This window comes from Zalophus californianus, chromosome 1 (assembly GCF_009762305.2).
Source record: "Zalophus californianus isolate mZalCal1 chromosome 1, mZalCal1.pri.v2, whole genome shotgun sequence".
NCBI lineage: Eukaryota > Metazoa > Chordata > Mammalia > Carnivora > Otariidae > Zalophus > Zalophus californianus.
In genome coordinates this window covers 136,917,306-137,034,048 of record NC_045595.1, presented here as the reverse complement: position 1 = coordinate 137,034,048, position 116,743 = coordinate 136,917,306, and the positions used below count along the sequence as shown (strand labels likewise).

General features: G+C 44.2%; 4 protein-coding genes across 12 annotated transcripts; 2 read left to right on the top strand and 2 right to left on the bottom strand.

The window, feature by feature from the left end:
- Window positions 1-18,392: 18,392 nt before the first annotated feature.
- AHSG (alpha 2-HS glycoprotein) lies at window positions 18,393-24,908 on the bottom strand. 2 transcript variants are annotated; one of them, XM_027585673.1, is made up of 7 exons: window positions 24,471-24,908; window positions 23,368-23,478; window positions 22,917-23,001; window positions 22,385-22,548; window positions 20,999-21,100; window positions 19,743-19,826; window positions 18,393-19,116 (listed from the first exon to the last, which is right to left on the bottom strand). In XM_027585673.1, exons 1-7 carry the CDS (start codon window positions 24,681-24,683, stop codon window positions 18,781-18,783), a joined length of 1,095 nt encoding a protein of 364 aa, XP_027441474.1. In that variant the 5' UTR covers window positions 24,684-24,908; the 3' UTR covers window positions 18,393-18,780. The 2 variants fall into 2 exon arrangements, with proteins under 2 accessions (XP_027441474.1, XP_027441475.1); XM_027585674.2 differs by having other exon boundaries at window positions 23,368-23,475; window positions 24,471-24,834.
- Window positions 24,909-43,393: 18,485 nt separating this feature from the next.
- DNAJB11 (DnaJ heat shock protein family (Hsp40) member B11) lies at window positions 43,394-60,941 on the bottom strand. Its single transcript, XM_027585098.2, has 10 exons — window positions 60,596-60,941; window positions 57,877-58,033; window positions 53,476-53,573; window positions 51,574-51,706; window positions 47,833-47,975; window positions 46,965-47,047; window positions 46,244-46,301; window positions 45,025-45,136; window positions 44,609-44,768; window positions 43,394-43,848 (listed from the first exon to the last, which is right to left on the bottom strand). Exons 1-10 carry the CDS (start codon window positions 60,661-60,663, stop codon window positions 43,784-43,786), a joined length of 1,077 nt encoding a protein of 358 aa, XP_027440899.1. The 5' UTR covers window positions 60,664-60,941; the 3' UTR covers window positions 43,394-43,783.
- A 352-nt stretch (window positions 60,942-61,293) lies between these two features.
- TBCCD1 (TBCC domain containing 1) lies at window positions 61,294-80,598 on the top strand. Of its 7 annotated transcripts, none has more exons than XM_027585100.2 (8): window positions 61,294-61,447; window positions 66,162-66,540; window positions 69,461-69,616; window positions 72,964-73,330; window positions 75,373-75,559; window positions 75,701-76,198; window positions 77,237-77,387; window positions 79,375-80,598. In XM_027585100.2, the coding sequence occupies exons 2-7, from the start codon at window positions 66,205-66,207 to the stop codon at window positions 77,364-77,366; spliced, it is 1,674 nt and encodes a 557-aa protein (XP_027440901.1). In that variant the 5' UTR covers window positions 61,294-61,447; window positions 66,162-66,204; the 3' UTR covers window positions 77,367-77,387; window positions 79,375-80,598. The 7 variants fall into 7 exon arrangements, with proteins under 7 accessions (XP_027440901.1, XP_027440904.1, XP_027440905.1 ...); XM_027585103.2 differs by lacking the exon at window positions 61,294-61,447 and adding an exon at window positions 62,352-62,381; XM_027585104.2 differs by lacking the exon at window positions 61,294-61,447 and adding an exon at window positions 62,428-62,519.
- A 1,485-nt stretch (window positions 80,599-82,083) lies between these two features.
- CRYGS (crystallin gamma S) lies at window positions 82,084-88,189 on the top strand. Of its 2 annotated transcripts, none has more exons than XM_027583828.1 (3): window positions 82,084-82,138; window positions 87,116-87,358; window positions 87,817-88,189. In XM_027583828.1, exons 1-3 carry the CDS (start codon window positions 82,118-82,120, stop codon window positions 88,087-88,089), a joined length of 537 nt encoding a protein of 178 aa, XP_027439629.1. In that variant the 5' UTR covers window positions 82,084-82,117; the 3' UTR covers window positions 88,090-88,189. The 2 variants fall into 2 exon arrangements, with proteins under 2 accessions (XP_027439629.1, XP_027439630.1); XM_027583829.1 differs by having other exon boundaries at window positions 82,086-82,138; window positions 86,908-87,358.
- The last annotated feature ends 28,554 nt before the right edge of the window (window positions 88,190-116,743 follow it).

The following is a 116,743-nucleotide window of genomic DNA, read 5'->3' as shown; positions in this document are numbered from 1 at the left end:
AATTCTGAGTTTGGATTGGTGCTAGAGGGAGCAGTACGAATTCATAATCTTACATGGATGGCATGAATGAGAGCTGGACCGTATGAAATGACTCTTCTTTCCAATTTGGTCCACTGTGGAGGCCTTAGAAGCAAGAGCACTCAGCCCATCTAGTGCCCAGGTCTTGCTTTCTTGGTAGTGTTCCCCACTAGGAGCAGCCAAAGCTCCTGGAAGAAATGGTTGATCCCCAAGAGTACAAGATGAGCTTGTGCCGGAAAGTAAGGAAGCACTCAAAGAATGATGAGGGGCTGCAAAAAGGAGCCACTTGGAAATCTGGCACAACCTGGGCATTACAACAAATAATGAGAGTAGCAAATTACAATCTGTAGAATAAAATAGAGATCCCATACTAGTACTAGCTAAAGAAGGAAAAAGGCAAAACTTTGTTCACAATAAAATGCCAATAACTAAAAATATCGATGAAACGATAGAGTCAGAAAATCAACATTGTAACCATTGTTGTAATAATGAACGGAGGCAAGAATCACCAATGTATATTAACTAGTAGAGGGAAAATTTTATATGGAATAGGTTATCTACACACTCTTAAAGTACCTCCCTACAGACTACTTAATAATTAATTAATTGTAATTAATTAATCATTACTTATTCATTATCGGGGGGAAATTATAATTAAAAACCAGAGAAACCTGGAAGACATCACCTTAACCAAGGGATCAGAATTAACATCCTCAGTAATGGGACAAAGGGATACCATGTGTTTCCTGATGTGATACACTGAGGACACAACATTCCTTCTATGGTATTCCTGGGGGAATGGGGAAAGAATAGACTAACTCCATTATGAGCAAAGATTAGACAAACCCAAATTTGAAGAGCATCCTACGGAACAACTAACTTATACTCTTCCAAAATGGCAATTCATGAAAGACAAAGAAAGCCTCAAGAACTGTTCTAGGATAAAGGACGTTAAAAAGAATTTATAACCGGGGCACCTAGCTGGCTCGGTTGGTGGAGCGTGGAACTCTTGATCTTGGTGTCATGAGTTTGAGCCCCATGTTAGGCGTAGAGATTACTTAATAAAAAATAAAAAATAATGATAATAAAAGGAATTTATAATTAAATGCAATGTGTGATTCCAACGTGACCCTGGACTGAATCTTGGGATAAGGAGGAAAGATTGTTTTAAAGAACTCCACTAAGACAGCAAATTTTGCATATGGAATGTAAATTATATAATAGTATGTATGTGTTAAGTTTTCTGAATTTGAGAACTATAATGTGATTATGTAAGAAAATGTGCTTGTTCTTATGAAACAGACATGAAGTTTTTAGATTGTGTGTACGTAGGGAAGGGGGGGGGGATAAAAAAATACCAAAGTAACAAAACATCAATAGTTGGGGAATCTGGACAAAGGGCATATGGTACTTTGTAATTCTTCTGCACTTTTGAAGATAATCAAAGTAAAAAGTTAGAAATACTATAAAAATTAAAATTTGCTAGTTATATAAATACCAAGTAATGATTAGGAAGCAGGAGATTATCAATGTCATTGTTTACCATAAATGCCCAAATGCTAAGGACGGATGGTGTGTGTCCCTTCAAAATCCATACACTGAGATGGTATCCCCTGTGTGACGGTGTCCGGAGGGGGGACCTGTGGAGATGATTGGGTTTGGATGACCTCATGGGGTGGAGCCCTCAAGATGGGATTAGTGCCCTTCTAAAAGGATTAAGAGAACAGCATTATGGGAGGATGCAACAACGAGGTGACAAGCCAGGGAGAGCCCCCATCAAGAATCCAACCATGCTGGCATCCTGATCCTGGACGTCTAGCATGCAGAACTGTGAGAAATAAATCCCTGCTGTTTAAGCCACTCAGTCTGTGAGGTTTGTTCCAGCAACCCTAGCTGATTGAGCACCAAATAACAGGAAACCCAGGTGCTCTCCCAATGGGAAGATAAGGTGTTATCCCTTGCTTATACCTCAAAACAACATTTCCAACAGCATTACGCATAGATTCCCAAAGTGCCCAATCCCCACTCCCACCAGCACTGCATGTGTGCACGCATCCATTTTTCTACAATGGGACTCACCACCCAGGGGATCCCACACCACCTCTGGAGCCCGGGGTCAAAAAGCCAGATGCTGCTTGTGCTGAGCCTTCCTCCTTACCATTACATCCGATCACCTCTGCCTCACACTCTTTAGATCCTGATACCACCAAGGAGGAAAGGTTTCAACGGTTTGAATCCAGGACCGAGTCACTGATCTCATTAGTTTGTTCATTCATTCCACATACGGGCTCTGTGAGGGGCCTTGGCAGGCAGCTGATGGGGGACAGGGGAGCAGAAGGGCCAGAAATGGCTGCGCAGCTGCAGAGTTGTGATCTGGGGAGAACGTGGGGAAGGAGTACCATGGAAAAGACCTACCAGAGGGGAGAACAGCTTTGAGGGAAAGATAGGAAAGCCACAGGGAGCTGAATTTTGGACAAAGTAAAGGGTTAAATGTTGCAGTAAGATATCCGGGTGATGTTTACCAGACAGCAGCTGCTCAGTGTTTGCCGACCAAGTGGGAGGGCTGTAAGATAACCCCTTGGAGGTGATAGTGGAAGTCCCAAGGACTGATAAGGCCACCAGGGCTGAGTTTAGGGCAAGAGTCAAGGACAGAATTCTTGTACTACCTCCGTGAGGATTTTATAGACTGGGTGTCAGAGTTCTACACATTTCTCTAATTTTCTAAAGAAAAAGACCCATTCTTTTGTAAGATGGACCCATCCTTTACAAGATGCCATCCCATCATATCTCTATCGATCTATCTATCTATCCATCCACCTATATAGGCAGCATTTACTCTCCCAGGGCCAGTAAACCCAAAAGAAGCAAGGCTTTCTCATATTATAATTAATATGTGCTATGGCAGTGCATGGGGAATAAAATTAAAGTGATAAAGCCGGTGTTGGTTTTATTCAGTCGGTGTTATTACAGATGACTTTATCTTGACTCCTCCCATACTAATCACCTTGAGAAAACTAAGGAACAACCCACATGAGGATTCAGACCTGTGGGAAGTGTCAGATGAACTGGGGATTTTCCAGTGTGGTTCCAACAACTTAGAAGATGGTCATTCGTACTTCATTCATCAGACTCCTCCCGAGGACCTCCATGTACCGGGTACTAAGTAGCCGGGGAGGTTGAGATGTGAATAAGACAGAGTCCAGACTCATAAAGCCCACAGAGCCTGGAGGAGAGGAGCTATTTGTAAAAAGAAAACATAATACACTGTCCTGTGTGTGTGTGTGACCAATAAGCCTCTGATCACAACATTTTCATCAACTGATCAATAATACATAACCTCGTTTTATGTGTTTCTGTTTAAAGACATCTTATTTAATACACACTGTTAGTTCTTTAACACTATACTCACCGACACTAACTCATGCCTGAATGGCCTTTCCCTAACACACGCATTTTCAGCCTTCTTGTTCTTAGAAACACTACACAGCACTTTGGCACGATGCTCGGGGGCCATGTCAAGCAGCAAAATCAACAAAAAGCACAAAACTGTGAAACACGTGGCACTAAATAGACAGTGAAAAGTACACTTGTGTACAGCATGAGAGCTGAAACAAGCAGCGGTTCACTTTGTTTGACTTCAGCCAGGAGCTCAGGCTGCCCCGGGAGACTTGACTTGTTCACCACTGTGCGCATGTCTAGGAATGACTGTGAAAAGAGTAGGGGTATGAATTTGGGGGCTACAAATGAGATTTAGCGAGTAGGTAAACTTGCAAATACAGAATCCCCACCTAATGAAGACTCTCTCCCTCTCTCACTCTGTCTCTCTCTGTCTCCATCTCTCTCTCTCTGTCACACACACACACACACACACACACACACACACACACACACACACACTAACACGATGCTGTGGGAGCACAGAGGAGAGAAGACAGCAAACCCTGTCTGCACTGCATTGGAGGCAGGAGGAGGGTTATGTCCTCCAGGTTGTAGCACCTCAATTATGCCTGTTGCTGGTAATGACCATGTACCTGCTGAACCGAGCAGTTCCTGTTGATGCCGTAAGGGCTAAGGGTGGGTGGGAGAGTGGAGAAGACAGCAGGAAGAGGGATGAGAATACAAGGGTGGGTTAGCCAAGAAGGAGGGAAGACTGAAAACTCCCTCAATCTGCAGGGAGTGGGTGACCTTTTTACATTTCCTGCCCCTTTCCCACTGCATCAGTATCTTCCAGTTAGGACGTGAACGGAGAACAAAACTTCTGAAGTCATTAGGACATGAACAGAGAACAAAATTTCTGAAGTCATTTTCTTTCTTTCTAAATTATGAGCATTACCTTGCCGCTTTTCAATGTTCGAAAACTTCATTAAAGATCCTTCACTTTCAAAACGCAGTTGAGAAGTCATGGGAGATTCTGAGCAGTACCATTGGCAGGACTGGATGTAAGCTCTCAGGACCCAGGTCCTCAAAGCATCCAGAGAAAATGAGGCTGTTAGAGATTTCTGGGTGGAGACAATAGTCTGCAGCACTCAGAGTTTATTTCTGGGAAATAAATAATAAATCAGCTTTGAGGAATGTCTCTTTAAAGATTTGGTCTTGCATGCCCTGAGCCAGGCGAAAGGGGATGTGCAGCTGAGCTGGACAGAGACTTCCATGGGACCATCAGAGGAAAAAGATGTGTCAGCCCTTTGCTACTCCATTGGCAAAAGTGTTAACTTGTCCTTCATTAATTTTCTAGAAAACTTGGGAGTTATCATAATCACAGATTCTTAAAAAGAAGAAGGAAGGGGGGGGGAGAAAGAATATGAAGGGTTTTTTTTAAGATTTTATTTATTTATTTATTTGACAGAGAGAGAGAGCACAAGCAGGGGGAGTGGCAGGTGGAGGGAAAGGGAGAAGCAGACTCCCTGCTGAGCAGGGAGCCCAATGTGGGGCTCAATCCCAGGACCCCGGGATCATGACCTGAGCCGAAGGCAGACGCTTAACCGACTGAGCCACCCAGGAGCCCCAAGAGTGTGAAGTTCTATGCAGGAAGATGCTCAAAAGCTTAAGAAATTGTCCCTGGTTTTCTCATCTTGAAAATATGACTAGGAGGGGCACCTGGGTGGCTCCGTCTGTTAAGTGTCCCACTTTTGGTTTTGGCTCAGGTCATGACCTCAAGGCCATGAGATGGAGCCCCTCATCAGGCTCTGCACTCGGAGGGGAGTCTGCTTATCTCTCTCTCCCTCTCTCTCCCTCTCCCAAGCCCCTCCCCCACTTGTGCACATACTCGCTCACTCTCCCTAATAAATAAATAAACCCCCCCAAAACAAAGAAACTAAGAATAGGAAAATCTCTCCCTGAGGTTTGGTGAAACTGGGGACTTTGAGACACTGGAAATGTTCCTGTCCTCCTACCTGTAAAAAGATGCCCCTCCTACATGTTGTGTGATATACTTTTTATCACAGTATTGAAGTATCCTTAGAGATTGAACAGGCCACCCTCCACTTTCTTGAAAGGATCTATCACAATCCTCAGAAATTCGATGACATGCCCAAGACCATGCATCCAGCCAGGGATTGAACCCAAACCCTCCACAGCAGTGCTTTCCTCAGTGAGTGGGTGGTGTTTGTTGTTCTCCTTCGTCATGGATCTGGTTGGGCAAATACTCAGATAGATAGACCAATAATCCATTAACTATTGGGAAAAACCAATATACACCCCCATAGCTTTGGTCAAACTTCTATTAATGCAAGGTCCCTGGCTTCCGATGGGCTTACATCAGAGGACAATGACCTCAGGGACTAACTTGTTTTCACCCTTCCCGGTGCGGGCATTGGCCCCATGGGTGGGTGCTTCCAAGTGAGGCCTCCGCTGTGCTGGGTAGTAGGAAGGCCCAGGACTTCTAGCTGGGTAGGCCTGTTGAATGCAACCTGTCAGTAACTGTGTGACTTCGGGCACCGGTACAATTTATTTTCTCCAATACTCAGTTAGCTCTTCAATAAAAACGGGGACATGTATATTTTCTAGGACTCAATGAGATCATGCGTGTGATGCATGCTCTGTCAATTTTAAGTCTTAATAGTTGGTAATCGTTTCCTCCTCTGCCTCCTCCTTCTCCTTCTACTTCTTTTTGGTTAAAAAGTATTTGTGCCTATTAATGGTATTGGGTGAAGGGCTTAGAGAACTCACTACAAGTTATTTAAGCTTTTCTTCTCATGAAAAGGATATGATCAAAGCAATTCATGTGCATTACAGAAAAATCAAGACGACAGAAAGTGAAAAAGATGACAATATTCCATTGCATGTTAATAGTTGATGGATACCTTTCTAGACTTTCTTCTATGCACATATAATATACATGTTACATACAGATAACATCATAGTGAGTTACTATATTGTAACTTGCTTTTAAAGTCCAATAATAGATCAGGAACATCTTAACATATAAATGAACCCGCTTGCACAACTTCATTTTTAATTACTACACAGTAGTCCATTGACAGTGGATTCAGTTATCCAAACCAATTCTCTTTGATGGATACGCAGAGTGCTTCCAATTTTCTGCTGTTAGGAACATGCTACAATGAAAATTTTTGTGGGTAAGCCTTTGTTCGCACCCTTAATTATTTTCTTAGTACAAATGCCTAGAAATGGAATTACTGGATGAAGGCATTTCCTAATGTGAAAGGGTTTTAAGGACTTGGTTCTCATCAAGATCATTCAAGGTAGCACTGATGAAAGGCCCCAGCTTCTTCAGGATACCCATGTCACCAAGGTCAGAGGCAGAAGAATGGACTTGCATGTTCATCCATCCTAATGGGGTTCCAGCTCATGTCTGTGTGCTCTAGCCTGCTTCTCATCCACCACCCTCTCCACTTCAAAATTGATCTTCTGTTCTTGAACACCTGCCCCATGGACTTCAGGCTCCAGTAGCAGATATGAACACAGTCTTACAGGGACTATTTATTCAGTCCCCTCAAGAAGGGGGGGGGACATAATTGCATAAGCCCGTTCCCTGCAATACCTCCCACTGATTCCGTTCCTCTGGTTGAACCCTGACAGATACAATCATGAACAAAGAAGACCTATTGGAGGCGATTCTGCTGCAGAGACAGAAGTGACCATGCATACATACAGAGAGGAAGGGATGGATCTGAAATCTATTAAAGATGTAGGAAGGCAAGACTTGGTGACCTATCAGATATGGCAGTGAGGAGGAGAGAGGGGTCAGGAATGTGCCCAGAGGTTTCAGGTGAGGTGACTGGGTGGAGGGATTTTGGATAGAGCTGGAGACCCACGTTTAAGACTGTTAAATCGGAGAGGCTTGACAAATCTCTAAGTGGAGATTTGTAAGAGGTGTTGGATACATGGAACCGCAGCTTGTAGGGGATGAACTGGACCAACATCAGTACCACACGGAGGCTAACACCATGGGAGTGGGTGAGCTCCCTCTGGGAAGGCAGGTAAGGTAAGAAGAATCAAGGTGGAACTCTGGTAAAACTAATATTTAAGGGATAAGCAGAGGAAGGTGAGCTATAAAAATAAATAAAGTCTGAGATGGAGAGGCTGTAGAGGAGAAAGCCAGATTCTCTGGATGAGGGAGGATTGAATTCAGAAAAGAAAGAGGGGTGGTCAGAGGGTCAGATGCCATTAAGAGCTTGAACCAAAAAAAAGGGCTAAATATGGGTCCACTGGATTCAGTACCCAGGAGGTCCCTGGTGACCACTGTTGATAGAAGTTTCAGCGGGGTGGTGGGGGTGGAAGCCAAATTGCAGGGAAAAAAAAGATGGGACTTCAAGAAGTTGAGACAGGACCACTATCTTTAAAGTCTTGGCTGTAAATAGAAAAAAGTAATACATGAGCAAGAGGAATACAGGATTGAGGAAGGACTTTTTCAGAAATGGAAAAGAGTAGGTTTGCTGAGGGCATGGGCCCATTTGAGAGGGAGGATTAGAAAGAGAGCAGAAGGGGGAAACTATGGAAGAAGACCACTGTGTCGGTTGACTTTGTGGATTAATTTGTCAGGAGGAGCACTCAAAGTGAGGAGAGTGCAGGAGAAACTCCCTGGGATGCTTTGGAGATGGCTGGAGGAGGTGGAGACAGAACAAACTCCGCATGGGACGTATACCCGGCATACCAAATGGGAGGGCTATCACAGCCTCCCGGAGAGAAGAAATCATATAAGAAGGAGACACAAAACAGTGTATCCGTGGTTTTGGCAAATAAGGAGGTTACTGACGAACTTTGTCCAGAGTAATTTCATTATGCTGGTGTGAACCCCAGCCAAAGTATAGTGGATTGAGAGGTGATAGAAATGCGATCAATTATCTTTTATTTACCAAGGCAGATACAAGTTAGCACTTTGTGGGAGATCATGGCGACTGATGGCAGAAGGTCCGTGAGCGGGCACTCTGGTGTCTTGGCAGTGCAACTTGGTAAACTCTGTTTGGAAAGCAATTTGACAGTAAATGCCAATAACCTTTAAACATGCATATTTTGGAGTATTCTATTTCTAAGACGCTACCCTTAGAAGGTATTCATAAATACTGGAAAATTTTATGCCTAATAATATTTATCGTCAGGCCACTTATAACTGTGAAAAGGTGGGAACCACCTAAATTTCCGCCAAGAGAGAAGAGTTTAAGTAAACTATGGTATGTTCGTTTGCTGAAATCCTGACTAGTTATCACAAATGACGTTTGTGAGTCCTATAACATAGAAAGATGTTTAGGCTATAATGTTAAATTACAAAGCTGGATAGACCACTGAAACTACAGGGTAATTATATGGTGTTTATAAAGCATCTCTATGGCGGAGGCAGGCGGGTCGCATGAATACAATACAGAAAAATGTTACTAGTGCCTGTATCAGAGATACAGGACTATATATAGAAGATCCCTATTTTTATTCTTTCAGTTTTCAGTATGTCCCGAATTTTCTTTAGTGAACATGTAACATTTAAAAAAAATTTAAGTAAGCATTTTTTAAAAAGAGGTTTGGTGGTAGGGGCGCCTGGGTGGCTCCCTTTGGCGGTTAAGTGGCTGCCTTTGGCTCAGGTCACGATCCCGGGGTCCTGGGATCAAGCCCCGTGTCAGGGTCCCTGCTCAGTGGAGAGCCTCCTTCTCCCTCCCCCTCTGCCTGCCGCTCTGCCTACTTGTGCTCTCTCTCTCTCTCTGTCAAATAAATAAATAAAATCTTTAAAAAAAAAAAAAAGAGGTTTGGTGGTAAAGGGAAGGGGAGGGATAGGGGAGTGGCTTGAGAGAGGGGAGTGGGTTTTTAGGATGGGGATTATCTGAAAGGATTTATGGTCAGGGGAAAGGGTGAGGCTGACTCAGGAGAAAAAAGACTCCAGGAAGGACACAGTAATCAGGGATGGGGTGGGGTGGGGAGTGGGCTTGAGAGAGTAGCTTGAGAGAAGGGTTGTTTTGAGCAGGAGAGGAGATAAGAACGGGCAACTCTGGAGATGTACTGAGGGAAGTGGAGCGACTTTTCATCAGGGAACATTTATTTTATTTGGAAACTAGGAATCTCAGTCTGTTGAGGGCCAAGATGTGGGAGGGAAGTGGTGTCGTTTACCATGTGTCATCTTAACAAAGATTTTTATTTAAGCCTTTCTAAGGACAAGACACCGTTCTATGCAGGCTGAAGAATAAGAGGGTGAATTAAAATGAACCAGACAATCTGAGACATGCAAACAAATAGCCACAAAATGGAATAGAAAGGGCTCTGTTGCCATAAAATAGGTCCAGAAAAGGGTGGGGCTTTTAAGCTGGGGCTTAGGGAAGGCTTTTTGAAGAAGAGGGTATTGGAGATGGGTCTTGGAATAGCACTTACACATATGGTTTGGGGGAGTTGGGGAGAAGACAGGGAGTAGAATGAGGTGGTACAGGAATAAGAAATCCCAGGGTCTGTTCAGATGAGATCTAGTAGCTGAATTTGGTTAGAACATAGTATATACAGGAAATAGGATATAGAAGGTGAGGGAGCCGATTTTGTAAGGATTTGAATGCCCAGGTAAGGAATCTAGACTTTATTCCATGCATTAGGGGTTTCTAAATTTTTTTAATCATGTACCCTATTAGTAATAAAATGTTAGAATATGCATCCCTGACATATATATGACTATTTATTATATGTGTTTATATCAATAGTTAATATACTAAATATTAGCAAAGCTTAATTTCTTTCTTTGTAAGTAAAAACAAATAAAAACAGATTCCTTTAAGAAAATGAGAAAGCAAGTCACAGACTGGGAGAAAACATTTGCAAAAGATAAATCTAATAAAGGACTTTATCCAAAACGTTCAAAGAGCTCTTAAAACTCAACAGTAAAATAAACAACCTGATTTAAAAATGGCAGGGGCACCTGGGTGGCTCAGTCAGATGAACGTCGGACTCTTGATCTGGGCTCAGGTCATGATCTCAGGGTTGTGAGATGGAGCCCTGCATCGCATGGGCTCCATGCTCAGCGGGAAGTCTGCTTCTCTCCCTCTCTCCCTACCCCTCTCCCTCCTGCTCGGTGTGTGCACGCGTGCTCTCTCTCTCTCTAAAATGAATAAAAAAAATCATTAAAAAAATAAAAATAAGTAAATAAAAATAAAAAAGGGCAAAAACCTGAGCCTCAACAAAGAAGATGTACAGATGGCAAATAAGCATATAAAAAGGTGCTTCACATCATATGTCAATAGGGAATGCAAACTAAAACAACAATGAGATATCACCACACACCTTTTAGAATGCCAAAATCCAAAATACCAGTGAGGGTGTGCAGCAACAGGAATGCTCATTGTTGCTGGTGGGAATGCACAATGGTACAGTCACTTTGGAAGACAGTTTGGTGGTTTCTTACAAAACTAAACATACTCTTGCCATACAAACAATCCAGGAGCCCTGTTCCTTGGTATTTACCCAAATGAAGCAAAAACAACATACACACAAAAACCTGTACATGGATGTTTACAGCAGCTTTATTCATAATTTCCAACACTTGGAAGCAACCAAGATGTCCTTCCACAGGTGAATGGACAGATAAACTGTGGCCCATCCAGACAGTGGAATATCACTCAGAGCTAAAAGGAAATGAGCTATCGTGCCATGAAAACACATGGAGAAATTGTACATGCATATGGTTAAGTGAAAAAAAGCTAATGTGAAAAGGCTATATACTGTATGATTTCAACTATATGACATTGCAGAAAAAGCGAAACTGTGGAAACAGTAAAAAGATCAGTGGTTGCTGGACGGTGGAGGGGAGAGAGGACTTTCAGGGCGGTGAAATGTATGTGTGATACCATAATGGTAGATACATGTCATTGTGCACACGTCCAAGCCTATGGAATGTGCGACACCAAGAGTAAACCCTAATGTGAACTGTGGACTTGAGGTGAAAATAATGTGTTGACGTAGGTTCATAGATTACAACAAATGTAACACTCTAGTCAAGGATGTTGATAGTGGGGAAGGCTATGCCCGTGTGGGGACAGAGGCAGATGGGTATGCTCTGTACTTTTTGCTCAGTTTTGCCGTGACCCTAAAACTGCTCCAAAAAGTAAAGTCTGTTTAAAAGGAAAAGTCACTGTCATATGACCAAATGTACACAGCCAATAAATAGAGTAAAATATTAAAAACCAGAGAAATCGATTTCTGATCCTTTCCCCCCACAAGCCAATGATTTATCTTGTGCATTCCTGGGGGTTTGCACCCCCTACTTTGGAGACCTGTGGTCATACGAATCCTCCTTTGGCAGGGGAGTGCCACAACCTGGTCTTGCATAAGCCCCTGGAGCCCAGTATGAGACTGCTGGAAGGAGGCAAGATTGGTTCGGAGGTCAGTCTTTTTTTACTTACTCATCGAGTTCTTCCTCTAGGCAATGCCCCCAGAGGAGGTGAAGTAAATAAAAAGGAATACAATGGAGGAGGCTGTAGAGATGATGAACACATTACTGCCCAGTCCAGTTACATTGGGGCTTGTCTCAGTGGGGACCAAAGGCTACAGAGCCATGGATGGACTTAGGGTAAGGTGAGACTGCGGGAGGAGGGCATGGCAGTGGCCTCGTGAGGGAAAGGCCTCACATCCTCCAGAGACAGCTGCTGTTTCTTGTATTGAAGGCCTGGAAGTGAACTCATCCCACGGCCTGCCCCTGCATCACCAAACTACTGCCTACACATTCCCCACACTGATCCTCACAGGACCCACATGCCCCCAACAGAACCCCTTTTGCTGTCTGTCCCCTCTTGGCACTGTCATCTTCCTTGTGCTGTGGCCTCTCCTGCCAACTGATGATACCATCAAGCATCGCTCGAGCCCACATCTTTCTTTCCACTGTGCCTTCTGAAATTCCCTTTCCTTAGTTAATAAAGCTACCTATGTTATTAACCTCGTCAGTTCCTGGGCTCAACCGAAGGCACAGCTGCTCCATAAAAGTTGTGGAAGAGATGCTTCCATCTGGTAACACTGGCACCCTCCCCATTTCCAGTGCTATTTCCAGGATGGTTAGGCCTCTCTGCTTGCATAAACCCTGTTCCTTTGAGAGTCATGGCACATGATTGCCTCAGCCTCCTGCTTCCGGTGACTGTCATCTTCTGACCTTCTGGTCACTCTCTCTCTGCTGGAAAGCCTTTAGCTCTTGCTTACACTCCTGCCCTCCACCCTCACTCTGCTATTGTTCAGACAAATTCATCATCCCCATGGCAACAGTCTAGCTTCTTTCTTATTGACCACTCTGACTCTAGAGACCAGCACCCAACTCCACATGGAATCACCCTGGCTCTAGGAACACCATTTTCCTCCCAATTCCATTTCTCTTTATGTCTACTGTTCTAGGACACTACCACCTGAGGGCCAGATGCAGCTCACTGTTAGTTTTGTAAATAAAGTTTTATTGGGACACAGCCATGCCCCTGTGTTTAGGTATTGTCTATGGCTATTTCTTGCTACAACAGCAGAGTCAAGTAGCTGAGACAGACACCATATGACCCACAAAGCCTAAAATATTTATGACCTGGCCCTTGATAGAAGAAGTTTGCTAACCCCAATTCTAAGCAAACAAAATAAAATGAAAATCTTTTTCTATAAAATTAATACACAAGCATTACAGAAAGTTTAGAAAATACAGAAAAGAATACAATAAAGAAAAACAACTCTTTATTCTATAACTTAGATACAATCACTATTAATATTTTAGTGTTTTTCTTTCTGTTATCTTGTAGTTCTCATGCCTGAGTGTGTGTAAATATAAATATGCCTATATACAAAATTAGGATCATAATTTTAAAACCTGCTTTGTGATTTCAAAATATATTATGATTATTTTCCTATATGAATTATTATGTTTTTGTAACATGATTTAAAATCTCTGTGTAGTAGTCCATGGAATGGATGTAACAAAATTTAGTCAGTCATCATTACAGAGAATTTATGATGTTTACAATTTCTGCTCTTTTAAATAATGCTGTGATGAACATTGTAAACATTCTTAGCTCTGGAAGGTCATGAGAGGAGGGTTAGAGTCATCACCTACTGAATGGACATTTTGTATTCTCTCTCTCTCTATATATATAGAGAGAGAGTGATAAGAATGCTAGTAAGTCAGCATTGTATTTCACATATTCCTAGTGGTCCTTGGGGGTATGGGGGACTGGGTGGGGGGGTAGGGAAAGGGCTGGAGGCAGGAGGAACAGTATACACTAGCACCAGCAATATTTTATGAAAGCAATTAACTGGGAAACAATGTTAGGAGTGCTATATAGGTTACATATTCTTGCTTTAAAACTTAAAGATGAAAAAAATACAATTTTCTTTGTGATGAATAAAATTTTAATTGTTGGGTGACTAGGTGTTATGAACCAAAATGGGAAAGATGCAGGGATGGGAGTCAGTTGGGAAGACAAATGGACCACTTGAGGTTTGCACATACATATATCTTATGATAGTGACATTGCATGATCTTGAATCATGCAAATTTTAAATAGTGGGATATTAAAATAGCAATAAAGTCTCACCTTATACACAAAATTAGAAACAACTTGAATTCCCCCAATTTTAAAAATTAGCCAAAGTTTGGGGCACCTGGGTGGTTCAGTCAGTTAAATGTCTGACTCTTGATTTTGGCTCAGGTCATGATCTCAGGGTCCTGAGATTGAGCCCTGCATCAGGCTCTGTGCTGGGCATGGAACCTGCTTAAGATTCTGTCTCTCCCTCTCCCTCTGTCCTTCCCTGAACGCCCCATCCCCAGCTCATGCACACGCATGCTCTCTCTCTCAAAAAAAATTTTTTTAAGATAAAAACAACTAACCAAAGATTGAGTATTTTTTAAGTAAGTACATTGTAAGCCTTATTTATGACATTGCTGTATGACTGTCCCATGGAAGAGAAATACCCAGCACCCTTTGTCAATATCATGGGAACCACACTTTTTTTTCATGAGCAGCAAAATTTTGATGAGTGATTTTGATGACCGCTATTCCGTTATTCTAATGTTTGATGTTATCATAGTTGCAAATATTAGTATCATCCTAACATTCATCAAACATTGTTAAGTCATGGTGGTGTTACAAGTACTGAAAAATACACCTGAAATTCAATAACCTTGGAACATGAGTTAGATGTGATTAAAAAGCCACTAAGACGGCAAGTAAATGAGACACATGCAATGCTATTTATTTAGGAGAGAGCAGTTTGCAAAACATTAAAGAAGATGCTGAGAAAATACAGAGCAGCATTAATGCAAAAAATGTGCTATAACAGCAGGAGACTTAACAGCTCCATAATTCATCCTCTCTAACTTATGTTTATTCTTGTGAAGACAATTTTCTAGAATATGCACATTTTGAATAATGTTGAGTCTTCAGGTACATACCTCTTAGATAAAATAAATCACATAGGAAATTGTTCTAGGTAAATTCAAGTGAGGAAATCCTAGAGACATTTGGAAATGCAATGCTGGAATTCAAAAAAGAGACTCAAACTGGAGCCGTAAAGTTGGATGTTATCTGTGCAAGACTGAGAGTTTAAATCATGAGACTTGCTAAGGAGAGAGTACACATTTAAGAGGTTAAGAACATAATCTTCTGAAGCCACCAAAATCAGAGGACAGGAAGCAGAGAGGGAGGACACTTACTGAGAACCTAGCACGTGTCAAGAAAGTTCCAAGCATATACTTCTAGCATCTCATTGAATCCTCGCGGTCGCCCTGCCAGGCTGCTGCACACACCTGGTTGTAGAATGAGGGCAATGAGACATGAGAGGTGAAGCAGCTTGGCCCAGGTCAGTCAGGTCTGTTGGATTCACTGCTTCCTTGAGAGGCATGAGATCAAGGCATGGGTAAACCTGACATAGAAAAATCAACTGCAGGGGCGCCTGGGGGCTCAGTCAGTTAAGCGGCCAACTCTTGATTTCAACTTAGGTCATGATCTCACTGTCCTGGGATGGAGTCCCACGTCAGGTTCTGCACTCAGGGCTCAGGGGGGAGTCTGCTTGAGATTCTCTCTCTCTCTCCCCCTCTCCCCCTCCCACACTTGTGCGCATGCACTCTCTCTACAATAAATAAATAAATCTTTTTTTTAAAAAAAAGAAAAGAAAAATCAACTGCACAGTTTCAAGACAGAGAGGAGAGAAGGTGAGGTAACTCAAATGAAATGAATCAGTGCCCTCCGCCTCCGTGAATGGCACCACCATCTACCCAGTCTGCAAAGTGATAAATCCAGGAGTTATCTTTCACTTCCCTCTTTCTCACCCCTATATCAAACCCATCAGGAGCTCCTAGGATTTCTACCTGAAAATTATATCTTGGCTTCACCATGTCTCCTGCCCACCACCTTACCCTAAGGTACACACTTCTCTCTCCCCTAGAAAGCTCTAGTCCTCTTCTTATCCCAGCTACAACCCATTTTCCCCTACAACAAAAAACAAATGAATGCTATTGAGATTTGGGGCATTAGCTAACCATTATTCATCGTTGGGCCTTCATTCCTGGGGCTGACCTGTCCATTTCAGAGTGTGTAGCATCCTTGGCCTCTGTCCAGTAGCCCCCCAAGTGAGCGCCTCCACTGACCTTCAAACATCCCTCTGGGGGAAAGGTAATACTGCTCAGCCCCACCTCACCCATCCCCAGGTTGAGATCCACAGAAGCTGGGTGATCGTTTAACGTAAATCAGATTATGTCACTTACAACCTTTAGTGGTTTCCCATTTTACTGAGAATAACACCCCAGTTCCTTCCGGGGATGGCAAAGCTGTTCCTGACCTGGCCCCATCTACTTCTTCAACCTATCTTCTAGAACCCTCCTCCTTCTCCTCTTACGTGCTTTGGTCCAGCTTCCTTTCTCATCCTTGGCCACATCAACCTCTCTCCTGCCTCTAGGCCTTTGTGCCTGTTAGTCCCCTGGAAGAGCTCCTCCTTTGATTCTTCTGGATTGGCCCTTCTATCTTTCTTCAGGCTTGGGCACTAATGCTGATGTAGGTGTGAGGCTGCCAGTGGCCATGATGGCTAAGACTGAAGGCAGACCTTGCTGAGAGATGGAGGTGGGGAGAGAAGGTATCTTTTGAACTCCTGGATCCTGCTGTGCCTTAGGTGGGACTCATCCATTTGAATTCCCAAATTCACAGAGCAGTAACATTCCCCTTTTACTTATGTTGGGTTGGGTATCTACCACCTGCCCTCGAAAACACTGGGACCAACACTCCATGTGTTCCCTCATGGCAACACCTGTGTGTAGCAAGGGTGGAAAGCACACGAGTCTCTTTTAGTACTGGGTGAAAGTTGCCTTTTCAGGGTCTTCTTTCGAGTTCCCTTAAGGAAGAACCAGAGGTGCTCAAACCCTCCCGTTCCTAGGTCTCTACTAAATTATGTCTCCCAGCATCCTGCCCCATTATCTCCTCTCTCTTTCTTCTTCCACCTCTTCCCATATTTTGTCCTAAATATGCTGAAAAATCCTCTTTCCAGAAAAGGAAATCTTCCCTCGACCCAGTTATCCTTTTGCATTCCATCCTATCTCTCTCACCATTCACCATCAAACTGCTTGAGAGAGAATGCATGAGTCCCTCCATCTCCTCATCATCTACAACCAGGTCACCCCCTGCAAGTAGCTTTTATTTTAAAGATTTTATTTATTTATTTGAGAGAGAGAGAGTGAGAGACAGAGAGCACGAGAGCGGGGAGGGTCAGAGGGAGAAGCAGACTCCCCGCCGAGTGGGGAGCCCGATGTGGGACTTGATCCCGGGACTCTGGGATCATGACCTGAGCCGAAGGCAGTCGCTCAACCAACTGAGCCACCCAGGCGCCCTTTTTAAAAAGATTTTATTTATTTATTTGACAGAGAGAGACACAGTGAGAGAGGGAACACAAGCAGGGGGAGCGGGAGAGGGAGAAGCAGGCTTCCCCGTGGAGCAGGGAGCCCGATGCGGAGCTCGATCCCAGGACCCTGGGATCACGACCTGAGCGGAAGGCAGACACTTAACGACGGAGCCACCCAGGCGCCCTCTGCAAGTAGCTTTTACACTCATCCTCCCAGTGAAACTACATCTGCCATGACCTCCAAATCAGTCAACTAACCCATGGATTTTTCTTAGTCCTATTCTCATTGCTCTTTCTGCAGCATTTAGCCCAGCCGACCATACCTTCCTCATCTTCCCTGGCTTCTGAAATACCTAGTGGTTTTCCTACCTTCTGGGCCATTCCTTCTGGTTACTGGAATATTGGCAAAACCTCTAGGAAACAGTAATAAGGTATCAACACTTGATCCGGTCTCTTTGGTTCAAGTGAACCCACTCAACTGGTTGTTAGTCTCACTTCTTTAAAATTCTGTCTGAAAGGGCCTATCCTTTACATTGCTCAGAACAACTTAATGCTAGTAGGAAAAACAATGGAATTGTCTAGTTACCATTCTATACTATACGAGAATCCCTCCTCTATTCATACTAGAAACCAGAGCTTTAACTTAAGGTGTTAAAATGCATTGGCTAGAAAGACAAATCCTCTATTATGAAATGACGTGTATACAGTATAATCAACAGTTATTTTAAACATAAATAATGAAGAGGTATAATTAAAGTGAGGCTCCTGTGTTAATTACCAATTTTAATCCCCCCTTACCTGGATATTGGGGAAAACCAATGGTTGGTTTGTACAAAGTTCAGGCACTGTGTCCTCCTTTAACGGTATTTTTTGACCCTCATGAAATGAAAAGAATGATTTTCTCATAAGGAAATGGGCTCATTCTATGGCTTGTGAGCAGGTCCTGGTCTCATTTTTTTCCCTGCGTATAGTAATACTGCTGATTTTTGTTCCGTTTTATTTCTATTTTCACTTAGGTTTTGCCTAGGGACATTTGTGATTTGGTTATTTTGAAGGTAGGTCACATGTGAGCTTGGAGGGAATGAGCAATAATCATAACCACATTTCAGCTTAGAACCTTCTTTACTAAGGAAGGTCCTTCAGTCGCTTTTATTAAGAAGAAAATATGAGGTTGGCAAGAGCACCTCTCAAAGTCCCGGTTCCAGTTGTTTTTGTGAGGTCAAAGAAGGCCGAGAACACGATGGTGGTGACTTAGCATCAAAACAATGACCATCAAGTTGCCAGCCTTATACCTTCCATGAGACCTAACATTGCCCCTCTGCTTCCATCCCCTGAGGAATGAAGGGAAGTTGGGATTGAAGACTTGATATTAATCTAGACGTGTATAGCACCTGCTTTGATAGCAAACAAGACCCCCTCCCATACCCAGACTTGGAGAAAATGGTGGCTATCTACGTTCCTGGGCCAAACCTTCTCATCTCTGACCTACATCTACACCTTGAAGTATCTGATTCTCCCTGGGCAAGGACGGACCACTGGACCAGGACCAGCAACAATACCAGGCTGCACCACCTTGGGGGCTTTCCCCACATGGAATGTTTCTCCTGAGGCAGACTCCACGGAGCCCACCCCCATGAAGGCATGGCGCAGGTCGTAGTGTGTGCGGTGCCCTGGCAGAAGCGCCTCGGGAACTGCCACCACCATGGGTCCCACCACCAGGGCGGCTGCCGGCAGGTCAGCTGGGGAAGGCGCAGGCGCCACTGGGTCTGCCACGGGGGCGAGGGCCACTGCATCGGGGCCATCTGGCTGGGGCTGCGGGAGCAAAGACTGGAGAGAGGACCATGTCCAGGTTAGCCACCTCTCTGCTCACAAGCAAGGCCACTCATGCTTCTGAGTGAAACCCACCCAATTCTCTCCCAGTAATAATTTTTATTGGCAAGGAATCTGACCAAAAAGGACTACCTAGGTGCAAAGGATTGTCATCAGAGCCAGAAGGGAGGGATAACTGACCTGTGGTAGCCCCTTTCTCACCAATTGTCTTGGGCTCGGTGGACTTATACATATATCCCACGAGCAAAAGCACCCCCGCTTTATAGCTTCTACCAGCAGTGCCACCTGCTTCTCACCTACACCTGCAGCCACGGTGGGCAGCCGGGCAGATCTGGCCACCTGCGCAACTCAGAGTACCACCCCCCACCCCCTGCGAATGGAAAGATGGATTTGTCAACCTCACACGAGCACTGGCCCTCTCCTGCAGGCACTAGTTTGCTGGAGGGGAAGACACGGTGGAAGTATCCTTTCATTTGTTGACGATTCCATATACCCAGAGCTATTTAAGATTGTGAGGCTCAGAAGGACAGGGCCCAAATGCCCTGCCATTACTAACACTGCATATATGTTAAAGGATCATTGCATTCTGAGGATGAGGGCCAGTATACCCACGATGCCCTTACCTGTGGTTGGAACACGGTGCAGGTCACGGCCACATCTTCCCCACCAACCTTCTCAGTGAGTGTAGCCTTACAGAAGCCATATTGCTGCACGCAGAAAGAGAAGAGTTATTCGAACTGGTTTAAAGAAGTGGATTTTCTCCCCCAGTTTCACTGATCCTCCAGGTTGAAGGGGAAAAAACCTTCAATTCTTAACTCCTTAAAAAAATTTTTCCCCTAAAAGTTTCTATTTCTGCTTATAGAAGATATACAATATGTAATTCTAAATAGAAGGCAGAAAATCCAGGTATGCTTTGAGATTGTAAGAGATCACCCATAAGGGGCGCCTGGGTGGCGCAGTCGGTTAAGTGTCCGACTCGTGGTTTCAGCTCAGGTTGTGATCTCAGGGTCATGGGACAGAGCCCCTCATTGGGCTCCATGCTCAGTGCAGAGTCTGCTTGAGATTCTCCCTTTCCCTCCCCACTGCCCCTCCTGCTCATGCTCTCTCTCTCTCTCTCTCTCTCTCTCTCTCAAATAAATAAATAAATAAATCTTCAAAAAAAAAAGAGAGAGATCACCCATCATCCCAGAAATTGTGGTGGACCCAGGAAAACTTCTGTCAACATACATGTATTTCTTTTTTATTTTTAAACATATTAAAAATCATTTAAAAATTGGGATCATTGTGACTATACCATTTCGTACCCTGTGTTTTTCACTCACTATAATATGATAACATTTTCTTATATCACTCATTATTCTTTCAAAACCTAATTTTTAGGGTCTGTATAATTTTCTATTTATTGATGTACCATATTGTATTCAATGATGCCCTCCTGTTGGACATTCGGGTCTCTTTTGGGCCATTTTGAATCCATGATCAATCATCTCATTAGATATATTTCTGTCAAGCATCTCTGATGATCTCTTTAGGCTAGATTCCTAGAAGTGGACATTACGGCATCAAGGACTTCAAAGATTTCGTCTTAGTGGCGTATCCAGAAAATCTACAATGCACTCCTAGAAGCCGGGTGTGACTTGGCCCAGTTAGGAAACAGCCCCTGTCTTTCTCCGAACCCCAGGGGCCTTCAGTGAGGCGATGACTTGGTGACAGCTCTTCAGTGGGGAGGTGACACCGTGGAGGAAGGTCTGGCATAACCCAGCCCCATGGGGAGTGGGTATTTTTCAGTGTTCTCTCTGAGGCCCCAAGATACTAACTCGATGTGAGGACGCTCTGTTCTACCACCGGTTTTGCCGTCCGCACGGCGTGGCCCGCTCACCTTCTCTGCCAGCAGGTTGCACTGGGCGGGATCGGTGGCCTCTTGAGCAGCGCAGTCCGTGGCAGCCACGGCAAACTCCACATACGTAGAAGGTGGAAGAGGCTGCGGAGGATAAAGGAAAATGCTTAGGAGGCAACACAACTTCACCCGAAAAGGCAGGGAAGGAGAGGCTGGAGGGGAGGAGCAAGGGCACTGGGGTTGCACACTCGCCAAGAACACACTGAGTGGCCAGCAAATATGGCCCCCGGTGGCCACCACAGGTCAGTTATTGGGGCTCTGTGCTCTGAAGGGCTTGTATACAGAGCTGAAGGAGGTAAAGGTACCCACTGCCCATCATTCAGGGCAGAGACGAGTTTTCAGAGTGCCCACCTTAACTGACCTGAGTGGGAGCCCAGGGCCCTCCCCTCCCCTGGCTTTTCCTCTTTTTAAAAAAATTGTTTTAAAATTCCAGTTATTTAACATACAGCATAATGTTAGTTTCAGGTGTACAATATAGTGATTCACGGCCTTCCCTCTTAGAGCTGCACTTGGAGCCCTAAGGTTCAGCTTACTCCAAGATGGGGTGGGAAAGTGAAGAGATTAACACCTCTCCCACCTATCCTATCATAGAGAGCAGGATCCAATGACAAATCTAAAGAAAAGTAGAGAAGACACTTGTGCTTTTCTTTCTTGTAGCATTTGGATGCTTGCAACAATAAAATATCTGTTATTTGGTGGTATTGTCTGGGGTGGGGGTTTCTGAGAATCACATGTTCTGGTTCATCAGAATCACCACCTATACGGAGAATGCATTTCCAAGTATGCCATGGCTGGTATCCAGAAGACCAGTTTTCTTAAATATTAGAATTCTGTTGCAATCAAATGTGCTCAATGCTCCACTATACAATTAAATTTTTGTTTCAGTGATTCAAAAGGCACTTTAGGATCCTGCCACCTATATGCCTGTCTGTGTAAGTAGGCTCACACCTTTGTAAGTATCAGTTATGAGAGTGCGGACGACCAGTGGTGATGGGTGACAAGCACGTGCAAACCCGTGAATTGACAGCGCGCGCTTCTGGATAATGCCGGAACTCGCACCTGCTGCCCAGCGAGCCCTGGTGGTAACCAGAGCTGAGGAACCTGGGACAGGCAGCGGCTGGCTGTTTTATGTTAGGGTGACTCCCCATGGGTGAGGTGCTGAGGGTCCTCTCTGGATCCTCGTGACACTCGGTGTCCTCATACCGCTCATACTCCTAAGGACCCCATCTTTCCCTTTTCTCCTACCACCCGCCTTGCCTTCCTGTCGCTGCCCCTGCCCCTGCTCCGTCCCTCACCGCTGTTTTACCACCTACATTCCCGCACTGCCGCCAAACTGCCCAAAGTCCTGTCCAAAGGTCTCAGTCTTACCACAAGCTGAGCCCGAGAGACTTCCACCAGCTGAAAATAAGAGCCATTACTCTGAGCGTTGAAGGCGGTCAGCGCAACGTCCACGGCGTGCACTACCTTGGTGTCGTTAAGCGGGGCCAGCAGGGGGCAGTCTGGGCACACCTTGCGCACGTCCTCCGCTGAGTCTACGCAGCGAGAAGAAACCAGTATGGGTTGGAATTCTCCAGGGCATTCGCCCCGGCTCTAGCTTATTTTGAAAGGCCTAGGACATGCTCCAAATGGCGTCAGCTGCTTTCTCTGCTTCTTACTAAGCCTTCAGGTGGCTCCTGTCCTGCTGGACGTTTCTGCAGGAGCCCCTCTCGTCAAGGGGAATTTTCATCTCCAAGGACAACAGCTCCTTAAACAAAGTTTCACAATTCCAGATCCCAGGAAATTGGGCTCCTTCTTTTCCTCACCAACCAAGTGGCTAAAACTGCTTACACTGAAAGCAATTCAGGTCCCTTCCTCACTCTCTCCACAAGGTAAAAATAAGAATAAACATTATCATCTCTACCTGGACTGGAATCGCATTTGGAAAACACCACGGAAAACTGGCCATCCTGTTTCAGCAGCCGGAAATCACAGTCCCCTTCCACAGCCTGGAGAAATAAACCCACAGTGAGGGCTGGGGAGGGGGGCTGGCCTTTCATTTCTCACTGGGAGTCCGGGGGTGGGGGGTGGGGTGGTCCCTCAGACATGATGTCACAGATGAGCCTCATGAAATCACCTTGACTGAGTGATACCGTAACATAATGCTCTCTGGTTTCAGAAAGGGCTACAAGGAAGTTGAACTGTTGTCAAAATCCGTCCCAGGGCAGGCAGCATCAAATGGTCATTTTAGCAACTGCACGCTGGCTAGCCATGAAGAGAGGCTGGGAAGCTGGGTAAAATGGGCCTGCACTTTGCAGAACCACCGGGGAACTGGCTGGGGCACCACCTGCAGTCACCCTGGGAGGGGCACTCACATGCTCCACCAGCTGCCTCACGGTGCAGTTGGCCAGGGGGGTGGGGTCCAGTACATGGCAGGTGGTTTCCAGCGTGTCTATTTCAAGCTCAAACACCTGTCCCCCTGGCTGCTGTGGAGACACAGAATGAAGCAGTGAGCAGCCTATTCCACTGATCCCGTTGAGCGGACCAAAGTGTGAGCCCCCACTGGGCTTGAAGTTAGCCCTGTTGGAGAGGTGAGGGAAAAGTCATTCCTGTTAGTCGGCACCTCCCCCCAGCTCTGCCCTGGCCTGTGGACAGGACGATGGTTAGGGCTTCTCAGGTCTTCTCCTGTTGGCTGGGCAAACTCTTAGATGGTGTTTGCAAAGAAGAAAGGGCCACGGGCTTGGGTAGGTCGATGGAACCACAGTCATCACTCTGAGCTCTATTTGGAAGCTAAAAATGAGCATTGATACCTAATTTTTAAAATTTCACCCTTCAAGGGATGCCTTGTAAAAATCAGCTTTGGTTTTTTTTTTTTTTCAATCAAGTGGCAAAGTAGGGTGGCACAGGATAATATTTTAGTGTTTCTTCTTTGTCTTTTCCACCGCTTCTTCTACTTCTTTCCGCCTTCCCTCTCATCATCAAATTTCCTTCCTTCCCCATTTTCTTTTCCTTCCTAAAGGAAAAGTTGTCCTTGGCTTTTGTCTTTGGGCTTGTAGATGCCTGGATGCGAAGTTGCTGCTCTCTACTGCCCCCTTCTGGGGATGAGGGGGCAGAGCGAGCCTCCCTCTGACGAAACACTAGTACAGTTGGGAAGGAGTAACAGTGAAGGCAGAGATAGGGGAGCTTGGTAAATCCTTGTAGTTGTTCAAAATATCATTTGAGGACTTTTATTGTCTCACACACCTCCTCACCCCCCGTCCAGCACCCTCCTGAGACCCACGACTACAACCCAGAATGTCTCCTCTTTGTTCCCCGCCACCCCCCACCCCCCCATCCCCGCTCCCTCCCTTGCTCCTGTGAAGAAACCAGAGAGTTTTCCCCTCTGCAGGTTCCTCCTGCTAGGAGGTGTGATCTTTGAGGCACCCAGCGGAGCTCTGCACACAGCTTCTCTGGGCTCAGACACAGCAGGGTCACTTACCTGAAGCCACACTTTGACTTTGTCAATCTGGTTCAAGGTGTGCTTGTAGCCTCGAAGCACGTGGCTATTGATGTAGTCCACGGCCGCCAGGGCTGCTTGCTCTGTTTCTGGGTCATCACAGTTCGGTTCGTCATAAGCCAGAGTTGGCCCCACTGGGACAGAACGGCAGCCCCAGAGCTGAGCGAGGCAAAGGAGCAGGGCGAGGGACCTCATGGCTGCTCCAGAGAGGCCCTAGCAGCTGGGTGGATGGCTGGAAGCTTCAGGAACCAACCCAGGTGCTCTGCTCCAAAAAGTAGGCCGGTGGAGGGCCGAGGGCTTTATTTATCTGACGGAGCCTGCTGGAGGAGTTGCATAAGGACGTGGGATGATTTCTGTTCTGGTTCTAAGTAAACCCCTGCGAACATCAGCTCTGGAAAAGCAAACAGGTTAGGACATCACTGGTCCCCCAGAAATCTGCCAAAGTCAATGCTGCTGGGGGCAGGCGGTGGGGGGGTAGAGAGGTGCTCCAAAGTCGGCTTGGAACATGGAGGGGGTGAGCTGTGCACCAAGGTGAGGAGGGGCCGGCACAGCCAGCCCTGTCATGCTCGTGGAGTGTCCCTTGCTGGGATCAGGGCCTGCCATGGGGTCTGCGAGGGGAAAGTGGGGATCGGCAGCAATTTGATAAAATCCTCTAGTGTCAGAAAGAATGAGCACTGGGTGTTATACGCAACGGATGAATTGCTGGACACTACAACAAAAACTTACAATGTACTATATGTTGGCTAACTGAATATAATGAAAAAAAAATTGAAAAAAGAAAGAAAGAATGATCTCCTCCTGGAGGGAAAACGAGGCCCGCAGATGTAGCAAAGATACAGATGGTCTAGAGTGAGCCGGAAGAGCTACAGGAGACGCTGTGATCTTGGGTGAGAGCCTTGGAGAAAAGAAGGAAGGGAGGGAGTGATTTCTGCCTGAAGTGTGGAACAGGGTTGAGAGGAGGAGTTTCCCGAGGCAGGGTGGGGTGGGCAGCTTTGATCCCTCAGACCACGCTGCCAGGGCCCTGCGCAGATGGGCACCAACCTGGGTGTGATCAGTGCCCCCCCCCCCCCAGTGCAGCAGACGGGGGCCCTGGTCTAACAGCCACTCCCTTGGCAAAGCTCTGGGTTCGAGTCCTTCCCTGCAGGCTAAGTTGCTTTGGGGGTGGCTAAGAACACAGATGCCTCTGTAATGCCCTTCGAAGCCTTAGCAGAATTAGAGTGAGTCTTTATGGCCAGAGCACATGGCCAGAGTGTTGGTTCCAGGCATTGCTGGTAAGTGGCCCTTGACAATCCCCAGTGTGGCCTACAGGAGTGTGGGCAGGAGAGTGAGAGGCTTGGAAAAAATCACAGAAGGACCTGGCTTGGTTTAGCCTGGAGCAGAGAAGCCCTAACATGAAGTCCCACCTGTTCTTCAAATATTTAGAGGTCACCATTACGCGTAGATGGATTTGTCCTGTTCTCTGATATTGAGAATAATATTTCATCTTGAAAAAAGAGAGAAACTTTCTACAAACGGGCGTAATCCCATTGATTTGCTGGGAGCTGAAAGGTAAGCAAGGGGGAAGTGTGATGAGGCCAAGGAGGTAGATGTAAGGACTGTTTTCGTATTTACTTCCAGGTACTCCTATGGTCATATGGAATCTTAATGACAGAGGCTCAGAAGCTGTGGTTGCGGCTCCAGGTTCTCTCTGAGAGTGAGGTCCTGGCTCTTCGGGACACACAAGTTCTGGTCATGTAGCAGGATGATCTTCAGGACCAAGGGTGACTTTCCATCCACCTTATGCAACTTTGTGTGGATGCAATGCTTTTCTTTTAAGTAATCTTTTAAGATATAAAATATGGTCATTACTAAAAATTTGAAAGTCATGAAAATATATGCAAGGAGTACATACTTCATAGGTCATAAGCTCAGGTGTATACAATACAACTTTATTTTCCACACACACTTGAATTTCTGAGTCTGAGCCGTCTTTTGTGAAATTTAACCTAGTCACTTATAGGTAACCTTATCTCCCAGATGCTTGGCAGCAATCCAGTCCCATTTAGGTTGACCCCTTATGCTTCTTCTGCCCCCTAGGGTTAGAAGGAAGCCTGAGTGGGGAGGGGGAGACTTAGGCAAATACCACGTTAGTGTATTTAGTGGGGCAGAGAGAGGCGTCCACCTCTGCCTGTGCAGCTGGGGTTTTTGCTGGCCCCTTCTGCCAGGTAACCATCTCTGCTGGTGCTCAGGTACATCCACCTGACATGCCCCCCCACACAAGCTAATGTCCCACTTGCCCCCATTTAGTCCATAGTAAGACATCCCTCCTGCATCCTCTGACCAGGGGCCCCTTTGTCTCAGCCCTGGGACCCTTTCTATACCAAAAAGGGCCTTTTCTCAGTGAAGTACCACTCCCTTCTTTAACCTTGGGAAAATTTGGCTCTTGTGCCCAACCCTAGCATGGGGGGCTTCATGAAGCTGCATTCAAGCCCATCTGCCCAGACACTGGAATCATGGCCCCACCACCACGCTCTGGTGCTATCCCGCCACGCAGGAGACTTCTCCCCGTGACGTGATGTCTCCCCATGCTACCCATGCACCCCTCCCCTGCCCCCCACCCCTGAAGTGAGATTCACCTCTCCTCTGCTTTGGGACTCCCCACACTGGTCTGGGGGTGGTTCTGCTGCCACCCCAACCTGAGGGTGGGGAGGGGGGAGAAAGAAGTTCCCTTTGATCATTCTTTCTGATCATTTTTCTTTTGGTATCTCTGTTCTTAGATCTTCCATGGGTGACAGTTTCTAAAGCATGAGGTATTGTTTTGTTTCACTGATGCTAGAAACACAAAGCCTGTAGTAAAGAGTAATTGATACCTCACCTGTCACCCTATCAGATATAAACAGCACTCATCCACAGTCTCAGCATCCAGAAGTCAACAGTGCCCATGTCTCTTTTTCTTTCCTTCTTTTTTAATGGTGTCAATGGTCTGTTATATAGTCTTTTTTTCCATCTTGTCTTTTTTTTCTATGCAAAGAATTGTTTTGTATATAATTTAAATCATATGGCACATACAACTTTGTCTTCTTTCTTTCATTAACATTGTAACTTGAATATATTCCCATGTCATTAAACTGACTTAGAAAATGTAATGACTGCCTATGATTCTCTCGTGTATGTCATGATGTATGTAACAACTTGCTCATTGTTGAGCATTTAGTTTGTTCTCAGATGATCATTATCATGTATGAGCTGCAATGAACTTTTGTATTTAGGAATCTTTGGCTATCTAGTTCTTTTTGCAGGATAGATTCTTACTAGAGGAATCATCAATTCAAATAATTTAGACATTTTTAAAGCTCTAGGTTTTTCTGGCCAAATCACTAACTGTGATCAGAAAGAATGTGCGGATTTATGTCTCTACCATTCAGCTGGTGTAGGTCACATTGGGTATTGTCTCTTTTCCTCTGCTACTGTTTCCACGCTGACTTTTGTGGGAATCAGATATGGGAAAATCATCAGAACTCTTTTTAAATGTATTTTATGAGTATCTTTGGTTATATCTCAACTTCTCCATATGTCTAATACTCACAAACTGAAATACCTGTAGAGTCAAGCTGAATAAAATGGTCCCTTAAATTTTTTTTTTCAGTTTCCTTAGGTAAAAATGTTGCCATTTACCTACTGACAATGAAGAAGAAAATAGATGATATTTTGGTATGTTTTCCAAGATACTTGTAGCAAAGGGTGTCCAAGGGAGGCTACGGGTACTCACTGTGCCTCATGGCACCAATTTCAAACTGGGGAAGATTTTCACATGCTGAATGCATGCACTTATAAGTGATCTTGGGTTAGTTTCATCTACCTGGCTCCAACTTCTTTGCATGCCAGCAGGAGATAGGTATTTACTCCATTTTCTGCTTATTAGTCTCATTATTTTATTTTATTTTATTTTTTAGTTTTTTTGAAGATTTTATTTATTTATTTGATTTATTTATTTGAGAGAGAGAATGAGAGATAGAGAGCACGAGAGGGAAGAGGGTCAGAGGGAGAAGCAGACTCCCTGCCGAGCAGGGAGCCCCATGCGGAACTCGATTCCGGGACTCCAGGATCATGACCTGAGCCGAAGGCAGCCGCTTAACCAACTGAGCCACCCAGGCGCCCATTAGTCTCATTATTTTAATTACTTTTCTGTGCATTAATCTCTGAGGCCCACATCACTGTACTAAAACAATAATTTCCATTGACATTAATGTCTGAGCGTATTCAGGCTATCAGAGGTCTGTTCAAGCTGGTTGAGGAGACCAGGCCCAAGGGCCTGAGGGCCAGAAGAGGGTCAACAACCTGCAGGACATGGCAGCAGGGCGCTGGGCAGAGCTTGCTGGCTGGAGCCCCCGTGTGGCTGGTGGCGGGGTTCTCAAGATGGCGGCTGAGGATGGCACCAGGTCCTCTGAAGTCGAAAGTAGGGCTCTCCCCCAGGGCGGCGAGGCATTTCAACTCTTCCGAGGCTGAGTCTGTGTTTATAATTACCAATCAGAAGCCAAGACGAGAAGGATCGTGGCAAGCTGGGGTCGGAGCTGCTGGGGGTCGGTTGTGTCGGGGGCCCTGCAGGCAGACCCGGGTCTCAGAGGGGAAGGATAGAGCTGGAAGGGGCTGCAATACCAAGTCACACTTTGAGAACAGAGGTGAAAGCTGGAAACCCAGCCTCGCACAAAACAGAACATGACAAGTGGACGTCAGCAGAAGCCAGAGGGACAATTGGTTTTCGCAGGGAGGAAGTCACAGTGGTTGGTGCGTTAATCGCTGGGCTGGATTTCTGGCTCTGCCCTTTTTGGTACTTAAAGGGCCTAGCTCTGAGGGGCCGAGCATTAATTTCTGATAAGCCTGGTGTTTCTTCATTCATATGGGCATTGAACAAATGTTTATTGAACACCCACTACCTGTGATGTCAGGTGCCTGGACGCAGAGTGACAAGAAGACACCATCTGCTCTAAAGGAGCTCACCTGGACTCATGTGGCCCAGCAATGTCTGATCAGCCAAGAACTACAAATTATTATACAAAATTATCATAACGTTTGTCTTGTGGAGACAGACCGGAATTTATTTCTTCAATGTATAACATCAGTCAATGGAATGCAAATTACTCCTGTCCAAGGACGCATCAGGTTTTTTGTGAAGGTAACTTAGCACAGTTGCTCTAGGAGTAATTTGGAAAAGCCCTTTGTACTCAGTGCCAACACACCAAAATTGGGAGATGTGGGAAAAAATCATTAAAATAATTAAATTATTAAATCACAGTGACCAGTGATGATTAATTATTCCCTTTCTTTTGGTAGAGAGAGGGTTCTACAAGCTCCCCCCAATCCTGCCCTCATAACCATGACCAGGTTCTGCAGATCTAAATCCCGAAAAGAAACTGCATTTGAGGGTATCAATGGGGGGAGGAGTAGGGCCTGGATTAGGGTGGGGCAAGGGAGAGGGTGAAGGTGCACAATTTAAGGAGGTGCTCATCCTCAGGGTTATAGCTCCTTAAATTTTATGCCCTAGGCCTAGCCTGCGTTACACTTTAGTCCCAGCCCTGGGGAAGAGGCTGTATCTAAACCCAGGACAGAAAGAAAAGTTTGCACTTCATCACATCTTTCTACTCTTTCAGGTAAAGTTCTTATATCCTTCGGGCTGGTGATGCTATGCGTGAAATCCACCTCAAGCACACAGTGATCCTTGCAATAAGCTTTTCATTATCACAAAAGAAACTATGGAGAACTTTCCATTCTCTTTTGTTTGAAGGAAAACTTCCTACTATTCTTACTGTTCACTGTGGCCTTGACACCCATGCAAAGATCCTGTCTCACAAAAGACAGGGTGAACCACTGTAGGGTTAAAGAAAGGATGGGGAGATTGGCCTTTCTGAGGCTGGAATAGCTCCTCCTCAGGGAAATGCCAGCATCCTCACTCATGTTTAGTGACTCCTTATTCTGTGGAAAGCATTGTGCTTTAATCATCGTAACTCCCTGGGAGCTGTACCATCCTCATCTTTCCTCCTTTACAGGAAGAAACAGGGGCTCAGAGAGGTTCTGCAACTTGACCACATCACACAGCAATGAAGTCTGGATTTGGCCCAATCATTTTTTTTCTCTATTAACCCCAAACCAAAAGAATAGAGTGCCCAAAGAGAGCTGAGAAAGTTGACTGCTGTGTATCGTCTATAAGGGAACAAATCATTATTCTTAACAGTAGAAAACACGGCTATGTGCTATAGTTGAAGAAAAGTGAAAAAAAGAGAAAAATGTACTGAGTTTGGTTAACAATGAAAAGAATAAATAAATTAGCTTATTCACATAATTTCAGTCGGTGGAAAATATCTGGAAATCAATTTTGCAGAAGAGACTTTGACCTATTGACTTAAGTGATGACTCAGCTGGTGTTGAAATCTTGACTTCAGGCTTGGAAGGTAAATAAGAGGTAAGTTATTACATTATTTCTGGTTAAATGTTTTCCAGGGGAATGGGAGTCAATGCAGAAAATCACATCCATCTCTTCTGCTGGTTTCTGTCATCAACTTTTGATATCTTCAAAACAAGGTGAGTGGTACTTTCAGATGAGAAGGAAGATGAGAGCTGAAATGGTCATCTAACGGGCCCCATGGTGTGCTTTCTGGGGCTCTCGGACATGGAGATGTTCAGAAGAGCTGTGCTTTACCATTGGAAGGTCAGATGGTTATAGTGAGGCCACTGAAGTCAAGTAACTCATTGCACCTTGGAAAATCGGGGCACTTCTTTATCTGGGTTTGGAATGGGTCCCTTCAACAGTGAGTGAATATTTTAGATGCTGTGGATCCATTTATTGCCTTGTATTGAGTATTCTCTGGACACACATTCATTAACTTCAAAGCGATTTCTTGGACGCTTACAGTATGCGAGGTGCTAAAGGATGCACAGATGGGGGATACAGTTCTTGTCCTCAGATGGTCACCAGTGGGTCTGGCTCTTCAGCACTGTGTTGGTTATTATGAACACACAAGAGAAGTGTAAGCTGTTCCTGCCCTCATCCTGCATTAAATCCCGAGGAACATAATCCCTGAGTTGGAAAGGTTCTCACAGGACAGCACTGTCTAAGTCATTTTTAATCTTGTATCCCTGGCACCTGCCTCTTGCCGAGCACAGATCGGGTTCCCATACATGATCGCTGACCAAGAGGCACTAGGCAGCTTCCCACTCAGAGGCACCCTCCACTGTGTGGTGTCTGCTTGAAGATATTTAGATTCAGGAATCTCTCCACCCCGCTGGTAGTCCATTCTATTGCAGAATTGCTCTAGTTATCAGGAAACCTTGATATCAGGAAATATTGAGTCAATGCCTACCTACCTTGTAACCTCACCAATGGACCCAGATTCTCCCCTCGGGATCTACATAGACTAAGTCAATTCTCTGGTCTACATGTTGGACTTTAGGTATTTAGAGTTGTATCCCGCTACCATTCTCTGACCTCCATCATCTCTTTCTTCAGGTACTTCTCAGGTGACTTAGTTTTGAGACCACCTCATCATGTTATTGAATAGGCAAGTCTGGCACCAGTGGTTAAAAATAGGATGGGGGCGCCTGGGTGGCTCAGTCGTTGAGCATCTGCCTTGGGCTCAGGTCATGATCCCAGGGTCCTGGGATCGAGCCCCGCATCGGGCTCCCTGCTCGGCGGAGAGCCTGCCTCTCCCTCTCCCTCTGCTGCTCCCCCTGCTTGTGTTCCCTCTCTCGCTGTGTCTCTCTCTGTCAAATAAATAAATAAAATCTTTTTAAAAAATAGGATGAATCATCCTGTGATCGGGGGTCAAATGAATTTCATAGAGATCTGAGTGGGGGTGGACTTGTGCATGCACCTGTGTACACAGGTGAAGGACAGGTCAGCAATTAGTAGGCAGAGAGTCAGGCCACTTGCCACTCATAAGACAGGAGGATTTCTCCTGGTTTCCAGGGACTTATCCTGACTCTCAAAAAGAGTTACCACAAGACCAAAAAACAGAGAGGCCATTTTTCTCCATAGATTGCCTTGATTAGACTTCTTGAAAATTGAGAGGGGAAAATGTATGAGGTTAGTTCATGGAAGACCTGTAAGAGGAGAACAAGTTTCCATTCATCTTAAATCTGGCAGAGCTCTCAGCTGGTAGCATGTCTTCACTACTCACTGTCCGATCTCTAGAAGTCATGTGGTGATACAGAATGTCATTGCTTCTGGCATTCTTGTTAGGACATTAGGAGGCCACAACTTGAGATACAGAAGGTGCCAATCATACGGCTAGGGCAGGTAACATGGGCAACTATCTCTTTTCGTGCTGGGATTGTGCAACAGGCAGCCAAATCATTCAGCGGGTTAAGCAAAAATTGAGCCTCCAGGACTCTGATTCTAATGGAGGCTGAGGCAGTGTGAAGATGGATCATAGCAGGAAGGTAAGGCTGAGTAAGGCGGAGAGGGGCCAGATTTGCAGGGGAGGGGGGTGGCGGGAAGAGGGTATGGGAAAGAGAAGACATGGGAGCAGCTTACCTTGATTAGGAGCCCTGCATTTAGAGTCAGGACCGACCCCAGTGCCACGATTTACTAGCTATGTGACCTAGCGAGAGATTTAATCTTGCTAAGCCTTAGCTTCTTCATCTGTGAAAAATGGGCAGTAAAACCCGGCTAGGAGAGATGTGCTAAGGATTTAATGAGAACATTTGCAAATTCTCAGCCTAGGGCGGTACACGGTGAACTATCAATAAATGGGGGCTCTTAATAACCCCAATAGCACACTAGGACTGAATGCAAAAAGTGGTACCATGGGGAAAAGAGACCAAGTTTGGTCTTTGCCTTCAGTTAGCCTGTACAGAGGCGACACAGCCCAGTGGCTAAGAGTAAGCATTCCTTAACTTGATCATCTTGGGCAAATTGCTTAACTTCTCTGAGTTGGTTTACTTATCTGTAAAAGGCATAATAATAGCAGCATGTACTTCAAAGGATTAAGAGCATTAAATGAGATAGTACACTCCCATTCCTGCATCAGGTAAGTATCTATATTACCACTTAAAGAAATAGAACAGGTAGGGGGTGCCTGGGTGGCTCAGTTGGTTAAGGGTCTGCCTTCAGCTCAGGTCATGATCCCGGGGTCCTGGGATTGAGCCCCGAATGGGGCTCCCTGCTCAGTGGGGAGTCTGCTTCTCCCTCTCCCTCTGACCCTCCCCTCTGCTCATGCTCTCACACACACACTCTCTCTCTCAAATGAATAAATAAAATATTTTATTTTATATATACATAAAAAAATAAATAACAAATAAATAAATAAAAGGAAATAGAATAGGTAGAAGAGCGTGACTGCATTTTTGCACCAGCATGCTGGCAGTGAGAGTCGTGTGTTGGCAATTTCTGGCAACAGGAGGGAACAGAAAGAGAAAGGGAGATGTGATGGTATTGTGGAAAATAACCAATGGATTCTTCCCCGTTCCTGTCCTAGTGGCCAACCCGGGGAATCAACAAGGCAAGACTTAAGGACAAGGGGCAAGAGAGCGCCCTCCGCTCAGGGCTGGAGAGGCGGAGAGCCAGGCATGTAGGTGCTGGGGCGACAAGCCAGGCTCAGGAAGGTGGGCAGCTAAGGAGGTTCCCTAGGAGGGGATTTGAATAGGCATTTAAACAATCATGTTTGTCCAGTGGGCCTCAGTTTCCCTTGGAGTGTCCCAGTCATCATCTGGCCATCTAGCTGGGCGAGGATCGGGCGCAGTGATGTGTGACTCACACTTCAAAGGGCCCTGCACTTGGTATGATGCTCTGCTGTAGCCATCTTGTAAAGTCTTAATAAGTTTTGAACAAGGGGCCCTGTGCCTTCATTTCACATGGAGCCAAGAAATCGTGTAGCCAGTCCTATTAACGATAGGTGGGACATAAGGGGAACCCAGTGCCATTAACATTCACGGGAGAAGGGGAGACTTGTTCCCAGCTGAGGGTGGGCAAGGGAGAGGAAAGGAGTCATGGATGAGGACACATTTTGAGTCTAACCCTGAGGATGGACAGGTTTCAGACAGGTAGAAATCAGAGTATGGCTGTCTGGTTGGAAGAAGTATACTGGCCAAGTCAAGAGGTGGAGACGGATGGGCTGAGTTTAGGGAATGGTAAGAACCCTTGTAAACACAGATTGCCTGTTCCTGAGGGGCAGTGCCATGCTCAGCTGCCCTTTCAGGGGGCAGCCCTTTCCCCAAGGCCTTTCTTAGTCTTTCCTCCAAATGCCATTCTGCTAGATGCCTGTCCAACTAGTAAATGAAATCTAGCCATGTTATTCATAGGAACCAGAAAGCAAGGGAGGGGCAGGGATGGGGAGAGGCAGATGTAAGAAATAATCGAATAGAAATTCTTTTTTTTTAAGATTTTATTTATTTATTTCACAGAGAGAGACACAGAGAGAGAGGGAACACAAGCAGGGGAGTGGGAGAGGGAGAAGCAGGCTTCCCGCCGAGCAGAGAGCCCGACGCGGGGCTCCATCTCAGGACCCTGGGATCATGACCTGAGCCGAAGGCAGACACTTAAAGACTTAAAGGGCCACCCAGGTGCCCCTCGAATAGAAATTCTTAATTGAAAATTATTGCTATTGAAATAAAAATACTGAAGCAAGTAAAATAATAGATGAAATACAGACCAAGAGAAAATTCCATCTGGAATCCCCATTGTCTAACTTGTCTTCTCTTTGTCTTTTATAAAGCAAATTCTGTGTAGGGATTTGCACAGCGGGCTAATGGTGGAGATAGAATTCTGACCAGGGTCCACGGCTTGTCCTCTGCCCACTAACCCCACACAGCCATGGCCCCCATTTCATTCCATAGCGCTGGGTTGCCCCAACCAGAAGCCTGGAGTGGTCCAGAAAGCAATGCACGTGTTGGCATTTATAAAATTACCCAGAGTAATACCCTGGCGACACAGACAAGGGACAACACGGAAGGAAAAACATCGTTTCCTTTAAACACCTGTCTCTTCCTCGACCTTACCATCCTAAAATTGGCATTTAAAATTTTATTTCCATTAACACATGGATCATGAATGACATGCCAATATACATTTTGCTGTATTCCAGTGTGATTTGCATACAGACTGAAGTTTGCCACTGGATCAACATGCTTTGATTTTTCTTTTATTGATTGATTGATTTTTTGATTTTTCTTTTCCTATGGTTTCTAAAAGTTGGAGCTTCCTCTCCTAAATTCAATGGGACAGAGTTCCATAGATAGCGAGTTAAGTTCTGTGTGGCCTGTGTGGCCCCAGAGCCTCAACCTCCTCCCAGGCTGTGTTGCCGCACGTCTGAAGATTGATGGGACAGACACCAGGCCACCATCTGTAGGAGGGGTGGGGGGGCCTTCCGGGGCCGAGCCCACCTCCCTGGAACAGAGCCAGGACTAAAAGGCCTGCCTGGTACTGAAGCCTCCTCCCTGGTCAAAGGGAACAACAAAATATTGTCCATCACTCAGCTCTGTCTCCCGTCTGGCCCTGCTTTAAACACATTATCTGAGCCCTATTATGAGAAAGAACTGAAGAGGGGCTGTCCCTAGAAGACCGCAGGAAGTTCACGCATTTCTGTTGTATGCCCGTTGACAGCCTGTAACACAAAAGAGCAAAGAGATCTTTCTGCACTGTCTGCCCGGAACTCACTGGGGGCCTGGATGCTCCAGGAACAGAGCTGAGGCAGGAGCAGGCGCGGTTTAGCAGCCAGCCGGGGTGCCCCGGATGAGGGCCGGCAGTGCCTGGGGGCAGGCGGAGGTGCGGGGTGGGGGGGGGTGGCGGGGAGAGGTGCCCTGCAGAAGAGCGTTGCTCTCACAGAGCCCATGTCATTAGATCATTTTTAGAAAAACAGTGTCCACTCACTCCAAATCGCTAACAGACGGTGTTTTGAGAAGTGAACAGAGAACAGGACATTCAGCAAAAGACATGTGGGAGCATCCCATTGAAAAAGGGATAGGAAATGGTTACCCAGGACAGTTTAAACCAACAGAGACCACACATCATCAGGAGACTGGAGAGAGAGGGGGATGGCAGCACAATCTCTTTGTATAAAATCCAAAACTAACAGTTCAAGGTTGATTTACTTTCTGATGCAATAAGATAGGTCGAAAGTCCGTTTGTTATTCATATGTCTTCTGTCCATGAGCTCAAAGACAGGTGCAGGGGAAAGTTACTGCCCCGAGAACCTGGGACAGGGTGGGCTGCAGTGGGTGGGGGGGTGTGGCCCTGACCTCCACCAGTGCGCCCCTTCCTTTGATAGGCCTGAGTGCTGTTTCCTCTGTAGGACATCAAATGCAATGTGAGCGCCACTTCGCGACATGTCAGCGGCCTTCCCTCAAGCCCCAGTCAGGCCACCCTGAGCCCCACCGCTGAGTAGCAGTTCACCCTGCGGTGCCTGTGAGCCTCTGTCCTGCCTCTGCTCTGCCCCTCTGATGGTGTCACGAATGCCCCAGGGCCCATTTCCCCAACGGGGGTGCAGAGAACAGCCGTAACCCCCAGGGAGGAGTTTTTGTGCGGTGGAAAGGCAGTGGCAGGGTCTAGCTCTGAGCCACACACAGGAGAGGCATGCGATACCATTTTCAAAGAAGGCATGTGAAGGAGGAGAGAGAAAGTGATGGAGGCCATGGTCCAGGAGCAGACTCAGCGTGTCACTAGGAACAGTCTTCCCCAGAACCGGAACCATCTTCAGCAAACCCTGGCCCAGGGATGGCCCAAGGTGCCTCCGTGTGTGCCCCTGGCCTTGTGGACTGGCAAGCCCCTCCGGAAGCTCTGTGTTGGCAAGGAGTCTGAGCTGAGGGTCGGGGGGAGGCTGCAGAGGGAACAAGCCTGCACCCCCACCCTGCACTGGCTGGGCTCCTCCTCCAGGGCCATCTCTGCACCCCACGGCCTCCAAAGGTCATCATGTATATAGTGGCTGCTTAATACCTGTGTAACGACTCAGTACTGTTTCCCACTCCTGTTTCCCTTGGACAAAGTCTGCAATTAGTCCTAATTGTTTTCACACCAAATGAAGTCTGTGAAGTCTTCCACAATCCAGCTGTCTCTCTCTCCCTTAGATGTAATTTTGCCCACTCCTCTCCACCAGACACCAGTGCGCCTGTCTCAGTCTTGTCGAGAGCACACAGAGGCTCTGCCTCGGTCATAAGGGGCGAGGCAGGTGAGCTAAAATGACCCTAGAACACACCAGAACCTGGCAGCCAGTCAGTCCAAACTTCCAGGCAGGACTCCTTAGTCCTCCGGGGGTACCACAGGCCCATCCCCTCCACGGTAGACAGTGCCCTCCCGTGGAAATAAAGAAACCTTGCGAGTGCTGGGCCTTCCCCCTCTGGAGGGTTTTTGTAACCCATGCCCCCAAGCTCAGGCTGCGACAGGGCCTCTGAGACCAGCCAGCCGGCAGGTGCTTGCTGTCAGCCATCAGAGCAGGATGCTGCTAAACACAATACCACTGTTCACAGAAACGGCTATGTAAAATTAAGACCCTAATATGTGTCTTAAGCAGATGCCTGGCTCAAGACTCACACAACAAATAACCACACAACAAAGAACAGACAAACAAAAAGAATAAAACAAGCTAAAGTGGGAGAACTGTACCAACTTATAATCAGAAAAAATAATTTAAAAGATATTTTTAGAGGACTTTAAGCCTAGCACCATGTAAGAGGCCTATATTCTTGGCATAAATGGATAAAGTTATTCATTAAAGTAAATGGAAAACTGGGAAATGAAAGACAATGACGTTTCCAATTTAATCATATAGTCAGTATATGCAGTAATTCCTTTACCTTCAACGTAATAGGCCAGGTGAATATATAACTTTTACCAAAGAAGGTCACTTTCTCCCTGTCCCCTGTATAATCATCCAAAGTGGAAAATTGTTTTCAAGGCATGCCAATCTTTGAACAAGCTGGGAGTGACACGCGGGGCCTGTCCTGTCCCTGCACACACTTGCCCTGTACTAGTTGACCTTGGCCCTGCTTCTCTGGGCCTCCGTGCACATGTCTCATGGACTCCTCCTTCCAGGAGCAATCTCAGGACTCAGCCAGGCTCTAGCCCCTCTGGTCCCATCAGCTGTCCCTCTGTGCTGGCCCACGACATAAATGACATGAGCTGCGGAGGCTTCTGTGCAAGTTGCTGGACCTTAGGGTGACAGGCCATCCTGGTTTGCCTGAGACTAAGGGGTTTCTGGGATGGGGGACTTTTTTTTAAAATTTTTTATCGTTATGTTAATCACCATACATTACATCATTAGTTTTTGCTGTAGTGTTCCATGATTCATTGTTTGTGCATAACACCCAGTGCTCCACGCAGAACGTGCCCTCTTTAATACCCATCACCAGGCTAACCCATCCCCCCACCCCCCTCCCCTCTAGAACCCTCAGTTTGTTTTTCAGAGTCCATCGTCTCTCATCGTTCGTCTCCCCCTCTGACTACTCCCCTTCATTCTTCCCCTCCTGCCATCTTCCCCCTCTTCCTTTTTCTTAACATATGTTGCATTATTTGTTTCAGAAGTACAGATCTGTGATTCAACAGTCTTGCACAATTCACAGCACTCACCGTAGCACCTACCCTCCCCAATGTCTATCACCCAGCCACCCCATCCCTCCCACCCCCCAACCACTCCAGCAACCCTCAGTTTGTTTCCTGAGATTAAGAATTCCTCATATCAGTGAGGTCATATGATACATGTCTTTCTCTGATTGACTCATTTCACTCAGCATAACACCCTCCAGTTCCATCCACGTCGTTGCAAATGGCAAGATCTCATTCCTTTTGATGGCTGCATAATATTCCATTGTGTATATATACCACATCTTCTTTATCCATTAGGGATGGGGGACTTCTGGCGCCCAAACTGGAAACAAGTCCCAGGCAAACAGGGAGGAGTTGGTCCCCCCTAGTGCTGATGAGAGTCACACTACGTACTATGAGTCTTGCCTGTCACAGCTGCGGGAGCAAAGGCCCAAGAGATCTGAGGCCTCCTGCTGTGTAAATGCACGTGGCAGGTGGGCTCTGGAGACAGCTGCTTTTTCTTGTAAGGCCTGGGGGTGCTTTGCTTTTTCCACCTTTTACTACTTAGCACATGTCCCTCCTAGCACGTTCCTCTCTTTCCGTGCTTGGAGCCGACTGAGAATGTAGTGCCGGTTTCCATTGGTTCTCTCAGAAATCCCTCAGCAGATGCTCCTGTTTGTTTTCCACAGTTAGTGTACTGGGGGGCGGTGTTGTCACAAGGTCAGAAATCCACACATGTGCAGGTCAAGGTATGTTTTACATTGTTTGACAGTGGGGAAAGACAACCTGTTAGTGGTTCACAAATAATGATGTTTTACCAGAAATGCAAATCGCTTCAAAAACAGTTGAGTCACATTTATTATATAACAGCAATAATAACTCTTAGTCAGCGCAGGCTGTTGTAACTAATTACCATGACTGAAGCTTTAAACAACAAACAGTTATTTCTCACAGTTCTACAGGTTGGGAAGACCAAGATCAAGGCGCTGGAGGTCCAGCATCTGGTGAGGGCTCACTTCCTGGTTTGCAGATGGCCTGTTCTGTCCTCACATGGTGGAGGAATCCTCTTTCTCAGGTCTCTTCTTATAAGGACACTAATCCCATTCATGAGAGCTCCACCTTTATCCCCTAATTACCTCCCAAGGGCCCTCTGGATACACCTCTGAATACCATCATACTAGGGATTAGGTCTTCAACCTATGACATTTTGAGAGGTGGGCACATTCAGTCCATAGCAATAACTAATATTTAAAGAGTACTTGTTGGGTGCCTAGGTGGCTCAGTCAGTTAAATGATTGATTTCAGCTCAGGTCATGATCTCAGGGTCGTGAGATCAAGCCCTGTGTTGGGCTCCAATCTGACCCTGGAGCCTGCTTAAACTTCTCTCTCTCCCTCTGCCCCTCCCCCCTGCTCACCCTCTCTCTCTCTCTCTAAAAAAAAATAAAGAGTGCTTGCTACATACCAGGTACTGTGGTAAGTTTCAAATACATCATGTTGTTTAATGGTCAGAATATGAGGTAGGGGAGGAGACTGAAGCTCAGAGAGGTTAAGATATTTATCTGGGGTCACAGAGCTGGTAATTGGCAGAGGCAGGATTTGAATCCAGATAGTCTCACTGCACTGTCAACACTTGGACCCAGAACTGCAGACTTGGGGGCACCTGGGTGGCTCATTCAGTTGAGCATCTGCCTTTGGCTCAGGTCCTGATCCCTGGGTCCTGGGATCAAGCCCAGCACCAGGCTCCCTGCTCAGTGGGGAGTCTGCTTCTCCCTCTCCCTCTGCTGCTCCCCCTCCTTGTGCTCTCTCTCTGTATCTCTCTGTCTCAAATGAATAAATAAAATCTTAAAAAAAAAAAAAAGGACTGCAGCCTTGGGGCTAAGCACGATCACACTTGAGCAAACTGCTGAGAACCCTGTAGATTCACAGACTGCTTTCTGGGCAACTGTGGGGCACATCAGTCAGGGTGTCTTCTTCCTGGACCTGCGTCCAGATCACTGATGGGGCTCTCGGTTTCTACAGTGAGAGTTAAATAAAAGATATCTGTGTACTCTAGGAATTACCCAGAGTTTGGCCAGATCGTCTGAAATACCATGATCATTCTGGATTCATATGCTGCCACCAAAATTCCAGGGACAACACGCCCATGGCTAGTAGCCCATAGCTACTTCTCAGCTCAGCCAGTTCCTCTTTAAAGTGAGCCACAGTGATAAGGTCTCAGCTTGAAACTTCAGATTCACCTGAAGGTTTGTGCTTCAAAGGCCCCCGAAGAAATAAAAAACTCCTAGTGTGGTATTTTGTGACAGTTTGGATTTACATCCCCTTTGATCAAATTCTCTGCATGCTGGAGCAGACTGCTTGGGTTCAAATGCTGGTTCCACCACTTGTAAGCTGTGAGATGGAACTTAATTTCCTCATCTGTACCCCGAGGATAAGTTTCCCTTCTATTTAAATGAGCTCATCCTATAAAGTACTTGAACAGAACCTGGCCCATAGTAAGCACTCAATAAATATTTTTTACTCAGTAAGAAGACAACTCTTAACTGTTCCTCACTTGACAACTCTGTAATACAGAGAAACTTCTGACTGAAGAGAACATACATATGACGGTTACAACCTCCCAAGACCAATAACCCTCTCTGCAACGTTCCTGGATAGGTGTTTATCTTTAGTCTACTTTGGAGGGAGCTAGCTCTCTCAGGAACCAGCACTCCAATTGTGGACGGCACTAACTTCTGGGCAAAGTTATACCATAGTGCAAAAAGCTTGGGCTCTGGAGCCTGGTTTTAAGATCTCCCCATCATCACCACCACCACCACTTTGCCTCAATGGTTTATAACGAGAAAAATCTACAGAACTTTGATACAAATCTTTCCACATTACAGTGTGCTTCAGATAAAGCTTAAAGTGAACTGAAGCTCAATAAAATGATAAAAGAATATTCTTTTTAACTTCTCAAACCATGGCCATCTGGACCATGTATTAACAGGAGTGACAAAGCCCCATTAACATTCTTATTTGTAGTAAGAACATTATCTCTATGGGGTCTTTTTAGCCAAGACTAGTAACTCTAGCTCTTAGGATGTGACTGACTCTTGCAAAAAATCTTAGAAAGAGGGGGATGAGCAAGTGCAGATAACAATCCAGAGTTCCCTTGGGCCAAGAAATGTACGGGAAATGATGATTATTTCTAAAAAATGTTCAATGAGGTAACTCAGTATATAATGAAGATCAAATGTACAAAAAGTCCACGAAACTTAAATATGTATTTACATGGTTTCATTTGAATTCTAAAATAGATTTCCAGCATTTCAAATAAGCCTTTTAATTTTGTTCTTTTCCTTCACAAAGGAACACACAATTGTATTCAAGTCCAAATAGTATCCGATTGAGGTTAAAAGTGTGCTGCTTCTATTCATCTTGTTCTTAACTGTTCTAAATTGATGAAATTTTCATTTTTTTCCCCTAGTCCACTCATTTTTGTAAATCGGGGGCAAAATGCAACAAAAAGGCAAAGAGCAGCACTGGCTACCTGAACAAAGGTGGGAATGCTGCTGGAACTCCACGGATGGCAGGAAGGTAGCTGCACACATCCTGCAACAGAGGTTGTTTGACGCTATTGAACCCCTCACCAGCTGAGGCCAGAAGCCCAAACGTATACAAGGAGTAGTGTGACGGGCCTGTGGAAGAGTGAAGGGGCTTCAAAAGTCACGTGCCCTCTGACTCAGGGGCCACTCGGGGAGCCAAAAGTAATCCACAGGTCTACCTCACATTCATTTTCTAGAGCCAGTGGTCATGCTCGTTTCTAACACAAACCAAAGGCTTTTTAATCATGAGGTCAACCGAGATTGTATATATGAAAAGTGTTTTCTAAACAGCAAAGTAGGGTGCCTGGGTGGCTCAGTTGGTTAAGCGACTGCCTTCGGCTCGGGTCATGGTCCTGGAGTCCCGGGATCGAGTCCCACATCGGGCTCCTTGCTCAGCAGGGAGTCTGCTTCTCCCTCTGACCCTCTTCCCTCTCGTGCTCTCTCTCATTCTCTCTCTCTCAAATACATAAAATCTTTAAAAAAAAAACAAAAACAGCAAAGTATCCGTATCAGATCATTCCCAAATTAAATGAGAGGAAATATACTTTCTCAGGAATAGTTAGATCTTTGTGTAACCTTGACTCATGTTCCCCAATCTCTAATCTACTCAGTTTCTTCAAGCTCCTTTCTAGAAGATACTATATGTGTTTGATTGGGCATGGGGACTGGATCATTACCAGCCTTTTGCAGATTTGTGTGTCCATCTTGCCAGTAGGAGACAACCCAACTAGCCCATAGAAAGCCAGGGGGCAACTGGGCGGATCAAGGGAAAGTGACCAGATGGAGACAGAAGGACAACAGGGCAGCTAAACCAACAAGAAACAGGAGTCAAGAAAAAAATAGCAACAAAATGTATTTAAAAACAGACTTCTCCAGTTGGCATTTTGAACGAAGTAGCTAACAGTTAACTCCAACCCTTTATATTGTGTTTCTTTTGCTCCGGGAGTCCTCTTGCAGCTTTAATTCTTGAAACTCAGGCAGCAGCACCAGACATTAAATCCCCAAACGGAGAGGTATTATTAAACCTTTTGCTGGTCATTCTTTTCTGAACACAAATGGACAAATTCTTAAGCCCTCTTATTCATCTCATGACAATCGTTAGGAGAAAAAAATTAAGCCAAACTTGCATATTGAAAATAAGAACAAAAACACACACAAAAAAACCCCTGTAGATAATAAATATCGCTGATTCACTTATTTTAAACAAAGTCCAATTTTATTCACTCTTAATATCCTTGCAGTCCATTGTATACCTTCTGCACCGATGCTTGGTTCAATAGCTGTTTGATACCTGAAGAAAGAGGGAACAAGTGAATTCTATCAAAAAAATGTGACTTCGCTAGAATTTAAAGAGCAGGTTCCATGGGGAGGCTCACAAAAGGCCGTATGACAATGGCAGATCCAAATTAAACAAATAACTACCTATGTTCAAGTTCATTGCGTGTGGATCCCCTCCACCACCCACGGGCACATATATGTCCAAGACGACCTCTTGTCTCTTTCTGTCTCTCAGGCACACAGACCACACACCTCCCACAAAACCCTATCAAATGAGAAATGAGAAGAAGCCATCAGAATGGAAATAAAGCTCTTCAGCTGTTTTCCGTTCCTTCTTCTTTCTCCTCTTTACAGTTTTGGCTTCTTTCACTGGTCTCCTTCCTCTTCCTATTTAGGATGCACCAACTGGGCCCTTGCCTCCAGCAGCCATTGCTGATGCCACCCCTCCCCTCAGCCTCTAGCCCTTCTAATGTACACCCGATCCTTCCCTTTACGGTTTGGTCCAGCTAATTTGTTTTATGTGATTCCTTTTCACATTCACACCCACACCTTGGATTCAAAGCCCAGCTCACACAGCCTTCTGTAACATAGTGACAGAAGAATTTTCAGTATCTCCTTTATAGAAAGTCAAGTTCATTTCCTGGTCCTGTGTCTGACGTCTGATGTCCCTGGAGGGTGTTGTTTTTATTGTCCCTCCCCTGTTCTCATACTCACATGCCGCAGACATATACACAGGCACGCACATACTCTCTCTCTCTCATTAAACTGCTCACCTTCTCTTGCTTCCTCTGTTAACTGTTCTTTTGGAAAATCCACATCGAAAGTGATTATCAAAGAGCCCTTGATGTTGTTGTTGTCAAAGTTGGGGAGCCCTTCTCCTTTCTTCCATAGCTTGGCTCCTGGTCTGGTGATCTTATCCCGGGAAATATGTACCTAGAAAGCAAAAGGGTATGGAACTGGACTAGGACTCTTGAAATACAACACACGGCTTCTAGTGAGCACTGTGTCCACAGCTCCTGTCACAGCTCAGCACAGAAGCAAGGATGAAGGGACAAGGGAAACACCATTAGGATACTGCAAGCCAAAGAAATACATTTTCAAAATAAAAAGAAAAACCAAACACGTAATCTCCAAACCACCCACATGAAGGTTTTAAAAGGACAGGAAGCAGGAAAATTGATCTGTTTACCTTGTGGCCATCCAAGTGAGTAATATCCATATCAAAGCCCACCAGAGATTCGACTAGTGAGATTGTCACATTTGTATATAAATCATCTCCTCTCCTTTCGAATATTGGGTGTCTAAAAACAGAATAAGGTAAAAATCAAAAACTTCCATCTTTCTTTGGAAAGTGTTCAAAAGGTTTTAGAAAAATCTTGCGAAAGGATGAATACCAGTCTTTCAAACAATAAGCATTTATTAGATACTCCTTTGTGTGTAGTCTTAATCAGAACTATAAAGTTGTGTAAGATTTATTAAATCCTATGCTTAAGAAGCTTATAAATCAGAAGGCAAAGCACATAAGTAAAACTGAGTAATTAGATTATAGAAAAGAGAAAGACAACTTCTGGCAGTGAGGACTGGGCGATGGGCATTGGGAACGGGTTTGGGAAGGTCTCCAGAGCTAGGCTCAAGGTCAGGTCAGTTCTAGAGATGCAGATAAGGTAGAAATGGGGGAGGGGGAGCTGGGGTACGAGGGAATTCTGGCAAAGACCAGGACCTGAGAAGGTACCAGGTTTATTCAGGGAATAGCACATGTTCCAGTTTCTCTGGGAAGATGTGAGAAAGATAGAGTAGGTAAGGAAAGCTGGGGAAAGTCCTAGAGGAAAGTAGAAGGGGAAAGTACTAGGCAGTGGGGGCCCATTTCTCCATATTTATGTGGGAAACTTGTTCCAATGAATCCTTAGAAGCAGAGGTAATTGCTGCTTTCCAAGGTGGTAACAAGAGAGAAATAATAAACCAGAAAGCCTGAGTCCCAGGCAAAATTCCTATATAAGCAGCACTTCATGCTAAAGAGAAGCTGCATATTATGTAAAAGAAAGTTCTTTCTATCTAAAGTCTTCCATCCTTGTGGTGCCATGCTTCCTCAGTCGAAACCACAGGTCTCCTTGAGTCCCATTCATGTTTGCCTCTCTTTTACAACTCCTTACTTGTCTTGTCAATTCTTTCCTTCCAACATCTTTTGGATCTGTAGGTCCTGAGTAAATATGTTAACAGCTCAATCCTTGGCCACACCCCCAAATTTTCAGTATTGTTGTAGAGTCACAAAGGATCATCATTTAGGGTGTGAAGGGCACGAAACAGAGGGAAAACTCTAGCAGTGTCCTGGTGGCTATCCATCTCTTTCTAATCCAAATAATCTGAAAAGTGGGGGCTAAAGAGAAGGCCTCCAAAATCCAATCACTTACTTGACAACTTTGATTCGGAACCGCAGGTCCCCTGGCTCTCCATCCACATGAGGCTCACCTAGTTAGAAGACATGATGGCATACTCTAAGTCACACAGGACACACGCTGCAAATCTATCTATAGTTTAGGAGAAGTTTTTAAAGCCACTACCTTAGGTGTGGCCTATCAAGTCTACCTGTGAGAGCAGTGTCTCTAACTGGTTATATCAAGTTTCGGATTATTAGTGAAGATCACCTGTATCTCAGGCACAGCAATAAATAACTTGACCTGTTACCTAAACAAAGAAAGATTCATTGATTTCTTGAATATAAAGTCTTAAAGCTTCTTTTCTTTCAGAAGCCTCAAAGGTGAGGTCTGAGAGATTTTATTACTGCCAACCAGAGCTACATATTGTCTTTCATTGCTGAGTTAAAATTAATCCAATAGGGTCTGAACACCCTAAATTTTGATATAACTTAGGCTACTAGATAAAAAGTTACTAGGTAGTCACTTTTGGCTGTGATATTCTAAAGATAAACTGTAGTGCCGCGGTTTAAGGTGAACATCCAGGAAGGCCATGAAAGGCTTTCTGTGCACTAAAACTGACCTGAGAGTGTTGGAAATGATACTCGCACTTACTACGTGGCCATTAGGATATGGTGTGAGGTGGGGGTTGCTGGTATTCACAAGCACACAGAGAACAGAGAATTATGACAGTAAAACATCAATATCAGTATATCACCTTCTCCAATAAAGGGGTACTCCATGCCATCTCTCACCCCAGGTTCTATTTCTACCTCCAGTGTTCGTTCTTCATTCACTAGTCTGAGAAAGAGAGAATTTAGAAAGAAAAAAATGAAAATACAAACCAAACCCCACATACACATAATTAATTTTTTCTGTTATATCAGAGTTGTTTCTTAAAAGACTATTCCATACCTCTAGTTGACATAGCCATCTGAGATCTATTTACATCTCCTACATGCCAAAAGCCAGGGCAAAACTACTACATATTATATAATCTTGTAACTGCTGCCTCCAAAGCAGACTGCAGTAGACTGATTACTTTGAGCTGATTACTTTGAGCTGAGTGATCAGTAACAGAGAAAACTACTCACTCTTACATAAATTTGCACCTGGAAGGATAGGAATCAGAAGCAAAGTTTATCCTACCTGATATTTTTCCTGATCCCACAAATAAGTGATCAAGTTTTGATATATATAAATGTACAGTCCAATTAAATAGTTATGTTTATAACATAATCAGCAAATAGTACTTCTCTAATCTGCAATGTTAGCTGGACATATATGACTGCTCTACTATTCCAAGTAGGAAAAATGAAATATTAACATTTGCTAAGTATATTCAGAGTTAAAGGCACAGCTTATTAGTTCAGAAACACAGAAGGAGAGATTTAGAAGAAACATTTTTGGGAAAAATAAAAAGGTACACGTCTTTGCTCTATCCTCTGCTGTAACATGAGAGAGAGAGAGAGAGGAGGGTGTCGGGAGATAGAGGAAAAAATCTCAGTATGGACCATTAGCATTTTATTAGACAAGTGAGAGGATGAAAGTGTCTCTTGGTAGAACAGAGAAGGTGCTCCACTTACTTGACATTAGGGCACTCGTCACACACCACCTCCTGGGTCATCTGGAAGCGACCTGGGCCCAGCTGGGTAGTCCGCATCTCTTGCCGGCAGTTGCATTTTCGTTTGCCCGGAGCCTGCCTTGCCACAGGTTTGTTTCTAACTACCTAAGAAGTACATAAACAACATCAGCTTCTCTCTCTGTAAAAGAGCCTTTGGCTTCCTCAACTGATCAGGGCTGCACACGTACCGGAGCTGGAATGTTCCCTTCTCTGGCAAGCTATACCCCAGGGAGACCTAACGCTGACAGAAGCCTTTGTGGAGTTACAAATCAGCCCCCATACAGGAATGAAGCAAATGGATACTTAAATGACCCAACATCTGAAGCTGGAAAAGAGAGAGGAGATTAAGAAAGAAGAGAACCAAAAAATAATGTGTATGATATTGGCATTTTTTTTAAAGATTTTATTTATTTATTTGACAGAGAGAGAGACAGCAGGAGAGAGAACACAAGCAGGGGGAGTGGGAGAGGGAGAAGCGCGGAGCAGGGAGCCCAATTAGGGGCTCGATCCCAGAACCCTGGGATCATGACCTGAGCCGAAGGCAGACGCTTAACGACTGAGCCACCCAGGCGCCCCTGATATCGGCATTTCTAAGGCACAACTAAACACCACTGAGTTAAAGCAGTTCACAGAATTGCTATCTTTTAAGAAATCTGAGCTGTGCAAGCACAACCCCTGGAGTACAACCACAGCCTTCAAAAGCTGGTATTAGCTGCCACCATACCATTAGCTATGATAAATCTAATGAAAACACTTCCTTGTTCCAGGCAACTTGATCTAGGACTGTTTTCCACTGCTATCTCAATTCAGATACTGAACATGTGAGGGACACAATGGTCACCTCTTTGTAGCTGCTTGCAACCAAACACGCTGCTCCCCCCAGGTATGTGGGAACCAAGGCACATGAAGAAATGTATTCCCGGTTTTGTCTGTTTCATCAGTCAAACACCTAATCACAAGGCACATGTTCATGCAGCAGGAGGACACAAATGCTTGGGAGAAAAGCCCCTTACAAATACATGAAAGCCTAGGTCAACAGAATAAATGACAACAACAACAACAGTACTTAAGAGTAGACACTCTATAGCACTTACTCCGTGCCGCGCAATGCTCTGATCACTTTTACATATATGAACTTGTTTGATCCTCGCAACAACCTCATGAAGTAGATATTGATACAGTCTCCATTTTAGAGGGCAAGTAATGAAGGCACAGAAAGGTTCAGGAACATGACCAAGGTCACGTAACTAAAATATGGCAGAGGCAGTATCTGAAATCAGGCAGTCCAGCTCCAAAGTCTGTGCTTTTAATTATTATGCTCTCTCAAGGTCATTTTTCCTTGAAAAAGAATTTTCCATGGGGTCATTTAAATGGCAAGGTCACTGACATCCTTTACAACAACTGGATTTTTGTTTAGGGACACACTAACTGCACAGAGTGAGGTACACAGTGTATTACTGATGACTGAAGACAATAGGTCTGGAGGGAACAGGGGAGCTCATTAGGTTCACCTCCCTCTCCCACCTCAACAACCTATCTTGCTTTTGAAGGAGAGACGGCCCAAATACTTTCAGTGCCCTTTCCCCCACCCTTCAGACTGAACCCCAGTATTAGAAGCCAGTGCATCCTCTGCAACTGTCCAGTCCTCTTCTTTCAACTATTCAGAGCAAAAGCACAACTAAAGAAAATGCTTCTTGTCAAGCAAGTACATATGCATGGGCTACTTGCTATCTGCTCCAAAATCCTCAAAAAACTAAAAGAAAACATGGATTCCAGGAAATAATAATTATAACACTCAATTGGTTAGAAAACTCTACAGATGGAAGGCTGTTTGGAATGGGCACGTGTATAATATGGCGGCTACATCTCGGCATAGCAGCTACTGGGGGCCACTGTGGAGATGCTAGAGAAAAGTCACTGAAGTTCTGCTCTTATCTCTCTCCTGAACTGCCTTGGGACAAGCACCATTTGGCCCCCTCCTCCAAAACAACAGACCCCAGACACCAAACGAAACCAAACAAACCTCCAAGAACACAAATAAAACACAGTTAAAACCACTATACAAAGGCTTGCCCCAAGACACTCTACCAGGGAAAGAGAGTTGCTGATACCCATGGGGGAAATACAAGCTCAAAGGCCAAAAAAACATCTAGACACCTGAGAAGTCCAGCTATATGCCCCTTACGCCCTAGAAAAGACAACAAACTGGATAAAACATCTATTTTAAGCAAATGTATTAGAGAAGAGAGACCAAGAATTTAAAATAAGCATAATAATATTTAAGGAGATAAGGAAAGACATTAGCAATAATGTAAGAAATAACGTAAGGATCCAGTAGAGATATTATGTTTAAAAATGTGAATTGAAATAAAAACATAGCCAATGGGATATTATTAGGATGGACATAGTTGAAGACTGTAGTGAGCCAGAAACAAAATACGGCACTCTCCTAGAGGAAGCAGGGAAGGCTAAAGAACCAGAATAGTTGAAAAGATCCCAAAGTTCCAGTAGAAACTATAGGTGACTCGTTTTCTGATTTTAGGGCAGAAAAGAATTTCTTAAACAAGACACAAAAACTAACCATAAAAGTAAAGACCGATAAATCTGGTCACGTTAAAATTAATTACTTCTCTTCATTTTAAATAAATCTTCAATATAATGAAAACACAAGTTACAAACTGATTGGCTACATTTAGCCAACAAAAGTTAGTAGTAAGAATAAACTATTCTTAGGAATCAATAAGAAAAGGGCAAAAAAAATATGGGCAAAATATGAACAGATATTGCACAAGAGAGGAAACAAATATGGCCACTAAATATAGGAAGGTGTCTATCCTAATTATGAACTGAGAAAATGCAAATCAAGACCACAATGAGATAACATTACTTCCCACCTGATGGGCAAAAATTGAGAAGTCTAATAATTCACAGTTTTAGAGAGGTGGCAGATCTATAGGATCTCTTATAAACTGCTGGTGGAAGTGCTGGTAGTAATCAACTGAAAAAACAATATGGAATCACCTTGTACAAATCAACATTGGTTCACATTACCCAGCAATTCCACCCTTCTGTATATACACCCAAGAGAAATTCTTGCTCACATGCACCTGGATATATGTACAACATGTTCATAAAAGCACTGTAAGGAAGTGAAAAAAAAATCTGGAAATAACCTACATGCCTACTAATACACTGTTGTCACGTAAATTCTGTTCAGCAGAATTACAGTGACAGCAACAGGCACCAATCACTAACATAATAGTGAAAGAAGACACCAGTCCCAGGAGATAAGGTATGGTATGATAACCATTTTTACAAAGTCAAAAACAATAACAATACAATATATTATTCAGGTATTCATACATATATAATACAACAAACAAACAAGAGTGACAAGGGAACAGTAAGGACAAAACTCAGGACAGTAGCTAGCTATGAAGGGAGGCAGAGGAATGGAGGAGGGAAGTAGCCTGGAGCAGACATAAGTGGTGGTCTGTTTGTAGTTAGTTCTTGGGCTGGGCGATGAGTTCATGAAACAATAACTGCGTATCATGGAACCAAGGATTATGATTAACTCAACTCGGTACATGTGGTCACTCTCCCGACTCCCAAAAGACAGGGAAGGGACTCAGAAATTTCTTGTTTTTAGTCAAAAGAACAACTTCTGGGAGTTAATATGACTAGCTGTATCGTTTGAACTTACTTCCACAAAATTTCCTGCATATACTTCTTCCAAAGTGACTTCTAGATCTACAATAATATCACTGCCTCTTGGAATATTCCTGTCTTGCTGACGAGGAGTTCCTCCAAACATGAAACCAAAATCTCCAAAGAAGCTGTGGACAAGTGTAAAATCATCAAGAAAAGAAAGCAGAGTTCATGTCTTCAATTATTTAGTTTTCTTCACATGGATACAATATTGTGTCCTACCAACAAATTGTGTAAAAACCTGACATTTTTAATACATTGAGAGTCATACATCATACACAACTTTTAATTAATACTATTATTTATTATTAATATTATTAATACTAATTAATATCAACTATATTGTCCCCTGCCACAAAAAAATTTTCCTTTTAATAAATATTGTCCAGACATACAGTAAAGTGCCTAAGTACAGTGTGCTGATGAATTCAAAGTTGGGCTTAATCAATAATAATAATCTGTTTTAGTATCAGGGATATCAGGATATAATGGACTTACTGAGAAAGGGCACAGGATATATAAACTCAGGTAATGCTGACTCTAATGGTAATTTTGAACATTTGTAGTGTTCACTTTGTATATTTAGGAACCTAGCTTTAGTCAAGGAAGCTACTGTTCTGTATAAAACTCTTGGGTACATAATTAAATAAGCTAAAAAAGCATCAGCCTTAGTAGAATTCTGGACCTTAAGAAAAAGGAAGTTCTGTTCTCTACAGAACCAAAATCAATTTTTGTAAGTAACAAAAGCATCACTTTGAATTAATACAAACAATGACCTTCAAATGTGCAGGTTTCTAATCTTAACGTTAATTTTTGATGTTAAGAAGCCTCAGATGTTAGCACAGTGATGACAACTGGGTAACTCCCTCCCACCCACCAACCAATCTTGGTGAATAGATTCCCTGAATCTTAAACAAAAACAGAGAGGGAGGATTTGCAGGGGGTGGGGGGGGGGGGGAGGTGGTTGGTACAGATGGAAGCTTTCTCTTTCTGGTATCACTTCTAATAGCCAAAAGGAACAGGACACTTTCTTGGGAGGCTAAAACAACCAAATCAATCCTGGGGAAGAAAAGGACTTCCTAATCATATTACGCACACATCTTCACAAGTCCTGAAAAATCTACTGTCACCCCCAAATACTAAATGGGGAAAACCATTGTATGCAACAGTGATTCTTACTTCCTCTTTGGGAAAGGGTTCATAAAACCCTTTAAGAATCTGAAGAAAGCAATAAACCTCTCCCCATAGGAAAGCATACGTAAACATTTTTTTGTTTATAACTTCATTTGAAACCCCAGATTAAGATCTTATATGGCATCCATCCAGGCATACAGAAATTCAATAAAGAGGGGTTCAAAGAGCGTGAGGGAAAGGTGTGTATTATTCCAGCCATTTAGCACTCCCAGAGAGTCATGTGCAACAGGAGATAAAGAGCCTCTACCCTAACTCCTTCCACCAATGCTGATTACCGTAACTGTCCCTTTCTTGTTGACAGAATGAAAAAGAGGCAATTTTGGGTATGGGAGTAGGAACTTCTCTCTCTCTCTGCTTGTAAGAATAATTTTGTGCATTAACGGTTTGCAGATTCTAAGACAGAGAAGAGACAGCATATAGTGGTTTCCAACATACAGGGCCCCCAACACTGTCAGGGTAATTTGATTGATATGGTGAGCTGGATGGACAGCACTTTCAGTGCTCCCTGTCTTTTTTGGAACTTTATGAAAAGAGAAGAATGCATTCCCACAGGGAGGAGGAGGATTGACCTTTCCGTCAAGAATCAGTTGAGTTTTATTCTTCATCAAAAGCTTCTGAACAAGGGAGTAAGGATATATCTTTAATAATCATCCAATGATCCATTCTCAGACGCTAACACTTTGCAGATGGGCAAATGACTTACTGAGAAAAAATGTCTCCATGGGAGCTCTGATGACCATCTTTTAATCCCTCTTCACCATAAGTATCATATTGTTTCCGTTTCTCACTATCTGACAGAACCTGGGGACAAAAGCCAGTTGAGGAAAAGATCAGGAGTTGGTTATATGCGATGAAGGTACATTCAGATTTATGCTTTTTTTTTTAAAACTCTGATACTGTGTCTAAGATGTTTGTGGAATGCAGTTTTCATTATGTACGGCACTAAGGCACATATATATTTTCTTTAGCAGACTAAATTCTTTGATGCGCTGTTCATTTTGGAACTTCCACAGTGCTCAATTCATGTCTTTACCAAAACTGGCCTAGTCACATAAAAATCGTATCTGAGATTAGCAGTGTGGCTGTGAAGGGGAGGGCAGCAACAGGAAAGAGGTGAGATGAATTCCTCAGGTTTACTTCCCATGCAGCTTGATTCTTGTGCTTGTGCTGTTCACGTCTATGAGACAGTAGCTCTCTGAACCATACATTAGGATATGACTATGACAGACTGTCATTAGTGATGGACTCAGTAAAATGGGACAGCCTTAAAATCTGTTCAGGCTTACATGTCCACACCATATAGGTGCCTCCCCCCATACACATTAGGAGACTGACAGGTCAAGGGAATCAAACGACAGGCCCTTCGGAAAGGTCTATACTGCTATATTTTCATATTCCCTTTTCCATTTGGGGGGTATGTAGAAATCCTTTTGTAGCAGAATGCTGTCTGCCATATATGTTTAAGCTTGTAACCTTCTGAGTCTGAATTACAGAGAGTAAAACAAACCAACAAAGAAACCACTGCTCTATGAAGACTGCTCAAGGACAATTTCACAGCTTGAAAAGACTGGGCCCATTCCATTTATAATACCAAAGAATATAAAAACAAAATAAGCTTCCGTACTCTTTAAAATCTGCTTTCAACATGCCAAAAAAAGTAAAAGCTTCCCACATATATAATTTTGACAACTAAATAATTTTATACTTTCTTTGTTATTTTAAATCTCCTATTTAGACAGCAGATTGAAGGGGAAAGTTATTTCCAACCCATACTTGCACTGGCTCAGGAAAAGAGAGGCTGGAAGTAGATGGAGCTTGTTGACTCAGCAAAAGAAAGGGAAGACCTGCCTGGCATATATAAACAGGACACACTTTTGGCTCTGGGCTGAATGATGTGTAAGGAGCCACTGCAAAAATGTTCTTTTTCTAAATTTATCTTAAATGTTACAAGAAATTGAGTGTATGAGAGAGAGCATTCTTTTTTTTCTTTTAAGATTTTATTTATTTATTTGTCAGAGAAAGAGAGAATGAGAGCGCACAGGCAGGGGAAGCAGCAGGCACAGGGAGAAACAGACTCCTCGCCAAGCAAGGAGCCTAATGTGGGACTCGATCCTGAGCCGAAGGCAGATGCTTAACTGACTGAACCACCCAGGCGTCCTGAGAGAGAGCATTCTTAAAAGCAGAGACAAACGGGTTAGTTCAGAAGTGACCAGAGTACTTGACTAAAGGCACTATGATAGTTCACATGAAAGGAATATTTTGGTAAATATCCTAAAAAAAAAATTAGCTACATCAGGGAAGTAGAAATGGGCAGAGTTAACTTAAAAAAAAAAAAAAAAAAAACAAAATCCAAAACTCATTAAAACCTGGACTTCCAATATTTTTACTTTCAAGTCTACTGTGGTCTTGTCTTGACAAAGAAATGAACCCCACATTTGGGTCTATAAAAAACACCACTTTGAAACCCCCAAACAGGGAGACCTGGGTGGCTCAATGACTTAAGTGTCTGCCTTTGGCTCAGGTCACGATCTCTGGGTCCTGGGACTGAGTCCCTTATCGGCCTCCTTGCTCAGCGGGGAGTCTGCTTCTCCCTCCACCTGCCACTCCCCCTGCTTGTGTGCTCTCTCTGACAAATAAGTAAATAAAATCTTTAACACACACACACAAAATAAAACCCCCAAAGACTATTTTAAAGTCAGCCTCTTTACAAAAAGCAGAGGCTCCTGGAATAACCACCCCCAAAACTATCCTTAAAGTTATTTATTATAATTCACTTCCTCCTCAGTTTTCTTCTGTCCAAAGAATGCAATTTTATTCCATGGTCTTGGAAACTATTTTATTTTCAAGAGAAAATAAAGGTTCTTAGATAATTGGCCAATCAACCCAGAGTCTCAACTAATTAAAATGCCAGCAGTAATCCCAATTCAGTAGAGAAGACAGATTTGTATTCACAAAAGACTCTTCAAGTTAACTGCGATTTTGATTTGTGGACACTAATTTATCTAAGGACCAAAGGCAATGAAGTGAGTGATACAAAGAAAAAAGAAAATTTGAACTAGTGATGAGAAAGTTTCTTAGAGTTAACTAAACTGCAATCTCATGAATGATTTATGTATAGCCTGCTTAGGTCATAGCTAAAGAACCTGGTATACTCTAAATATTTTTCTTTTCTCTTTTTTCTTTTTTTTTTTTTTGAGACACAGAGAGAGAATGAGTGAACATCAAGTGGTGGCTGAGGGGCAGAGGGCGAGGGAGAGAGAGAATCCCAAGCAGGCTCCTCACTCAGCATGAAGCCCGATGTCGGGCTCTATCTCATGACCCTGAGATCATGACCTGAGCTGAAATCAAGAGTCGGATGTTCAACTAACTAAGCCACCCATGTGCCCCAACATGGTAGACTCTAAAGAACATGACAAATTCTTAGCAACAGCTTCCCTAAAACATATTTTGGACTATTGGCTTCCTAGCAAAAAATGGGAATATTTATAGGAAAATAGTGCAAAATATGGAATCCATATTATCAACAAGAACCAAAATGTTACATATAATTTAAGAGAGTCCACCAATGCTACCAAGTTTATTTATGGGCCTCAGGTTAGGAATTTCAGTCCTATAGGATCCCTAAAAGTGTCAATAGAAGAAAGGGGAACCCTATTAGCTCTAGGTTTCCCCTAGGTATCAATCACTGTTTTAGTTCAGTGGATTCTTTAATTTAGGCTTTGGGATCCCTTCCTTTGGGGTTTTTCCCAGTACTAAAATATTTTTCAAATTTGGCTCCAGCCTTCCACTATCCAGGGTTTTAACTTGAATTCAGAAGTTTTAGCTCCATAACTTTCAGAGTTAAATTATTTTTTCCTGTGCCCTTTTAGAAAATGGGAATGTTATCCCTAGAGTGATAACATTGTAACGTATAACTGAAATCTGTTAAGAAAGCAGAATTTAAATGTTCTCACCATAAAAAGAAACAAATAAGTGAGGTGCTGGGTGTGTTATTAATTACACGGGCAGAGTCCTTTCACAATGTATACATACATCAAATCATAATGATGTACACTTTAAACATCATCAATTTTGTCAGTTATACCTCAGTAAGGCTCCCACTGGAGCTCTTATTCTAGTTCTAGAGGAAAAGTGAATTGCAACACAAAATAGCTACCTCCTAATCTAATAGACAAAAGATTATTAGAACTTATTTGTAAAATGTTTTCACCATAGTGTTGAAAGAATCTGTGTACAACAGTTTTCCAAATAGTAAATAATTCATTAAGCATTCAATAAATATTCCTTGGTGTAATTAAAAATGAAAAAAAAAAACAAAAAGAAAATAGGAGTAAGAATATGCCCAGCTCTACTATATTTCATGGTGTCCTAGTGCAGATTAAATGAGATGATACTGATCAAAGTATCTTCATCTCCTGATTAGAGCCTACAAATTACAAACTATAGCTGTGTTTTGTTTGATCTGCACAAAAAAGAAATTTTTAAATTGAATTAGTTACCAACATTTTCCAATCAAAAGAATTACAGAAAAATCTGGATTTCCACTTCTCTTGAAAAATTACATGATCTGGCAACACCATGTTTCCATTTGTACATGGCAAAAACTGGCTGGGGTTGAGTAACAGCTGTCCCCTTGGAAATGGGCAAGAAGGCTTCAGTTTGTCACAGTCCTCATCAATCCCTGTTGATTCCCAACATGGCAGTAGAATATTCACTGTCATGTTTTATCTTATAACTGCCCTGCATGTTGTGTGTCTGGTCCATGTAGACATGTTAATTTGCAATCCTCATTTAGATTTTGTTTCTATTTCTGGCTCTAGCTCCCAAACTGATTGAATGGTGATCAATCTACTCATTAATCTATCAATCTTTCTTTCTTTCATCTTTTTCACCTTACTCTCCTTAATCAAACAAAAACAGTATGAAAAAATTAGGAAATAGCATATACTAACATTATTATACAATACAGCAGCAAACACTACTTTTATTTTTATCTATTGTCTATTTTTAAAAAGAAGTGACCTGAAAGAAAGGAGTGTTACTCTGTGTTACACTGACTCCTATCTGTAGGCTTTATTCATACTTCATCTTTTTCCCAACTCACCTCATAAGCAGCACCTAGATCCTGGAATTTCTCCTGAGCTCGAGGATCATCAGGGTTCCGGTCAGGATGAAGTTGTAGGGCTAGTTTCCTGTAGGCCTTTTTAATGTCTTTTATAGAGGCACTGCGAGGCACCCCTAAGATCTTATAGAAATCTCGCCTGGGGAGTAGGGAGGAGGAGACGGTACTTCATTAAAGAGCTATACATTACATTTTTTTAAAAGTGAATTTTTTCCTTTACATTTAGGTTTGTGTATGAGCAAACAGGTAGGAAAATGAAGGTATACATGTGACACACAAAAAAGAATGACTAAAAAGAGAACACATCAGACTTTGTAATGAGTCTTATATATTGAAGTAGTCACAATGAGAGGCTATGCACTTTTTGAACTTTGCCAGAATTATTCAAAACATCTGTGGTACGCTTCTCTTAGAACTATCTTCAGGCAAGAAAACTATTTTATTTATGGTCACATGTTATTTCCAACCAATAACCGTATAATCAAATTAACTCTCTCCTTTTTCCTTCCCTCTATTAGTGACTTCAAATGATTTGTTTCCAAAGGTCAAATAAAAACCAAAGGATGATTTCTTTATCCAAAAAGATTACATTAGGTAGCTTTGTTTGGAATGTTAAACATGAAGTGACTGAAATTAACTTGAGAGGTTAACATAGAGGTTAAGCCAAAACCTAGTGAGAACCCTGAAAAAAGAGTAACATCCATTTGGAGTTATTTTGCTAAAAGTGAGAGAAAATATCAATCTTGAATTCATTGCTAGTGGTTATACTGGTTTGTCTTGGTCAAGTTTTAATTACAGACAGCTGCTGAAGCGCATATGTAGGAGCCTAAAAGTCTCAGGAGCTACAAATATACATATGGCATGAGCTGGGAGATAAGGTACAGATTCAGCGACCTCCTTGCAAGGGCCTATGCTGGAACCAAATTAATTATAAAAGGAATCTTTAAATGAAGGACCAATGGATGGAACAGACTATAATAAACTTTCAGGTCAGGGACTGTAGTCCACAGAAGACATCAACAAATAATCGTTGGATGAAATGAATAAATAAGCATGCTCAAAAAAACCTACTCCTTTTGCCAGAGTCACTTTAGCCATCAAAAATTACTCTGAAAATGCATTTCTCAACACAGGGGATGGGAAAGTTGTTCACAAAGGACATGCTAATGTAGTAGTGACGGTGATTTTAAAATGCAGTGGGTATAAAATGCATTGGGGTGCCAGGTGATATAAGACAGAACACTGAAAAAATTATTTCATAAGCTCTTAGTTTGGAAAGTCCTTTAATCATTTCAGGAATAAGTTTGAAAAATTATCACCCCCAAGGGATTCCATGAGACTTAATTAGATGCTTTATCCTCCCCCCCAAAATCTGCAAACACCCTTGAGATCTGAGACAAGGACTAAATAAATCAAAAGGTTCACTAAAATTAATACCAAAAGAGCTGTTTAAAGAATGAGGCTTATTTAGAATATGTTTAATATAAAAATGGCTAAGTAACAGCCCAGGGAAAAGATGGCTGGCATAGTTCAGCATCAATATTACAGTTCCCAAAAGACTTCTTTATAAAAAGGCTGACATTTAAAGCTACAGAATTAACACTATTCATACTGACATTCTGTTTAAACATCTTAGGGTATGTGTTGCTTTAAGTGAAGGACTAACAAAAACATACTAAGAAAAACAATAGAGCATTACCTAGAAGAAATTAATTTGTTAAGCAATTTAAAATGTTTCACAAGGAAAAAAAATGACAACAAAGTTTAAGCATATATGCACAGGGAAAAAGACTTTTAAGAAATAATAAGCATTTTAAAGTTTAAAGGTTTGCTAAGTAGCATCTCCTCCAGTTAGAGAAATGTATGAATTGTTAGAAGCTAAGACTTCCACATTCTAATATGAGCCTGGCGTATCGTATCCTGTGGTCACCACGCTTTAGGATCATGGATCTAAAAGGTTGGAAGAATCCTTAAGAGTTCAGGTGGTCCTACTCCCTTCACACAGGGGACACCTTATTATCTTCATGTTACAGATGAGAATTTAGGTGGTTCCTTCAGAGGCAGAGAATTTGTATGTGGGGTGGGGATGGATGGTCTTGAATTCTACCTCACTACCTGTCGGTGAAATGCTCTTCGCGTTCATAAGATCATAAAGCTTCTCAAGAACGTACATGGCGAGAGACAGTGAAGCATGATGACAGCTATAGGCTGAATTATCTCAAGAAGCTGGGAAATACAAGAACTCTCCAAAGAGTCGGCCTTGCTTCCTCAATCCAATTTTCTTCAGTCCCAGCATGGCTTCCCTACCTGTCCTTACTTCGTCACTCAGCCTCGCATCCTAACCCACCCACTTTAATATCACCCCCCCCCCAGTGGCTTGTTGCAGGCTCAACTTTGTATGGTCCTCTTCTGCAGCTCAGCAGCAACCCCACCCCCACGGTGTGTCTGGCACTGCATCCAAATCCCACTCCTTTGGTCAAATCTAGCTCTAAGGGCCTCTGGACCTAAGGCCCTCTCACTCGTGCCACCCACTGCTCTCCTCTCCACCCCGCTAGCCTGGCCCACACGACCCATTCTTCTGCCCCCACCGCCCAACCTCAACAGCGCCCCTCTCCACTCCCTCAGTCTGGCAATGCTCCCTCATCCCCAGCCAAGACTGACAGACTCGCGGGCCCCGTGCCCGCGGGTGCCTGTTCCTCACCCGGCGATCACGGCCCCGAGGAGGTACAGCAGCAACAGGCAGAATGTGCCCAGGTTCTGCGGGGCCATGGTTTCTCGGTGCCGGCCTCTGTGCCGGTCCCTAGCCCACGCGCTCCTCACAGCCTCCGCCGCCGCCGCGTCAGCTCACCAGCCCACCCGGCACTGAGAGGCCGCCTCACACCGGGGTCTCCTCCTTGGTCCGGAGCGACAGCTAGCTCGCCCCCTCCTCTGCCCAGTCCACTTCCCGGGAGTCCCGAGTCCCCGGGAGAGAAGACCTGAGCAGGCGAGAGCCAATCGCTGCCCGGGACATCACACGCGGCCCGCGCCTCGCAGCCAATCAGCGCAGTACACTTCACCTCCGAGGCGGCGCGGGCGGCCACTTAGGCCTCCGAATTGCAGCCGCAGCTCCGGGCCAATTAGAGGAGGAAACGTCAGAGAGTCGCGCCGCCACAGGAGTCCGCTCAGCCCCGGTAGCCGCGAGTCATAGAAAATTACGTAAAAAGGCGGTGGGACGAACCGGTGCCAAGAGAGGGCACTCGAGGTACATGAATTACCCCCGCCCTCCACCTCGGACTCTCCACCAATCACAAGGCTCCGCTTCGAGTACCGACCAATTACGGGAGGGAGGATTTATCTTGTTACAAGTCTGGGAATTTCATTCATATTGAACTTTACGCTGGATGCGGGAGTGGAGGGACACAGGGGAAATGGGCGGGGACAATTACTCTACGCCGACGGTAGGGCGAACGCGTTGCTTAAGAGGTCTTATTTTACCCTCTTGGAACAAGCCCGGAAGAAAATTGCCTCAGTTTCACTGAGAAGAGGCCGTGGATTCAGCTTCCATCACCTAGCGGTGAGAACATCCCCCTTCCCTAGCCCCCCAGTCTAGCCTAAGGTTTATTTACAAACCTGAGGCAAAACATTTTTCTGGCAGTGTTGTGAAATTTTAATGGGAGAAAAGCTGTAAACTGTCTAGCACAGCATCTGGCACAATAAGCATGCAGTGAATAACTATTATCACACTTAGGAGAACTCTTTGATTCCCCCACCTATTTGTTCATGACAAAATTCTAGGTGTCTTCCTTAATTCCGCCCCTGTATTCCCTATCCAAATCTTTGCCTTTAAACTATATCCTGAATCTGTCCACTTCTGTTCATCTCCACTACCTCTCTGGGCCAAGTCACACCATCTCTTACCTAGCAAGACTTCCTAAGTGGTCTCCCTCCCTCCAGTCTTGATATTTCACTATCTCTTATTAAACTTCTGACCCCCAACCCCATGATTTTTTGCAAACATGTCAGATCACGTCATTCCCCTGCTCAAAACCCACTAATGGCTTTTCATTGTGCTTAAAATAAAATCCCAACTCTTTACGCTAGCTTACAAAACTCTGTGTCTTAATAAAGCTGGGAAAAATTTTTAAAGCCTAGTACGATCTGTGCCCTCATAGAGAGGTGACAGAATCTGTTCACGGTCACTGAACTATTTAGTGCAGCTTGAATTCTCACCCAGATCAGTTTGAATCCAAAGCCCCTATCTACTCTTGGCTCATACAGAGGTAAGGGGAAGACAAGGTTACTGTTTTCAGGAAGATGCCTACTGGAGGAGAGAGGCCACATAAAAGAGGAACCAAATTGCATTTTATGGTCTTATTTACCTTTGTAACTCCCACACCTATACAAGCCATAAACGAACTAAGAAACCAGGAAATGGCTAAAAAGTGGAGGCTTCGAGGAAGGAGTGGTGTCTTCTGCAGGGTGGAATCCAAAAAAGCTTCATGAAAGCGGTAACGTGGCGGGAAAGCTAACAAAGCTAGCCTGCGGGCTCTTTTGTTAAGGAGCTAATAACCCCGGGGGCTCTGGCTTCAGACGGCCTGGGTTTCCTGGGTTTCGATCCTGGCTGCTCTCTTGCTGTGACCTTAGGGGTGTGTTACTTCCACCTCTCTACGCCCTAGTTTAGTTGTCGGTAAAACAGACGTCCTTAACTTAAAGGGCTCTTGGGAAGACATAATACACATAAGGGTGCTTTACACAGGGCCTGCCCGCGGTGAACGCTGTAAATGTAAACTGTCATTGTCGTTACATTACTGATCAAAGCGTGCTGACCTTACCAGCAGCTATCGGCTGACCATAGATGTGTAGAGCAATAGAAAACTCCCTACTTCCCTGAGGTGAAAGGCGCGATACCAGAAGCGGCCGGGTCTGGCTCCAGGTCCCAGCACCGAGGACTTTTGGCCTCAGCCAAGTACTTCTCAGCTTGAGGGAGAAGCGGGAGGCCTCTCTAGCAACATCAGCCTCCGGTTCTCGGTGGCGCGAGGCCTGACGCTTGCGCAGTGGGTGAGACGGCGGGCGAGGGGAGGGGCGGGCCGGGCGAGCTGGGCGCGGCGGCGCGCGAAGGGTGCGGCGGAGCGGCCCTGCCTTCGCAGGTAACCGCGCGCGGGCCGACGCCAGGGACGGAGGGCGGGCCGGGGAGGCTGCCTCTTGGCTCCCCAGGTCTCGGGTCCGCTACGGAGCCTGCCGGCTGGGGTTTCCCAGTTCCCAGAGTCCGGCCGGGGAGCTCGTGCGGCCCGGACCAGGACGGTGTCGGAGGTGGTGGTGAAGGACCCCGTCCCGGAGGACCGCTGTGGGTCTCACGCCCATCTCCCCGCCAGAAAACATCACCTCAGCGCTCCCGGGGGCTGCTTTTGAGAGGGAAAGAGCCCATGTTTGTTAGGAATTTAGCCCTCTCGAGTCTCAGAATTCCTTCCCCAGGATCTGGCTTTCGATTGCACATTTCAGGAACAGGAGTTGAGGATCTCACGCAGCCTCTTTCTATCTCGGGGCGAACTAAGATCTTCCTCACGTAACTTCATCTCTTTTCCTCAGAGCAGCGCTAAGCCATTCCCGTGTACGAAGACAGCTGCGCTTTACCCTCTCCCACCCTTCTTTTGGGTTTCAGGAACACACAGGCTCCACGTTCCTTTACCTGGCGCTCTGTGGCCTCACATCTAAGGCCACTCGTTCTGGTAATCCTCATCTGGGTCCACTCCCATTTTCCAGAGATTTTCCCAAAACTGGGTTCCTAAAGTCCATTTGTAAGTAACACAGTTCTCAAGTCAGACAGACTTGAATTCTAATCCAGGGTGGTGCCAATCTAAGTATGTGACTTTGGGTAAGTCCCTTAACTTTTCCAAGCCTCCGTGTGCTCGTCTGAAAATGGGGACGGTCGTATCTCTAGATGGTTGAGAGGACAAAAGGAGGTGAAGAACGAAAAATATTTAGCCTGCGGAACATCGTAAGCATCTAATTGATGTCAATTATTTTTTTGAGCAGATAATTCCTTAAAGAGGCATGACGTTCTTGGAATCAAATGGAATGTATAATAATAGCAATAAAACATTTTCCATCAGTCATATAAAGAAGGTTTTTTAAGTGATGTTACTTAATGCTGAGGAGTGCTCAATGGTTAAGTGGTACTCGACGGTACCTTGGTCAAGTGATGGTACAGTTTGATACAGTCATCTTGGAAAGCGATGGAAATATATGTCAGGAGCTTTAGAAATGTCATTTACTTCATTTCACCAATGCGTATCTGAAAATTTTCTCAGAAACAGTCATAGTTCAGAAAATGTGCAGAAAGATGGTAATTATAGCATTATTTATAGTGTGAAACATTTAAACTTTTTGTTTTCTTTTTAATTGAAGTATAGTTGATGTACATTATATTAGTTTCAGTTGTATAGCGTAGTGATTTGACGGTTATATACATTACAAAATACCACTGGGGTGCCTGGGTGGCTCAGTTGGTTAAGCCTCCGACTCAGTCTCAGCTCAGATCTTGATCTCAGTTGTGAGTTCAAGCTCCCTGTTGGGCTCCCCAACTTAAATAAAACAAAACAAAAAAACACACACACACAGTATAGTTGCCATCCGTTACCATCCAAAGTTATTACAATATTATTGACTATATTCCCTATGCTGAACTTTTCTTCCCTGCGACTTACTTATTTTATGACCGGAATTTTATACTTCTTAATCCCCTTCACTCTTCGCCTACATTTAAATTTTCTACAGTGGAAAATTTTAACATATACAAAAGTAGAATGGGTAAATAAACCACCATGTGCTTATCACCCCACTTCAACAATGATTAGTATTTTGCCTATCTTGTTTTTGTGAAAAATTTTAAACCTACTTAATGTCCGAAAATAGGAGAACAGGTGAATAAACTAGGGTACCTTTATTTAGAGTGCTATGAAGCTTTTAAAAGAACTGTATATATGCTGTTATCACAAGTTTGAAAATTCAAAAACTAACATCCAGTCTATGTAGAAAAAGAGATGGAAAGGAAGTACAATAGAATATTAACTAGTTTCCCTTTGATGGCGGGACAGTGAATGATTTCCTCCCCTTCTATTTTGAGATATGTTATAAGTATTCCATGAAAATTATGTATTGTTGTTGTAACAAAGAAACAACAAACAAAATCTGAAATCACTGCACCTGAACTAAGCAAAAGAATATGCCAGAGCAGGTTCACTGTTACAGAGAACAAAAATGATCTCTTTCTGCAGCCCACACTTGTGTGAGCATTCGTCTGCCATACCACATTAGTGCTTCATATTGAACTATATGTCAGCTAACACGTCCACATCTTTAACCCACCATCCTCTTTGTGTAAGTGATTTGACTCAAATTTTATTCCCCTTATTTTGACTAGCATTGCCCCTCAGTGTAGGCAGAGATTTCCTGTGAAGAGATGACTCTCCCATTTCTTCTTTTCTTCCTTTCCTGAGCAGGATTCCAACTCATACTTCATGCGTTTATACACTCTCCCTAAAACAACCACTTTGAACAATTCAAGTAAGATAATTTTGTTTTATCATACAATTTTTCTTGTTCAAATCGATTGTAGTGACATCTGACCAAAAATTTATTCTGCGCTTGGTTGATAAACTAGATCTGCTTTTTATTTATTTATTTTTTTATTATTATGTTATGTTAATCACCATACATTACATCATTAGTTTTTGATGTAGTATTCCATGATTCATTGTTTGCATATAACCCCCAGTGCTCCATGTAGAACGTGCCCTCTTTAATACCCATCACCAGGCTAACCCATCCCCCCACCCCCCTCCCCTCTAGAACCCTCAGTTTGTTTCTCAGAGAAACAAACTGGTTCGTCTCCCCCTCTGATTTCCCCCACTTCATTCTTACCCTCCTGCTATCTTCTTCTTCTTTTTTTTTTTTTAAACATATAATTATTATTTGTTTCAGAGGTACAGGTCTGTGATTCAACAGTCTTATACAATTCACAGCGCTCACCATAGCACATACCCTCCCTCCCCAATGTCTATCACCCAGCCACCCCATCCCTCCCACCCCTCACCACTCCAGCAACCCTCAGTTTGTTTAGATCTGCTTTTCAAACTGACATAGTACACCTTAAAATAGTGAAGGGAGGGGGCCACCTTAAAGAAAATGTATAAATGGAGAAAACAGACAAAAACACAACAACAACACAAAGAACATGTATAAATGAGTTTTGTTTCAAATCAGTGTGTGAAAAAACTTTTGTTTCCTAGGTATGCCAAGAAGCCTTATTACACAGATGTCCTTCGAGATAATATGGATCAGTCCGGAGTTCTCCTCTGGGTGAAAGCAGAACCCTTTATAGTGGGTGCCTTGCAGGTCCCCCCTCCGTCCAAGTTCAGTCTTCACTATCTCAGGAAGATATCCACGTATGTGCGAACCCGGGCCACAGAAGGAGCTTACCCACGCCTGTACTGGTCTACATGGAGGCACATTGCATGTGGGAAGCTGCAGTTGGCTAAGGATCTGGCGTGGCTTTACTTTGAAATATTTGATAGTCTTGCAGTAAAGACACCAGAGGAGCGCCTGGAATGGTCTGAGATTCTGTCCAACTGCATGTCTGAGGATGAAGTTGAAAAGCAGAGAAATCAGGTATGGATTTATATGTATTTGTATGTTGTGTTTAATTATTTTAAGAAATAAACTATCTTTAATTTTTGTACTAGCTGTACGCAATGTGTGGTTTTAGGTTAATGACTATTGTGATCCCAAAGTGCCATTTTTTTAACTGTTCCATTTGGGCAGTATTTAATGAATTAGCTCTTACTTAGCAATCTCTATTCACCTACTTCCAAAGCAGTAATGTTACAAGAACCCTGTAATTGAAAGAGGGAAATGCTTTCACTGACTTTAAAAACATTTTAAGGTGAGTGAGGTTATGAATCATTGATACGTTATGGTCAGAGAACCTGACTATTTTTAAGGGAGCATCTGCTATGTGCTGGGATTCAAAGATGATTGGAATAGCATCTCTGTCCTCCTGGTGCTCTTAGACTAGTAGGGGAAGTTGGTGTGTAAAAAAAGTGCTATTTGATAGTGTGGAACGTATAATAGTAAAAGTGTGCATAAAGTACAGAAATAGGATAGGGAAGAGAATGGTTAGTTCTGGTGATCAGGAAAGACTTCACAGAGAAAGTATATTAGCCAGAGTATGTTCATTACAGTAACAAACATTCCTGCCATTCCGGTGGCTTAGCACAGTAACAGTTTATTTTTCATTCATGCAGCAGTATATAACACAGGGCATCTGGTTGGATGAGTCTCTAGGCTGCTGTTGTCCAAGGAATGACTCAGGGATCTAGTCATCTTCTATCTCTTGGAGCCACAGTATTATTAGCTTTGTTGCAGTTAAAAAACAAAAATGAAATTCCAGTCGCCTACAGTAACAAAGGTTTGTTTCTTGCTTATTTTACGTGCAGCCTGCACTTTAGCTAGGGCTAAAGGTTATGGCTTGACTCTATGTGTCTACTCATTTGGGGACCCAGGCTGAAGAAACATATTCTGTATAGTTAACGCCTATTCTATGACAGAAGAGAAGAGTAGCAGAGCAGGAGAAGACTCTTGATGCTTCTTTTGTTCTGATGGGACATAAACTGTAACTAGTTTCATCCCATTGGCTAAAGCTTTGTTATATGTCTGTGTCTAAAATCAGGAAGATGGGGAGGTAGACTACCTCACAGTAGGTAGGGCAATCCCATGGCCATGGATAAGCCTCCTAGAGGCTGTGGAAGTGAATAATTGCAGGTATAATACAGTTTGCCCCAGTCGTGCCCACTAAGGCCTCAGAGTCCTTCACTTCCATTTTTTTGTGGAGTGTTTTTGGGAGATTTGAAGGTGGCATATGTCAATCCACCCACATTCCATTGACTGTAACCCAGTTATACCATGTCTAACTTCAAGGGAGGCTGAGAAATGCCATCTAAATGCGGGCCCAGGAAGAAAAGTAAAGGTATTTAGTTAGTATCTAGCCACTTTGTGCCACATGGGGTAATATCTAAACAAGGTTTGGAAATTGAAAAGTTTGGCAAGAGAGGAAGGACATTATAGTTACTCATTAATTAAATATTAAGTGCCTACTATGTATGAGGTACAGTAGTGGATGCTGGATACAGAGATTAATAAAACCTTCAAGAAGCTCCAGATTTTTTGAGTGCTTATTATGTGCTAGATTCTATGCTACTTATTAGGAATATAAAAATGAAAAAGATGAGGATCTTATAGTCTCATGAAGAAGAAGGTATATGAATAATGATAATATAACAATAATTGTTAAATGGAATTATATATAAAATGAAGGAATTTTGCTAAGTAAAAAAAAAGCCAATTCCAGAAGGTTACAGACTGTATAATTCCATTTATATAACATTCTTGAAATGACAAAATTAGAGAGATAGAGAACAGATGAGTGATTGTCAGGGATTAAGGAAGGGGTGAGGGTGGGAGGGAAGTAGGAAGTAGTTGTGGCTATAAAAGGGCAACATGAGAGATCCTTGTGTGGATGGAAATGTTCTGTAACTTGGCTGCATCAATGTCACCACCCTGATTGTGCTACTGTATTATAGCTTTGCAAGATGGGAAACTGGATACAGTGTACACAGGATCTCTCTGTTAGTTCTTACAACTGCATGTGACTCTACAATTATCTCAAAAAATTAAGAAAGTAGCATTTTAAAAAATATGTAGATTGATGGGGTTCTGATTGACAGTTGATTAAATAGGTCTAGGTGATCCTGAGAATCTGTATTTTTCAATTCTTTAGTTTAGCAATTTTTAGCCAGGTTGGGAAGCAGGGTGAATACAGCTGTAGTACCAGATGTATTACATTTTTGTGCCTCCTGTATGTGTATGGGAATGGTATATGAGGATAATCATGAGCTTCAAATCCTGAGCTTCAATACCTTTCTTCAAATAAGAAATGACTTATAAACATCTCTCAGACCAATAGTATTTTTTTAAGTCAAACACTCTTTTAAGAACTTGATGAAAAACTGAGTCCTTCTCCCCCACAAAATGCACATACACCAAAAAATTACATACAATTTCAGATGTTGCATTGATACCCTAAATTTTTTTTGATAGGTCTTTGAGCCTTAGGTTAGACTAAACTGCATATTTTCGTGAAATTTTCTTCTTCCTTTCTTCCATTTATTTATTCAAGTGACTAAAGTTTGTCTTTTTTATTTTAACTGCAATTTTAAACTTCTGAAATACTATACTTTTAAAAAATATGTACTTCATCCTCTCCTCTTCATCGATTTTGGGGAGAGAATGTCTATGGCCATAGATGCTACATAGCTTTCTGAGAAGGTAAGTGACTCCAGTTTAATTAGTTTTAGAAATTCCTATATCTGGGTATCAGAAACATACATATCAAATGCTAGCAAGTTTCTACATTTTTCTTTTTAGGATTTGCAAACTGTTGTGAATTTATTTTACTGTATCTACTTAGCTGTAGACTAGGAACTGATGTGGTTTAGGACATGTATTCATCATCTTTTTTCTTTTTGGCCAGCTTTCAGTGAACACCCTACAGTTTCTGCTCTTCTTATACATACAGCAGTTAAACAAGGTCTCCCTGAGGACATCTTTGATTGGAGAAGAGTGGCCTAGTCCCAGAAATAGATCTCAGTCTCCTGATTTGACTGAAAAATCCAGTTGCCATAATAAGGTACTGTTTAAATTTTGGTCTCCTTATTTGAAAGCGACAATTTATGAGGAAGATGATTTGCCTTCATTAAAAATTGTGTTGGGATTACTTATATAAGCCAGTCATTTGTTGGCGTGTTTTGTTTTGTTTTGCTTTTTTGTTTCTTTTCCTTATTATAAAACAAAATAAATATTTGCAATCTTAGCCCAAGTATAGAGAAGTAATTTCCATTCATTCCTTCAATGACACAAAAATTGCGTGATCCGGGGGCAAATTATTCACTGTACTCTCATTAGCATTCTCATTTTTGCAAATGTTAATGAATTTGAATCTACTTTAGACTAAGTTAGGTTAAATGAGAAGATGTAGTGTTTACAAAGTCTGTTGAAATCTAGTGAAAAAAATTTCTATAAAAATATCTTCTCATATGTTTAAGTGATGTGCTTTGATATACTTAAGCTCAGCATGCTTCTGTCGTATTATATGATGCAACAACGTAGTAGTTAAACTTAACTGCCTCACATTGTGAGTTTTAGAAATTGTGTTATTTCTTCTTTCTGTTTTTGTAAAGAAAACTGAAATGTTTTTACCTGTTTATGTAAAGGTATTCTAAAAAACCTTAAGTAAAACATAGATCTCAGTCTTACTGCCATGTGCAGGTTCTTTAAAAATGTTCTGAGGCAAACAGCAACAACAAAAACCTTTCTGATATTTGGCACTTTTATAATCTCCTTTTTCAAGTAAACCTGTCCACCCTTATGTTCCGTGATATGATTCCCTCCTGGTTGTGCTTCTCATTTTTTCTTCTCACTCTCCATGAGCCTCCCCACTGGCCCCTACAGGCCACTATTCCCCCAGGATTCTGCCTGGGGAAATTTTGTCTTCTCACTAGACATATTCTTTAAACATAATTCTTCTCTTCCCATGACTTCACATATCTCAATGACTCCTAAGTTTGTCTCCTCATGTAGATGCCCTGTCTATACCTTAAATTCAGAATGTCCAAGTCCAGATGTATTAGGCCGATTATTGTCTGTTCTTTCCACACTTATTTCCTGTTGAATGGGCACCATGTAGAGATGGTGTTTTGAACTAAGGTAGTCTGCATTCAAATTGGCTCTGCCATTTAATATCACATGATTTTAGGCAAGTCGGTTAAGTTTTCTAGGCCATGGCTTGTCTTTTGTGAATGGGGATGATAATTCCTATTTCTGAGTGGCTGTGAGAATTTAGTAATACATTAGCATGAGACTTGTGGCATAGTAAGCATCAGTAAATGGTGACTCTTAGTTTGTGCTATAACATGACCTCTCCCAACAACTGATTAGACCAGAGATGGACATTTGACTAGAGTAACCCATTCATAGGTATGTATTTGAAATTGGTCTGGTTTGAATTGATGACCTGGCCCAGTCAGTGCCCCCAGGAACTGAAGAAATTACCAGTTTGTGCTGGGTGCTTGAGCTGGCAGCTCAGGTAGCACTGGGACCAGAATAGCCAGCATGTTCATAAGTGACCTGGAGTTAGGAGGGATTAGAAACTCTGAGGCAATCAGAGAAAAAGAATAGAATGGAACAGACATGTAGAGACACTGGCAAGGGAGAACCGGGCCCAAGATGGCCTTCCAGTTCCAGTTCTGATGAGGCCTACCTATACTTCAGCTTGGGAGATGACTGTGTGTCCCTACAGTAAAATCTCCCTTTACTTGAATTGACTTATATTCCTGAAGCCAGAGAGGGTTACCACCAGCTACCCATGCTTATTCTCTCAGCACCCATACCTAGTTTTTTGTCAAGTCTTACTTATTCTGCCTCCAAAATAACTCTAATTTAAAAATCTGTCCCTCTTTGGGTGGCTGGCTCAGTTGGTGAAGCGTGCAACTCTTGATATCAGGGTTGTGAGAGTTCAAGCCCCACAGTGGGTGTAGAGATTACTTTAAAAATAAAATCTTTAAAAATAAAAATAAAGTCTGTCTCTTTTCTTCCTCTTATATAGGCCATACTGACATTTTGGCGGGGGGGCCTTGATTTCTATAATTAGGTCCTACGTGGTCACCCTGCTTTTAGTCTGCACTCCACCTACTACACTGGACTTTCTAAATGCAGAAGGATTATATGTGTTTCCTGTCAAATCTCCCATCAGTAATTATTGTAGTCACCGTTGTTTTCATCTTGTGCTCCATGGAGCCACCTCAGAGCCTGCTATGGGTGAGGGGATGCAGTAAGAGAGATGAAGAGCAACAGCCCTGCTTTGACATGTTCTGTGGTATCCAGATGAGAGTTTATTAAAAAGAGAAAAGGTATAGCTATTTAGAAAATAGTTTTAAAGTCCTTGGCACACAAAATAAGTCCCAGATGCTTTAGTGTTTCATACAGGCCTTTCATGATTGGTCCCTACCTCCAGTTTTCTGAACACGCAGGTACTTTTACTGCTATGGATCTTTGCGTATGGTATTCCATAGGCTTAGAATGCCTTTTTTCCTTATCTGTTTGCATAACTAACAATATTAATCAAGAATCTGTTCAAACAGCACTCCACGATGATTCCCTCCCCCCCTCCAGAGGGGTTCCTTATTCCTCTCTGGCTCATAGCATGTCTTTACAGATCTCTGCTGTAGTTCTTATCTCATTGTGCAACAGTTGCTTGCATTGTCTTTTCACTACATAGGCTCCTAGTTCCTTGAGGACAAGAACTATGTCCTATTCAGTTTGCATAATTCATCACTTAACACTGCTCATACCACATAAGAGATATTCAAGAAATACCTGTCAAATGAATGATCCAAGTCATTGAGACACCTGCCAACTCAAAGCTTATTCCAAAAGTGATAACTTCTCTTAAATCTAGCTACGGTAAGGTCAGTTGCCTTGTTCCATCCAGTGGAATTTGAAACTCCTCCTGTAATACGAGAAGGTAAATAAAGAAACCCAGTGTTTCATCGAATGAATGTCCAAGGTAGCTATTTTTATGTTAGATCTGAAACTTAGAGTATTTACTAGCTGTGTGACCTTGAGCAAGTTTCCTAGCTTTCTGTATCTCCATTTCCTCATTTGTAAAATGGGCATGGTAACGACATCTATTGCAAGATGGTAGCTAGGATTAAATATGTTAAAGTTTGTACAACGCTTTGTGGTCGGCACACACTAAAGGTTCGCTATAGTATTACTTTTGAAGTAGCTAAGGAAGGGAGAGAGTCTGTTTATACCTATCACATAATATTAAAAAATCTTTACACGGTTTATATTGTTGCCTTAAATGCTTTTTTTAGGAGGCGAGGCAAAGTAGAAATACAAAATAATTAAAATATAAAATTTTCAGGTCTTGTAAAATCTGTTCTGTTAAGAGTGCTTTATTTTGATATTTTTTAGAACTGGAATGATTATAGTCACCAAGCATTTGTCTGTGATCATCTGTCAGATCTCCTTGAGCTGCTTTTAGATCCAGAACAACTCACTGCATCATTTCATTCGACCCATAGTAGTCTAGTCTCTCGCGAAGCTGTTGTGGCCCTCAGCTTTCTTATTGAAGGTACAGTGAGTAGAGCCAGGAAGATATATCCACTTCATGAACTTGCTCTGTGGCAACCACTGCATGCAGAAAGTGGCTTCTCAAGGATCTCTAAGACCTTTTCTTTCTACAAGCTGGAAGCCTGGTTGAGAGCCTGTTTGACGGGGAATCCATTTGGTACATCTGCTTGCCTTAAGTCTGGAAAGAAATTGGCTTGGGCTCACCAAGGTATTTTTTCAGTATTTTAATCTATATTAAATTGAATGACAAGTTAAGGAACCTAGTGTTTTCTGGCGTGTTAATAATCACATCTCTTCTGGAGACCTACAAAATATTGCTACCGTAAGAGAGAAAAAGGGGACTGCTTTCTTTTGTCTAGGACTTTTTCCATCAAGGCAGCAGTAGTGTGAGAGAGCTGATTTTAGGGTCCGGGTCATTCTTTTGGCAGTTAACGGAACTCCAGCTTCAGTCAGTTGTCACTTTGCTCTGCTTTTCTCTGTTCTCTTTCTCCCTTGCCCTCTCACGTGCTCATTTGTTGAGGGCCTTCCTATCTTCTCTGTACCACAGCCGGATTTGGCCATTCCACAGTCACAACCTCAGAGAGTTGGTGTAAAACTGGGGTCCATTTTAGGTACACAGACACAAACAGATTAACTTGACATTTCCAGTTTAGAAAAATCTAAAGTAGAGAAAATCTGGCCTTGGTTGCATCAGATACTTATTCCTGACAGTCCAGCGATGGCTAACAGGATAGGTTCAGGGGCTGTATGACTTCTGGGACCCAAGTATAAGTTTAAAGAGAAGTAGATGCCTACACTGAGACAAATGCCAGGCAAAATTAATGAAAAAAGGGAAAAAAAAAAAAAAACCTAGAACATACTTCCACAATCTCTGAATTTCAAGGATAAAGAAAAAATAAGTTCCATGTAATTAAAAAAAATCAGTTTTTGTGTCAAATTTTTATAATGCTAAAAAACAAAATAGTTGAACAATGTCTACAGACTCTCAAGCAAAAAGACTGTGATCCAAGAATTCTATATCCACCCAAGCTATTGCTCTAGTAAGAGGTCACAGACTTCCAGATATTGAAGGGTCCCATAAATATATAGGATATACTGCATAATTCTTTTTTTTTATGAAATACATTTTTTTTAAGATACCATTTATTAGAGGGAGAGAGAGCACATGAGAGGGAGGAGGGTCAGAGGGAGAAGCAGACTCCCTGCCAAACAGGGAGCCCGATGCGGGACTCAATCCAGGGACTCCAGGATCATGACCTGAGCTGAAGGCAGTCGCTTAACCAACTGAGCCACCCAGGCGCCCCTATACTGCATAATTCTTGATGATAAAAGAATATAGGCTCAAGCAAATTTTTAAATGTTGTTATGGTAGTCACTAGTAGGAAAAAGGATATCTAACCTCTTAGAATTATACTGAAATGTTAGCGGAGGTGGATAATAGGATCACAAATAATTTGTATCTTCTTTTACCACTAGTATTTAGAAATTGTCTACAATAACCGGTATCACTTATTTAATAAAAGGAAGCAATAAGAATTGTTTTTATTTTTTTTAAAAAGTAGTAGCATACTTATGCAACCTCCTCATACTTGGCCAGTATTCTTTACAGGGGTGTCCTGCTGGCTTTCAGAGAGGTACAGTGTGAGAAGCCAATCACATAACGGCGAGACTGTATTGTGGGGACAACCCCTGCACAGTTTTTGAGTGTCAGTTTCTGCAAGGCACTGTGTGAGAAAGGAAGATGGGCTCTCAGTTACTAACGATGTGTAGGGATTAAAGGCATGAATCCAAATAGAATTCATGGAATGATGTGGTAAGTAGCTTAGGAGGGGTTTGAAATTAGTATTATGATGACTTAAAGAGATTATTTAAGGATTGGGATGATAAATTAGGGCAACTTGGAGAAGATACTTGAGTTGGGCCAGCTCTGTCACTAACCATATGACCTTAGGCACATTACTTGAAAGATACACATGAAAAAAACATCTTAGATCTGTAGGCAATCTTGAATGGACTAGAGGTTTTAAAAAATTTTTATGACAAAAGATTATGAAATATTGTAAACATACAGAAAAACACAAGAGAACAGTATAGCGAACACCTCTTTACCCAATGCCCAGATCTTAACATTTTTCTAAACCTTACATGTATCTAATTTTAGACACTTACACACCTAGACATATGTAACCTCCTACGGTTGTTTTTCTTTGATTTGAAACTATCTCATTTATTTATATTTTTCTTAAATAGTTGAAGGGACGACCAAAAGAGCTAAGATTGCTTGTAATACGCACATGGCCCCTAAGATGCACCGCATGGTGGTGATGAGCCAGGTTTACAAGCAGACGTTGGCCAAGAGCTCAGATACTCTGGTGGGGGCACATGTAAAGATTCATCGGTGCAACGAATCTTTTATATATCTGCTCTCTCCCTTACGGTAAGCACAGTTCTGATATTTTGATCTTTTCTTTAGATTAGGATTGATCCTTTTTTGCCATCAGAGAATAATTTTGTAGTCAAATATTCTTTTGATCTTCCTCTCATTCAGAGGAATTTACCTCATTTTTTCATTTTTCAGATCTGTGACCATTGAGAAATGCAGGAATAGCACCTTCGTCTTGGGCCCTGTGCAGACTGCTCTTCACCTCCACAGCTGTGACAACGTTAAAGTCATTGCTGTTTGCCATCGTTTGTCCATCTCTTCTACAGCAGGCTGCATCTTTCACATTCTGACGCCTACACGCCCACTTATTCTCTCTGGAAACCAGGCAGTAACCTTTGCCCCTTTTCATACCCATTACCCAATGCTGGAGGATCACATGGCCAGGACCGGCCTCGCTACCGTGCCTAACTATTGGGATAATCCAATGATTGTGTGCCGAGAGAACTGCAACACAAGTGTCTTCCAACTCTTACCACCTTGTGAATTCTATGTATTTATTATCCCCTTTGAAATGGAAGGGGACACAACAGAGATACCTGGGGGTCTTCCATCTGCATATCAGAAAGCACTGGGTCAAAGAGAACAGAAGATACAAATCTGGCAGAAAACTGTGAAGGAGGCTCGTTTGACAAAGTGAGTGTTTTCTAGAGAAGAATTTGTCTTATGTAAAACTCCATGGGAAAACAAATTAATCTGTACATGTTTACAGCTGTACTAAAGTAATAAAAAAAGATGTAATGTGTCTTTTGTTAAGGTCAGTATTCCAGGTTGTTTGGTTGGGGGATGGGAGCAAGTAGCTGCTCAAGAATTAGACTCCCTTCTTTTTGGAAGCTTTAGTTGACAGATAACTTGTATTTATGAAAGATCATATCCACGTGATCTAATACTTACATGAATTGGTTTTAGTTTTTAATTCTCTAACTATATCAGTAGTTCTCAACCTCAGTTGTGCATCAATCATCCAAGGGGCTTGTTCGAAATACAGATGTCCTGACTCCTCCATACCACAGACTCACCGAGGGTGGATTCCTAATGCTGCTCCATGGACTAATCCTAGTTTTTGTCCAAGTTTTCCCTAATCCATGGTAAAATGTGAAAAATAAGCACAGTGTTTTAAAACAAAGCTAAATTTAGTCCGCTTAAAATTTTGTCTTTTATTCTGAAATTATATCCTTCCTAAACTTGGGGTGCCAAAATATCTTATTTTTAAATTACATGCTTGTGATAGTAGATGATTGTGGTTTATTATGTTTACCACAAAATTTTATTTCAAGGGTACTGGTCTTTGAACTCTAGGAGCCAGGGACACGGTTAACAGTTACTGTTAACAGAGATTCAGAAAACATCAGTGTGGGTAGTCAGGGAAGATTTATGGAGGAAGTAGAATTTGTGTTGGACCTGGAAGAATTAGCAGTGTTTGGATAGGAGCTGAGGACTGGGCAGAATACTTTTATATTGTATCTGACCAATCTTTTTTTTTTTTTCCTCGGGGGCTGGGGGTGGTGGTGCTCCAATGTACAGAACTGAACAGAGCAGTTATTTGGAGGGAATAAATGGATAACTAGAAATAATTTAATGTCTATCCCATTAAAAGTGCTTTATAATCACTTGGAATAAAATGAACATGAATTGGTGTTCTTAGCTTCTTTTTGTTCTTGATGGCGCTTTTAGGGATCAAAGGAAGCAGTTCCAGGTACTTGTGGAGAATAAGTTTTATGAGTGGTTGATTAATACGGGACATCGGCAACAGCTGGACAGTCTTGTGCCCCCTGCCGCAGGCTCCAAACAAGCAGCAGGATAAGACTCCTACATGGAAACACTGGTGGGCATTTATAACGTAGACCACTTAGAACAAATTATCTTGGGAAAATCTTACAAGCATGCAAAAAGGCTGTGCAGAATATTATGTTACTGGGTACTGCCTCTTTTTCTCCGCCAGACCCACTAGCATATACAGACTTTACATACCCATTTTTGCCACATTTTAGAGTGAAAACCAAACTATTCCATAGGTGGAGCCTTTGGAATAATGGGCAAATGTAAGGGCCAAGTTTTGTCTTCTTTGCTTCTTGCCTAGTACAGGTTGTACTGTCCAAAGATACTACTTTCCCCATACATAGCTTTCATCTGTATTTCCCCTTTCTAACACATCTCTCATCTTTCCCATCACCCACACACAAATCAATTAAGTTAACTGATCTTTGTTAATTGCACATGAGCATTAATAAATTACCAGAATTAATCCAAATGAAGATTTGAATACTGAACTCTGGAAGATCACAGATCCAATAGAAGAGAACATGGATACAGACAAATTTACTAGAAGTCATTTAATCCAAATATAAAATACTCTTTTCAATATAGGAATTAGTTTACTTTTTTGTTTTGAAGTCTTTTAAAAGACTAACAACAGAAAAACAGACAAAGGATATTAAATAATTCACAGAAAAATACAAACACAAAGATACCTTTACTTAAAGAAATGTAAGATACTATTTTTCCTCTATCAGATTGGCAAGGATCAAAAGCTGGTATACAACACTGGTAAGGCATTTTGTTTACCACCTGTAGGTGCTGATACTGAATCTAAGCTGGGGGTTTGGAGGGGTGAAGGCAGAAAAGGAGGAGTAAAATATTGCCTTGTGTGTTTGAAAAAAGAGAGGGCTTATCGCACATACTTATATGCTAATTATATGCCTTAAAAACTTCTGAAAGGACATAAGTTATTGAAAGTGTTTATCTTTGAGGAATGAGACTAGATGTCTACAGTGATTGAAAACTTACTCTTAATTTTTATTGATAATAGAATTTATATACCATGAAATTCACCTTTTTAAAGTGAAGGATTCAGTGGCTTTTATTAGCATAGTGACAAATTTGTACAACCTTCACCACTGACAAATCCAGAACATTTTCATCATCCTAAAAACAAAGCCCGTATACATGGACAGTCAGTCCTCATTCCTCCACCCCCAGTATCTTCTCTTTTCTCTAGTCCGTGGCAACCACTAATCTACTTTTTGTCTCTTGATTTGTCAACTCTGGACATTTTCTATAAATGGAATCATTGGACATGTGGCCTTTGTGCCTGGCTTCTTTTGCTTAACATTATGGCCTTAGGGTCATCCATGTTGTAGCCTGCATCAGTACGTCCTTCCTTTTTATGGCTGGAATAGTCCATTGTATGGATATACCACACTTTATCCGTTCATCAGTTGATCCGAGATTTGAGTTGTTTCCCCTTTTCAGTTGTTTTCACTTCTATTGTGAATAATGTTGTTAGGTACTTTAGTGTACAAGTTTTTGTGTAGACATATGTTTTCAATTCTCTGGGTATATACCTAGAAGTAGAATTGCAAGGTTATAGGTTTAACTTTTTGAGGAAATGAACTGTTTTCCAAAACTGCAAAAACTTACTCTTTATTGTTTATAGATTGTTTACATTTTAAATTGTGTATTACTTTTTACACAAAAAATTTTATAATACTTATTTAATAAATGCTGAGATTAAGAATTAGGAATCTGATGAGGATTACCCAAAGGAAATGGGAACTATAAGAAGGTGAAGTTTTAGTTGAGGCTAATCCCGATAGCCTGCCACTTTTTCATGTCTTTTCTTCTATTATGAACTAAAGTGACCCTCAGAAAAAAAGGAATATAATTAACCTTAAAACCTTATGTATTTAACACTCTATAAACTCTCACGTGGCCTTGATTTACATGATATTGTAAATAGAAGTTTTTTCCTATTATTTGCATGAAAGCAGTAGAAAATTAAGTTACTGATATTTTTCTCTTATTATCTTCAGGGGCCTGGAAACAGGAGGATGATGAATGGAAGATGGTACACGTCTTGAAACTAAATTGGGAAGATGCTCTTGCTGCTCAAGAGACACTGGGGCTTTTTCCTTCCTATTTAACACCATTCCTTGATTTCCATTCCATACTGATGTATTACTGTTTAGGTCGAATTTTAGATGAACTTCTGACTATTATATAAATGTATTGTTATAGAACATCAGAAAGCTCATCTTTGTGTTGCCAAAATGAAGTTGATGAAGGCAGTTTCATTGTATATTAATATTAAAGTGACTGAATGTAGATTTGCAAGTAACTTTCACATTTTAATTTGTATGATGAAAGGGTCTCATCCTTTCTAGAGTTAAATACGAGTTTTATAGTTCTTTGAAACTATTTAAAAGGAAATTGCTACTCCTTTTAAAAAATAATTGGAATGAAAGTATAGTTTGTTGGTGTATAAATATAGCAGAAATAGTTTTATACAGAGATTTTATTCCTTAAAAGTGTGAAACAATGAAATTGTGTATTTTTCATTTTCTGCTTCAAATTTTCAATAAGCAAACTCTAAAAAGTAATTTTCTCCTTTTGAGAAAAAAGATAAAGATTTGCTTTTAATTTTAGAATAGGTTTTATGGGGTAGGAAAGAATTTTTCCTCTATCCTTCTAGGTTCTTTTGGCTTTAGTCTATTAATTAAATTGACATAAGACAGATTAACAGGAGAAAAACAATTTTAATTAGATATCTGTGGGAGCCTCATAAGAATATGAGTCCAGGAACAAGTCAGGCAGTTGGCTTATATGCTACCCTGAGCTAAGGAATGGAATATGGGCCTGGGGTTTCAAAGGGTAATTCACAGGATGTTAAGAAGAGCAGATGTGTGGCAGTTAGATGTTTGCCTTGTCATACAGATGGGTCATTCAGATTAAAAGTTCCCTCTGGTAATAGCTCTCCTGGGCCAGGCTCCCTATCTGAATTATTTTAGGTAGTTAAGGGAAAGTTTTTCTTGAATCAGCAGGGTCTTCATTGCCTTTAGCTCAAAATAATCCACATGTTAAAGTAGGGCATTTTGGGGTCATGTATTCTTCCTCTCAGTTACCAATGTCACTTTGTGATGTTATGTCAAAATAAAGTTTACATTTGATTGGGAAAGCTGTATTCTTTAAGATAAAGGAAAAAGAATTATTAAATTATTAATTATTAAATTATTAAATGAATCCACTGATAAACACTGTTTTGTATGTTCACTGGTCATTGATTTAGTAATTATATCAAAAAAAGGGCTTGATCTAAAGTGAAAATTCACTCTCAGAATGTGTGTTAATTCTGAGGTTTTCATAGTTTTTATTTTAAGATGAAGTTCAAGAGAGAATTCAATAAAGAAACACTGGAGTAACAAGTGTGTTTTGGAAATTGCTATTGGTTGATGAAATTAATGGTATCACTTAGATCCTTTCCAGTTTACCAAATTCAGAAAGCTAAGCACATAACTTACTAATTTGTTTCTCAGTAATCTTCCTATCAAGGCACATTTACCATTTTCTGAATTGACCATAATATGTCTTGGGGGCATCCCATTTGTTGGATAGTTTTATTGGTGAAAACATGAGGAAGATGGACTTTTAAGAAGAATATACTTGACCAGGAAAATGAAAATGGAGAAGGATTGATTTGTGGTTTCTTTGAATTTACATAAAATGTAATCTCATTCCAAAAGTCAGAGGTGTAATAGGTGCCGAGAAATGTCCTCTGAGCATGTTCCCATAGGATATCATGGCAGAAAAAAATGCCACCAAGCAGGCGGCAAGTTGGGCTTAGCTCAACCTTGGTAGGACCGTAATTCTCACAGTAGCTTTCTGTCCCTCAGGCTACATATTGTAGAGCCCTTTCTTGTGGATTAGAACTTGTGTGTGTGTCCTGAAAAATTTTCAAACATAAAGAACAGTTGCGAGAATCTGAATCCCCACGTACCCCTTGTCTAGATTTACCACTTGCCTAACGTGACATCACATTCACTTTACCACTCTGCACAGTAGTCGTATTTTCACTCAACAATTTGAGAGTCGGTTGCAGACATCTTAAACCTTTACTCCTAAAGACATTAGCATGGATTTCCTAAAAATAAAGACATTCTCCTATGTAGTCATAGTACAAATTATTAAATTGATTAAATTCAGGAAATTCCACAATGGCACCATATACAGTCTGGATTAAAAGTTTTGCTAATCTTCCCAAAAATGTCCTTTGTAGTGACATTTTCCAAACATAAGATCATGCATTGTGTTTAGTAGTCATTACATTTTGTTGCTTTGGAACATGTCATTTCTGTTCAGAATTAGAGGGTAGCCTTTTGACTTTCCCGCAAGCTCTATTGAAGGAAAAAAGAAGACACAGGATTTCAAGGTGGCGGCTTGCTAGAAAACCAAATTACCCAGATAAGGGGGACTTCTTTGTTTTTAACTTGGAAAACTTTGGCTGGGTTTTGGTGCCTTGACTCAGCAAAGTCTATAATGCAGCAAGGCTTGGTAAGCATTAGAAGGGGTACTGAAGCTTTCCTTTATTTCATAATCCCAATTGTTTTTCTAGAAACCATCAATAGCCTCTAAATGACTGACTCAATTTTTGGATCCTATTCTCATGACTAAGCTTTCCCTACTAGTTTGATTTGAAACCAGCGCACTATAAATGTCTCTATGCCTCTCTCTCTAGCTATTCTGGATTCCAGCACTGGGGAAACCAATCTATGCACCAAAATGTCTAAGTCTGGAAACAAGGTAAGTTAGCAGTCACACTGATTTATAGCCTACCACTTGCTTTTCCTTTGTACCTTTCTTTCCAGTGTTTCCTTTCTTTTGGAATATTTCCTCTTTTCCAATGTACCTAAAGATACACTGAAAGAAATGTGGTGAAAAGCTTTTCTTCTTTGCCCAAAGGTGAGTATGATAGTGGTTTGAAGGCTGGGATTGGGAGAGAAGATTAAAAAACGCTCATTATATTTTCTACTCTGACAGAATTCCCCAACAGTTTATTAAGGGTTTATCTTTGTGGGGGAGGGCGATGTTCAATACTGTGCAGGTATATAACAGGTAGATATCATGATGATTTCTGCCTTCCAGGAACCAATATTCTGTGACTTTCCCCAGGAATAGGACATGCTGATAAAAGGAGTATGTGGAGTAGAAAACTTTTAGTATTTAGTTAAAAACTGCTCTGTGAGGGCCGCCTGGCTGGTTCAGTTGGTAGAGAATGCAACTCTTGATCTCAGGGCTTGAGCCCCATGTTGGGTGTAGAGATTACTGAAAATAAAACCTTTTTTTTTTTAAAAATCTGCTCTGTAAAAGTGAGCCTCCACCAGTAATGTTCTAAAAGACCAATCAAGTGAATTAAATCCTACATATCCATTTCATTCAAGCAGTTACTCTTACCCATCTCCTGAAATAAAGTGCTTGCTTACATTAGGAAAATTGACTCTCAAATATTTGATTCACAGTTGTTGGACTGGAAATTGATTTCTTAAGCAGGGCTTTAGGAATGAGGGATTCTACTTTCATTTCTTTATTTTAGCTCTTCCATTGACCAGTGAGTGTAAGGCAAAGCCATTGGTGCCTGATTTCCACATCCCCCCCAACTCTTTACTTTGAAAAGTTTCAAACCCATTGAATCTTAACAGAATAAGAAAGAAGTGTTGAACAAATACTTGCATATCCCTCACTTATAGTCTCCAATTGTTAGCCTTTTGCTATATTGGGTCTCTGTCTCTCTCTTTGTACTAAACCATTTGACAGTAAATAAACTTAATTCCTTTGCCATATTTAGGCATGTATCTCCAAAAATAAACATACTATCATTATCTTGTCCCCCAAATTTGTAATAAATATAATACCTAATATTCGAACTATATTCAAATTTCCCCCAGTTGCTTCCCCAAATGTGCTTCATGGCTGGCTTTTCCCCTGATACAGGATCCAGTCAAGGATCATGCATTACCTTTGGTTGCCGTGTTTCTTTAACCATTTTTTTCCTTTAGCCTCTTTTATATGGAACAGTCGCCCTACCTTTCTGTTGTTGTAGTTTGAGACATTAACATTTTTCAAAGTCCAGACCAGGTGTCTTGTAGGAAGTCCTGAAATCTGTATTTGTCTGATTGTTTCCTAATGTTTTGATTCAGACTAACCATCTTTGGCCAGAAAGTTAAACAGGCAACGTCAAGTATTTCCCATCACATCATGTCAGGAGGCACCTGTTAACTTGTTCCAGAATTGGTTAGTGCCTGATTTTTTTTCCACTTGGAAAATAAAACTAATAATCATGTTCGTCATCTAAAAGATTTTGGGAGAAAAATGAGACAGTGTCTTTAGTGCTCTGAGGTTCTTGAAAGCATGCCATGCACATCCCACTGAAAAGAATTTTTAAGTCCTTAGAGGAATATCCATGTGCCTTGAGGGAAGACTGTTACAGAACCCTCTTGGGGCAGCTGGGTGACTCAGTCAGTTAAACGTCTGCCTTCGACTCCAGTCATGATTCTGGGGTCCTGGGATGGAGCCCCGTGTCGGGCTCCCTGCTCGGCGGGGAGTCTCCTTGTTCCTCTCCCTCTGCCCCCCACCCCTGCTTGTGTGCTCTTTCTCTTTTTCTTTCTCTCAAATAAATACTAAAATCCTTAAAAAGAAAAAGAACCCTCTTAGATGAAAATACCCCCACTTTCAAAAGATTTCCAGAGTAGTAATAGTGTGCTTTCTTATTTCTTGTAGCTGCGCTGTTCATGGTGGTTAGCTAACTTGCTTACTAGGCCAAAAGAGCAAGTTAATCTCTTTCTCTATTGCTTCTCCCTTTCCCGCCATTTACTAGCAATTTAATCAGAGTTATAGGCTTGGCAAAAACAATGCATTTTACTAAATTTGGTTTTGTTGCCTCTCAAATACTCAACATTTTTCTTTGTGCTATATTGGATTAATAGGCTATTTTTCAAAAACTAAACAAAAATGAGGGGAATTTTGTAATAATTTCTAGGGAAATCTCCAGTACTATTTCTTAGCCTTCTCTACAATTTTTTTTTTTTTTTTTGCCCAAGAATCTCAGCTCACCATAGAGTAGATTTCATGGTCCTTCTGCACATGGAAATTGAGTAGAAATACAACATTCTCTGGGCTCTGAGATTTGAAAGCTCTCCCACTGAAAGGAGAGCTTGGTTCTGGAGCTCAGTAATGGCTCCATGGCAACACAGTACTTTGTTTCAGCCTTGGAATGGCTGGCTAGTCTGCTGGAAGGGTGGCCCGCAAGGTGACCTTATAGAACATCCTGTATATAGATGTTAGCCAGGCAAATGAGCAGAGGGCACGAAGTGTGAGAAACATTCAAGTAAAAAAGATACTAACTTTATTTCCTATAGCGTATCCCTTGCAAAGCCTCTTTTTTTTGGTGACAACTTGACCAAAAACCAAAGGTAATTTGAATGAAAGTTAAATTAAGGAGTTTAGAATCATTTAATTCTTAGTGAAGTTACCTTAGTTTTCCTAAAGATCTTTCCATAGGCTTTGGGGACAGCTTCTCAGATTCCGAATCAGTCTTGTTCCGTTACTAACAGAGTAAATGGTGTTTGTGGAGCAGAGCTAACTGTGCAGGCGGGAAAACAGCAAAGGGAGGGAAGCTCAAATCAATCACAGGTCACTAACCAGGAGTTTTGCACAGCCGTCCACTCACTTGCCTGCAACAAACTTGTAACTAGCTATTGACCTTAGGCAAGTCCTTTAACTTCTTTATCTGTAACAACAGTAGCAAAAGTTTATCGGCAATTATGAACCAGATTAAACTAAGTGCTTTATTGGCATTATCCCTCCTCAGAACAATCCTCTGCAGTGGATATTGTTATCCAGTTTTACTAATGAAGAGCCTGAGCTTTAGAGAGGTTCAGTGGCCTATCCAAGGTCACAGGGCTAGTAACTAGTGGTGCTGCAATTTTGTTTTCATCTGTAGACTGGGATGCCATGTATCTCTCAATCTGCTATGCTGAAGTGGGAAATGGAGCTGGAAGAGAAATTTGGGAGGGGAAGAAAGGAAATGAAGTAGATGATTTAGGGCTGAGAAGGGGTAAGGAAGCTCGTAGGGAACAGGAAACAGAAGGGAGAGAGACAAGAAGGGTAGATTAAGGTGGAAGGAAATAACCATCAGTAGGCTATGATCTAGAAAGTCTCCCCTGGGGTAGAAAACACTGAGGTTTTATGGCCTTTTGCAAGTCCTTCTTGGTTTCTGCCTCTCCATCATTACTTACATCTGATCAGCCACCAAATCCTCCATTCTTTTTGACTGTTCCCTCCGTGTCCTCAGCTAGCAGTTGCCGTTTGTCTGGCCCGCACCATCTCTCACCACACCTATAGCAACGACCCGCTTCCACACACATCATCACCAAAGGGATTCTAGCATGGCATCCGCAGCAGGCTGCTGGCTTTATTTCCGAATACTTCTTATATGCGCAGACTCTATATGCGCCAAGCTTGAGGAACTACTTGTCCCTATAGTGGGCCATGTTCTTTTATTCCTTTGAACAGGTAATCCCTTTTCCTTTGCCCCTGGACAGAGATGCTCTCAAGGCCACCTGGCTCTACTCCTTTCCTGTGAAATGCTTGACCTGATTTTCTTCTAAACCGATAACGCAAATTAGCCACAAGGTGGCAGCATAACGCTAGGGAATTAACTGCTTGACTCCGTGACACCTTGCTTTCCGTTTCAATGATAAACTAACATTTATCTTGGATTGTGGAATTATAAAACAAGAAGGGGCAAACTCTACAGTCTATTTCGTCTGGTGGTTTTCAGAAACTGCGTCACGAAGCCCCAGGAGTGCCTGGGAACTCTATTTCCTGTTGCAAATAGGAACGTTTTATTTTTACAGCCAGGTCTTCAATCTAGTCTGGTCCTTCATCTGACAAGTGAGAAGCAGGAGCCCAGAGAGGCGGCTTGCCTAAAGTAGTGAGTCTGACCGTAGAGATGCAGCTCAAGAGCCCAGGTTTATTATTTCCCGGTTCTCAGAGCTGCGGGCGGCCGTGCCATTAGAGGTCTCAGGTTTACCCCAAAGATTGTGGGAGAAAACTTGGTAAAGGGTTTGAGGCAAAGAACATTCTTGACTTGTCATTTTGTTGCTTTGTAACTACTCTGTTGGCAATAAAATAATAATACAGAACATAAAATATTGTCATGTGTATGCTCCACATCCATCTAAAATAAGCTCTCTAAAGCTAAGATACGTTTTATTTTTCTCTGTGTATCTTCCATATCACCTACAGTGAAGGCCTGCATTTGGAACTCACTCATCGTCATCCAACATTTATTGTGGGTTTGTCCAGTGCAGGATACAGGGGTCCATAGCTTGAATAAGGCTTGGTCTTTGCCCCAGGAAGAAGTCTAGGAGTCTGATGGGAGAGAGATATATAAGCGGATAATTTATTTTCTTATGTGATGAGTACCGTGAGTTATGGGAACAAAAAGGAGGAAGCCATGAACGTGGGTCTGGCTTATCTTAGGGCACTCTTTTGTTTTGCTTCATTTTAAGCCTTCAGAAAGTTCTCATTCCTGTTGTTGACAACTAAAGTTGTCTGCCAGAAGGTAGGTGTTGTGAGATGAGGTAGAACTCTGCATTTCCTCCTCAAAGTCGAAGAGAAAGGAATTTTCAAAGTGGGGATTATGTTCTTGGTCTTTATTTTTTATGAATAAAGCCTCCCAACTCCCCAGTTCTTCTCTTGGTTTGCTCCGCCCTTCAGATCACTTTCTATGAGGACAAGCACTTTCAAGGCCGCCACTATGACTGTGACTGCGACTGTGCAGATTTCCACATGTACCTGAGTCGCTGCAACTCCATTCGAGTGGAGGGAGGCACCTGGGCTGTGTACGAAAGGCCCAACTTCGCGGGCTACATGTACATCCTACCTCGGGGCGAGTACCCCGAGTACCAGCACTGGATGGGCCTCAATGACCGCCTCAGCTCCTGCCGAGCTGTTCATCTGGTGAGTCTGGACCCCGCTGGATCCCGCTTGCTTGCTCGCTCGCTCACCTGCTCCGGCTCTCTCTGTCTCTCTTGCCCCTACTCCCCACCCCACCCCCGCCTTTTTTTTTTTTTTTTTTTTTTTACTTTTATGTGGAAGCATTTTCTTAAAATTTCCTACCCTTTAATGCAGTGTTTTCTTCTGTTGGCTGCTGAGGCTTACATAAAACCTAAGGTCAGTTCATCACAAGACTGAATACACGAATTATTTCCAGAGCACACTCTCTACCTCCTGAGTACTTTAAGGCATTAAGTTTTTCTTACCAAGGGCAGCTGTTTTGGTCAGAGCACAGTGGGGATGGGAGATCAGATCATCTGGCTTTCAAGATGGTGGGTTCTGAACCACAGCATTCTGGGAGTTCTTGACATGTTGGTGATTTTCATAATCATCATTGTTTATTTCCTCCCGTGTTTTTCCAGTCTAGTGGAGGCCAGTATAAGATTCAGATCTTTGAGAAAGGAGATTTTAATGGCCAGATGTACGAAACCACTGAAGATTGCCCCTCTATCATGGAGCAGTTTCACATGCGAGAGGTCCACTCCAGTAAGGTGCTGGACGGCGTCTGGATTTTCTACGAGCTACCCAACTACCGTGGCAGGCAGTACCTTCTGGACAAGAAGGAGTACCGGAAGCCCATTGATTGGGGTGCAGCTTCCCCAGCTGTGCAGTCTTTCCGCCGCATTGTGGAGTAATGACGGGGATGGGGCCACAGGCTTCTCCCTGGGGGCCACGTGCTGGCTAGCCTTGTCATCCAAGTAGGCATCATAAATAAAACAATTGGCATGCATTCCACTGTTGACTGTAATGCTTCTCCTTAAACACTCTTAGGGACCAGTAAAATAGTGCCCACCACAGTGGGCAGTTACACAAAGTGACTCATCCTTCAGATGGCCAGTCTGTAACTTTGTGCCAAACAGGATGGGACTGCATTGAAAGGTTAGAAAATCATACTGCCAGGTGGTGGTTCTCATTGCTTAAGTTTGCTGTAGATTCAACAGGTACAGTAAGAGCTACTGCTTATTGAGTGCCTTCACTATTCCATTTTCTCCTTACAACACCCCTGTAGATGAGGTGGTTTATTTGCATTTTACAAATAAGAAAACAGAGGCTTAGAGAAACTAAAAACTTGCCCAAGTTCACCAGCTGGTGATCGGAGGAACCGGGGTTTCGTCCAGGGTATTTGTCTCCAGAGCCCCTGTTCTTTTCCTTTCATTTCCAACTCATTCATTCAACACCTGCCAGCTGGGGGTCCGTGTGCATAACAGAAATACAAGACCCTGAGAAATTTAAAAAGGTGGAAAGGGGAGGGTCCCCTGAAGTTCTCATGGAGGAGACAGAATACCTCTCAAGAATGGACAGTGAAAATAGAGCCATCACTTGAAAATGGTGGAGCCGTTAAGTCACCTGAAAGCCTTTGTTTAAGATTCAGAGGTTGCTGGGTCGGTTACTTCTCAACTTTAAGCTCAATCTTTCTGTAAAAAGCACATATCAAATAATTTGTCCCGACTTTACAAGAGTTGAAATGGAGTTTTACTCATTTTGAGTAACCCCTGAGATTTTCTCTGTTTAATCCTGATGAAGAGGAGAATGGTGAAGGAAACCCAGCATCATTAGGAATACTTAATGAGCATCTGAGTCAACCTGGGGATGTTCCCGATGTGCCTGTCTTTAAAAGAGAGGGCAGAGCCCAGGTCTCCTAGGAGCTTTTCCAGAAAAGGACAAATTAGAACTGCTAAGGATATTCCCTTTGTGTGCACTTCAGTCCATACACTAGTGTGTAGTGCATTCTCTCCCCCAAATATTTTTTTTCATTTTGTTAACTTCCCCCTGCCTTTTGTCATGTTCTCTGTTTTGAGTGAGGGACCTTGAAAGATTTGAGTAAAAGTAAGGGAGGGAGACAAGATGAACCATAGACGGAAGAATGGGAGGCCACCCACTGAGCCACAAAGAGCTCTAGACCTCCTCACCCTCCCATGAAGGGAACTTGCTCTGTCTCCAAAATGAGGGCGTTCAACCAAATGCTCACTCAAGTCGCACTGAACATAAACATCCTAATTCCTTGGAGGTCAGGAGGAGGGTGCAGAAAGGCTAGCTGATGACCAAAGACTACTGACACTTTCAGCGGCACAATTGCTGGAAATGACCTCAGAGATCTTGCCCCTCCTTTTCTGCAGAAGAAACGGAGGCTCTGGTAACCGTGCGTGAGGGCCAGCTTCTGCTCGCGTATCAACTGCCACCATGTTCCAGGCCCCGGGGAGTCAGCCACGGTCTGTTCAAAACAACCAGAAACACACTTCTGGCAGCAGGGTATGGAAAAAGTGTCAGGATTGCTTACCCCAGTCTCGGAGAAGTAGAAGATGGCTTTTGACAGATAAAGCAGAATCACCTTTTGGGGACGTTATATGCCTCTTGGTTCATGTCCTGATCCAGAAAGGGATTGCCACCATTGCCCCGGCTGTAGACATGTCCATCAACTTGCACTTAACAAACATTTTACTAGCAGTTGATATTTGAGGTCAAAAACACTTTATGTTTTTGTATCTATCCATCAATCCAGTTCTGGTAGAACATTCTGCTGTTCCAGCACAAGCCAGCATCCCACCTGTCACGCACACCAGAATAGCACCTGGGGTTGTTATTTAGAATTATTATCTCCCTCTAGCTTTTATTGTTTTGTCTCTCTGAAATGGGGGGATCTCAAGAAAATAAGACCATTTAGATCATTTTAGCCCTGTTTCCATCCCTAGCATTCCTCTGAGACAAGTCTTCAAGTATTTCCCAAATATAGAACACGCTTCCTCAAAATGCAGCCTCCAGGGCTCCTAGTTCAGGCCTCCAGGGTAGGGCTGACAGATTGAATGTGGGACACTTATTAGTAAATCACAAGTACTGGGACATAACTAACTATAGACACAGTATAAGTATATCCCAAGTATTACATGGGACATGGTTACACAAAAAAGGATTTGTCATTTGTCTGAAATTCAAATTTAACTCTGCATCCTGTATTTTTATTTGCTGAATCAGTCAACCTGATACTTGAAGGGCAAGTCAAGTTACACATGAGTGAAGGGGGACTCAAAGCACAGGGAGCGGCAGAGGCTCTGGAAACTGGAGACACACGTCCCACAGCAGGGCACTGAACTACAACTTTTCAGAAACGCTGTGAACCAACACAACGTGTCTGCAGCCGGATTTAGCCTATTGACCACCAGTCCCCAGTCTTGGCCTGTTGGAGAGCTCTGAGTATTAGAAAATGGTGCTTACACCGAGTCATAACCTGCTCCCTATAACTCTGAACCTGCTTTCCTTCCAGTTCTCATTCCCAAGATAGCCCTCTAGGTATTTAAAGATCCCTCCTGTAGGTCCCCACACTCTCATTTCTAGGCTGAACCATTCCTGTTCCCGCCATTGCTTCTCTCTTGGTGTGGTTGGCACCCATTCCTCATTCTGGTGCCTCTCTTCTGTGCTGGTTGCAGATGATTGTTTCCCCCCTGCTCCGCCAGAGCCTGACCACACTACATCTGGATGATCGTGTCCAGTTCTTTCCCCTTCTTTTCACAGATAGGCCATGTTCTTGACTACGCTCAGCTCTCCGGGTGCCCTCCCAACAGCCCTGATACACGGGCCTGATCAGCCTTTTCTAAGAACTGGCATTCAGGCTCCCAGGCTAGAGAGTTCGCTTCCTCTCTGGAGAGCGGGAGAGAAATGGATTCAAATCCTCCCACTTCCACATGGGAGCTCTAAGTCACGTTAATACAGATAACCTCAACTTCCTTACCTGTAGAACAAAAAGAACACCTACTTTGTGGGTGTTCAAATGAGAACACGCATTAAAAACACATAGCATGGATGGCCAATGCTCTTGTTTGCAGTAGTGGTGGTCTATAAAGACGTGAGCACTGGAGAGCAGATAGCAGTTCCTGGAGAAAATACAGGGTTAGGTGCCCGTGAACTTCTGGTCACAGAATTTTTGTCAGCTGATCAATACTTAACCTTTTTTTTTTTTTATGTGTGTTTCAGTTTAAAGACACTTTATTTGATGTGGATTGTTGGTGCGTTAACATTGCAGGCCTGAATGAAGGTTGACAAACAGATCCTCTCCGTAGGGCACATGGCAGCTTTTTAAGGAAAGCTTGCTCTGAACTCCAGACAGCACTTCAATGCTACATCTGGGGGTCAGTTTATATAGTGAAATCACCAACCGAGAGGGAGACAAGGCAGAAAACACAGCACTACATAGACAGCAACAAAACAAAACAAAATACTTGTTTACAGTAGGAGAGCTGAAACCAGAAGGCAGAGCCTTCGTTTGACCTCAGCAGGGAACACGAACACGGGGTGACTCAAATTTCTTACTGCTCTGCTCATGTCCTTGAATGCCCTCAAAGGTACCATGAGGAGTGATTTTGGAATTAACAGTAAATTTTAGGGAGTGGGCGAATTCATAAATCCAGAACTTGTATTTTACCACTCTGGTTGGCCTGTTAGTACCATTTTCCTAGTATTTAAGTACCTCTGCTACCAAATTGTTGTGGTTTTTTTTTTGCTTTATTTTTTACTTGTCTAGCTCTTCTTTATACCTCTTTCTATCCTCCAGTTGTTTTCGGAAAAGCATCTCTGCATTTTTGGCAGATGTTTCAGAGCTGGGAAGGCATACACCAGAACCATCCAACCCATCCCACTGCCTTGCAAAAGAGCTACATTTCTTTTTTTTTTTTTTTTTAAAGATTTTATTCATTCATTTGACAGAGAGATAGAGAGCACAAGTAGGCAGAGTGGCAGGCAGAGGGAGAGGGAGAAGCAGGCTCTCTGCTGAGCAGGGAGCCGGACATGGGGCTCGATCCCAGGACCCTGGGATCACGACCCGAGCCAAAGGCAGCCGCTTAACCGACTGAGCCACCCAGGCGCCCCAAAAGAGCTACATTTCTATGGGAGTCTGGCTTCCTCTTCACTCTCCCCTTTGCCTCACTCCCGCCAGTTTCCAAGGGCTGCAGGGCTGTCCCTAGAGCTCACACAAATCCCCCTGCTTTCTAACTTCTACCTCAGCTCTCTTATTTGGGGATGTGACAGGGGGCGGTGAATCCCCAAACCCTCCTTCTAGCCCTCTGGCTGACCAGCCTGTGGTCCGCACGGGAGAGAAGGCTCCCTCGCGGGTGGGTGTGACTCAACGCAAAGCAAACCTCTCTGTCCACAGACAGACACCACCCACCTCTCCCTCTTCACTCAAGCCTCACACTTCAAAATCGGGGAATGTTAGAACTGCAGGGGCTGGGGGCTTTCCTATATACCGCAACAACTTGGTAAGGTGGGCCTTACTAACCCCAGTTTGCAGACAGGAAACCAGAGCCGAGACAGGCTAAACACGTTGTCTGAGGCCACTGCTTCCAAAGCTTTTGCTCTTTCCACAGCACCACACGGCTTCTGCTTCTCAGTGTTCATGAGACAGAACCACCATAGGACATATGAAAGCCTAAGAGTCATGCTAGGCCAGTCATAGCATGGGCGATTTTTCTCTTGAATTGCTCTATTGAGATATAATCCACATGCCGTACAAGGCACTGTTTAAAAGTGTAGACTCACCGGATTTTAGTATATTCACAGATCTGTGCAACTATCACCACAGCCAATTAGAGAACATTTCCGTCACCTCAGAAAGAACCCCTATACCCTTTAGGGATTACCACCTTATCTCCCCATTTCCCCCCGGTCCTGAGCAATCATGAGTCTACCTTCTGTATCTGTGTATTCACTTATTATATAATAATTCGCTTATTGTATATATTCACATACAATTACTTCTATATCAGTATTTACATATATATACTTATTCTAGACATTTCATGTAAATGAAGTCATACATGACATGGTCTTTTGTGGCTGGCTTTTATTTTTTTAAAGATTTTATTTATTTATTTATTTGAGAGCGAGAAAGAGCACAAGAGCAGGTGAGGGGCAGAGGGAGAAGCAGACTCCCCACCGAACCGGGAGCCCAACGCGGAACTCGATCCCAGGACTCCGGGATCATGACCTGAGCCAAAGGCAGACGCTTAACTGACTGAGCCACCCAGGTGCCCCTGGCTTCTTTTATTTAGCAAAATGTTTCCAAGGATCATCCATGGTGTAGCATGTATGAGTGCTTCGTTCCTTTTTGTGGTCAGATCCTATTCCACCATATGGATGCTTTACATTCATCAGTTGATGGACATTTGAGTTGTTTCTACCATTTGACTATTGCTATAAACATTTATGTACAAGTTGGCATGTAGACATATATGTCCTTTTTCTTGAGTATATAGCTAGGAGTACAACTGCGGGGGGCACGAGCTCTTTCTTCTTAAATGCTGACAGCCCCTGGGGCCTTGAAGCCACACAGACCGAGTTTCGATTCTGATTCTCCTGTTTTGTAGTTGTAGTATTCAAGGCAAACACACCTCTCCTAGGCTGAGCCTTCTCCTATAAATAGAGGTAAAATTATACCTCCTTCCCAGTGGTTTTGCTGGCACCGGATGAGATAATAAGGAAGAATTCTTAGCCCAGTGAACAACCCAAAGGAGCAGGTGTAAAGGTAGCTATTTTAAAGTCTCCCAAAGATGGGACCCCTGTAAAACAGGGCTTAAGAAGAGTTAGTTGGTGGTGAAAAGTTTGGGAACCAGCGGGCTGGTGGTGTCTCCAGCCCCTCCCTGCTTTAATGATCAATGATTTAGGTGCCCCTGGGTAACTGTGAGGTCCCACTTGGCCAGCAGGTGGAGGGGAGGGAGGCAGTGGTAGGAGCTGCAGGCAAGCGGAGAGCTCCGTGCAGTGGAGGGGAGCAGCTCCTTGCACAGAAAGGGGAACTTAGTCTCCCTGACTTCATTTCTGCCAGGGCTTGGGCTGTCCCCTTGGTCCTCTCTTATCTCTGCTAAACGATCTCATTTCCCTTCCCTTTGGTGAAATGGCTTCTCATTTCCCCGGCACCACTGTGGCCCTTTGTGAGTCAGCGACCATGGAGGCTCAGCACCCTGGTTGAGTGGTTCTGGAATTGATTAGCTCTGGGGGAAATCCTGCCAGCACTTTCCCTCTTGGGAGCACAGCCAGCAGAGATTTGTTCCCATTGTTCGCGCCCCACCTCCCTGAACAGGCCCCATTAGCCTGCTCACTGACCCGTGGGGCCAGACAATGGCAGGCCAGGCTGTAGTGCTGACCCGCACAGTTTCTCAGTGCACACTGGAGCCCAGCGCACCGTCAGTTGGGGGACCCTGACAAGCCCCTGCTCCAGGATCCCGTACTCAGGACAGAACGCGGGATCCCTAGATGGTGTTCCTGGAAGCAGGAGGAGGGCAGAGGGGGCTGCCGGCAGTTGGTTCTAAACCAGAAAGAAAAAGATCCCCACCACAAACAAGCTTTGGGGGCCTCCTCTAAGGGCCAGGGGGCCTTGCCATGCGGAGGGAGTCACATTTTTGTGCCCAGCTGCCTGTGACTCACAGCCACTCTGCAGCCACTCCCACTGGCTCGTACTGTTGCAAAGTTTACAAAGCCCTCTCCCATATGCCTCTGCCCCTCACCATGGTCATGCGAGGAAAGGAAGATAGTTCTGGCTATTCCCATTTGACATATGAGCAAATTGAGTCACTGAAAGGCGGGATTATAGACTTCCTAGACCCCCAGAGACAATAGCAGCCCTTTGGTGTAACAGGTGTTCATGCCGAGAGTCGTACCCGTGGCATGACAATTTTTAAAAAACCCATTGCTCTCATTTTTATCATAAGTGTAAGGCATACTTGGCTCCTAGGATTTCGTGAAATTTAGTGAAATATAAAACCGGGAGGAAGGTGGGAGCATCTGCGAGCCCACATTAGAGAGACAAACAGAAATGCACCGTGTTTGTCAGTTGTTTTGTATTATCTTCTACCATTTTTCTGGTTTTCAGTTGGGCCCCGCTACAGTGAAAACACACTCACGGCAAATCCGTCCAACAAAATGGAGGTGCGATGGCTTATCTGTCAGGTGTACTCCCTTATAAGCAAATCCAACCCATGAAAAATTTCAAATTTGCAAAACAAGTAAATTGGGGAAATAGTCATTTAAAAATGACTACCTATGGCACTCTTTAAAAACACTCATTTAAAATTTCAACAAAAACTCAACATTCATAGAAGGTTTACTATTAAAGAGTTGTGTGGGGGCGCCTGGCTGGCTCAGTGGGAAGAGCGTGCGATTCTTGATCTTGGGGTCATGGGTTTGAGCACCATGTTGGATGTAGAGATTACTAAAAATAAATAAACAAACAAAATAAAAAGAGTTGTGTGTTAAGTGAGAGAGAATTTACTGGTTGGTAGAAGTTGAAGTATACCCAGACTCATCAAAGGAGGTGTTCTCAGTCTGTGACATTCCCCTACTGTTCTTAGGCCCTGGAAAGATGACCCTTTCCCTGCCGTGGGCCTGCTCTTAGGAGGATCCTGCATATCACAGACTGCAAAATATGAAATGTTTTCTATCTAAATCTCTGTCTCTGTCTGTCTGTCTGTCTCTCTCTCTGATTTGGTAACCAAATGAAAGGTAATTACAGGAGAGGGTCACTTGGGTTGAAATGGACCCCATAGACCAGGGAAGATAGAGAAAACCACAGCCTCTGTCCTAGGAAACCAGAGAAAGATGGTCTGAGTGATTTACTTATTTACTTAGTTGGGGGGTTAGCTTTATTAAGGTACCATTTATAAACTATAAAACTCACCCTTTTCAAAGTGTTTGGTTTGGTGAGTTTTGACAAATGTATACAGTTGTGTAACCACCAACACAATCAACACATGGAACATTTTTTTTAAAAGATTTATTTATTTATTTATTTGACAGAGAGAGACACAGTGAGAGAGGGAACACAAGCAGGGGGAGTGGGTGATGGAGAGGCAGGCGTCCCGCGGAGCAGGGAGCCGGATGCAGGGCTCCATCCCAGGACCCTGGGATCATGACCTGAGCAGAAGGCAGACGCTCAACGACTGAGCCACCCAGGCGCCCCAACACATAGAATATTTTTATACCCAAATTCCCTTCTGTCCCTTTGCAGTTAATCCCCCTCCCACCATCTACTCTGGAAGCCACTGATCTGCCTTCTCTCCCTGTAGCTTGCCTTCTCCAGAAGGTCATATAGGTGGAATCATGCAGTATGTAGCCTTCTGCGTGTCTGGCTTCTCTCACTCAACACAATGCTTTGGAGTGCTTTATGGGTTGCTTTTTACACATCATTGCAGATATTCAGAGTTTATTCTCATTACTGAGTAGCATTCTATTGTCTGGATGTAGCACATTTTGTTTTACCATTTACCAGTGGAAAGAGACTGGGTTGTTTCCAGAAGGCCTGCCTTGTTTACAATTGCTTCGAATTATGCAAGGTGGGGATCTAGCCAGAGAAATTTCCACTGGATAACTCTGTTCGTTCCCTTCTCTCTACTCGGGTGATGTAGTTTCGGGAGGTGCTTAGAACTGCCTGGAAATCCTGAGTTGGCAAAATGGCACCGAGGGAGGGGTACATGCCTGCCTAGGCTTCCCGGGGACCTTGATTGTGTCAGCCCCTGAGTTCAGAGGGTCTAGTCAGAGCTGGCCTGGCCTGAGCCAGCAGATCTGAGTCACACCCTGGCTCACAGGTGATGCGCTGACTGGGGGAGGGCTCAGCTCCTTCAGCCTCTGGGGTGCAAGGGTGACGACTGGGAAGACCTTCCAAGAATCTGGCTGGGAATGCATGCCGGCTATGGGAATAGCTTAATTTATAGTTTCTAAATATTTAGGCATCTGGAATATGCGCCCCCATTTATACCCTTGCTCAGGCCTTCAGGGGTTATGGAGGGCAGGTTCCTGGTTGTAACTGGGGAGGGCACTTGGGAGCTTTTTCCTACACTCCTGTAACACACCCTATTGGCCCCAGTGGCCCTCTAGGGGCTCAGGGAATAAATTTGGTATCTAAAAGCACCTGCTTTGCTCCCAGAGGGTAGCTTCTGTGCTGGAAGAATCTGCCCTCATTACAGTCCGTGCCTGGCAGCTCTTCTCGGTGTCCCCGGTCTAGAACGTCACATAGCCACCCCCATGGCAGCTGTTTCCTTCCCTCAGCCCCCGAACAGTGCCCCCAGCGCCCCACTCCACGCCCTGGTCTCTACAGATAACTCCGCCTCAGACCGCGTGAGGGCAAGAAGGACCAAAGGGTCCGGGCTGTACCCAGCCTCTGCCCCGCTCCCAGTGCACTGGTTTTTGTCTCAGGTTCCCCGACACCTTCTTCCAGGTCCTCTGGATGGGCTCCACTGCTTCGCCCTCCCTCTGTAGGAGTCTCGCATCTATGTCCCCTGCGCCTGAGAACCCAGCCGCCGTCCTGTCCTCACCTCTCTTCTCTCAAGTCCGCTTAGATTTTGTAACCACTCTACCCTCCAAGCATTTGTCAAAGCCTTCCTTCGGCTCCACCTCCCTGCCTTGTGCCTCTGCCCGAGTCCTCCGTGGATTCCCCCTGCCCCAGGTCCCTCAGCCTGCTCTTCAACTCCTCACCACTGGGTCAGCCTCCCTGCTTCCAGAGTATTCTCTACAAAACACAATCATGGTCATGTCACTTCCTTGATTTAAACCCTTCTGCGGGGGCTCCTGCGTGGCTCAGTCGGTTACGTGTCTGACTTCAGCTCGGGTCATGATCTCAGGGTCCTGGGATTGAGGTAACTGAGTGAAGGGTAATTACAGGAGAGGGTCCCTTGGGTTGAAATGGAGCCCATAGACCAGGGAAGATGGAGAAAACCACAGCCTCTGTCCTGGGAAACCAGAGAAAGATGGTCTGAGTGATTTACTTATTTACTTAGTTGGGGGGGTTAGCCTTATTAAGGTACAATTTATAAACTATAAAACTCACCCTTTTCAAAGTGTTTGGTTTGGTGAGTTTTGACAAATGTATACAGTTGTGTAACCACCAACACAATCAACACATGGAACATTTTTTTAAAAAGATTATTTATTTATTTATTTGACAGAGAGAGACACAGTGAGAGAGGGAACACAAACAGGGGGAGTGGGTGATGGAGAAGCAGGCAGGCTGTCTGTTTGTCCCTCTGCCCCTCACCCCCACTCATGTTGGTGCTCTCTCTCTCAAATAAATAAAATCTTAAAAATAAACCCCCTCTCATTAATCTTTCAGATTCTGGATGTTCTGAACAAAATCCAAACATCTAGAACTATGACACATGTCCCTGATGATAGAGTATGTATCATGCCAACGGCCTCAGTATACAGTTGCACAGTGTGTGCACAGAGCCGTCCAGCCAAGGAGAGGTGCTCAAGTGCAGCTGGAGAAAGGGGCACCTTCTTTCTAATTGGGACAAAGCCTTATCTCTTTCTATTCCCCCAGATCCCTCACACACCCTGTCCACCGCCCCCCCCCCCCCCTTAATATACTGCACTCCTGGTGAATTGCTGGGAATTCTTCAAAGGTGCCATGGTGTCGCCTGTCAGGAATAACCCTCCCTGCCTTTTGGCCTGTGAGTCTTCTCCTCATCCTTTATAACAGATGTTCCCTTGGGGGAGTCTTCTCTGGCATCTCCCCTCCGAGGATGGTGGCACGCACTCTTCCTTGCTCCTGTAACGCTCCACCCTCTTGCCTCTGTCTCAGTGCTAGCATCTTGGGTCATGGTTATCTATCCATGTTTGTCTTCTTTCGACTGTGAAATTGCCTAGGGTCAAGGACTGTGCCTGTCCATATGTCACCAGGGTAGGTGTTTGTTGTTACATGGGCATTTATCAGGCACCTACTACGTGGGGGGCTTTGTGTTCTCTTGCCAGTACTGGTGGGCTAGGAATTATGAGAAAGATTTCTCTTGAAGACTTAAATTTGAGCATAACTGGGGCACCTGGGTGGCTCAGTCGGTTAAGCATCTGACTTTTGATTTCTGCTCAGGTCATGATCTCAGGGTCCTGGGATTGAGCCTGGCATTGAGCTCCACACTCAGCAGGAAGTCTGCGTGAGGATTCTCTCTCTCTCCCTCTCCCTCTGCCTCTTACCCCACTTGCATGCTCTTTTTCTCTCTCAAATAAATAGTTAACTCTTTAAAAAAATAGAAAAAAATAAATTTGAGCACAACTTATTAAGAATCACAGCAGAGATCTTCAAAGTCATGTCAGGGAGACAAAAAGTTTTACTGTATCCTCCAAGTTTTACTGTACTTTGATAGAAAGCAAAAAAGACTCTTACGTGAAAAAATGAGTTAATAAACAGGAGTGGATTGGCCAGCCATGGAATCCGAAAAAAGTCAAGTCCCAGGGACAAATGTTGGGCGAGAAGGAGGCGTCTGTCCATGTGCTGTCCCCAGAAGAGGAAGCCTCGGAGGACCTTCAGATCTCACAGTCCCACAGGTGAAGGGGGTAGGAGGTACACCTGTGGAGCCTGGGTTCACCAGCCTGCAGCCGCCAGCCACTGAAATTTTTGAACGCCCCTCATTCTGAGCCCAGGTTTTGCAGATAAACTTCTGATTCTGACTTGGCTTCCAAGTATAACGTGACCGCCGTTGGTCATGACGGCTCAAAGGTTCTGGTTTCTGTGGTGGTCAGTACTCCCTGTAGATTACTGACGTGGATGGGCCCGCCTTCACTGTGTGTGCACAGAAGCTAGCCTCTGGACTTGCAAGGCTGGGACCGCGACAACCTTACCGAAGCAACGAAAGAGGCTCTGTGAAAATCTGGGGACACAGACGGCATCCCCGTGGGGGGATCTGTCAGTGTAACTGCGTAGCTACGGATGAGGACCTTGTTTTGTTTGGACAGGCAGCCCAGTGTACTGGTCGACCAGGCAGGCTCTGGAGCTGGATGACATGGTTCACGTTCTAGCAAGTCACTTCATCTTCCTGGGCCTCGGTTTCCTCATTTACTCGACGCGAACAGTAGAACTACCTACCTAGCTAGCGTCATTTTCTCCACACCTTAAGCTCATTCCATCCTTGAAACGATCCTCAGCCAGAAATGCTGAGAAGTTACAGGCCAGGAAGAGAAAGCTGGGAGAGACCCACCATCACAGGGCAGCAAGTGACAGAGCCCAGATTCAAACCTGGCCTGCCCGGTCTTTTTCTGCTCTACCTGCTCCTTTAATGTGCAAGACATCCAGGCCCCCTTCTCCAGTTCTGGGCCTTAGACCTGGCAGCGCCCCCTACCGAGGGGAAGCCCTCATGGACAGCCCCCCTCCAGATGTTTCCATCAGCTCAGGGGAGGTGGGGCACATGTGGGCTGGCTTATTTCTGGTGCAGGCAGTGTTCTTTCCCCCCTGTATAAACACTGGCATAGACCTCTCTGTTTCTAAACTGAAAAAGGTTGATATTTTAATAAACTTAAATATGATAAAAAAAAAAAAAACATCTCGAGGGGTGGTAGCAGGAGGGGCAAAGCCCCCAGGGTGCTATTAGCAATCTGGCATTTCCATTTCCGATGGGGATGTTAATGGCACTCTCGAAGCAGTGTCAGTATGATTAAGACACTGTAACTGTAGAAACTTGAAAGTGTGAACTTCAGCCTAGGAACAAATGCAAATATCTCGCCTAAGCCAGCTGTGTACACAAGGTTCTGGTGGCTTCCCTTGGCAACTAAAGTTCTAATCTCATTACCAGGAACACCTAGACGCTTCCTAGGATCACAGACTATTTGAGCTGCTGGGGCCATGAGACCATTTAGTCCATCACCCCACCTCGCAGATGACAAAACCATCTGCCAGAAAGGATGCAGAACGTGCCCAAGGACCCAAAGGTCACTGGGGGTAAAGCCATGGGTAAAAGTCAGGTCTTTTTGCTCCCAGACTGGTGCTTTCTCTCTTATACCACACTGCCTTCATGTGTTCATCCCTGAGCCTCAGTTTCCCCCTTAAAATGGTGTCTTAGTCACTCAGGCTGCTCTAACACATTATTATAGACCGGGTGGCTTAAACAGCATTTATTTCTCAGTTCTGGAGGCTGGCAAGGCCAAGATCCAGCTTCCGGTGGGAGCCTACCTCTGGTTTGCAGATGGCCATCTACTCCTTATCTTCCCGCTGCAGAGAACGGAGGAGAGGAGAGGAGGTCTCCAATCTCCTTCAGGAGGGCTCCGATCTCATGACCCAGTCACCTTCCAAAGCCCCTCCTCCAAATGCCATCACCTTGAGGATTAAGCTGCAACACATGAATGGTTTGGGGGAACACAAACATTCAGTCCACTGCAAATGGGAATGAGAAATAATTCCTGGATTTCAGGGTTGTGAGGATGAAAGGGAGTAGCTCATGTGAGTTGCTTTGTAAGCTGCAGATCTCGCACCCGTGTAGGGAGGCAGCAGAGTAGGGTGGAAAGAGCATGTGTTTTAGAGATAGGCCGGGGGCGGGGGTGGGGGGGGTCCTCGCTGCCCGCCTGCTTGTCTGAGCCCCGATCTCTGTAAAATGGGATGACCCACCTCCTGCCTAGAGTTGTTATGGCTCCTAAGTGAGATATTTTATGTAAAATTCTAATTCTCTGTCAGAAATAGAAAATACTAAATCTCTCTCTCCTCTGCTCCCCACCTCTTGAAAGGAGCACTGAAATGGGACATCTGGAAATATTGCTAGAACTGGAAGAATGTTTGTTGTAATGAGACTAGGACTTCCCCTTTTCTAAGGGTGCCTACCCTTTCCAGCGGTGTCAGTGAAATCAGCTTCGTGGAGAACAGGCAGAAATGACTTCCCAAGAGGTTGACAGAATGTCAAGGGCTGGCTGTCAAAATGAAAGCCTGTTGCATCAGTATTCAAAGCAAGTAGGCGGTGCTATTTATGGGAGCCTTATTTGCCTATGTCAGGAAAAGCTCAGGGTTTGCCATATTTACCACCAGGAGTGGATGAGTCCTCGCCCCCCCACTCCCATGCCAAGCAAAGGGGGAGCGGGGACTGCTAATCCTCCACAACCCCCTTTCTTTCCCCATGGCGATGGAGTATGGGATCAGCAAGAGACTCTTGACCAGATCTTACATTTTTTCAACCTGTTTTTAGGCCCGAAGTGTCCTGCTTTCCTATTCTTACTCTTTCTTTTTCTTTTTAGAGGTAGTACACCGGTGCATAAACAGCATACGATACGCAGTCGAATTCGGTCTCCGGGTCCCTCCTCCACCCTGACGCCCTCCCCTCTCCCCGCCAACAGGCTCCTGCCCGGACCACATTCCCACGTAACTCTTCAGGGATATTCTTTTTTTTTTTTTTTTTTATAAATTTTTTTAAAGATTTTATTTATTTATCTGACAGAGAGAGACACAGCGAGAGAGGGAACACAAGCAGGGGGAGTGGGAGAGGGAGAAGCAGGCTTCCTGCGGAGCAGAGAGCCCGATGTGGGGCTTGATCCCAGGACCCTGGGATCATGACCTGAGCCGAAGGCAGACGCTTAACGACTGAGCCACCCAGGCGCCCCAGGGATATTCTTTCATTCTGTTCTCTTACTCACTTAATAAATACTTACTGAGTACCTATCCTAGGCATTGGGAATAGAGCAGTGATAAACAGTAGAACACTCCTGCCCCCAAAGAGCTCACATTCCAATGGTACTTCCATCCCTGCCTTTCGTGTATGTGTTCTATGCTTTCTCAGCCTCGTCTACTTCCACTTCAGTACATCAGTCACTATTCATCATGCACACTTCTCCGTGCCTTGCCTTTTCCGCTTCCTACTATACCTGGGACGTTAATAAGGGCCACGTGTAAACCTAGCCCAGAGGCTTTTCTGTTTGAATCGCCTGGGCCCCAGACGTGAGCCTCAGCCAGAAGGAAGGTAAAGCCCACGAATGACTGCTGACCAGACAGAGGTGAGAAGGAAGGGCTAGCATGACAAGGCTGTTTGGGGGATGGGCCTTGGAATCAAGTCCAGATTCCTGCAGGAGGTTTCGTGTTGAATTGATCAGGGCTCTTTATGTTCTCAGTGTCGGAAGCCCAAACCAGCTTTTCTCTACTCTCTGTCCTCATGCAGGAACATGGTGGAGGGGGGGAGGCGGGGGGGGGCGGGTAAGGGGTGGAGGCAATATCAAATGAGAGAACAAAACGGAGAGCCAGACAAAGGCTAATGGAAGAGCCCAGAATTCCAAGCTGAGAACGCCTGCCTGGAGACAGACTTCATGGAAGCCAGGCCATATAAGCCCTCCCAGGAAGCAGAATGAGACCAACTGGCCCCAAGCGGGAGTCTGTCACCACCAAGGGAGGGCCAGTTATTTCTGAAGGAGCAGGAAGGGAAACATGACTGACCTCAAAAGAGGAGGAGGACTTCCCCCGGAGGGCCACCTGGCAGAAGTGCCCCAGAGAGCTATGGGAGGAAGGATGAATCAGAGCGACCAAAGGAGCAGAAGGTGTGCCTCCCTCTAGAGAGCATCTATTTGTATGAGCCAGTGAGTCTTGCTCAGAGGGAAGCGCGACAGAAAAAGGAAAGTCCTCGCGGTATGAGTTGTCCACCCACAGAGCCTGTTTTCCCGGAAGCCCAGGACCCATGGGCTCTGCAGTCAAAGATTAATGGGAAGGGTTTCCTCAGTAGTCCCAAGAGCTGCCCCTGTGGGAGGGGGCTCGCCAATTACAGTCCCAGCTCCCAAGGGGTGGACAACTGTGTGCACAGCAATGCTCAGTGACAGATAAGTGAACTTAACTTTTCTCTGGATTCACTAAGCCAGTGGCCTGGAGAAAGCTATGATCAAGGTCCCTTCCATGGGTATGTCACCCACCCCTCAATTTGTTTGTTTGTGGCCTGGATTCTGAAACCACTAACACTACTAACATCACTAACACCACACACATACACCCACAGAAAAACACCACATGTGCACACACACGCACAGGATAAGTTACTGTATTTTCTCCTTACAAATAGCTCCTCTCCTCCAGGCTCTGTGGGCTTTATGAGTCGGGACTCTGTCTTATTCACATCTCAGCCTCCCCCGCTACTTGGTACCCGGTACATGTAGGTCCTCGGGAGGAGTTTGATGAATGAAACACAAATAACCATCTTCTAAAGCTGTTGGAACCACACTGGAAAATCCCCAGTTCACTGGAATCTTCCCACAGGCCTGAATCCCCATGTGGGTTGTTCCTGAGTTTTCTCAAGGTGATTAGTGTGGGAGGAGTCAAGATAAAGTCATCTATAATAACACCGACTGAATAAAGCAAATGCCCTTACTGGATGATGTTCCATACTTGGGCAGAGCAAATCCACAACGTTAGGAATGTTCCCAGTGGCTAATGCTGCTACCTGGTCTTACCTGAATATTGGAGCAGGGAAAATGCTCATCCACTTTCTAGATTATTCCAACCTCAAAGGCAGAGGGGTGAACTGGGTGTTCATACTTCATTTCGTCTATACACTAAGCGTTTCTGTATTTTCTTTGCATAAATTCTTCCCACCTCCATGTGACTGGAGCAAGGATCGGGTGCCATGGGGCAGAAGGAGGTGGGATGTAAGACCGCCTGTCTCAAGAGTCTCTGAAACTATCCTCTCCCTTGGGGTGTGTCCTTGGGTGGGTGGCCTCATTTCATTTCTTTTAAATGTTCCCTCATCGCACCTCATCCCCTTGCATGGGACAACCTTGTTTCTGAGAATAGAGAGGAGGTGATGCATCCAGAAGTAGACTGGGGAGCTGGTGGGCTTTAAAATGAGATGTGCTCAGTGTGTGTGTTTAGTCATTACTTTCTTCAAGCTGGAGCTTTGGAGGGCATTGCTGGCACATGGAACCCAGTGCCCCAGAGGCCCACGTGAAGGGGCAAAGCAGATAAACTCAACACATAGAGAAAGCCATTTTTTAGTACCCAGAAGAGGGATCTGGGTTCAGATCCAGCTAAAAAGATTAACGTGCATTTATAGAGTGCAGATTCTGTGCTAAGCGTTTTCATGGATGATTTCCTTTAATCTTCGTACATCAATCCTGACAAATAAGGATTATCACCCCCATTTAATAAGAAGAGCAAGCAGATGTTCAGAGAGATTAATAATTCACCCAAAGTTACACACTTTGTGAGGGACAGAGCCAGATTTCAAATCCAGACAGCTGATATTTAGAGCCCACACTTCACACTGTCTTACCACTTAGCTGTGTGTTTGGGAGAAATTATTTTACTTGTCTAGGCTTCCATTTCCTTACCTACAAACATGGTCATAATAACAGTACCTACATCCAGGTTGTTGAGAACATTACACGGGAGAAGGAGTCTGGAGCAGTCAGCACACAGGAAGCAAAGGGTGACAGAGATTAGGATTATTGTAAAGGACAAGCATCCCAGATCCACACCAGATGAAGTTTCTTCCCACTCGGCGCTGACGTCCGGGCTGTGCGATCTTCAGCTCTTGGAGCTCTCCAGGTGGCTCGGGCTGGACCTTGACCCCTCAAGTCTTCAACAGTGAGATCCAGGAGGTCTTTATTAGGTGCTGTGTGGGGTCCTTCATCCAGCCATGACCGATGCTCCCACCTCTTGCTCCCTGGAACCAAGCCGGCTGGGCTCAGAGGGGACCCCTTGCCCAGCACCTGGGGGACAGCAGTGGGTGGTGGGTGGTCCTTCTAGTTGGCGTGCTCCTGCCGAACAGATGGGGCTTTCGGAGCTGTTTGAAGGCGGCAGCTTGATGTATATTAACTGGCAAACGGCTCATCCTGTAGGGGCAGCCTGGAAGGAGGCCTGCAGTTGTGAGTAGGCGAAGGGGACCACAGAGGGAAGTTGGCAAGTGGGGTGGACGGTGTGGGTGGAGGCTAGGGCCATGCTGTGGGCTGGGCCAGATGCACTCTGAGGTGAGGAGGTGAAATAGCTCGGCTGCAAGCCTGCCTGCCCACCCCACCGCCCCCCAGCTCCTCACCAAGGAAGCCTTTTGGCTAACAGTTGCTTCGGTGGTCTCCTAGAAACAGCATCACGGGAGCCTGAATCAGGGCGTGGTGCTGTCAAGAGGCCTCGCGGCCCCTTTGGTGCAATCTGCAGACAGGAAACAGTGGCCCAAGATGGAGGGAGACTTGTCCAAGGTGCTCAATTACGTCTCGTTGTCCTGGTCAACAGTTAACAGCGGTCTCTATAAATAAATCCAGGTGTTCGGACTTTATTTTGCTTTTTAAAAAAGTTTTAAAAGTATGGTGACCAACACAAAGGAAGTTTTGAAAGAAAAAGAAAAAAAAATCACCCAATACCCTAATTATGATCATTTTGTGCTTTCATTTTCAGGCTTTCAAAAATATACGTGTTTTGTTTTGTTTTGTTTATGGAGTTGCTATCACAGAGGAGAGACAATTCTGCTTTCTCATTTAATGGAGTGATTTTTCCTCATGCTGCAGTCTTCAGAGTTGTCCCAAAAAATCATACCCTGTAGTTGGACAATAAATCAAATTTCGAGGCCACAAAATTGAACGCATGCAATTTGACTGTTCTGAATTTAATTATGACTTCCTTGGTGACATGTTAGGGTCTGCCTGGTGTCCCTCCTATCCTATAGGGACAGACCAATTTTATGAAAAGATAATTTGTAGCCAAAATGAGAAATAGGACTGGGTAGGAAACTGCCTGGGTTTGCCTGGAACCCGCAGGCTAGAACGGGGTGGGACCGAGGCAGAAGTAATTTTTTCAAAGCTCTCCAGGATCTTAACATGCAGCCAGGATGGAGAATCCCTGGCGTAACAGACAAATCCTTAGACAAATCCTCACCACGTCACATAGGGGATAAGGCCAAATTAATTAGAATTCTGTCCTACAACAGAGTTGAGACTTTGTCGTCTGCATAGTGGGATAGCTGCAGTTTGAAGAAAACATACTTAAAATTGTTTGGCCCAATATGGCCAAGAATAATGGGAGGGTTGTGTGATGGGAAGGGAATTAAGGTGATGGAGGGAGGTCTGGGAGTGTGATTTCAAAGGGGTGCGTGGTTACCTGCAAGATTTATCCCCGGCCCACCAGAGGGCTCAGATGGCTTTTGGGTTCTGAGGCTCCACAGCAGTTCAGAGGCCTGGGTTGGCATTGTCCAGTGAGCTAAGTGTGTGCTGTAGCTGCCTCGGCTGGGCCTGTGGTGGACGCTCAGAGCCACCACCCTCCTGAACCAGAATGGGTGGGAGCCTTCCAGGCTGTCAGGGAAGTGGGCACTTGGCCCAGAAGCCTCTGGTCCTCAAATGTTTGTCTCGTGTCAACGAGCAAGGAATGACAGCCACCTCTAGCCTCTTCCGTCTCTCTTCCATTCTGTTTTTTGAAATTGTCTCCAAAGTTTTCCTTCTTTCTGGTGTGGAAAGCTTTTTGCCAACACTGATTTGGTACACTCAACTTCCCTCATCAATCCTGTGTGCTCAGGGGTTTCCCCAACGCTCAGTGTCTGGGCGGTCTTGAGGCTGGCGGTCTTGAGGCTGGCTGCCTTGAGCAGCTGGGGAAGGGAAAGGAGATCAATTCAATTCAGCAAACACTGTCTGAACGTCTACTGCATGCCATGAACAGCGATTGGCACCAGCGCCAAGTAGATGAATGAGCAAAATCTTTGCCCTTCCTCAGTTGTGCGTCAGACTGTGATAGGTCCTTGATGGTCACAAAGACTTGTGAGCACACGGGAGAGGGCAATTCATTCTGTCCTAGGACTCAGCAGTCTCTATACTGAAGATGGGGGATTTGAGCTGTACTTGGAAAGAAATTGTTCCAGAAATCTATTATTGTGTAACAAACACTCCAATCCTTAGTGGCTTAAAACAACAATTGATTATACTCTCTCATAGTTCTGTGGGTCGGCTGGCCTCCCTGGGAGGTTCTCACTTGGGGTCTCGTATGGGGTGACAGGTTGCAGCTGGGGCTGGAGCCATTCAAAGGCGTCACTGGTCTAGGCACCCAAAATGGCTCCACGGCGCACATGCCTGGCACCTTGTCTGAGATGTCTGGAACAGCCTGGGCTGACAGGGTATCTCTCTCTCCATGGTTTTCCAACTTGGCTAGCTTGAGTTTCCTCACAGCATGGCAAACAGAGTACTTGAACTTCTCACATGGCATGTGAGCATCATTCCAGGAGACCAAGGGATAAAACGCGAGGTCTTTTTTGAGCTAACCTTGGGCATTACACCACGGCACTTCTACTGCATTCTATTGACCAGGCCAGACCCAAATGGGAGGGGATGACATGAGGGCATGACGACCGGGAGACAAGGCTCACTGGGGAGGCTGTTTTGAATCTAGCTGTCACAGAGGATAGGATTTCAACATTCAAGATGAGAGGAGGAACATCTCCTTGGCAGAAGGGACTGCATGAGCAAAGCACAGGAATATGTGGGGAAAAAAGAGTGGTTTTAGTTTTGGTCATTTTTTTCTAAAGTGAAGATAAGACCAGAAAGGTAGGTAGAGGTCAGATCACAGAGGAATGTGGACATGATTTTATAGGCAATAGGGAAGCACTGCCTATTGCAGGGCTGGGAAATCCACATAATTAGATCAGTGCTTTGTTTTGAGCACTCTTGCAGGAATCTGGAGGACAATTTGGAAGGTGGGGGAGTCTCTGGGGGCAAAGGGCCCACTCAGAAAGCGAATGCAATAAGCCAGGTGAGAAAAGATGAGGGTTCGCCCCCGGGGAAGGGTGGTGGGCCTCAGTGGGACCAGGGGATGGGAGGGATGCAAGGAATGGTTCGGGAACAGAACTAACACGGTGGGGCTATGAAAATGAGGGAGAGGATGAGACTGGGGTCTCTAGACTAGGTGATGGGTTGGAAAGAAGGCTTGAAAACTGTAACAAATCTGCAGTATTCAGAATCATCAGCCTGCAGGTAGCAGGTGGAAGCTTTGGAAAGGGAGGGGCACTGGGAAAGCATTGTTAACCTGGGGATGTAAGAATCTCCTGGGGAATTTATCAACGTGAAGAGACTAGACTCTGAGAGTCTGGTTCAGCAGGTGTGGGCAGGTCCTGGGATCTGCCTTTTTTTTTTTTTTAAGACCTCTTTATTATTTGAGAGGGGGGAGGGACAGAGGGAGAAGGAGAGAATGCTAAAGCAGACTCCCCTCTGAGCGCGGAGCCAGACCTGGGGCTAGATCCCAGGACCCTGAGATTGTGACCTGAGCCAAAATCAAGAGTTAGAGCTTAACCGACCGAGCCCCCCAGGCACTCTGGGCTCTGCATTTTTACCATTATACCCCAGGTGATTGTGATGCTGGTCACAGGGACCCAGTCTGAGAAATACTTATGTAGATAATGAAGGTCACACTGCTTAGTACCTGGGAAAGCTGATATTAAGTTTGTAGAAGGAGGAGGAGGAGTCAGAGAAGGAGAGAAGGCAGTTTTCAGATGAATCCGTCTTTGCCCAGTCAGTGGGAGAGAAGGTTCCAAGAAGGTGGGGAACGGGCAGCGGGTCACATGCTGCAGGGAGATTACATGGCGGGGAGAACATTCTCTGGGTTTTTTTTTTTTTTTTTATGAGGTCTCTTTTGGCCTTGTGGTAGAAGTCAGAGTACAAGGGACTAAGGAACAAATGGGGGTGAGCAAGAAGGTAGGTAAGTATCGATAACTCTTTCTAGTGATATGGGGAGGGAAGAGAAGGAGAGAGGAAGGACCATGCTCCAGAACGGTTGAAGGGTATGTCCCGTCAGGATGAAGGTGGGCCTGAAGAGGAGGGAGATGATGAAGGAGAGAGAGAGAGAACACAAGGGGGAGGAAGGGGGAAGACAGTAGCAGAGCTTAGCGATAAAGACCAGGGGCTGTTGTATCTGACTTCTAATCCTGATTGTCCCGAACTGGCTATGTGACCTTGAGTGAGTGACGATCTCTCTGAACTCAGTTTCTTGTCTGTACAGTGAGGATGACAGCACCTACCCTACTGGACGCTGGTGGGAATTAGCACCCGGTACGGTGCCTGGTCTCGGTGTTGGTGCTGCTGCTTCTGAGGATGGAACAAGGGCGCCAAGGTAATAACACAAATAATCATGACATCTGATACTGGAGAAGCAAAAGGGGCCACCTTTGTAAAAGCTGTATTAGAAAACATAAACAAAAGTAGAGAGAAAAACATAATGGAACACCCATAGTACTCTCTCCAGATTTAATAATTCCTAAACTTTTGTCACATTTGCTTCAACGATGGTTTTTTTGTTGTTGCTGAAATATTTTAAAACAAATCCCAGATCTCCTATCATTTCACACTTTTACACCTAGATATAAACATTTCTTACATTGTTGCGATGTAATTGCATGCCTAATAACTAGGCATCCCCTCTTGGTAGCCTCTAACGTCCAGTCCACAGTCAGGTTTCCCCAGTTGTCTAAAAAATGATTTGTTTAATTCAAGATCTAAAGCACATCCATGCACTGCAGGTGGTTCTTAGGTCTTTAAAGTCTCAATCTAGAACAGCCCCTCCACCCCCCTTTTTAAAGCCACTGAATTATTGAAGACATGACATGAGTCAGTTGCTGGGCAGAATGATTAGATTTGTCTGGTTGCTTCCTCACAGTGCCACTTAACTTGTTTCTCTATCCCTTGAAATTTCTTTAACTAGAGATTAACTTGAGAGACTTGAGTAGGATCCACTTTTGCAGGGGAAGCACAATTCATGGTGTACTTTGTGCTTCATGGGTAAAGCTTTCTGCTTCGTGTGGCAGAGATCCCAGGCTTGACTACTCCATTAGAATCAGTGGGGGCACTCTGTAAACATCTTGGGTAGGCTGCACCCAGACCTTTTAAATCATAATTAGTGGGGATGGATCCAGACATCAGTATGTGTTAAAGCTCCCCCAGGTGATTCTAATGTGCAGGTGAGGCCCCAGCCCCCGAGTTTCGTCTCATCAGGAGGTGTACGTGTTGTTGGCTCATTCCCAGTGATCTCGCTAAGATGCGACAGTGGGGGTCCGGTGCTGGTAGCCTTCTCTCTCCATGTAAAGAGCCCCTTTAATAGACCTTCTGATTGTTTCATCCACTGGTAATTTTCACCTGCACCAAATGGGATTGCAGAAAGATAATTTTCTAATTCTCTATTCCATTCACTTTTTTTTTTTTTGGCTGGAATTCTTCTATCAAAAGGAACTCTCCCTTATTCACCCGGGCCATTTGGTTACCCCAAAATATAATCCACTTAGGCAAAGGAAGATAAATGGTGAATCTTAATCAAGAAGAATGATCGCATCTCTCTGAGACATGTGAAGGAGATGAGGGTTGAAGATGTGAACGTCTTTCAGGTGGAGATCAGGGGCAAGGAGGTAGAGTTCCCATTGTACCGTGAGGTCAGGTCACCTTGGTGGTGAAGGAAGCAGGGAGAGAAGGGAAGCTTGGAGTTTGAGCCGTTGGGAAGGTGACAGGCAGTTAATTTCCAGGGAAAGGAGTGCTGGGTGGCCAAGGGTCCAGCTGGGATTACAGTGTACGTTTGTGTTGGAACCAGTGGTGGCAAATTTGTACAGCGAGGTTCAAAGGCCAGCACCGGGGTTGGCAAGGTGGGCACTGAAGGACGAGGGGGTGAGGGAATCAGGGTGCAGGCAGGACCTTCACTACAGTAGCACTGTGATTTCTCTGTCCACGTGTGTGGTTCCCCATGGCTAGACCTCTGCTTATTCAGGTCTCCTGTCACATGCTACCTCCTGCAGAAGCCATCCCTGACTTTCTAGGCGAGAAAGCCCCAGCTCACTGGAAGCCCCTTTTCTGTGCTCCCAGAGCCCCTGGACCACCCCATCCCGGCCTGTGTCAGTAGCAATGATTTCTTTAGTCGTGTCCCTTGCTGGGCCCTGAGTTCTAGCTGAAGTCTGTGGAGACACAACATGGCTGTGAGGGGAGGGAGTTGTTGAGAGAAACAGTGGGAACAGAAGGCACTTGAACCCCAAACATCATTTTCCATCTGGGTAACTGGGTAACACACACAACCCGAGCTTTCCCATTTTTAAAACCTGGGTCAGATTGTACCCACCTCTTCGGGAGTTTCCAACACAGTTGGAATAAAACTAGCTATGGCCTGAATGTTTGTGTCTCCCCAGATTGACATGTTGAAATCCTAAAGCCCAGTGTGAGGGTACGGGGGAGGGGGGCTTTGGAAGCTGCTTAGGTAAATGGGATTCATGTTCTCATAAAAGAGGCCTCACAGAGCTCCCTCCCCGCTTCCACCAGGTGAGGACACAACCAGAAGTCTGCGACCCAGAAGAGGACGCTCCCCCAACCATGCCCATGTCGGCCCCCTGATCTTAGGCCTCCAGCCTCCAGAACTACAAGAAATATATTTCTGGTGTTTATAAGACACCCAGGCTGTGGTATTTTTTTCAAGCAGCCCTGACTAAGACAAACCTCCGATCCTCCTCACAGCCCACAAGGATCCGTAGGATCCACTGCCACCATCATGCTCATCTGCTCTGCTCCTCAAGTACTAGCCATTGCAGCATGTGGCCCCGGTGGTTCCCTCTGCCTGGAACTTCTTCCTGCAGGTGCTAGCCTGTCTCCCTCACTTCATCAGGTCTCTGCTCCAATATCCTATCTGCAGAGAAGCCCTCCCTCCCCATTCCATCCCTGTCTCTGTCTGCCCTTCCCTATTCTCTTCCCTTTTCTGGCACCTGCCTCCCCTTGGCACGCTATCACACACCCCATTGCTCTTTGTGTGCCCCTTGTCTCTCTGACTGGAATGTAACTGCCATGATGGTAGTTGCCAGTATATTCTCAATGCCTAGAACAGTGTCTGATTTGAGGTAGATGTCCAAGATTTATTGTTGAATGCATGTATATGTACACAGTGCTTTTGAAAGGCAAAGAAAAATTGAACTAGAAATGGGCGCATGCTTGTCTGTGTTCCCCCAGCACCCCCTGGCCCCCAAAGGATGAAGCACTGAGCCCCCAACGGAGAGGCAGGGCCCGGACTGAGGCAGCACCAAAATCCTTGGCACAGAGAACAGGTCCAGGGACATGTCCTGGGGGTGGGGGGGCGGGGCGAGGACTGAAGAAATCAGAGGCAGGAAGATGCGCGGAGCCAGGGGAAGGGGCTGGTGGCCCAGGGTGTCAGTCAGCAGTGTGGAACCCTGCTGTGGTCCAGATGCTGAGCCCAGCACAGGGCCACTGGAGGGAGAAGACGCAAGCCCTCTCCTCAAGTAGACCATGGAATGGGGGGAGTGGGTGTGAGGTGGGAACTCAGCAAGTAAAACTGGGCGTGACTGGTGCTGGAGGCCATGGGGCACAGGGTAGGAAGAGGGATATGCAGCCTGAAGGGACCCAGATTCTGGCTCTGCTGCTTACCTAGCTGAGTGATGGCCAACGAATTATGAAGCCTCGCTCTGTCTCAGTTTCTCCGTTGGTAAAATGGTGATAACATGGCCTATTTCATAGCACTGTGAAGATTAGATGAGCATGTGCGTCTATACACACACACATACACCTACACAGTATATACACACACGTATCTATGCACATATGTATCTTAGAACAGTGATGGTACACGGTAAGTACTATATAAATGCTGGCTGGTATCTATTCTTACGGGAAGAGGCCTGCATATGGAGATAGTGAAGTCACAAAGTGAGGAAGGGGCAATGCATAGTAATGGTGCAAGGGGAGGCAGGGTAGGCTCACAGAGCGGATGCCCTGGAGCTGAAGCCTGAGAGGTGAGTAAATTGGGCCACCCTGGGGTTGGGGGAGGACCATGTGAGGGGAGTTAGGGTGGGGGACTTCCAGAGCACCTGCTCTTACATGCAACATCCATTCAGAGGAGACACGGGTAGGACAGAAGGTCACTGGCTGGAGCAGAAGGTCTGGCCAGAAGCAGAGTTCAGGGCTTAGAGACAGCTTCAGGGAGGCCCCCCCATTCTGGGGGTCCTGACTGTAGCTGCCATCCTGTCCAGGGAAGTGGCCACAGGATGGCTCTATGTCTCTAAAATAAGCCAGGGCCATTTGCAGGCTGGGTGTGATTTTTTAAAGGAAGAAATACAATTTGCTGGTGCTGGAGCAGACATTAATTTTGTTATGTGGGCTGCATGAGTCATCCAGGAACAAAGCAAAAGATGTAAGCACCCTTTCCACAGCCCTCTGTGTGTCATTTTGCGCCTGCCCAGGGCTGGCCATTACTTCAGGCAGCTCAGATCTCTGCCGTGGGAAGGTCCAGTGCTAGGCCCCTTTAAGCTGGACAACTAGGTCCTAGAACTCCTGGGTCTACACCACACCTCAGCCCATTTTGCAAGCCCAAAAAGGGGTGGGCGGGGGGAAACACCTGCCTCCTTCTGCTCTGTGGTAAGATTTGGGAGACAGCCAGCTGTGTGTCCCTACCTTGGCTTCTTCTCATAGGACCTTGGGCATGTCCTGTGATTCTTCAGGTAGTTAGATTTCTCAACTAGAAAATGGGGTACAGGACGCCTAATCAGTGATGGGGATAAAATGTGACAGTACAATGCCCAGGACAAACCCCGGCTGGAGATGTGCTCAGTGAATCTTCATTCTGCCTCTCCCAGTAGCTGAGGAGCATGACGACAGTGGCTCTTTGGCTGTCCTTTCTTTCTTTTTTTTTTAAGATTTTTTTTTTAATCTTTAAAATATATTTGTTTGAGAGAGAGAAAGGGCACAAGCAGGGGGAGGGGCAGAGGGAGACGGAGAAGCAGACTCCCCTGTGAGCAGGGATCCCAGGCCGGACTCAATCCCAAGACCCTGAGATCATGACCTGAGCTGAAGGCAGATGCTTAACCCACTGAGCCACCCAGATGCCCCTCAGCTGTCCTTTCTCAAAGTCCCTAGGCCAGCTCGTCCCATCTCTGAACCTCAGTATGGGATCTGTAGGAAGAAGTACTTGAACTCAGTTCTTATCTTCCAGCACTAATCATCTAAAATTCTATAATTGGGGCAAGAACAAACGTGCCTGAAGGGAACATAAAGGATGTGTTTGTGCTTAGCCAGTTACAGAGTTGAATAGGTTATTAATGGTGCATCACCATGTAAAAACTCCCAGCAGGTGTTACATCAGTCTGGGTTGATGGTTCCAGTGGACGGACAGTACTACTTGGGTTGACAGTGTGGTTATTTATTTAGGGTGGAATCACAGGTGGAGGCTGGAGACAAGAACTAGAAGGGTCCTTCACCAAGCCTGCCATGAGTCTTCATCAGCCTCTTGTGGGAAGAAGAGGGAGGACATGAGCTGTATCTCAGAGCAGGCAGTTTGTACTCATCTAGAAGGAAGGCCCAACCCCAGGCAAGGAAATATTAGCCTTCTTCCAGCCCGGGTCAAATCCAGCCTTCTTTAAGAAGTAGGCAGCCTGGCCTTCAGGGAAAAATATGTGTTTGGAACTTAGACTGTGGTTCTGATTCTACCTCTCAATGGCTATGTAACTTGGGTAAGTCATTTCACCTTTCAGAACCTCATTTTCTCCATCTGTAAAATGGGCATGATAATAATCCCATTCCTCACAGACTTGTGTAGATCAAATGAGGTAAGGGAAGTACCCTGCACACAGTAGGTACTCAACAAATGGCAGCTACAATAAGCCTGTCAACGGCGCCCGTGGTTGGAAAGTCTCTTTCTTCTCTATACTTCCACAGCAGTTGCTCCGTGCCATCAGAGGCTCAGGGCTATGCGCAGATCTGCCTTCACCTCCCGGTGAATTATAAGCTGCTAGGCAGTGGGAACTGCTTCAAATTCACATCTGATCCCCTAGAGTGCCTGGCACAGAGTAGGTGTTCAATTAAAGCATCCTGAACTAAATGGGAGACAAACTCCAAGAGAAGAAATAGCATTTCTCTCTTTGCCAGCCTCCCTCCTACCAGCCAGCCAGGTGCCTGCAATCATGTGTGACTGGGCAGGTCTGGCCCTTGGAACAGAAAGTGCCAGAGGACCCAGGTCAGGGAACAAAACTAAGCAGTGGGGGAGAGGCAGGCCAGCTGTGACATGCCCGGGGGCCCATCTTCTGTCTCTTTGGCAGTAAATCATGAGGTGAGACAATCCCACCCGCCAGACCCTGGTTGAGGCCAAATCGGCTGTTCTTCTCGTCATTTGTAACGGAAGCCTCCAGCAGAACATCACAGTTAATTGCAAAGAAGGGTGAGTCACACAAGGCAGCCTGAAAGGAGAGGGTACTCGTTGTAAAAGGACAAAAAGACCAGCCAGAAGGCTGCTGAAGACCGGCTTTGGTGTCTGGGGAGCCACGGGGCTTTCGGGCAGGAAGGGGGTCGAGGTCCTGTGTCCCCTGCCCCTGTTACATGGTAGCAGGGACTGTATATCAGTGATTGTCCTTTAAATCTTTTATTTAAAAAAATTTTTAAATTTTATTTAAAAAAATAAACCTTTCATTATTTTTTGAGATTTGAAATATACAAGAAAAAGTGCAAACCATAAGATGTCTGTACACGTGATGATTTAATCCTCGTGCCAGTGTATGGAGTGAGAGACCTTAGCCTCATTTACGACGTGAAAACGGAGACCTGCAGATTTTGTGGTTTGCCCAAAGTCACCGTGGTTGCCGTGTGATATGAAACAGAGCCATCTGC

Excerpts from the sequence above, each read along its gene's own strand:
- TBCCD1 (XM_027585100.2), top strand. The coding sequence starts at position 66,205 with ATGGATCAGTCCGGAGTTCTCCTCTGGGTGAAAGCAGAACCCTTTATA. Across the intron at positions 66,541-69,460 it reads TTGAAAAGCAGAGAAATCAG|CTTTCAGTGAACACCCTACA; the intron begins GTATGGATTTAT and ends CTTTTTGGCCAG. Across the intron at positions 76,199-77,236 it reads AAGGAGGCTCGTTTGACAAA|GGATCAAAGGAAGCAGTTCC; the intron begins GTGAGTGTTTTC and ends TGGCGCTTTTAG.
- CRYGS (XM_027583828.1), top strand. The coding sequence starts at position 82,118 with ATGTCTAAGTCTGGAAACAAG. Across the intron at positions 82,139-87,115 it reads TGTCTAAGTCTGGAAACAAG|ATCACTTTCTATGAGGACAA; the intron begins GTAAGTTAGCAG and ends TCCGCCCTTCAG. Across the intron at positions 87,359-87,816 it reads CCTGCCGAGCTGTTCATCTG|TCTAGTGGAGGCCAGTATAA; the intron begins GTGAGTCTGGAC and ends GTGTTTTTCCAG.
- AHSG (XM_027585673.1), bottom strand. The coding sequence starts at position 24,683 with ATGAGGTCCCTCGCCCTGCTCCTTTGCCTCGCTCAGCTCTGGGGCTGC. Across the intron at positions 23,002-23,367 it reads TGAGGCAGCTGGTGGAGCAT|GCTGTGGAAGGGGACTGTGA; the intron begins GTGAGTGCCCCT and ends TTATTTCTCCAG. Across the intron at positions 19,827-20,998 it reads GCAACCTGCTGGCAGAGAAG|CAATATGGCTTCTGTAAGGC; the intron begins GTGAGCGGGCCA and ends TTCTGCGTGCAG.
- DNAJB11 (XM_027585098.2), bottom strand. The coding sequence starts at position 60,663 with ATGGCCCCGCAGAACCTGGGCACATTCTGCCTGTTGCTGCTGTACCTC. Across the intron at positions 58,034-60,595 it reads CTCGGGGCCGTGATCGCCGG|GCGAGATTTCTATAAGATCT; the intron begins GTGAGGAACAGG and ends CCTACTCCCCAG. Across the intron at positions 46,302-46,964 it reads GTACCCCTTTATTGGAGAAG|GTGAGCCTCATGTGGATGGA; the intron begins GTGATATACTGA and ends TCTTCTAACTAG.